Source organism: Sesamum indicum, linkage group LG3, assembly GCF_026168435.1.
Source record: "Sesamum indicum cultivar Baizhima isolate 11 linkage group LG3, ASM2616843v1, whole genome shotgun sequence".
Taxonomy (NCBI): domain Eukaryota; kingdom Viridiplantae; phylum Streptophyta; class Magnoliopsida; order Lamiales; family Pedaliaceae; genus Sesamum; species Sesamum indicum.
Window position 1 is genome coordinate 5,977,686 of NC_142659.1, and position 141,415 is coordinate 6,119,100.

Sequence of the window (141,415 nt, forward strand, 5' to 3'; positions counted from 1 at the left end):
TCAAAATAAAATATAATAAAAAATCTCTACGGGCGGCCGATGCAGCCATTTGATTTGTATCCTTCTTGTCCACACATGTCTTGTTGCAAGCATTAAAAACGAATGAGTAGAAATACATCATTTTCACTACTTCTTTCTTATAACCTTCAACTATATATAATTTTTCACTTAATTATACTTACACCCCATTTAAAAATATAAAATTATATTTATATCCTCTTAAAAAAATATTCATTTACACATGACCCTCTTCTGTTAGGATTTAAATTAGGGGGAGGGAACTGACGTCAATAAAAAAATTTATGAAAAGATCTAATTTTGTCCCACATTTAATATTTTCAGGTATATTTTTGCACTTATAATGTGATAAATATAATATATATATATATATATATATATATGAAGTAAGGTTAATATTATTATTTTTTTCCTTTGTAGGTATAAAATTATTACATGGGAATGTTAAATGAGGGATAAGATTGAGAATTTATGTCATCTTTTTTGCCAATATTAGCAATACTTTCATCCAAACCATAACGAAAGGGGGTTGGTGATAAATGGTGAATTTTTAGTGGGAATGTAAATATAATTTTGAAACGTTCTTTTGGGGAAGTATAATTTTGCGTTTTTAAAGGGGATCTAAATATAAATAATTAATTCTATTTTTTCAAAAGATTATCTATCAATATTTATTTTATAATTGATTTGAAAATAAAAACAACAAAAAAATCTATCATTTCCAACAACAAACAAAACAAGACAAGACAAAGCTGATGATGTTTCCTAGGGATATTCCTCCCCTAGCAAACCTCTGTATACTACAAAACATGATGTACCATTACTTTAAGAAAACACTATGGTTGTCTTGCCTATATATACGTAAAAAACACATCCTTCACCTCTACACACACACAAGTGAAAGAGAGAGAGAGAGAGAGAGAGAGATGTAGAAGAAGGTCGTAGCTAGCTATGGATGGGTGGAAAGACTAGTTCGGGACTGGGATATGAAGTACCTCTATTGCTATTTTGATCTGCATGTGTTAGAGGTTCTCCAATACCCCGGTCCTTAACAAGTCTTCTTCTACCGTTACCATCATCAATTGGTTCACATGTTTTTTGTGATGTAGATTTTTATAAGATTTAAGGCCATTGTGTAAGCTCAAACGTAACTCTATTTTTTTTTATGTGTGTGTATTTTGTGGGATTGTTGCTTTTCAATTTTTGTAGGAAATAAGAAAATTAAAGAGCGTGTTAGATCATAGAAAAATACTCGTATATATATCTGCATATGGTTATATAAGTTTTTTGAGTAATTAAGATTGCACAAAAACCTGCACGGTCTTATGTATTTTTGTTTTAAAATAGAGATTAATAGCAATTTAACTTCTTGTGATATTACAAATAAGCAAATTATCCCTCATAATAAATAAACAATAATTTATCTTCCTGTGTTTTTAAAATAAAGTGATTTATTTACCTTTCTATCTAAGGAGGTCAATTGCTTCATTTTAAAAAACACGAGAGGATGGGGGTAAATTATTGCATTTTTTAAAAATATAGGGAGGTAATTTGCTTCTTTTTTTCTTCATAGAGAGATAATTTACTCATTTACGATATCACAAAGAGATTGCTTACATTTTTCCTCTTATATAAATATTAATTACGTTGGAGGTCATTTTTGCAGTGTATGGAAAGGGATGAGAGAGGGGTGTGATGATCAGAGTTCAAAATTATTTTTTTATAGGTTTAAAATGTAATAAGCGCCTTCCGAAAATACTAATTAATTCTGAAAATGTAATAAGTATAATTTTGCGTTTTAAAGGGGATCTAAGTATAAATAATTAATTCTATTTTTTAAAAAATTATCTATCAATATTTATTTTATAATTAATTTGAAAATAAAAACAACAAAAAATTCTATCATTTTCAACGAAAAACAAAACAAGACAAGACAAAGCTGATGATCTTTCATAGGGATATTCCTCCCCTAGCAAACCTTTGTACACTACAAAACGTGATGTACCATTACTTTAAGAAAACACTATGATTGTCTTACCTTTATATATGTAACACAAACATCCTTCACCTACACACACACAAAAGTGAAAGACACGCACAGAGAGAGAGAGAGAGAGAGAGAGAGAGAGAGACGTATAGAAAAAGATCGTAGCTAGTTATGGATGGGTGGAAAGACTAGTTTGAGATTGGGGTATGGAGTAACACTACTGATAGGGGACACCCAAATTTACCAAAATACCCTTCATTAAGGGTACTTATGTAATTATCTCGAGTAAGATCCGCGTCCTACTCAAGCTGGTGGGGCGAAACCCACCCCAAAGATAGAAGACCCGACTTATTAAGAGCCGTCCGATCTGAGACGCAATTACCCAAATGATTACACGTGGTCCAAGCCATCATACACACCTAGAACTATAAATACCGCGACGCTTCATTTACTGAGGTAACTGTTCTTTAATATATTTTCGACCTACATCTTCAGCTCACACATTTTTACCTCGAACAACTCTAACTTGAGCGTCAGAGGGTCATAGTCGGGGATACACCCAATGAGCCTCACGTTCATATTTCTATCCTCAAGACCCAATCACTTGATCTTGGGAGGATATGTGGCAGCGTTCCATCTACCGGTCGAGGTCGCATATTTCGAGCAGGATCAATTGGCGGTGTCTGTGAAAAATCTGAGGATCGCCAAGATAAGCATGGAAGGATCTTCGAGGAGAAATGTGTACACTAGGGAGGAAGCAACTCAGCAAGAAAACCCCACGATGCGGATAACGAAAGAAGAATTAAAAAGGATGATGGAAGAGGCAGGAAGGAATGCCATAATTGCATATGAAAGACGAACTGCCACTCCTGTGGCGAAGGAAGCGGCAAGAAGGCAATTATTCAAGGAACCGGAGATAGAGAGAACCTTGGAGGTGATAAGTCGAAGGGATTAAGAACAAACCAGAGGACCAGCGACCTTGGAGGCAGGTTCTAGTAATCGCCGATGCAAAGGGCAAGAACGGGCTATCTCTCGAGCAAAGGTGGATAGCGTGAGCAAACAGATACAGCTGTTAGGAAAGCAGATCGAAGAATTGAAAAGGCAAGGAGAGATAGTCACGCACAATCGGAACTCACCATTCAGTAATAAAATACTCACGCAGGTGGTCAAGCCCGACTTCAGAATGCCTGACCTCCAGAAATACGATGGAATGAAAGACCCCCTAGAGCACGTGACTGCCTTCGAGTTAGTGATGAATTTATACGGGCAATCTGGCCCTATTATGGATAAACTTTTTGTGACTACCCTTGCAGGGAAAGCACAAGAATGGTTCACAAGCTTGCCAAGTGGAAGTGTAGAGACATATGAGCAATTGATACAAACATTTAGCTTCCATTTCGCGAGCAAGAGAAAGCAGAAGAGATCGGCCACTCATTTATTCACCATTCGCCAAGGGGAGAGTGAGCCGCTCAAGAAATTCATAGGCAGATTCAACAATGAGATGTTAGGGTGCAGGACCTGCGTATAGACATGATGGTTAGTATCTTGATCCATGGCTTGAAGAAAGGTCCCTTAGCTTCGGCATTGGTGCGCGATCCACCTGCGGATGTAGAGCAGTTGATGGAAATGACACAAAAGTATATAGATGAGGAAGAAATGAATGTCATGAAAGATAGAGAATGGAAAAGGGATCGAGATCAAAATCTTTTGAGGTCGTGAGAGACAAATGAGGGAGGTAGCGGTAAAATTGAGAAGACGAAGGAGCCCCAGTACAGACCCAAATATCACAACTATACTCTGCTCGCAATGACCAGATCGAAGGCGCTAATGATGGTTGAGAATTCAGATGTGCTGAAATGGCCGAGGCATACCAGGTACACGCCATCTAAAAAATTTTCTAACAAATATTGTAGGTTTCACCTGGAGAAAGGACATAATACGGAAGAATGCTTCCAGTTAAAAGACGAGATAGAGAGATTGGTGAGACAAGGGTATTTCCTAGATCGATTACTGGGTGAATGCAGGGCGAAAAAAGACGATTCGCGAGGAAGCAGATCCAGGAGCCCAGATCGCCATCCCCACCCTAGAATAGATTCAACAAACAGGGATAATGCACCGACCAAAGGGGTGATCCATACAATTATAAGGGGACCAAGCGAAGGCGATTCCAGTTGAACTAGGAAGCGGTATGAAAGAGCAAGTCAGTTAGTTCGAGGGGAATTGATTTTGAATGTAGAGCAAGCCGAAGAGATCACCTTTGGGAGTCAAGATTTGGCAGACGAAAGCGGGTCGCAGAATGATTCTATGGTAATCAAGATGGATATCGCCAATTTTACAGTGCACGAAGTGTTGGTTGATAATGGAAGTTCTGCTGATATAATCTTCAAAGACGTAGTCCAAAAGATGGGGTTAGAGGACACAAAGTTAGAACCAGTTCAAACCCCATTGGTGGGATTTAGGGGAAGTGAGGTGACGTTGTGGGGTACAATAGATCTTCCTGTTTCCATTGGGGTATAACCCAAGAGACGGACAAAAATGGTAAAGTTTTTGGTAGTGGATACGTCGTTCGCATACAGTGTAATCCTAGGTAGATCGGGTCTAAATTCTTTCAGAGTAATCGTTTCTACCTATCACATGAAAATAAAATTCCCTACAGAGAACGGAGTTGGTGAGGTCGCGTGTGATAGAAAGGAAGCGAGAAAATGTTATAACCTCTCTGTGAAAAATGGGGCAAATGAGAAGAAAAGAAAGATGGAAGAACCTCTTGAGATGGTTAGCCAGTCGAGAGAGCCTGAAAGGTTGCAAGCCAGTGAGGAGCATAAACTCGAGCTCGAATTAGGAAACCCCGGAAAAACCACTAGGATAGGAACTTGAATGGGCGAGCTAGAAACGCTGATAATAGATTTCTTGTGGAGTAATGTGGACATGTTTGCATGGAGCCCGTCGGACTATAGTGGAATCAACCCCGAGGTGATTGTTCACAGATTAAACGTCGACCCTGCAATGCGACCTGTCCAGCAAAAGAAAAGGTCGTTTAGCGCTGAGAAGAATCGCCTCATACAGAAGAGGAGGTAGGCAAGCTATTGAAGGCAGGATATGTATCTGAAGTCCAATATACAAAATGGTTGTCAAATGTGGTGATCGTCCCAAAAGCAGCAGGCAAATGGCGAATGTGCACCGATTTTACGGATCTAAATAAAGCTTGTCCAAAAGACCCCTACCCTCTGCCACAGATCAATGTATTGGTGGATTCCACAGCGGGGTTCGAGCTCTTTTCCATGATGGATGCGTGTCAAGGATACCACCAGATTTACATGCCCAAGGAGGATCGCGAAAAAACTTCATTCATAACCGAAAGAGGTATTTATTGTTATAACGTTATGCCCTTTGGTTTAAAAAATGCAGGTGCGACCTACCAAAGGTTGGTGAATAGAATGTTCAAGGAGCTTATCGGGAGAACGATGAAGGTATACGTGGACGATATGTTGGTGAAAAACAATAAAGCATACGATCACCTAGAACATTTGAAGCAAGTGTTCGACGTAATGAGGTCATACGGCATGAAGTTGAACCCCATGAAATGCACATTCAGAGTGGATGGTGGAAAATTCCTTGGTTACATGGTCAGCGAGCGGGGGATTGAGGCAAATTCAAAAAAAATAGAAGTCGTCATGAAGCTGAGATCGCCCACCATGATCAAAGGGTAAGATCGTGTCTTTAAACAGTTTCATTTCTCGATCTGCAGACAGGAATCTATCATTCTTCAAGGCATTGCGAAAAATAAAGGATTTTAAGTGGAATGAAAAATGCGAGGAGGCTTAACAAGACCTAAAGAAATACCTTGCAAAGCCACCTTTGTTAGCCAACCCAAGGGTGAATGAAACGATGTTTCTATACTTGGTTGTGTCAGAGAATGTTGTAAGTTCCGTGTTGATCAGGGAGTAAGAGAACATGCAAAATTCGGTGTACTATGTAAGCAAGATGTTGCAAAGGGTCGAAAAGAGGTACTCCGAGATAGAAAAGCTAGCTTTGGCCCTAGTCGTCACAACTAGAAAGTTGCGACCATACTTCCAGGCCCACAAGGTGGTGGTGTTAACGAACCAACCATTAAAGCAGATTATATCTAGGCTAGAGGCTTCAGGAAGGTTGGCGAAATGGGCTATTGAACTTGGGGAATATGACATCGATCGGGTCATGAAGCTTGAAGCACGTTTCCTTTGTGTGGCCTGATTTATCACAATTATCGCAGTGTTGTCATCTCTTGTCTATGTACCCCTTGCATTGGTTGCCTCCTTTTAATGCATTGTCCTCTTTCCCCCTGCCTGAACCTAGGGATGGTAGATGAGTCGAGCCGGCTCGACTCGAGCTTGAGCTCAGGTTTAGTTGTTCATCAACTCGCGAGCCTGGTGAATTTTTTTTTATATATATTTTTTATTTTTAATTTTTTTATATATTTAATTTTATATTTAATATTTGATCAGTTTTATAATCTAAATTGACTGTATATTATAAATTATTAATCAATATCATATATTTTATTTTGGATAATAATAAATTATGGTACTTTTATGTATACATTTAATCTTTATACAAAAATAAATTTAATCAACAACTTAGTAAATTATAATATTTTTTATAATATATTTGTATTACGTTAATATGTTTTAAATTGACAAGTAATTCACTTATAATTCTTTATTATTTATAAATTTATGTAAAAAATTAGTAATTCTTATGAATTAATCTAAAAATCATAATAATAATAACAAAAATAATAATAATAATGATGATGATGATGGTTGAACAATTCTAATTATTATTTTTGTTAGATATATAATGAGATTAAAAAGTTTAATCAATAATTACGATATCTTAAAATTCGAGCACCTGATTCATACAAAATTTAAATATATACAAAATTGTGTCCATTAGATCATATCAGACGGTATGATTTAAAATCACATGGCCCGATTCAATGATACATCGTCTTGAATGATTACTCTTATGTTTCAAGTACGATATCTTGACATCCGTATATCCAATAAGTCTAAAAATTTATCAAATGTATTTTTTTGTAAGTTTTATCATATCTAACGGTCTGATCTGAATTTTGATGGCCCGATTAACCCATGTTGTTTAACAATATAAGATGATAGTTATATCAATGTTATACTAACATTTATAAATATATAAATTTTTCAGATTGTGAACATATATTAATTTAAACTATATCTATGTAAAAATTTTATGATTCAATCTAATGATTTAAAATAATAATAATAATAATAATAATAATAATAATAATGATGATGATGATGATGATGGTTGAACAATTCTAATTATTATTTTATTATATATATAATGAGATCAAAAAGTTTAATCAATAATTACAATATCTTAAAATTCGGGTACGCGATTCATACCAAATTCAAATATATATAAGACTCTATCCATTAGATCATATCAAATAATATGATTGAAAATCACATGGCCGATTCAACGATATACAGTCTTGAATGATTACTCTTATGTTTCGAGTACGATATGTTGACATCTGTATATCCAATAAGTCTAAAACTTTACCAAATTTATTTTTTTGTAAGTTTTATCATATCTAACGGTCTGATCTGAATTTTGATGGCCCGATTAACTCATGTTGTTCAACAATTTCTCTCCTTCCTACCTCCATTCTGCTGCAATTTCTGGAACAAACTCGAGCTCGAGCTCAACCTCGGCGAGCTACTCGATTCATTGCCAAACCTACCTGAACCTGTAATGCATACTGTCTACATTTTCGGTTCCCTCCATGTTAACTTCTGTTTCTCAACTCGCAAAAGAATATGCTCTGTTAACTGAGGGAATTGGATCAATTACTAATAACTGGTCTCTCATATGGTCAAAACTCTCACTTAAGCGTATAAGAAATTATATTAACATGGTAAAAGCAGTCTGTTCTGCAGTGGCCTTAGAGACTCTACAGGTATAGCCTCCACAAGTACATTGTGGTGTAAGAGACAATACATCTAATTCATCCCATACTGTGCGTAATTGCGAGAAGTATTCCACGACTGACATGTTCCCTTGCGCAAGCGAGGCAAACTCCATTGTAATTGATACAATATTGGGTCATTACATTGTCCGTATCGTTCTTCCAGATCTAACCAACAAGTTCTAACTGACTTAGCGTACATATATCCACTAACTATCTCCTTCGATATACAATTCAAAATCCACGTTGTCACCATACTATCAACACAGATCCATTATTCAAAATATGCATCAGTTACATTCGAGTTTCAAAGTTGTACCGTCAATAAATTCTAGTTTCATCTTGAGACACAAGGCTCGCTTATGGCATAGCTCCAAGTAAGGTAGTTGTGCTTAGTTAAGAGTGTACTAACAAGAATCATACAGAACCGTGCAATTGCAAGGTTTCTGGTATATGCTGTCGATTTTCATTACCTTCCTCTGTTCTAGTTGGCGTGGTCGGCGACTACTTTCTGCTGCATCTAGATGTTATCGAGATTTTCAGATACGCTACTTGTAATGTATCTCCTTAACGGCTGCGGTATGCAAAGACCTTCAAATAAAGGCTCTAATACCAAATACAAACTTGGCTTTCCGTTGAAACAATTGCTAAATCCATTTGAGAGTGACAGGGAGAATTCATCTTCTCTAATTATATTGCAAAAATCAAGTGGGTGAAATGTACAGAGGACGAATTTATATCTCAGCAAAATAACTGTATACTAACTAAATCAACTAATTGGCCTACTAATATAAAACGTAATATGCTAACTAACAAAAGCATGAAAGTAAAGATGCGACTTCTACACCTTAATGTCACACACATTCGTGTATGTATGCAATCCCATTTTCAAATTATAATTTATTGTTATTTAAAAGAAAAAAAAAACATAGCAATCACATAGGTATGACAAAATAAAATATAATAAAAAATCTCTACGGGCGGCCGATGCAGCCATTTGATTTGTAATCCATCTTGTCCACACATGTCTTGTTGCAAGCATTAAAAACGAATGAGTAGAAATACATCATTTTCACTACTTCTTTCTTGTAACCTTCAATTATATATAATTTTTCACTTAATTATACTTACACCCCATTTAAAAATATAAAATTATATTTACATCCTCTTAAAAAAATATTCTTTTACACATGACCTTCTTCTGTTAGGATTTAAATTAGGAGGAGGGAACTAACGTCAATAAAAAAATTTATGAAAAGATTTAATTTTGTCCGACATTTAATATTTTCAGGTCTATTTTTGTATTTATAATATGATAGATATAATATATATATATAAAGTAAGGTTAATATTATTATATTTTTTTCTTTACAGGTATAAAATTATTAAATGGGAAAGTTAAATGAGGTATAAGATTGAAAATTTATGTCATCTTTTTTGCCAATATTAGCAATACTTTCATCCAAAACATAACGAAAGGGGGTTGGATGTAAACAGTGAATTTTCAGTGGGTATGTAAATATAACTTGAAAAGTTCTTTTGGGAAAGTATAATTTTGCGTTTTTAAAGGGGATCCAAATATAAATAATTCAATTTTTTTAAAAGATTATCTATCAATATTTATTTCATAATTGATTTGAAAATAAAAACAACAAAAAAATCTATCATTTCCAACGACAAACAAAACAAGACAAGACAAAACTGATGATGTTTCCTAGGGATATTCCTTCCCTAGCAAACCTCTGTACACTACAAAACGTGATGTACCATTACTTTAAGAAAACACTATGGTTGTCTTGCCTATATATACGTAACAAAAACATCCTTCACCTCTACACACACACAAGCGAAAGACAGCAGAGAGAGAGAGAGAGAGAGAGAGAGAGAGAGACATGTAGAAGAAGGTCGTAGCTAGCTATGGATGGGTGGAAAGACTAGTTCGGGACTGGGGTTTGGAGTAACTCTATTGCTCTTTTGATCTGCATGTGTTAGAGTTACTCCAAATCCCGGTCCTTAACAAGTCTTCTTCTGCCATTACCACCGTCAATTGGTTCACATATTTTTTGTGATGTAGATTTTTATAAGATTTAAGGCCATTGTGTAAGCTCAAACGTAACTCTATTTTTTTTTTATTTCTTTTTATGAGTGTGCATTTTGTGGGATTGTTGCTTTTCAATTTTTGTAGGAAGAAAATTAAAGAGTGTGTTAGATCATAGAAAAATACTCATATATATATATATATATATATATATCTGCATATGGTTATATATGTTTTTTGAGTAGTTAAGATTGCACAAAAACCTGCACGGTCGTATGTATTTTTGTTTTAAAATAAAGATTAATGTCAATTTACCTTCTTGTGATATTACAAATAAGCAAATTATCCCTCATAATAAATAAAAAAATAATTTATCTCCCTGTATTTTTCAAAATGAAGTTATTTACCTTCCTATCTGAGGAGGTCAATTACTTCATTTTAAAAAACACGAGAGGGTGAGGGTAAATTATTGCATTTTTTAAAAAATATAGGAAGGTAATTTACTTCTTTTCTTTCTCCATAGAAAGATAATTTACTCATTTACAATATCACAAAAAAATTGCTTACATTTTTCCTCTTATATAGATATTAATTACATTGGAGGTCATTTTTGGAGTGTATGGAAAGGGATGAGAGAGGGGTGTGATGATCAGAGTTCAAAATTATTTTTTTATAGGTTTAAAATGTAATAAGTGCCTTCCGAAAATACTAATTAATTCTAAAAATGTAATAAGTATAATTTTGCGTTTTTAAAGGGGATCTAAGTATAAATAATTAATTCTATTTTTTTAAAAGATTATCTATCAATATTTATTTTATAATTAATTTAAAAATAAAAACAACAAAAAAATCTATCATTTTCAACGACAAACAAAACAAGACAAGACAAAGCTGATGATCTTTCCTAGGGATATTCCTCCCCTAGCAAACCTTTGTACACTACAAAACGTGATGTTCCATTACTTTAAGAAAACACTATGGTTGTCTTACCTTTATATATGTAACACAAACATCCTTCACCTACACACACACAAAAGTGAAAGACACACACACACACACACACACAGAGAGAGAGAGAGAGAGAGAGAGAGAGAGACGCATAGAAAAAGGTCGTATCTAGTTATGGATGGGTGGAAATACTAGTTCGAGATTGGGGTATGAAGTAACACTACTGATAGGGGACACCCAAATTTACCAAAATACCCTTCATTAAGGGTACTTATGTAATTATCTCGAGTAAGATCCGCGTCCTACTCAAGCTGCTGGGGTGAAACCCGCCCCGAAGATAGAAGACCCGACTTATTAAAAGTCGTCCGATCTGAGACGCAATTACCCAAATGATTACACGTGGTCCAAGCCATCGTACACACCTAGAACTATAAATATCCCGACGCTTCATTTATTGAGGTAACTGTTCTTTAATATTTTTGACCTACATCTTCAGCTCACACATTTTTACCTCGAACAACTCTAACTTGAGCGTCAGGGTCATAGTCGGGGACGCACTCGACGAGCCTCACGTTCGTATTTCTATCCTCAAGACCCAATCACTTGATCTTGGGAGGATACGTGGCAGCGTTCGATCTACCGGTCGAGGTCGCATATTTCGAGCAGGATCAGTTGGCGCTATTTGTGAAAAATCTGAGGATCGCCAAAATAAGCATGGAAGGATCTTCGAGGAGAAATGTGTACACCAGGGAGGAAGCAACTGAGCAAGAAAACCCCACGATGCGGATAACGAAAGAAGAATTAAAAAGGATGATAGAAGAGGCCGGAAGGAATGCCATAATTGCATATGAAAGATGAACTGCCACGCCTGTGGCGAAGGAAGTGGCAAGAAGGCAATTATTCAAGGAACCAGAGATACAGAGAACATTAGAGGTGACAAGTCGAAGGGATCAAGAACAAACCAGAGGACCAGCGACCTTGGAGGCAGGTTCTAGTAATCGCAGATGCAAAGGGCGAGAACGGGTTATTTCTCGAGCAAAGGTGGATAGGATGAGCAAACAGATACAGCTGTTAGGAAAGCAGATCAAAGAATTGAAAAGGCAAGGAGAGATAGTCACGCACAATCGGAACTCACCATTCAGTAATAAAATACTCATGCAGGTGGTCGAGCCCGGGTTCAGAATGCCTGACCTCCAGAAATACGATGGAACGAAAGACCCCCTAGAGCACGTGACTACCTTCGAGTTAGTGATGAATTTATACGGGCAATCTGGCCCTATTATGGCTAAATTTTTTGTGACTACCCTTGCGTGGAAAGCACAAGAATGGTTCACAAGCTTGCCAAATGGAAGTGTAGAGACATATGAGCAATTGATACAAAAATTTAGCTTCCATTTCGCGAGCAAGAGAAAGCAGAAGAGATCGGCCACTCATTTATTCACCATTCGTCAAGGGGAGAGTGAGCCGCTCAAGAAATTCATAGGCAGATTCAACAATGAGATGTTAGAGGTGCAGGACCTGCGTATAGACATGATGGTTAGTATCTTGATCCATGGCTTGAAGAAAGGTGCCTTAGCTTCGGCATTGGTGCGCGATCCACCTGTGGATGTAGAGCAATTGATGGCAATGACACAAAAGTATATAGATGAGGAAGAAATGAATGCCATGAAAGATAGGGAATGGAAAAGGGATTGAGATCGAAATCTTTTGAGGTCGCGAGAGACAAATGAGAGAGGTAGCAGTAAAATTGAGAAGACGAAGGAGCCCCAGTACAGACCCAAATATCACAACTATACTCCGCTCGCAATGACCAGATCGAAGGCGCTAATGATGGTTGAGAATGCAGATGTGCTGAAATGGCCGAGGCATACCAGGTACACGCCATCTAAAAAATTTTCTAACAAATATTGTAGGTTCCACCTGGAGAAAGGACATAATACGGAAGAATGCTTCCAGTTAAAAGACGAGATAGAGAGATTGGTGAGACAAATATTTCCAAGATCGATTACTGGGTGAATGCAGGGCGAAAAAGGACGATCCGCGAGGAAGCAGATCCAGGAGCCCAGATTGTCATCCCCACCCTAAAATAGATCCAACAAACAGGGATAATGCACCGACCAAAGGGGTGATCCATAAAATTGTAGGGGGACCAAGACAAGGCGATTCCAGTTGAACTAGGAAGCGGTATGAAAGAGCAAGTCAGTTAGTTCGAGGGAAATTGATTTTGAATGTAGAGCAAGCCGAAGAGATCACCTTTGGGAGTCGAGATTTGGTAGACGAAAGCGGGCCGCAGAATGATTCTATGGTAATCAAAATGGATATCGCCAATTTTACAGTGCACAAAGTGTTGCTTGATAATGGAAGTTCTGCGGAGATAATCTTCAAAGACGTAGTCTAGAAGATGGGGTTAGAGGACACAAAGTTAGAACCAGTTCAAACCCCACTGGTGGGATTTAGGGGAAGTGAGGTGACGTTGTGGGGTACAATAGATCTTCCTGTTTCCATGAACCCAAGAGACGGACAAAAATGGTAAAGTTTTTGGTAGTGGATACGTCGTTCGCATATAGTGTAATCCTAGGTAGATCGGGTCTAAATTCTTTCAGAGCAACCGTTTCTACCTATTACATGAAAATAAAATTCCCTACAGAGAACAGAGTTGGTGAGGTCGCGTGTAATAGAAAGGAAGCGAGAAAATGTTATAACCTCTCTGTGAAAAATGGGGCAAATGAGAAGAAAAGAAAGATGGAAGAACCTCTTGAGATGGTTAGCCAGTCGAGAGAGCCTGAAAGGTTGCAAGCCAGTGAGGAGCATAAACTCGAGCTCGAGTTAGGAAACCCCGGAAAAACCACTAGGATAGGAACTTGAATGGGCGAGCTAGAAACGCTGATGATAGATTTCTTGTGGAGTAATGTGGACATGTTCGCATGGAGCCTGTCGGACTGTAGTGGAATCAACCCCGAGGTGATTGTTCACAGATTAAACGTCGACCCTGCAATGCGACCTGTCCAGCAAAAGAAAAGGTCGTTTAGCGCTGAGAAGAATCGCCTCATACAGAAGAGGAGGTAGGCAAGCTATTGAAGGCAAGATATGTATCTGAAGTCCAATATACAAAATGGTTGTCAAATGTGGTGATCGTCCTAAAAGCAGCCGGCAAATGGCGAATGTGCACCGATTTTACGGATCTAAATAAAGCTTGTTCAAAGGACCCCTACTCTCTGCCAAGATCAATGTATTGGTGGATTCCACAGCGGGGTTCGAGCTCTTTTCCATGATGGATGCGTATCAAGGATACCACCAGATTTACATGCCCAAGGAATATCGCGAAAAAACTTTATTCATAACCGGAAGAGGTATTTATTGTTATAACGTTATGCCCTTTGGTTTAAAAAATGCAGGTGCGACCTACCAAAGGTTGGTGAATAGAATGTTCAAGGAGCTTATCGGGAGAACGATGAAGGTATACGTGGACGATATGTTGGTGAAAAACAATAAAGCATACGATCACCTAGAACATCTGAAGCAAGCGTTCGACCTAATGAGGTCATACGGCATGAAGTTGAACCCCACGAAATGCACATTCGGAGTGGGTGGTGGAAAATTCCTTGGTTACATGGTCAGCGAGCGAGGGATTGAGGCAAATTCAGAAAAAATAGAAGTCGTCATGAAGTTGAGATCGCCCACCATGATCAAAGGGTAAGATCGTGTCTTTAAACCGTTTCATTTCTCGATCTGCAGACAGGAATCTACCATTCTTCAAGGCATTGCGAAAAATAAAGGATTTTAAGTGGAATGAAAAATGCGAGGAGGTTTTACAAGACCTAAAGAAATACCTTGCAAAGCCACCTTTGTTAGCCAACCCAAGGGTGAATGAAACGATGTTTCTATACTTGGGTTGTATCAGAGAATGTTGTAAGTTCCGTGTTGATCAAGGAGTAAGAGAAGATGCAAAATTCGGTGTACTATGTAAGCAAGATGTTGCAAAGGGTCGAAAAGAGGTACTCCGAGATAGAAAAGCTAGCTTTGGCCCTAGTCGTCACAACTAGAAAGTTGCGACCATACTTCCAGGCGCACAAGGTGGTGGTGTTAACGAACCAACCATTAAAGCAGATTATATCTAGGCTAGAGGCTTCAGGAAGGTTGGAGAAATGGGTTATTGAACTTGGGGAATATGACATCGATCGGGTCATGAAGCTTCAAACACGTTTCCTTTGTATGGCCTGATTTATCACAATTATCGCAGTGTTGTCCTCTCTTGTCTATGTAGCCCTTGCATTGGCTGCCTCCTTTTAATGCATAGTCCTCTTTCCCCCTGCCTGAACCTAGGGATGGCAGATGAGTCGAGCCGGCTCGACTCGAGCTTGAGCTCAGGTTTAGTTGTTCATCAACTTGCGAGCCTGGTGAATTTTTTATATATATATATATTTTTATTTTTAATTTCTTTATATATTTAATTTTATATTTAATATTTGATCAGTTTTATAATCTAAATTGACCGTATATTATAAATTATTAATCAATATCATATATTGTATTTTGGATAATAATAAATTATGGTACTTTTATTTACATATTTAATCTTTATACAAAAATAAATTTAATCAACAACTTAGTAAATTATAATATTTTTTATAATTAAAATTATTATTTAATATGATATATAGAACTTTATGTTATATTTTAATATATATTTGTATTACGTTAATATATTTTAAATTGACAAGTAATTCACTTATGATTCTTTATTATTTATAAATTTATGTCAAAATTTAGTAATTCTTATGAATTAATCTAAAAATCATAATAATAATAACAAAAATAATAATAATGATGATGATGATGGTTGAACAATTCTAATTATTATTTTTATTAGATATATAATGAGATTAAAAGGTTTAATCAATAATTACGATATCTTAAAATCCAAACACCTGATTCATACAAAATTTAAATATATACAAAATTGTGTCCATTAGATCATATCAGACGGTATGATTTAAAATCACATGGTCTGATTCAATGATACACCGTCTTGAATGATTACTCTTATGTTTCAAGTACGATATCTCGACATACGTATATCCAATAAGTCTAAAACTTTATCAAATGTATTTTTTTGTAAGTTTTATCATATTTAACGGTCTGATCTGAATTTTGATGGCCCGATTAACCCATGTTGTTTAACAATATAAGATGATAGTTATATCAATGTTATACTAACATTTATAAATATATAAATTTTTCAGATTGTGAACATATATTAATTTAAACTATATCTATGTAAAAATTTTATGATTCAATCTAATGATTTAAAATAATAATAATAATAATAATAACAATGATGATGATGATGATGATGATGGTTGAACAATTCTAATTATTATTTTATTATATATATAACGAGATTAAAAAATTTAATCAATAATTAAGATATCTTAAAATTTGGGCACCTGATTCATACGAAATTTAAATATATACAAGACTATGTCCATTAGATCATATCAGATGGTATGATTTAAAATCACATGGCCTGATTCAACGATACACCATCTTGAATGATTACTCTTATGTTTCGAGTACGATATCTTGACATCTGTATATCCAATAAGTCTAAAATTTTACCAAATTTATTTTTTTGTAAGTTTTATCATATCTAACGGTCTGATCTGTATTTTGATGGCCCTATTAACTCATGTTGTTCAACAATTTCTCTCCTTCCTACCTCCATTCTGCTGCAATTTCTGGAACAAACTCGAGCTCGAGCTCAACCTCGGCGAGCTACTCGACTCGTTGCCAAACCTACCTGAACCTGCAATGCATACTGTCTACATTTTCGGTTCCCTCCATGTTAACTTTTGTTTCTCAACTCGCAACATCATAGAATATACTCTGTTAACTGAGGGAATTGGATCAATTACTAATAACTGGTCTCTCATATGGTCAAAACTCTCACTTAAGCGTATATGAAATTGTATTAACATGGTAAAAGCAGTTTGTTCTGCAGTAGCCTTAGAGATTCCACAGGTATAGCCTCCACAAGTACATTGTGTTGTAAGAGACAATACATCTAATTCATCCCATACTGTGCGTAATTGCGAGAAGTATTCCACGACTGACATGTTCCCTTGCGCAAGCGAGGCAAACTCCGTTGTAATTGATACAACATTGCATCATTACATTGTTCGTATCGTTCTTCCAGATCTAACCAACAAGTTCTAACTGACTTCACGTACATATATCCACTAACTATCTCCTTCGATATACAATTCAAAATCCACGTTGTGACCATACTATCAACACAGATCCATTATTCAAAATATGCATCAGTTACATTTGAGTTTCAAAGTTGTACCGTCGATAAATCCTAGTTTCATCTTGAGACACAAGGCTCACTTAATGGCATAGCTCCAAGTAAGGTAGTTGTGCTTAGTTAAGAGTGTACTAACAAGAATCATACCAGAACTGTGCAATTGCAAGGTTTCTGGTATATGCTGTCGATTTTCATTACCTTCCTCTGTTCTCGTTAGCGTGGTCGGCGACTACTTTCTGCTGCATCTAGATGTTATCGAGATTTTCAGATACGCTACTTGTAATGTATCTCCTTAACGGCCGCGGTATGCAAAGACCTTCAAATAAAAGCTCTAATACCAAATACAAACTTGGCTTTCTGTTGAAACAATTGCTAAATCCATTAGAGAGTGACAGGGAGAATTCATCTTCTCTGATTGTATTGCAAAAATCAAGTGGGTAAAATGTACCGAGGACGAATTTATACGCAGCTAACTGTCTACTAATAATTGGCCTACTAATATAAAACGTAATAGGCTAACTAACAAAAGCATGAAAGTAAAGATGCGACTTCTACACCTTAATGTCACACACATTCGTGTATGTATGCAACCCCATTTTCAAATTATAATTTGTTGTTATTTTTCAAAAAAAAAAAAACATAGCAATCACATAGGTATAACAAAATAAAATATAATAAAAAATCTCTACGGGCGGCCGATGCAGCCATTTGATTTGTAATCCATCTTGTCCACACATGTCTTGTTGCAAGCATTAAAAACGAATGAGTAGAAATACATCATTTTCACTACTTCTTTCTTGTAACCTTCAATTATATATAATTTTTCACTTAATTATATTTACACCCCATTTAAAAATATAAAATTATATTTACATCCTCTTAAAAAACTATTTTTTTACACATGACCTTCTTCTGTTAGGATTTAAATTAGGAGGAGGGAACTAACGTCAATAAAAAAATTTATGAAAAGATTTAATTTTGTCCGACATTTAATATTTTCAGGTCTATTTTTGTATTTATAATATGATAAATATAATATATATATATAAAGTAAGGTTAATATTATTATATTTTTTTCTTTACAGGTATAAAATTATTAAATGGGAATGTTAAATGAGGTATAAGATTGAAAATTTATGTCATCTTTTTTGCCAATATTAGCAATATTTTCATCCAAACCATAACGAAAGGGGGTTGGATGTAAACAGTGAATTTTCAGTGGGACTGTAAATATAACTTGAAAAGTTCTTTTGGGAAAGTATAATTTTGCGTTTTTAAAGGAGATCTAAATATAAATAATTCTATTTTTTTAAAAGATTATCTATCAATATTTATTTCATAATTGATTTGAAAATAAAAACAACAAAAAAATCTATCATTTCCAACGACAAACAAAACAATACAAGACAAAACTGATGATGTTTCCTAGGGATATTCCTCCCCTAGCAAACCTCTGTACACTACAAAACGTGATGTACCATTATTTTAAGAAAACACTATGGTTGTCTTGCCTATATATATGTAACAAAAATATCCTTCACCTCTACACACACACACAAGTGAGAGAGAGAGAGAGATAGAGAGAGAGAGAGAGAGAGACATGTAGAAGAAGGTCGTAGCTAGCTATGGATGGGTGGAAAGACTAGTTCGGGACTGGGGTATGGAGTAACTTTATTGCTCTTTTGATCTGCATGTGGTAAAGTTGCTCCAATACCCCAGTCCTTAACAAGTCTTCTTCTGCCGTTACCACCGTAAATTGGTTCACATGTTTTTTAGATTCTTATAAGATTTAAGGCCATTGTGTAAGCTCAAAGATAATTCTATTTTTATTTTTTATGTGTGTGTATTTTGTGGGATTGTTGATTTTCAATTTTTGTAGGAAATAAGAAAATTAAAGAGTGTGTTAGATCATAGAAAAATACTCGTATATATATCTACATATGGTCATATAAGTTTTTTGAGTAATTAAGATTGCATAAAAACCTGCACGGTCGTATGTATTTTTGTTTTAAAATAAAGATTAATAGCAATTTACCTTCTTGTGATATTACAAATAAGCAAATTATCCCTCATAATACATAAACAACAATTTATCTCCCTATGTTTTTTAAAATGAAGTGATTTACCTTCCTATCTAAGGAGGTCAATTGCTTCGTTTTAAAAAACACGAGAGGATAGGGGTAAATTATTGCATTTTTTAAAAAATATAGGGAGGTAATTTGCTTCTTTTTTTCCTTCATAGGGAGATAATTTACTCATTTACGATATCACAAAGAGATTGCTTACATTTTTCCTCTTATATAGATATTAATTACGTTGGAGGTCGTTTTTGGAGTGTATGGAAAGGGATGAGAGAGGGGTGTGATGATCAGAGTTCAAAATTGTTTTTTTATAGGTTTAAAATATAATAAATGCATTCTGAAAATACTAATATATAAAAATAAAATCCTAAAAGAAAAGAAATAAAATAAAAAAAGCAACGTACAACTCCCTGAACTTTAAGAGTTTTTGTGTGTGTACGCGCAAACTTTAAAGGTACTAGATGTAAGATACGTGTAATGACACGAAACTTCAAAAGAGGAGAGTGTAATAATTCATTTTTTATAATATAAAATTAGACAAATAAGGTGAAATAATGTATTATAAAAATCAATCAATCCAAACAGAAGCTGATAATTAAATAAAAATCACATCATACACAAATATGTATCTTTAATACATAAAAGAAATATATAAGTTTGCAAAAAGCAAATTGGGTGCTGATTAGTTCTTAATGAATGTTGAATAGATGCCCACTACTCCAAAAAAGTATCTAAAAAACTTTAAAAATGGAAAATAAAAAGAAAAAAAATATAGAAATTTGAAATTGTTTTTGGTATATATAAAAATCGAATGTGATATATATTATTGATTTATGTTGTTTTTGGGTTGATATATTTCGAATTAAGAGTTTTCAAATTATATATATATATATATATGAAACCATATCGATTATCATTTTAAGCTATTTTTAGTAATATTGTAATGAATATTAAATTAATTTAGTGTGGAGTCATTTAAAATTATTTTTCTAAATTACGTTTTCACATCTGAATTCATTCATCCAAATGAAGTCTTATTGATTTTTCTATTTACGTCGGATTACTTCTTAATGATACTCATTTAATAATGACAATAATTTTTTTTTGAAATTTATCATAATTATAAATATATTACTGTTGTTTGAGAAATAATCAATATATACCCCATAATTTTATTGGCCGTTCAATAACTAAGCTAATCCATTTGTCTGTGTTAGGTTTTCATCCATTTTTTATAATAAATTAACCAAATTGCCCTTGTGATATATGAATTATAGTTTTATTTATTTTTCTCCAAAATATTCAAAAACAATTATGGATTAAATGGACAACCTTTTGCAGTTTTTAAAATTTTTTCATTTACCTTATAAGTTTTTTTTTTATAATTTTTTGAGTTTTTTAAAAGAAAAAAATTAATAAGGGCAAAGTCGATAATATTACGTACCTTCATTTAAGAATTATATAATTTCATTGAATATTAAAGCAGTATTTATAATTTTTTAAATAATAACAAAATATTCGTAATTATACCGAATTTCATACAAACTCATTTTAATTTACCCTTATATATATATATATATATTGCTTTAAATCAAATTTGACCAAAAGCAACCAACTGCATTGTAAATATTATTGGAGTTGTTATATACTTAGGCATATTTTTTACACTTTTTAAATGTATTTATCATATAATTAATTTGAATTTAGGTTAATTATTAATTTTAAATATATAATTAATTAATAATTACTATCAAAGTACACACACTCTTCTCTCTCTCTCACACACACTCTTTCTCTTTTTAAGATTTAAAATTTTTTATTATTATTATTTAATTTTTCTATCATTCAAAAAAGAGAAAATACTCAATTATTTAATTATTATAGTTAAATAAAAATAAAATTAATATTGATATTATATTTAGTGAAAAATATTAAATTCAAAAAATTATAAATTATACAATTAAAAATAATCATTACGTTAATAAATAAAATATAAACTATATATCTATATTAATATTCGACTAGCATAAATGCACATGCATATTATTTTTATTCAAAAGTTTAGATAATAATTCATCAATTTTTTTATGGTAAAAAGATTATTTATTAAATTTTTGTTTAGAAGTAAACTAATTTATACTATTCATAAAAGCGTTTTAAAATTTTTTAAAGCAAAATATGTCAAGAAATAACAACTTATTTGATTAACGGTGTCATGCCATTTTAGTCATTTTACCAATAAAAGACCTTATTATGTCAAACACCCTAAGGAGTTCATAAGATGTTTTAATAAAATTGAGTCAAACATCCTCTAAGTCGACTTTGTCGGCTAATCAGGATGAACTAAATTAAAAAAATTCTAACACAAATCAGGTTTGGACAAATCAAATTAATCATAGAATAAATATAATACACTTATTATGTGATTGGTTATTTTTTATAAATTATACGCTAATCACACGATACATTTATTTTGCACTTATCATAATATTTCAAATTTAATCAAATCCGATCTGAATAATGAAGAAAATAATGTAAATGAGATTTGTTTGAATTTGAATATATATGGGAGAGGAAGAGCACTAACCCGAACCCCAATAAAACATAAAGTTGGTGAAATGCTAACATCAGAGCCCAACACCACCACGTTTTCAACTCAACTCCACATCAAAGCCAGCGTCAGAATATTCTCCCCAACAAAATTGCTCTCAGCTAAAGTACAAAAATCTGCGACTTGTTTATGGCGAAAATCTCATCTCTCCATGGATTCGAATTCTACTGGCTATTACGTAGAATCGCATTTCCTTGAACCCTCTCCAATCCCGCAATTCTCTTAACATGCGTGTTGTTTTTTCTTTATATATATATTTGTGCATGATGGGAGGAATGTTAAGAGCTGGAGCTGAATTCGGTGGAGAGACTCATCCGGGACTGGATTCGGAGTAGAAATTAGGTTCTTTAGACGTGTAAAGAATTGGGTTTTACTCCATATCCAGTCCTGGCCGAGTCTCTTTCTGCTGCTCACATTCTTTGATATGATTGACTCTGTGTCTCGTTTTAGCAGCTCCATGGTAAGGATTTTGTGGCTTGCTTTATTGTCCTGAGAGGAAATTTGGGTAAGTTGGTACTTTGTTGAGGTGCATTATGTGAGTCCGGGTCTTATCTTGTGATTTGTATTTCACTTTAGTTATGAACACCAGTTGTATGATATATTCCCTAATAGACATCTGTTTAGCTTTCGTGAATGAGTGTTTGATAATTTAATTTAGAGCAAAAGATTCGTTTCCATCCAAAGTGCAGGCAGTTTATGCACCCGCCACATTACAGTGTGTACATAAAGAAAAATTTGATCTTGAACAGGTTTCGCTTCGCAAGCTCATTCTAGTCGTTTACCTCTCTGTAATATTGGTTGACTGGTAATCGATAACAGTGAAGTAGTTTTATACCCTTAGTTGACGTTGCATGGATGTTGCTTTGACTAAGAAATAAGTTGAATGATTAATTGTATTGGACTCAAAGTTGATTTGAGGACCTCTAGCATTTTGATAACCGTCTTGAGCAAAAATCAGTTTATGAATGTGTCGTAAATATCGAAAAGCTGCCTTGATAGCTCTGATGCGATCCGTTTGGAACGAAAATTTGAGATACCCTTCAAGCTGGGAGATTAGATCCTGTTGATGGACATATGACAATTCGAGATTATGGTCTGGGGTTTAGGAAATTACTCCTTGAAAGTGACAATTTTTGCTTTTAGGCATGACTGGTTCTCGGACGAGCTGGTTAATGATGGGAGCAGAATAGGAAATTGCATATGGTATGTTGCAACATTGTTGTCTCGTTGTATTTAGAACTTAGGTGGACTTCGTAGCATTTTCCTGAATCCACTGCCAACTGTCCCTTCTAATGACTCCTCTGTAATGCCTAATCAGTCCAACTAAGTAAAAGTAACCATTTTGTTGACTATTCCCTTGTTAAATTCTTAAATTAACCAAGTCATCGATGGATATGGATTGTGTTCTTTCAGGTTTTGACGGGCTATGGATTGTATTCTTTCAGGTTTTGACGGACCATGGATTGTGTTCTTTCAGGTTTTGACGGGCTATGGATTGTATTCTTTCAGGTTTTGACGGACCATGGATTGTGTTCTTTCAGGTTTCGACGGGCTAAGATCCATGAAGTATTAGATTAAATGTTCTAGAAACAATCAAAATGCATTACATTAGTTAAATTACCCTGAATATTTGTAGAAGACACAAGATGAAAAGTTATTTAAGACATTCACTTTTGAAATTTCTGTCTGAAGTTCAAGTCTTATTCCTCTACCTAGTTTTCCTCCTTCAATTTGGTTTAGGTAAGCTTACCATTATCTATAAAGTAGAAAAGGTTCCATGCAAGGATGCTTTGAACACAGAGAAATACAGGAACCAAGTGGCAGTAAATATTGAACACCATCTTGATAAAACTCTTCATAAATAAGACAAAAATTGATGTCATCTTGACATGGATGAGCATCGTTTGGCAGGATGATGAGGAAACCAAGACTCAAAGTGAATGATTTATGTGTTTGTTTACTTTATTCGAACATGCTTGTGCATTTGCCGGCACAAAGTACGTCCTTGTACAATTGCTAGCTCATAATGTTGACATAAAACCTGCCAAAAAAAAAAAAAGAGTATGTCATAGTCCATAAAGTACAGCTTAGTAGAAACGTTTACATCTCGTGTCACAGTAAAAGATAAAATACTTGCCTTGATGGCTTCTGAATGCATCCTAGTCCTTTTCGTCCTTCCTCTGGATTCATCTGCCTGTTGTGATTAAGTTTCTTTACCACTAATTTTGGTGATTTGGCATGCCTATAAAGTATGAGAAAGGCTAACGAATCTTAAACATGAGAGGCTTTGGGTGAGGAATCATGGCTAAACGTTTTGAGAAATATCAGATTGAATCTCTTGAGTTGGCATTCAAAGAATCAGAGCACTTAACCAAAGAGAAGAAGATCGAGTTGGTGAGGGTTACAGGGCTGGATATGGAGCAAATTACCAGCTGGTTTAACAGGAAACGAGCATGCAAGCGATCTAGAGAATCAAAGGGGGAGTTGGAGCAGATCAATGCTGAGCTCAAACAATCAGTCCACGAACTCCATAATCGGAAAGCCAAACTCCAAATGGAGTTTAAAGAGAGCAAGAGGAGGGAAGCTGAGCTTGAAGCTGAAAATGAGCTTTTAAAACATCGATTAAAAATTCTTGGAGGTGATTCAGTGTTTGATTCTGTAATTAGGTAATAAGTATCCTTAAAGACTATACATGTAATAATTGTCACCTCTTTCTTGAGAAAAGAGTGCCATGGCTGAGCCGTAAAATGTCAAGCTGACCAGCGTCATCAATCAGCAACACTGTTGTCTCTACTATGAGTTTGTCCACTTGATAACTCTGGCTCTTCTTTTTGTAATATGCTCAAACCTCAAGCAGTATCAAAGTATTTATCCAACCTTTGAATAGAAATGCTGTAAATGTGTTGTTTAGACCTGTAAGTGATGGAGGCCGGCCGGTTTGCCACTTTCTTTCTCACCAGTCACCACCTAATTAGAGCAGGTCTTATTTCCGGGTTGTCGGTACCTGTGTTTTACATGAGAAACAGGACAATAGTACCCCTAAGTTACATTTCCATTGAATCATAGGACTTATATAGCTTTTTATAAGCTAGATTATCAGTACTAAGTTTGTAATTAGTGTAGAGTAAATCCCATAATCCCACACAAGGAAGAGACATTCTATCCAGTTAGTTACAAACATTAAGACATGCATGTAATTTACCTCTTTTCTGTTTTTGTATGCATGCACATTGTTTATTGAGTACTTGTTGGGATTTTCTACTTAACTTTCAAAGTAATTTTTAGTTATTTTTTGTTTATGTATTATCCTGCACTCCACGTTCACGCATAAGAGATTTAGGCAGCATGTCAGTTCCCTGAACTCCCTTCTACCTGACAAGGTATATATATTTTTAAGACAAAATCGTGAAGTTTCAATCACAGTAAATAATACTGTGTACAAGTATGCCCTGTGAACATTTTCTTATAATTCTTGCATGCTCTAACATATGGACGCAAGTTTTGACATTTGAAGTCTCAAATCTCAATCCCAGATCTATTTGAACTTGACCTATGCAACATCATCAACATTTCTTTTAATCGATATTGAAATTTGAATCTCAATTTAATATGTATGACAATTTATTGGAATTTAACTCATGTTTAATTTTATATCTGCTTAATTATTTCAAACTGAATTAATCAAATCAAATTTAAATGTAATTGAAATTAAGAAATATTCATAGATATATACATACATTAAGTAAAACAGAAAAATATATTGTTCAGCTTGATCAGCAACACCTCTATTGTCCCAAATATATACTTATTGCAGGGAAACAACAATTCTGGTCTCGAATTTTACTATTTAATTGAAAAGACAAAGTGACCGTTAACTGTATAAGACTAAAAAGTTTTGATTTTGTTTTTAACTTGTTTTTGGGTATTTTGTGGAGATAGAGAAAGAAAAACAAAGATAAATAAAAATAAGTTAGATATAGTGTGTATATTTGGATTTGTTTTTGGAGATAATATAAAATAAGTTTGGTATATTTGATGTTGGGTAGTGAGGAGACAAAAAGTACTGTTTATTGTCAAATCATATCTTTTTTATATATATTTATATATATATAAATGTATATAATTTATTTGTAAATGAAGAGAGAGAAATTTTAGTTTTGTCCCCTACTCACTGTTACAAAATACCTAGAAACGAGACAAAAAGTGACAAAATATTGAATGCCAAACATTGCTTTGATTTTGGGCCATCTCCGAGATGGCCCAAAAACGAAGCCAAACATAATGTCTATTTCTTGAAAGTTAGAGATAAAAAAAAAAAGATAATCTTGTAATCAATGAGATAAAAAAATATAAAATTTTAATGGTCACATACTAAATACGTGACATTTTTCGTTAAATTATTTAATAAAAAAACTTCATGAGACCAATTATTGCTATTCTTTAGAAATTATGCAATGAAAAAAAATGAGGATTTTATAAACAATAAAATCAAAAATAAAAAAAAATCTTAAATTAGGAAATGAAAAGTGTTATTTCTTATGGCTAATAAGTCGGAGTTGGGACAAATGGAACCAGTCTTTGTTGAATTGCTATAAAATTATCCATCATATTAACATTGGCGGAGAAAACAACCAAACACTATATATATATATATATATATATGCAATTATAAATCAAATTAAGTTTTCTATGCAAATATATATTGCATTTACATCACGTGTATAAAATTTATTTTAAAATAAATAGATGACAACTTTTATATATACAAGTTTAAAACAATAAAAGCATCAACATAGTGTTTGGAAATTCGTTTTATGAGTATTCTGTGGAGATAGAGAAAAAAAATAAAAATAAATAAATATGTGTGAGAGATAGTATATATGTTTGGATTTGTTTTTGAAGATAATTTAAAATAAGTATTATATGTTTAATGTTGTTTTAGGGAGACAAAAAATACTATTCATTATCAAATTATGTCTTTTATATATATATATATATATATTTATGTATATGTGTGTGTATATATGTATCTATTTATACTAAAACGGTTAAAAACGTCCAGATAAAATACTTCTATATGATAACAAACATTAAGTATGTTTTGACTCATTTTGAAGATAACTTGAAAATGAAATATTAAGGAAAAAAAAGATGTAATTTTAGTCATGAGCTTAGGGTGATAATTCTGATCCGATTTTAATTAAAATTTATAATTTGATCTTGTAATTTTAAAAATTTATGGTAATTTTAGTTTTTCAAGCTAATTTGACCTAAAATTCTAGGTTATCAACCATTTCAAGATTAAAAGACTAACATTGCATTTCTTCCCCAAATATCAATATCTTAACACAAACAACGTTACGACAAAGACCCTACATCAATTTCTCAGACAAATTTTTTCATGCACATTCAACCCAATCAAACTCAATCCCCCTTCTCGAAACCTTCACTCCCACAACATCAAATCCTCAATTTCTTCGCCCCTAATTCATCTCAACACATCTATGCTCTCTTCTTCCTACATACTATAAATCAAGAACCAATCTCAAAAACCCTAATTATCATGCATGAGCACAAGCCAAGCCGAGCTAGCTACATCATACCATGGCTAAAAGATTCGAGCAACACCAAATCGAGGCTCTGCAGTCCGCTTTCGAAGAATCGGAGCACTTAACCAAGGAAAAGAAGATGGAGCTGGTGGCTGCTACAGGACTGGATGTGGAGCAGATAGCCAGCTGGTTCAGCCGCAAAAGAGCACGGAAACGAGCCAAAGAAGTCGAAACCGAGCTGCAGCTAACCCACTCCAGGCTCCAGCAAGAGCTCAGGGTTTGCCGATGGACCGAAGCCGATCTGCACAAGGAGCTATTAGAGAGCAAGAAGAGAGAAGCCAATCTCAATGATGAAAACCGGCGGCTGAAGGAGCGCCTCGCGATCGCTGAGGGTGATAAGCAGTTTGGATCGTTGATTAGGTTTTTCGAAGATGAAAACCGTCGGTTCGAAGAGCGGATCGCTGTTGCTGAGACTGATGATCATAAGCAGTTCGGGCCGTCGATGAGGTTTGTCGCGGACGACTATCCGGATTGGTAAATGGGTCGTCGGGTAGCCGGATCCGAATTATTATATATGTATGGATGTATTTGGATACATATATATATATATATATGCATCTGGATCTATAATAAAATTAATCATAAGTTGATCTATATTTTTTAGTTTTAAATTTATATTTCTATTGAAATAAATTAAATATCAATGTATTTATGTCCAAAAAATTATATAAAATTAGCGGGTGATGCATATTATTTCTTCTTTTCAAAACTTACATATTTCTCTAGTCCGAATTTTCTTTAGCATGTGAGCTATTATAAAAGCATCACAATTAAAATGATCTCAAATATACAATGAATTGAAATAGGAAAATTTGTATTTTTCATCTCATATATTAGGTTCTTTTTTTTTTAATGTAACCCCCGTTTGTTATGATTTTCTCATATTGTATTAATTACATGCATTTGTTGAATGTTTTCTCGATTTTAGTCCTCACATACTTTTTTCTTTTAATAATTAACAGAGCTGTTAGCATTTTTCATACATTTTTCGTTAATTATTGAATAAAAAATGCGCGTAATTGTAGAGTGGATATCAGACTCAGCCTATCCAACTATTACAAAAGATTTGGAGTACTAAACTCCTCAATATATATACAAACCAAATATTACAGAAATATTTGAATAAATGACAGTGAAAGGAATAACAAAAAAAAAAAGGAAAGCAAACACTGTTAAGAAATGGTCGGCTCAGATTCTGCCAGATCCAACAAGGAGGGACACGGTCACAACAGTTCCGTACCCAAGGTCACCAAGTCCACAGTAACACCACAGTTTATCGGAGAACCGACCACTCAAACCAATCACTAAGATCTCAGTCTCACACTGTCACAAAGAGCCCTCAAAAACTCACGGTTCATAGAGAAATAGAGTAATAGGCTTTCACTGTTCTGTGTTTTAGAAACGGGGAGAAGACCCCTATTTTATATGGTAGAGAAAAGAGGTGAGAATGGAAGGCCATGGGGGCTTTCCTTAAACCATCGGATTGGTTTAGGAAATGAGCCATGAAATCCGATTAGAGAAGGTAGTAGAATCACAGAGAGATTCTGGAGAGGAAGAAGAAGAAACAGCGGCGCAAATGAGAGATAGAAGATTAGGACAACAGATGAGTAGTATATAAGTACCGGTAAGTGGGTCGGGTCTTGGGCCAGGGTTGTGGGCTGCCGGGTGGACTTGGGTTTGGGTATTGGTATTGGGCCTACCATATAAAGGTCATGGGCCATAAATAATAACACACTCCACCTTGGACCAGACCTTAATTCAAGGAGCTGAGTCCTGGAGTCTTAGTGTTGGATCTGGCGTTCTCATCATAGCCTTCGGGCCCGCTCCGTAGTTCCTGCAGAAAAAACCGAAAATTAGTCAGGAGCCAAGTTCAGAATTTTGAGACAGTTAATAAATTTTTCTGCAGGGGACACTTAGTACCCATATCGGCTGGGTTTTATTCAGTTCTTACCTTCTCCAGTTTGATGATCTCTTTGCTGACAATATCACGAATAAAATGAAATCTTACATCTATATGTTTTGTTCTATCGTGAAAAATAGGATTTTTGTAAAGTTGGATTGAGGATTGACTATCAGAAAAGACAGTGAGTCGATTTTTAAGAAAATCAATTTCTTTAATAAGGCCCTCAAGCCAAATATCTTCTTTGAAAGTTTTGGTAGTAGCAATGTATTCGGCTTCAGTTGTAGATAGTGCAATAATGTGTTGTAGTTGGGATTTTCAACTTCTGCATGAGCCACACAAAGTGAATATGTATGAGGTAGTGGATTTTCTACTATCCTTTTCATTTGCATAGTTGGAATTCATATAACCAACAAGATTAATAGAATCAGAAAACTTTGAGAAGTTTATACCTATATTGCCGGTACCACGTAGATACCTTAGAAGCCATTTTAGGGCCTCCCAATGGGGAGGTCCAGGATTTGACATGTACCTGCTCAAACAACTTATAGCATATGCAATTCGGGTCTAGTACATACCATAAGATTCATTATGGACCCAATGACATTTGAATAAGGAACCTTACTCATTTTCTCTTTCTCTCAAGTAGTTTTAGGACATTGATCCTTGCATAATTGAAAGTGAGCAGCTAAGGGCACAGAAGTGGGTTTTGAATTTTCCATAGAAAACTTTTTCAGAATAGAATGGATGTAGGATATTTGGTTTAAAAGAATGGAAAACCGTTTTCTATTTCTGCAAATATCCATGCCAAGAATTCTTTTTGCGTCTCCAAGATTTTTCATTTCAAAATTTTTGGAAAGGTCCTTTTGTAAGGATTCAATGAGTTTGATGCTAGGACTAGTAATGAGCATGTCATCAACATATAACACAAGAAAAATAGGTACATCATTAAAAAACTTGAAATAGAGACAATGGTCATAGTCACTCCTTTTAAAATCTAATGAAAGCATGAACATATCAAACTTTTTGTTCCATTGTCTTGGTGATTGCTTTAAACCATATAAAGATTTCTTCAACAAGCAAACATGATTGGGTTTGTTTTTATCAATAAAACCAACAGGTTGTCGCATATATATGCATTCATCAAGATCATGCAAGAAAGTAGTTTTGACATCCATTTGTTTTAACTCCCAATCAAAATGAGCAGTAAGAGCAAGAATAATACGCACAGAGATATATTTAACAAAGGGGGAGAAAATCTCATTGTAATCTATCCCTTTCTTTTGAGTGAACCCCTTGGTCACTAATCTAGCCTTGAATTTTAAAGGATTTTCTTGCTTGATTTTAAAGATCCATTTGCAATCCACTAAGGAACACTCTTTTGGTTTAGGCACTAGATCCCAAGTATGGTTGTCTTTTAGAGACTTCATTTCCTCACTCATGGCACTAAGCCATTCTTTTGACTTAAGGGCTTCATCTATATTCGAAGGTTCAGAATTTTCGATATTGAGTGCTACTTGGAAATCGTTTAGCCTAGAGGGAATCCTCCGTTCTCTTCTACCCCTATCTCGTGCTAGTTGGTAATTTTCTAAAGAGGGGTTTTCTAAAAGGTTTTCTTCTATGTTTTGTTCATCACTATGTTCTTCACTACTAGTCTCTCCCTCTTCTTGGTTATCCTCCACCTTATTACAGGTCACATCATTTTGTTCTATTTCAGTTTTAGAAAAATAGGGCATCTCATTCTCATTAAAAGTCACGTTTCGGCTGATAATAACCTTAAAGCCAGGTTGATCGCGAACCCATAACCTATACCCTTTAATCCCATCAGGATAACTAATAAAAATACATTTAATAGAACGAGGTTCAAGTTTATCAACATTCTGATGAACAAAAGCAGAGCAGCCAAATGTACGTAAAAGAGAGACATCAGGTTTCTTACCACTCCAAATAGTTTCAGGAGATTTACCTAACAAAGGTACAGATGGAGATATATTTATGAGATATGCAGCAGTTAAAACTGCTTTACCCCAAAAAGATTTTTGTAAGCCTGAACTAATCAGCAAATATCTCACTTTCTCAAGCAGGGTACGATTCATACGCTCAGCAACACCATTTTGATGTGGGGTGTAGAGATTAGTCTTTTGTCTCTTAATACCAAATTTATCACATAGATCATCAAAGTTTTTATTGCAAAACTCAAGGTCGTTATCAGTACGCAAAGATTTGAGCCTTTCCCAGTTTGGTTTTCAACAAGAGTTTTTCATTTCTCAAATTTATCGAAAACCTCATATTTGTGTTTTAGCAGAAAAACGAACACTTTTCTAGAAAAATTATCAACAATAGAGAGAAAATACCGATTTCCATCGTGGGTGGGTTCCTTAGAGGGACCCCAAACATTAGCATGAACATAATCCAAAATACAAGAAGACATAGAGGGGTTAGGGGAAGGTGAAGCAGGAAAGTGTACACGGTGTTGTTTGCCCATCACACATTCATCACAAAAAGGCAATTTGTCAACTTTATCGCATAAGATACCTTCTTTGTATAGAAATTCTAGTCCATTTTGACTAATATGCCCAAACCGTTTGTGCCAAAGAAAAGATTTATCATGCATGTTTACAGATGCAGCAATGGAGTCATATGTGACAGAACATAAGTATAAATTGTGCCTTTTCTCAGTCTTGAAAACAATAAGAGACCCTTTCATGATTTTTATAATGCCCTTTCCCCATCTACCCTCTAATCATTCATCTTCTAATGCAGCACATGATATAAGATTGTGACTGAGTTCAGGAACATATCTAACATGCTTGAGAGTCATATTATAACCATTATCAAAAATCAGAGAAACATCACCAATGCCTTTAATCTCACAACGTTTTTCATTTGCCATAGATATAGAACCAAATTCACCAAGTTTGAGGTTTGAAAAGATGTATTTGAAAGGACTTATATGGAAAGTACAGCTAGAGTCAATAAGCCATTCATACATGCTCATGGGATGCACAAAATTCACATCAGAAACAACAAACACTTCACCATCATCATCAACAACATTATTCACTCTCTCTTTTTCATCCGTATTGTTATCTCTGTTATCACGATTATCCCTCATTGGTTTTCTACAATCTTTGATATAGTGTCATTTAATACCACAGTTATAACATCTCCTCTCTCTGATTTTATCATCTCTATGTGAGCTATACCTAGTTCTGGATTTACTCCTATTGTTGTTCTTATTACGACTTTTGCTTCAACTATTGTGTCTATAGCTAGAGTTCCTAGATTTAGGCCTACCTCTCACAGAGTTTACCTAATGTAGATTATTACTAGGTCTACTCGTTTTTAAATCCATCTCCTTGCTTTTTAACCCATTAACAATAGTGTCAATATTTACGCTATCTCTATCATACTTAATAGCGGCTTTCACATCAGAATATGTATCAGGTATAGCATTCAAGAGCACAATAGGAGAATATTCATCAATATTCTTATCGCCGGTCAATTTAATATCTTGAACTAATTTAGTGAAATCATCAAAATTTTCGTCAATGTTCTTAGACAAATCAAGTTTGTATTTGAAAAATTTTTCAAGTAAAAACAGTTTACTAGGTAGCGAAGTATCAGTATAAAGTTCCTCCAAATTTTCCCATAAATCTCTTGCAGAGTTTTGTTTATCGACCTTTCTTAAAACATTATCAGATAAATTAAGAATAATGGAAGAATAGGCATATTCATCATTTTCTAAAACTTTTTCTTCAGAAATAGTGTCAGTGTATCTCTCATCTATTGTTTTAAAAACCTTTTGTTGAATCAAAATGCCTTTCATCTTTTGCTGCCAAATTGAAAAATCACCCTTTCCATCAAAATGTTGCAAATTGTATCCGGCCATTAAAAAATTTTCTTTTAGAAAAGGTTCAAGAAAATAGTTTCAAAAATTTTGCAGCGGAATTAGGCCAACTGGTAAACACAGGTCACAAAATCAGAGAGGAACACACAGTAACAGATATCCAGAACAGGTTTTAAACAGTTTAAGACACAAATTTAATGCGGTTCAATAAATAGTTCAAATCACAGATTTTAACAAAGATGAAGAAATAGAGATCACAGAGAGTATATCAACAATCACAATCCATAGTTATCAATAGAATAGGTTTAAGGTGAGATATATCAAGAATAGGCACAGAAACAGTAGTCGTAGTTAAGAAATATATCAATAACAACCACGAGACCGAGGCCTCTCCAGCCTAACACCCAATCCAGATACCCGACGACCTCACGGGTACAGCCAGGAGGGTAATCAGGGGGATAAGCACCTCAGATATAGAATAAGATATGTACTGAAAAAAATAAATCGCAGTAAATGAAAGATGAGGGGTTTCAGCAAGTTACCACCACCGGAGCTTTGACGGATCAGAACCACGGCTCTGATACCACTGTAGAGTGGATATCAGACTCAGCCTATCCAACTATTACAAAAGATTTGGAGTACTAAACTCCTCAATATATATACAAACCAAATATTACAGAAATATTTGAATAAATGACAGTGAAAGGAATAACAAAAAAAAAGGAAAGCAAACACTGTTAAGAAATGGTCTAGATCCAACAAGGAGGGACACGGTCACAACAGTTCTGTACCTAAGGTCACCAAGTCCACAGTAACACCACAGTTTATCGGAGAACCGACCACTCAAACCGATCATTAAGATCTCAGTCTCACACTGTCACAAAGAGCCCTCAAAAACTCACGATTCATAGAGAAATAGAGTAATAGGCTTTCGATGTTCTGTGTTTTAGAAACGGGGAGAAGACCCCTATTTTATATGGTAGAGAAAAGAGGTGAGAATGGAAGGCCATGGGGGCTTTCTCTTAAACCATCGGATTGGTTTAGGAAATGAGCCATGAAATCCGATTAGAGAAGGTAGTAGAATCACAGAGAGATTCTGGAGAGGAAGAAGAAGAAACAGCGGCGCAAATGAGAGATAGAAGATTAGGGCAACAGATGAGTAGTATATAAGTACCGGTAAGTGGGTCGGGTCTTGGGCCAGGGTTGTGGGCTGCCATGTGGACTTCGGTTTGGGTATTGGTATTGGGCCTACCATATAAAGGTCATGGGCCATAAATAATAACAGTAATAAGTAACATTGAGGAAAAAAAATAACTTTAATGTCATGAGTTCGAATCCCACCAACGTATGGTGATGTTATACTATATTAATAGTAGACGATCATTCTACTTTAATAGTAATTATTGAATAGAGTATATGATTGTTATAATTGTCGGTTGTTGTAAAATATAAATATTTTATTAATGATTGTAATTGATTTATTCAATAAATAATAGTTCACGGCTCTCACTTTTTAGAAAAAAGAAAAAAAAACATTGAGAAAATTCAATTTGTGACATGCAATGTGAGAAAATCATAACAAATTGAGCTATTAAAAATAACTATACCATATATGTAGGACCATAAATGCAATTTTCTCAATTGAAATAATTATAATAATTTTCCCGCGCCATGGAAGTTTTAATAGGAAAAAATAACTATCAAAATGGGTCTGAGTTTAAATATTGCACATTAATTGACGGACCTAATACGTTGGATCTAAAATTAGGTCAAAGGGTGAAACAGAGTTACCACATGGAAAGAAAATACGCCATATATATAAAAATTATATTATTAATTTATTGAAGAAAATATTTTATATACATAATGTATAAGTGTAAATAAAATAGAAGATGTAACATGAATTGTTATAGAAAATTCACTCTTGGTCAGCTATCATTAATTATGTTCATCATTATCCAGAATTAAATGCCCTTATTGGAATATATACCCACTAGAGAGTCCAATTCACATCAAGTTTAATACATGAAAAGATAATATATATATATATATTAAAGTACAAAAAATAAGTGTACATTTTAGCAAGTCCAAAATAGAATATAATGGTATTTTATGGACCATAAATAGTTGGTCACAAAATATTTAAATACTATTGGCTTAATTGATTTTTCATGCATGAATCAAATGTGAAATATAAAATAAAGCATATTATATCAGTAATAGCATTTATATTTTGCTGATGTGATATAGTACGTGATATTTTTAAACTTAAATCGTATATATAAAAACGAAAAATTCAACTTAATACGATGAATTTATGGGTAAAAATATAATTCAAAACGACGCATTTTTTCAATATATAATATATGAATATATATATATATATTACATATGTATAATTATTAAATATAAAAAAATATAAATCATACTATTTTAGAGATAGGATTTGTATTTGATGATGCGATATAATTCACACCATTTATTGTTTCAAACATGTTAAAATAATATTTAATGAATTTATTTTTATGGGCAAAGTGGTCATTTCCAATCAACAACCTCAAAATATAGCGTGTATGTATATTTTAATATATATTAAGGGTCGGACACACTCGATGCGTGTACAAAATTAAATTTTTTATATTTATTTAATTGAATAAAAGAGACTAAAGATAAAATGAGTAACAAATAAAAATTGATAAAATCAATTGATCTTAAATATGCATAAATAATAAATTAACTTAATAAAGTTAATTCATTGTATTAATTTTAATAAATTATTTATAAATCAATTTTATTTTTAATTCAATTAAATAAAAATTGAATCAGGTACAGATATCGAGTCGTATTTCAATTATTAATGTATAAGAATTATTATATGGTAAAAAATATTAAATATTTGTGAATGTATTTTATCCAATCACATCCCAAGACCTGAGAATATTGCAGGCCCATGCAATATATAATAATAATAATAATTATAAAATGAAATCATACCCAGAGAAAGTATTAAAATAAATAAATAAATAAATTTTCCCTCAAAAGGTACCAAAAAATTCAAAAAATTGTCATTTTCCATTTCATAAATTAATAGTTAGTATAGTTTATGTGTTTATACTCAAAAAAAGTAAGGGAAGTGCTTCAAATGTATAATAAGATTTCTTGAGTTTGGGCGATGGATTCAACAGCACCGGATTTGGTCTCTCGAATATCACATTCTTCGATCTGTAAGTTTCCATGTTCACTCATTTCAATCTGGTTTTCCTGTTTCCCTTTCCCCCCTTTTTTTTCATTTGATTCGTTATGGCAATCATTCGCATTGTCAGAAGGTGGTCGTGATTTCTAGGGTTTCGGTAAAGCGCAGATCTTTATGAAATCTCGTTGGGTTTTTATGTTAAATCCTTACGGAAAAAGTGCGGTTCCTTGAGTATTGTAAATTTTGATGTAATTCTGTGTATTGGGATCCATGAAAATGCCATATTACTGCTTTTTTTTTTTTTTTTTTTGAGTTTATGTTTAGCTCTGCTTGTGGAAGTTTAGTATTCCCCGTTTGCTTCATTGTATCTTGGTTGTGTGGCTATGGTGAAACGAGGAAAAGTGTATTGTTTTTTCCTTTTTTCTCTTTTTTGGTTCCTTTAATTAGAGTGTGGAACAAAAGGAAGCTTACCGCATTAAATTTCTCATTTGTGAGGCAATGGTGGTGAATCGGAATGTTGCTTAACTCGTGTTTAAAATAATGGGTTTGTGGTGGTGTTGTTTGTCTCATTTTCCAGGTTTAGTTGAGTGGTGTTTCTAGTACTTGGCTATTTGGATTGGAGGAAGTGTTTGTATATAAATGGCGGATTCAAGTCCTCTAGATGTTATATTAGAGTTCCTGAGAAGGAACAAATTCACCAAAGCAGAGGCTGCTTTGCGAAGTGAATTAGGTAACAGACCTGATGTAAATGGAATTCTTCAAAAGCTTAGGCTCGACGAGAAGGAGTCAGGTACTAGATCAAGTGAAGCAGCAAACGGGGGCATTGTAGTTGAGGAAGACCGAAAGATAAAAGCTACTCGGCATAGTGGGGAAAGTCTGAAGGAATTATCAACCTCAAGTAGTGCTGACGTGTCTAAGGAACTAATTGTGAAAGAGGTAGAGTGTGGAACAGGAAGGAATGGGTCTGAGACCAAGTGGAAGAGCTGTGGTACTATTGGGGAGCAGAGCAAGGTTAACGAGGGTGTTGGAACGACTGATAACAACTTCACCTTCTCCAAGGATTCGGATGATACTGTGCTTGATTTGTATTCACGGAAATACGGTATGAGCAATGGTCCAGTTACTCTGTATCAGAATGATGGTGGCAGTGCTGATGAAAACAATTTTTCAGGATTCCATATTCCTGGGAAGACGCGATTGAAATCAGCTGAGTCTCTTGATAGGATTAATCAGAAGTCTTCCGAAGATGCTAGTTTTTCTGGTGAAAAGAGAATGTCTTGGCCTGGTAGTGTTAGTAATGTTAGTGTTCGATCAAAGCATGATAAGAACGAACATATGGAACTCGATCAACAAAGAAAGGCAAGCATGTATTCTAAGGATGAGCTTGACGATAATTCTCGGTCCAGAAATGATGTACCTGCCAATCCATCTTCAGAGCATTGGAAAGAGTGTTCCGTCAAAACTGTTTTCCCGTTCTCTAGTGGAGACACTTCTACCAGTCACGATACTGCTGTTGCTGTTGTTGATAAGAAGGATGGGAAGAGGAAATCAGAACTCAATGACATTAGAGCAGCAATAAAAGAGCAAGTTGATGAGGTGGGAAAAGCTCTTTTCCTTGGGAAGACTCAGGTAGCTGAGCCAAAAGATTTTGGTGCATTAGAATTTCATCTTGCTTCCGAGAACCAAAAGGAAGAGTTGCCAAGACTACCACCTGTTAAACTTAAATCAGAAGCCAAACCTTTCAATATTCATTGGGAGGAGAAATATGAACGTGATGGACTTGGTCCAAAGATCTTGAATGCTGACAGTGCTTATCTCATAGGGTCATTTCTAGATGTTCCTATTGGTCAAGAAATCAATCCTTCAGGTTTGCTTGAAATCTTAAGATGTATAGCTTATTCCTTTTTTTTTTCCCCTGTGTTATTACTAGAGCATGATAAGTTTTTTGTTTTACATGAATGCCTATGACACTCTATGGACAGATTTTTGCAAACTTCAATTGCAAATATGTGAATTATCTCTGAATTATAGGTAGAATAGACTATTTATGTTTTTGTTGTTGAATCGGTGAAACATCGTGAATGCACTGAATGGGTGTTGTACTGTGGATCATTCAGTTCTGTGCTATATAAAACTTAAAGACCAACTAAAGCTGCATCTCCAATTGTTCAGCCAAAAAAACTGTCAAAACATTAAGTTAAAGATTTGTTTTTGTCTTTTAAACAATGTACATTAGAAAGTACTTGAGCTGTCTGGTTGCTTAAGGTAATGTTAGCATTTTCTTGGTCCCTCTCATTTCTTGCCTGTTCACTGGCTTCTGTAACATTGAAGTGAAAATGGATTAAGCAAAGTGATCAATATTCTCTTGGGCCAAAGAACTGATCTGTCTTTGTCCTAAGGGTCAGAAACCACTCTCAACTCCACCAACCTTCAATCTGTTTTCAAGGGTTCCAAAGCAATTAGTACAAAATTGTTTATGCCTATGAACTTCCTTCATCTAGCATTTCTTCTTTGAATTAATCTCTCGTTCCTCCATTCCTTAAATGCCCATATTATTGAAGTGGTGGTTGTTCTTTTATCAATTTTTCTGCGTTGATCCTGAGCTTAGATACTGCCTAATATGTTTTTATATTTTTTATGTATCTCTTATTTCTGTAATTATGATTGACAGGCAAAAGGATGGCAGCTGGCAGTTGGCTTTCCGTTAGTCAGGGTATTGCTGAGGATACTTCTGATCTGGTTTCTGGTTTTGCAACTATAGGTGATGGATTGAGTGAATCCATTGACTACCCTAATGAATACTGGGACTCTGATGAATATGAAGATGATGATGATGTTGGATATATGAGACAACCGATTGAAGATGAGACCTGGTTTCTCGCACATGAAATTGATTACCCAAGTGACAACGAGAAGGGGACAGGGCATGGAAGTGTTCCAGACCCTCAAGAAATGGGACAGAACAAAAACGATGAAGATGATCAGTCATTTGCGGAGGAGGATTCGTACATCTCTGGAGAGCGGTATTTCCAATCAAAGAAGGTTGATTCTATTGTGCCTTCAGATGATCCTGTAGGGTTGTCAGACACTGAAGTGTACAGGAAAAACAATGAGAACGACTTGATTGATAAATATGATGGACAATTGATGGATGTGGAGGAGCTGAATTTGATGCGTGCCGAACCTGTCTGGCAGGGATTTGTTACTCAGACAAATGAACTCATTATGCTTGGGGATGGAAAGGTTATAAATGAACATGGAAGACCGCGGCCAGATGATTTCTATATGGATGACGAACAACATGGTTCAGTTAGATCTATTGGCGTTGGAATCAACAGTGATGCTGCTGATATAGGCAGTGAAGTGCGGGAAAGTTTGGTCGGAGGCAGCAGTGAGGGGGACATAGAGTACTTTCACGATCATGATGTTAGTATCTGTGGGTCTAGACATTCACTGCATGATTTAGATAAGAATGCTGGTGAACAGTCCAAGAAAGACAAAAATAGAACAAAGAGACATAGTTCTGATAAATCTGTAATGACTAATGATAAGGGTGGGTATACACTTGCAAAGAATCAAAGTGATGGAGGATTTTCATTCCCTCCTCCTAGAGATGGACAATTGCTGCACGCAAGTACAGGTAAATCTTTGTGGTCAAACCGGGGGGACGCCGTTGTCAATGATGATGCTCACGACTGTTGTGTGGCTAATGAAGAAATGCTAGTGCCATGGAGGCGCACAAGCAAAGACGCTTCATCAATAAAGAGTTCGCGGGATGAAAACAACACTAGCGCTGTGGAATCAGCAAATTCTAGTCCCTCATCTCTTTCAAATTATGGCTACATTGATAGCGAATATGTAAACAAAAAAGAGGATGTAAAAACAACAGGAATAAGAGAAGAGGACCCTGGGGCATCATTGGAAGACGAGGAAGCGGTTGCTGTGCAAGAGCAAGTGAGGCAAATAAAAGCACAAGAGGAGGAATTTGAAACCTTCGATTTGAAGATTATCCACAGGAAAAACAGGCATGTTTCTTTTTCATCTGTTCATGATATAATTTTATGAATAGTCCTTATATAGTTTGACAATTTTAGAAGTGTATCACAATTCTAACGTCTTAACCATATTTAGCCCTTTTGCTTAAATGGGTGGCTATGTGAGCGTACTAAAAGAAAAGGTTTTTGTACCTGCATGTTAAATCCTGAAATTCTTTAAAGCTTCTAATCTCCTCAGGAAAGTTCTAGCACGAAAAATACTTATATTCTTATTATTACATGAAATCATGATTAATACTGTTGGTTTTCAGTTTTTTCAATCACTCTCTTATGTGGAATAAATATATGGGTGGTTGAGAAGCTTTTATAATGTTACAAATACGATTATTCCTTGAGAAAGACTGTTCCATAAGGAATATGTCATGTTGGTGAGCTTTATGGGGTGCGAATTTGTGGCAGCATCACATGCTGATACACAGTTACAACACACATTTGATAGCTATTCAAGTTTACTACGATATGAAGAAATACAGTCTACATGAATGAGTAGGAGCTTAGTTAACAGATAGATATGCTTGTTCTCCAATCTATTACTCTTGGACCTATAACTTACATCACCCTTTATATATTCCAAGTACACAGTTTAAATGTGTCAGGTCATCAGATAGTAGATTTGACTCGTGGAAGTTTTCTTCTGTCAAATGGCTGCAGCAAACACATGGTTTGAAACTGTCATCAAAGCATATGTTGATGTCTCTTTTTAATTGCCAAATTATGATTCTCCACATAGAAATTCTCTTCATTTGACTTCTTCGAACTGTTCTACTGGAGAGTAGTTTTCCTTATTTTGTGCTTCTGCTTATTGTTCAGGACTGGCTTTGAAGAGGACAAAAATTTCCATGTTGTGTTGAACTCAGTTATTGCTGGCCGCTATCATGTTACTGAGTATCTTGGATCAGCTGCATTCAGCAAAGCTATTCAGGCACATGACCTGCACACCGGCATGGATGTTTGCGTGAAGATTATAAAGAACAACAAGGACTTTTTTGATCAGAGCCTTGATGAAATAAAACTGCTCAAGTATGTGAACAAGCATGATCCTGCTGACAAGTATCATATTCTCCGGTTGTATGATTACTTCTATTATCGAGTAAGTGAGCATTTCTTCCATCACTTGGAGTGTAATCAGTCTTTTTGAGCATTAAACTGTAGAGTTCTTTTCTTATTGGTTCTAAATTAGTTGACAGGTGATGAAGAAATCAGTTCTAGTGTGCTATGTTTTCTGATCCTTGTCTATTAAAGTGTGAACATGAAGAATATTGAGGGGCTTGAAGACTTACTTTTTCTATACATTACTGCATCACATGGCTTGATTTTCTTCTTGACTTCTTAAACCTTCTTCTTATTTAAAATAATTCTTCTGCCTGAATTACTTAATAAAAAGCGGTCCAGAAAGTGAAACTGCAGAAGATATTAAAGAAGTTTCTATGTGCAAAATATCGAATGAATGTCTCGTGCTCTTGTCAAAACACCAGATTTGCCAGTTAAGTACTTAAAGGCATTACGAGAGTTGGTGCCACATAGGCGTCAAGAACTTTGTTTTTACTTAGCTTGAGACATCTTGCCTGATGGCAAGCTTCAGAGAACCTGATGCATTCATTTGGACCCCCTTGTATCTGATAATTATATTGTACTAGGGGCTATTTCCATTAAGTCTAACATATAAAAGATTTAAATTTTCTGCAAAATTTTGAAATTGTAGCTCAAAATTCATCAAAGAAATTGAGTTGGCATGACTGGCATACATCTTTCCTACAACTAACTGCTGCAGGATTACAGGTTACACTTTGGTGCAAAGTTTTGCATTTTTGTAATAGTAGTGGGTGAAAATTGGGTACCATCGTCCTTTTATTTGTTTATGCAGGAGCATCTACTGATTGTATGTGAATTGCTTAAAGCAAACCTGTATGAGTTCCATAAATTTAACAGGGAATCTGGAGGAGAAGTCTACTTTACAATGCCAAGACTGCAGGTTTGCGATGCAAATGTCATTTTTTGCTTACTTATTACAGTATTGGTTGCTGATGAGGATTTTGATTGTGCAGTCGATTACAATTCAGTGCTTGGAAGCACTTCAATTCTTACACAGTCTTGGCCTGATACATTGTGACCTGAAGCCTGAGAATATATTAGTGAAAAGTTACAGTAGATGTGAGGTGAAGGTTATTGATCTGGGAAGCAGTTGTTTTGAAACCGATCATCTTTGTTCATATGTTCAGTCTAGGTCATACCGGGCACCAGAGGTTATTCTAGGATTGCCATATGACAAAAAGATTGATATATGGTCCCTTGGCTGCATCTTGGCAGAACTTTGTACAGGCAATGTAAGTTCTTCCAATTTAAAAGCAATGTGTTATCAGTTGTCGATTTATGAGAAAAGATCATATGTAGATTTACCTTTTCCTCTTTTATTTAAAATCAATGTGCCATCTTTTGCCCCTTATCTCTTGTTTCACTGTTTGGAACGTGCAATCTTTTGTTACCATTCTTCTTTGTTCTCTTCATTTTCCTTGTTATATTCTGCTTCAGAATTTTGAAATAAAGTAACTATAATGTTATCTTAATAGGTTCTCTTTCAAAATGATTCTCCTGCTACTTTACTTGCTCGAGTAATTGGAATCATAGGCCCTATTGAGCAAGAGATGCTTGCCAAAGGACGAGATACATACAAATATTTCACGAAAAATCACATGCTTTATGAAAGGAACCAGGTAACCTTTTTCTGTTTCTGTTCTCTCTTTTCTATGTTTTTCAGTTCAGACACAACACATCATGCGAAGAGTAAATATTACTATGGGGCATATTGAAAATTTTGTGTACTGTTTCTTGTGCGAATTCTTTCCTTTTCAATACTCCTTGCAATGTTTTGCATTTGAATTTCTATATTTGTTTCTTTTTTCTCTAGTTATATTATTCTTTTCGTATGGTTAGCTTGGTATGGTAAGGTTTCAACCATCTTTGACCACTCGCACCCGCATTTTCCACCACTCACCCTCATGTGAGTGCAGCTTAACATATGGGAATTATGCTATCAATCTGTTTCAAGCAATCCTGTAAGAACATGGGCTTGAATTGAAGTGCTTATGTGAGCTATGCGTCGGATGACCTAAAAGTGATTAAATTGCATCTATTCGAAGTAACATCTATGGGTCGTTCAGCTGTCAAGTTGTAGTTCTCCTACCAGCTCAGGCGTAGTTCAGTACTGGGAAAAGGGAAAAGCAAAGAAAAAGAATGTTAGTTATTGCAACGTGTTGACCTTGTTTTAAATGCAAACACTGTTAAATGTTTGAAGGACCTCACCAGGTATGAGGCATGAGATAGACTGTCACTACTATGGAAAACTGTTTTTTTCAGCTTTGAAAAGGAAACAAACTAAGGATGAAGTGGATATACAAGTGAAATCAGTGGGTAGTTAACATTGAAGGGAGGAACAAGCTTTCTGGGAAGATAATTGTGTACTGAAACTTGAATGACAATACGATAACATCCCCACAAATTTACAGAAATCTGCTTTCTCTAGTTCGGCACGTCATGACTGCATGCTTGACCTGTTACACTTCCCTTTTTTCACCATATCACATATTCAGCTCTTCTATCTCCTCAGGACACTAACAGACTGGAATACTTGATACCCAAAAAGTCATCCTTAAGACATCGGTTGCCAATGGGAGACCAAGGCTTCATCGACTTTGTTGCTCATCTGCTTGAAGTAAACCCAAAGAAGAGGCCTTCGGCATCAGAGGCTCTTAAACATCCTTGGTTACAATATCCGTATGAACCAATATCATCCTGAAGAATGCAATGTTCCTGTATGAATGATCCATTCTGAAGGTTCCTTGTTTGGCAGACACAACTGATGCATAACATGGACGGAGGACAAGTGCACCTATACTGGCATACCCATTGATTTGCAAACTGATCTTCAAAAGGGTCGTGACTTCGAAGTGCCTGCACAATGAAGGTGTGGTTTGGTTCGTTTTAACAAAAGATGGTCGAATCTTCCTTACCCACTGCCAACTTGTACTCTGATTTTACCACAACCGAAAATGTAATCTTGCACGTAATATGTATCAGTAGGATCTTATGTTCTTTCTTACATTTTGTTCTGGTGGGAAGGAAGTCTCCACTCTTGTTGTACATGATGTGTGATAATTCAATAGGTTATTTAGTTATGATAGCTTGTGAAAATAGTTGCTTTTCCAATTTTGATTGGCTTTTGGGAAACCCTCATATGAATTGTATTGGTATTTAAGGTAGAAAATGTTTGCTGAATTTGGTGAGGAAAATTTCACCCCTTTGAATTTGGTGTTAGCAATGTTTGCTGAATTTGGTGAGGAAAATAATTTGGTGATAGAAAATACTTGTTAGTTGTTTGAAAAATAACAATACATTTTTGGAATTAACGATCATTTAACAAATATCTATAGCAAAAATTACAAATATATTTTTGGAATTAACAACCATTTAACAAATATATTTTTCTAATAGCGCATTGCAGGAAGTATTTGTTAAATGATTATTAATTCTAAAAACTATAAGTAATTTGTCAAATAACGAATGGTATTTATAATTATGATAAATTTTAAAGGAGTTAGTTGTAATTTATCATAATTCAAAATTAGTGGTTATTGAATTTTGAATTGTAGTGATTTGAAATTATTCAGTAAGCTTGATAGATTTTATCTAATGTTTTTCTTTAACTTTGAATATTTAAGATTTATAGATTACATAAAATTACAAGGGTAACTGTCTAAAATTCCTTCTTATTTTACTTTTTGTCTACTAATGTAATTTTGAATTCTGAAGTGTAACTGTTGTAAAAATTTGAAAGAAATGGTGTAAGATTTTAATGTCAAGTATTTTGCATTCATATTACTCCTAGAAAATGCTCTGAAATTCCAACTACCATACTTAGTTAATTCTGAGTAAGGGTTAAAATTAACATTTAGGTAAAGATATGGGGTACTTTTGCAATTGCTTATAACATGTGTGGCCAAATACTTTTTTTTATTCTCACTTTAGAAGCTGTGTTTCGTGTTTCTGTGTTACACCATGGAGGAAGAGGAGCAACCCACTGAAACGACGTCGCTGTTCCCCGCTTACGTCCAGCACCCACCGCCTCAACTTCTCCCTTCCGACCCCAACAAGGGCGCTTCCGCCGCGTCGCAATGGCTGCAGAACACCAGCTTCACCACCGACCTTTCTGTTATAAACGACGCCGTGACGAAATACGACCTCCCCCGTGAAGGACAACAACAAGAAGAAGAAGATAAAGTGGAAGAGGTTAATACCGACAAGCGGCCGCCGCAGTACGAGATGGTGCCGTCCGAGGCGACCGCATCTTCCGACGAAGAGCATAGGAAAAGGAAAAAGAAGAAGAAAAGGAGGAAGAGGGAGGAGTCAACTGGTTCGCCCCCATTGTATAACTATGCTGCAACTCTATCTTCGTCGAGAAATTCGGGTTTTCAGAAATGGGCTTCTTCTTCTACTTCAAATGATAAAGACTACTACTTTGATTCTCGTGGAGATCGCGATAATTTAGCATTTGGTTGCATCTACAGGTGAAGTATCTTTCACTTCATTTTTTGCTTTGCAATTACTAATGCATTTTTGGGGGTTTCTATTTGGTGTGTCATCTACAAATGGATGTCTTCATGGCTGCACTACGAAGTAAAACTATCTATTGTAAATATCTTCTTGATTATTTTTTCGGCTTGGTGTTATAAATTATGTCATTCTTATGTGGATAGAGTTATTTAATTATGGAAATGAAATCGTATTCTTGGTGTATTGACTTGAAGTGCGTCTGCATGATTAAAATGCAGAATGGATGTTGCTCGCTATAAGCTTTACAATTCTAAGAAAGTTTCTGGAAACAACTATTTTCTGCGGACTAAGAAGGTTGGTCTGGAGAGGGATAGTGATATTGATGCATTGGATACAAATCTTAGATCAGGGGGTCGCTATTGGTCTGCGAAGTTTGCTGCTATCGAGCGTCATAAGAACTTGAAACGAGTGCGAGTTCTTGCTCCTAGCAAACCTGGTAGGAGTTCGCTTGCTGATTTTATCCCCTTATCGGCTGAAAATTCTAATAGTAGCCTAGTTTCGAGTGTATCAGTAGTTGAAGAGTCCTGGGAAGATGAGGTGTTGCGAAAAACAAAGGAGTTCAATAAAATGACAAGGGAGCGTCCTCAGGATGAGAGTTTGTGGCTGGCGTTTGCAGAGTTTCAAGACAAGGTGGCTAGTATGCAGTCTCACAAAGGCGCTCGTTTGCAGACTCTTGAGAAGAAGATTAGTATTCTGGAGAAGGCAGCTGAGCTTAACCCGGAGAGTGAAGATTTGCTCCTTTCTCTTATGAATGCTTATCGGAGTAGGGATACCACTGATGTCTTGATTAGGAAATGGGAGAAGATACTCATGTCCAATTCTGGGAGTTACAAGCTGTGGAGAGAATTTTTATGGGTAGTTCAGGGTGAATTTTCCAGATTCAAGGTTTCTGACATGAGGAAAATGTATGCTAATGCAATTCAAGCCTTAGCTGGTGCTTGCATAAAGCAGCATAGGCAGGTTCTCTCTTTAATTTTCCGTACTTTCTTTCTTCTGCTTGCATTATACACTTTTTCACAGACGAGCACCCCCAAAGGGGGTAAGAAAGGGGGAAATGAAAAACCTCTGGAGTCTTGGACTTTGAAAATGAATGGAGGTGTAGATTTGTATTCTTTTCATTGAAATTAATGTGATAAGTGTTGAATTTTCATTTCAAGTAATATGCATTGAAAAGGAAATTATGTGCAGGTGATCCCCATTTGAGTATGAGGGCAAACAAAAAGAAACATTGTCCTTCAGGCAGAAGCTAGACCTGGAAATTTTTTATATCTAGACTTATCTAGCATACACCTAAGTTGAGGCTAGCTTTATGGTTTTATTTTCAGTTATAAAAATACTTGGTGCAATATACATTTTATGCATTTTGCTCACAGAAATTGAAATGCTTCTTTGTTCCCACATGTGGGAAGTGGGATGGCAATGGGTGCCGTATATTTTGTTAACATAGCAAAATTAGAGGATATTTTATGCATTGACTTTGTCCTCCCATTTTCTTTGCTTAAATTTGAGAATGCATGAAATATTCTCAAGGATTATATTTCTTCATATGTTAGTCACTTTACATGACAGTGATGAATTCAGTTTCTCATTATCGGAGTTTCTAAAGTGTTGATGTAGACTCCTTTGTATTCCTGCTGGATGCAGGTTCATCCATCTGGCAATGCAACTTCTGTTGATCCGGCAATTATTCAACTAGAACTTGGTTTGGTTGATGTTTTTATTGGTCTTTGCCGTCTTGAGTGGCAAGCAGGTTATCAGGAGTTGGCCACTGCTTTATTTCAGGCAGAGATTGAATACAGTATGTTTAGCCCCTTCGGTCTTTCTGAACAAAGTAAGCGAAGACTGTTTGAGCACTTTTGGGGTAGTAATGGTGCCAGAATTGGAGAAGATGGAGCCCTTGGATGGTCAACATGGCTAGAGAAAGAGGAGGAACAGAGACAGAAGCTTGCAAGTGAGGAGGCCTCAAACGTAGTTGAAGAAGGTGGTTGGACGGGTTGGTTTGAACCATTATCCAGAACTCAAGAAACCGAAATGCCAGAAAGTATTTCTGAGAATGATTTGGTTGCTGAGGAATTTGATGTTGAAAACACAAAGGATGTTGAGCAGAAGGATGATGTTGAGTCTTTGCTTAAAGCTCTCGGGATTGATGTTGCTGCTGAAGCTGATATCAAAGTCAAAGATACAAAAACATGGACTAAGTGGTCAAAGGCAGAGATGTCCAGGGATCTTGATCAGTGGATGCCTCTTCGCCCAGATTCTGGTTTGCTTTCATATCCTCACTGTTTGTGTCTCCTCTAGGTGGAATATCATTTTTCCACCATTCTGCATTCTGTTTCTTTTTCCGATGTGACTCAGAGGGCTTACTCCTGCAATCAAATTGACGAACTCTAAACTAAGCAAGCAATTCTTGGTGCGAAGAATGGTTTGGCACTTACTGCATGACCAAACCCACTTGTACATGCAGATTTACACAAAAATGAACCTTTTTATTTAAGAATTTGGAATGGAAAATAAATGGGCTGTTGTTCTGTGCACTGGTACACTTGATATCATCAAATTCGTTCTCCTTCCATTTTTAGTTCTTTAACTATCATCTCGCTATACTTGTTTCAGTAATGGTGTAGTTATTATAGACTTGGCAGGTATTGCTTCACACGATATCCGTCAAGCCACATCCTCTGTCCCAATTTGATATCTTTGCTTGTTCTCCTGCATTTTGCGAATTAAGAAAGGACCGTAATGCAGTGTCATCTAGTAATTGTGTACATTATTTGCTTTTCTTTCCTTTATGGAGATAAGAATGGTGACCGCCATTTTATTTGTGTAGGAGAACATTGACCTCTTTTAACTTGAGTGGTGTATTAAAAATTCTGAAACTTCATTGGTTCACAAGTTGTGGTAACTCAAACTGAGAACAGTAATAATAGCTGAAGTAAATCAGATGGGGACCAGTATCTAAGTGCATTTCATTATCCCCTTTCGTATGCATGGTAGAGCTTGTTATGTAGGAGGCTATGTTCCATTACCCACACAAGATAAACCCGTTATAAAATATTGTGATGATATTTCCACCTTACATCACATATGCTCCCAGTTCTGTAGACTTCCTTTTTTGGTTGCAATACAATATGTGTTTGAATTAATATCTGTACTGGGGAATATGACTTATCTTAATTGGCAAAACAGGTCATGTTTCTCATGATGCTGCTACGGCTGATGCAGAAGATGATGAGCAGCTTTTGAGCATAATACTGTATGAAGATGTGAGTGATTACCTGTTCTCAATAAATTCTGAGGAAGCTCGGATGTCTCTTGTTTCCCAGTTTATAGATTTCTATGATGGGAGGATAGCTCAATGGTAGGTCTTCTGGCATATGAATACTATTCTGATTTCCTGTTTGTTTAAGCTTCTACTATATACCTGAAATCATACGTCACTTCTAAACTGATGTCAGCTACCTATACATGTCTAACACATAAATCATGAAAAACTGAGGTAAACCACCATCACTGAATACCTAAGTTATTGGTGACTATTTGGGTTTATTTTGAAATTTACATATATTATTTTTTTGGAAAAAATATTAAATGTTTGTTCAAATCTATATGTTATCTTCTTCTACTTGGTGATCATCATAGGATACTGCTATTTCTTTTCATTTCCTTATTACTGCTATGCATTTCATGTTTATAGGACTTGCACAAACAGTTCGAGTTGGGTTGAGAAGACACTTAGTTTAGAGAGCCTTCCTTATTCCCTTCTAGAGGATTTGAGAAAAATGCATGATGTGGTAAATGGAAAGCTGAGCAATCCGATTAGTATCAGTTTGGAGCTTCTTTTGAACAGTTTGGATGACTCAAACATGAGAAGCAACATGATGAAGTTTCTGCGGAATGCTATCTTACTTTGTTTAAAAGCATTTCCAAAAAACTACATCTTGGAGGAAGCTGCTCTTGTTGCTGAAGAGTTATCAAACACGAGAATGGATTCAGTAAGCTGTTCTGTGACCCCATGTCGAGCTTTGGCTAAGACTTTACTGAAAAACAATAGGCAGGTACGTGTTATCTGGTCTAAATTCACATTGACATATGAGAAATGCAAATCCTTTATTTATTACTGTACACCAGTAGTCTCACTGGATCCTTAATTTCGTCTAGATGGCTTGTGTTAGAGACTGTGTTATATCCTAGTGCTTGTCCATTTCAGAGGAATGGTGAAATGTTATACTCTAGTGAGTATTCATCTCATGTGGAACTTCAGTAGGATGTAAGTCTTGCTCTAAAAGAAGATCCAGGAAGGGAACCTGCTAAAACTTCCAAAGGTTGCAGGAACGTGATGCCATAAACATGCTAAGAAAGTCATGCATTACTGGAGTGGTTTTGCATCATAAAGTGTTCAAAGTTTTTATTCTCTCTTAAAAAATTTGTTGAATGCATCTCCAGTGTCACAGAAAATAGAAAATAAATTTCATGAGTAATTTTCTTGGTCAGGTTTTTTATTTGTGATTTTATTACGCTATGATATAACAAAATTCCTCAATAGCAAAGATTATCTCTTATGTTTGTGCGAATGCAATAACTCTCTGGAAGTCTTCCAATACTTATTTTAACCAGTTTCAGATTAAAGATCTGTATGTAGATCACCTTTAAGGTCATGGGTATAGGACCTATAGGTAAGGGTCTGATTAGTATCTGATGCATATCTTGAAAGTTTTCAGTGGAAGATTATTGTCCTTGTGCACATGAAACAGATGTCTGATACTATCTGGGGAGTCTCGGTGTCCAACCTATATCATCTTTGCGTGTAACTTTTAGGGCATTTAGGGTTAGAATGGATTTTTTTTCTAAATCAGTAAACCCAATTAGAAAACATCCTTGCCTTTATCATTTCTTTAAACTCAATGGAAAAATGGTTTATATTTGGTTCTTGAAAAGAATGATTATTACTTCTTACAATGAATTCAGCACTGTTTTTTATGCTTTAATACCTTTGTGTTTCATTATTGTAGGATTTATTGCTATGTGGAGTATATGCTCAACGAGAAGCATTTTTTGGGAATATTGATCACTCTAGAAAGGTTTTTGACATGGCCTTATCTTCTATAGAGGGGCTTCCACTGGTAGGACTGCTATGTTTTCTTTACTGTTCTTGATGTCATGTGCCATCTGGTTATGTTCTTTTGTAAACTTTTGACCAATACTTGCCATTTTGCATCACCTCTGAACATTTTACATTTCTGTTGATATATACTATTTCTTGTCTAGATAGATCATGAGAAGTAATTAAGGCTTTCATATGGATTTCTTTTTTGTTTTCTGTTATTTTGGTTCACTGAATCCTAATTGTACCTGCGACTTGGTTCCATCCATGTACACTTCCCTTTTTCCTTGGATAAAGCTGGGAAAGGGTTCAGTTCTATAGGTAAGCTAGGTAATATTCAGTGCAGTCGGCTTGAAATACTTCTGTTGTTTGACTTTTCTTCCTACCATTTGTTCATTTTGTTTTCATGCTGGGTTTTGGATTACAACTCATAGATCCTAACTGACTTAAGCAGACTTCAAGTCCTGTTTAGATGATGTTACATCCACTTATCCCTGCATGTAATGATTTTATCCTCCTATAAGTCCTTAAGGAAAAGCCTGGAAGATAATGTGTTTGTACCTTTTTAAATTTGACCAAGCAGGATGTTCGCCCAAATGCGTCTCTTTTGTATTTCTGGTATGCAGAAGTGGAGCTTGCAAATAATCCTTCTGAAAATTCTGACTCCTTGCCCCGTGCAATGCATATCTTGTGTTGCTTGGGCAGTGGGGCAAGATATACTCCATTTAAAGGTCAACCATCAAGTCTGCAACAACTGAGAGCCCGCCAGGGGTTCAAAGATCGTATAAAAATGCTAAGTACCACTTGGGCACGTGGTATTATTGATGATCATTCTGCTGCTCTCATCTGTTCAGCCGCTTTGTTTGAAGAGTTGACTTCTGGATGGGCTTCTGCCTTGGAAATTTTGGAACACTCTTTTACAATGGTGCTTCCAGGTGCATAAAACATTTTATAAATGTATCTTTTGCAGTGAACTCTAAATATTTACTCTTTTCCATAGATGTGCACTACTAGAAGGCATGAAAAAGTTTGTTATTCTGAGAGAAGAACATATAAGACAGAGTAGGACTTTGAATGGCTGGATGACTGTTGAATCTTCAGAGAGATATTACATTAAGAAAAATAATTTACTTAAAAATTTAATCTTGTCCAAGCTCTTTCAGAGACTATCTTAAGTTAAAGAAAATACCTAAGGTGCGGTTTTAGAAAATTTGCAAGAAAGGTGATAAGACAAATTTTGCTTAAGGTGCTGCAGTGGATGTAAAAAATGCATACAGACCTGAACAATGGCCGCATAGTTGGGGTATGACCTCAGGTGGTCAGTGCCTTAGAGATAATATGTCTATGATTGCAAAACTACTTCATACAGCAGTCTCCTGCATAAGCATTGGTATTTTAGTGGACACAGGTCCATCAATATGAAATATGTTTCAGATGAAACATGAATTATAGTCTGTGTGGCTCAGTGTATATCTTCCAATAGCTCACAGCTTTCTGGACACGTGTATTATCACTAGCAAAATGGTACAGGACTGAGATATTGTAGCATTTGATATCATTCCAGTCCTAGTACCTAATGTTTTAGGAAGTAATATTACTTTTTTTTCCCCAAACAAATTGATGCAGAAATTCTTTTTGCTATTAGTTTATAAAGTGGGAAAGGAAAACTAACTTGACAATTTATTGTAAGATCAAAATTGAGTCATGCTAGAAAGAGAAGCTAACAAATGGAAAATCCCAATCCTCATATTGGTGGAGAGAAGTCGCCTCCCACCCCAGCCTACCCCACTGCACCTTCGCTACGCCTACACACACTCACACTCAGGCGCGCACACTTATGTTCCCTTCCTCTGGGGTTTTACCGTTATAGAGACTGAGGAAATCAAATACTTTTTCAAATACTCAACGTAGGAAATCAAATACTTTTTCAAATACTCAACGTTCTATCTGTTTTTCAGTTAAATGCCTGCATTTGTTAATTTGCTTGTTAAATATATCCATTTTTGGGTGTTTTGTTGCTTATTTTCTGTATGATACTTTATTGCAGAGAGGAGGCGGCATAGTCGCCAACTTGAATTTTTGTTCAACTATTATGTGAGGATGCTTTGTAAAAACCGAATGGAACTCAAAAGTTCAAAAATATGGGAAGCTATTGTGAAAGGGTTGCAGATATACCCTTTCAGTCCATGTCTGCACAATGCTTTGGTTGAAGTCAGCCATCTTTACTCTTCACCCAATAAACTGCGGTGGACTTTCGACGATTACTCCCAAAAGTAAAACCTTTTATTCTTCTTATTTTAATAAGATTTGCCATTTCTTTCCGTTGTTTGATAAATAAATTTTTGCTTATGCATGAAGGAGCCTATGAATTGATTACACTTGGTACAAGTATATTTTTAAATTCGAAACATATAGAATAACATTCCAAAGCATATTTGTGATTCATCTACGCGGCTGTTGCTAATCTCTTGTTATGAGTCTCTGCCATTGGCTAGATTTCTGTTTTGAAAGATATAATTCTCTGATAAGCTGACCCATTTAATAACGCTGCTGGGGTAACTATTAGTTTACTCTAGTTGTTTGAACTTACAATGTATGAGTTGATTGAATTGTTGTGAATAATATCTTGATTTACTTTGAACTACACGTTTTGGAACATGAGAATCTGCCGATTTTTTTTTTTTTATCTCCTGTAACATCATCTCCAAAATTCTGTTGTCAGATGATGGCACAAGCAATTATAAATCGGTTTGCTTTTGTGTTATCAGGAAGCCATCTGTCATTACGTGGCTCTATGCATTGTCATTTGAGATGAGCACCGGGGGTTCTCAGCATAGAATACGTGGACTCTTTGAGAGGGCGTTGGAGGATGACAAATTGCACAATTCGGTGATTCTTTGGCGTTGTTACATTGAATACGAGAGGACTGTAGCATGCAATACCTTTGCAGCTAAGAGAGTGTTCTTTCGTGCGATACACGCATGTCCCTGGTATGATTTCTATGATAAAAGTAACATGGTGCACACATGCATATCTAGGAGGATTTACCTTACATCTGAAATTGTCTATTGCTTGCTGATTTTTCCGTTATCAAACCGTGTCGTAATTTATTTTACTTCTGACGTAATGCATGGAATGGAAAGCCTGTTATCTTTATTTTTGGAGGATAAAAAGATTATGTGACTAGTAAATAAATCTGGAAACTCATAAATCAACATGCCTTGCGACACGATGTATGTATCGTAGTTAAAGGGGAACCAAATCTTGGATTACTTCGCTACTCAATGTCATGCCTGCCTTACCAAGACAAGCAGGAAGACCTGCCTCAAAGACCACATTACACACCTCATATTGTCGTCATGCTTGCCTTACCAAGACAAGCAGGAAGACCTGCCTCAAAAACAAACACATTACATACCAAATATCATTGTTTGTTTGTTTGTCATTCATTTTTCAATTTTTATCTTCACATTAATATCATGTCTAAAATCTTGTCCAATTTCCCAGGTCAAAAAAGCTGTGGCTTGATGGTTTTCTCAAGCTCGACTCCATATTGACGGTTAAAGAGCTGTCGGACCTCCAAGAAGTAATGCGAGATAAGGAACTCAATCTCAGGACTGATATATACGAGATTTTATTGCAAGATGAGATGGATGCTTAGCCTCTCAATTGTCTTCCCTACCATAACACATTGGGGTCAAACTAGCTCTTCTGCTGTTGCATAGCTTCAAGTACTTGGTCATTCTTCTAATTCCAGTATCAGTTGGATCAGTATCCAAGTACTTACCTGTGATAACTACGATTGTGATAAATGGAGTATTCAGAATCAGAAGTGTGATCTTGGCCTGTGCATTAGCCATCTGCACCTCATCATAATGTAAACTTGTACATTATTTAATACGTAATATTGCATGTTGTTATAGCTTGTGTGATATTGCAACTTTGAGTTATAAAATTTGTTTCTTTTTTTTCTATGGATCTGTTAATAATTTCAATGATGGGCATCTATTAATTATGTATTTCCATGCTGCAAAAATTTCATTTGTAAAAGCATGCTTTGGTTTTTATTTTGATGAAATTTAGCGCAATGGGGTTGCAATCATCGACTGCTTTGGGGCAATAAAGTGAGGGAAATCTGCCTGTTTGGTGTCTCTGATGTAATAAAAACTTGCTGCATGACATTGTGAAAATATAGACATTTGCACTAAATCACTTCAGCCCCAGTATAGACATTTTCACTTTCAAAGTTCTCTGGCTAATAAAATATTTCATAAAGAAATTAACAGTATTGATGTAACTAGGGAAGTAATTAACAATAGCAATGGCCAATAAATATGCTCAATTTACCCCAGATTAATTGGAGCATTAATCAATTTCCAGTAGTGTTCTCTCTCTAGTTTACCATTACCATATTTTTCTGTGTTTGATTATTAATACAAGAGGAATTATCAGTCGATGATGACATCTTTACTTCATTAATGACCACCTCATTTAACAATATTGGAGTACGTGGGTAGTACATTAATATATGATTAATTACATTTCATCTCTCTCTCACTCTATATGTATATATATATGTGCATACAAAAACATTCTGTTAATGCATGCATGGAATGAAAGATGATACAAATCAATACGAGCGTCATGCATGTATGTATAACTCAGGGTAGCTACGGAAATCTACGTATAGCGAGGGGTCGATAATCAAGAAGAAGCGGCGCCTTCCACTGATAAGAAATCTATAAATGGGAGATGATGATGATGATGATGATGTTGAGAGTTGCTGCTAATTTCAGCTGCTTTCTCATCATCATCATCATCATCATCTTTGTGATGTAATTTGGTTGCATGCAGCTGTTGCAGGTCTGTTACTTCACTTGTAGTAGTGATGGACTCCTTATTCACTTGCAAAAAATCGTAGAACTCCACATTTCCTCCTTTGCTTCTGCTTTCTACATTTCAACAAACCTAAACATTAATTGAATGGAAAACAATCGACAACATGCATGCATTATATACATTTCAATTTCTCATTAACTCTTGTGCATGAAAATTAAGTATATATATATATATATAGCAAATGTCACTATATAATTTATTCAATTTTTTTAATTGGTTAATTGAATTATATAATTAATTAAGATATATAACAAATAGATATTCAGATATGTGCAGCTCAGTAAATTAGTTAAACTATCAAAGTTTTAATTATAAGGACAATAATTGAGTTAGTTATTAACAATCAAGAGTTAGACATACATAATTACATATGTGCATATATATATATACAGTATAATATATATAGTATATATTTTGAAAAATGATTTTAGAATAATATTGAAAATCCAAGATTTAATGAAGAAAATTGGGCAAAATGTTTTTTAGTCCATAAAATAAGGACAGAATTTTTTTTGGTAGCACAATTATGGCAGGTGACGGTTTTAGTCATATAAAACTTACAATCGCATCTTTTTAATCCCAAAATCACAACGCCTTTTTACTCCCAAACAAAGCCTTTTTAGTACCAAAACCACAACATACATGACTCTTTGGAACTAAAATACGTGATTATGAATTTTATGAGATTAAAAGCGACACATGTCATAGTTGTGGTACTAAAAAAAATTATGTTCTTGTTTTATGGGACTAAAAAACCATTTTGCCGAAGAAAATTCTAAAAAATTCCATAGTAATCGAGTTTCCTCCATTTTTCTTTGGCACAAATCTCCGATTCTCAAATAATTAGAAAATCATAAATAGATAGTGATTTTCTTTTGAAAAGTTTCTCCATCTATTAATGTTTTAATTCTTTCATTTTTTTTCCTCTCTTTTTTTCCTATAGAACAAACAAGAAATAAACTAAATAATCCAAAACAAATTAGTGTCTACTACATTCAAATCTTAATTAGACCACACAATTTCAAATGCATGCACAATATATATATGCGCAAATATATTACCTTCATCGTCTATGGACTTGATCATACGATGAAGCACGGGTTTATCTGCAGATTGAACCTGCTTCCATGGTGGCAGCTGGAAATTATAGCTAATTAGGCCACATGATGACTCATCGAATCTGATTTGATCACATGATGACTTAAATTTGTCCAGATTAATTAGATGATGAGGAGGTGTGAAGCTTAAATTCTGATGATCTCCACCACTGCAAACTGCTAAGTGATGAGGCGGCTTGGAGGAGGAGGAGGATTCTTGTTCTTGCTCTTGCTCCATATTATTATTATTAGTATGGCAGTAGTTTGTGATGAATAATAAGGGCGGGTGCGGGTGCGGGTGGTTGTGCGTCCATGTATTGGAATTATTAGTAGAAGCTGATAGTGATTTTGTGGCGTAGAGTTTGGAGGTCTGTCTGCATTTTCTTGCCATGATTACATGCCAGTGGTTCTTGACGGCGTTGTCAGTCCGTCCGGGAAAAAGCCTGGCTATTATAGCCCATCGGTTGCCGTGGATGCGGTGGGAGGCGAGCAGGCGGTCTTCTTCCTCGGGCGTGAAGGGGCTGCGATTGATTCTTGGGTCGAGCTGGTTGAACCATCTGAGCCTGCAACTCTTCCCTGATCTACCCTGAAGCTTCTCAGCTATGGCGTTCCAGTTATGAGCTCCATATCTTTCAACTAATTCCCGCAGCTTCTCATCCTCTGCAGGTCTCCAGTGCCCTCTACTGCACATGGATTCAGAAACCCTAAAAATCCAAGAATCTTGCCTTCTATATATGGATCATCTTCCTACCTGCCTACCTCTCCGCAATCACATTAAACTAAACTCAAAAGGGTCTAATATTAATTGATGAAGAAGGTACGTACGAAGAGGAGATTATATATATATATATAATCACGGATATGAAGGTGGCAAGAAAAGCAGATATATATATATAGAGAGAGAGAGAGAGAGTTAGATAAAGAAGTGTTTTCCGTTAAAAGAGAGGATTTGGATAGAGCAACACCACCCATTGATATATGATGCAACATCTACGCTAATTAACACCCCCCCACATGAACTACTACTAGGCGTGTGTATTATATAAAAATACGTACATATATACAGATGGTGTATCTAAACTCTTCGTCTCTCTACTCTGCAGATGATGGGTTGGTGTGGTGGGGTAAATCAAATGTCCTTCTCATTTCCAAAATTCTAACCTACAAATACAATACCCACTTTCTCTTTCCCTCTTACTTTGCATCCCAATCTATAAATAAATATATTAGGCACAAAAATACTTGTTGTTAATCAATCATTCATATCACCTCTAATACCTCTACTCTAAAATTAATTTGATTTTGATTATTCTACTTACTTAAACAACAACTAATTAACTCTAGTAAACCCTAATTATGTGATTCATCATTGAAATGGGGATTGGGGAGTTACAATAATTTATATAAAATGAGATAAATGAATCCACATCGCCATGAAAAGTTTGGTATTGTTGTTAGAGCTTAACTACTGAAGAAGTAGGCATGAGGAGGCTTGTAAGTGCTTTCCACCACCTAACTCAAAATTGCACTACATTAATCTCTCTAAGTTACGTATCTATAATGCACCATCATAAAATTAATAGAAATCATGTTTCTACTTAAATTCCCAATTTAAATCAAATTAAATAAACAATATATATATATATATATATATGTGTGTGTGATTTTTTCTACCATTAATGAAACTGAATTAAATTATTAATTAGATATTAAATAATTAAAATTAATCTTAAAGTGCATGAATTAGCTAGAAGTGCGATCTTTATATTTGAACTACTCTTGTTATATATAGTTTTACTCATTTATATATATACCCATGCAAACATATATTGTTAAAAATAGTTATATATATTAATATATAAAGCTTAATACGAAGCAATTTTAGTTTTAGTACATATATATATAAATGTGTATGTACCATCCAAATTAATAAGCATGAGAGAACATAAATACATATATTTAAGTTTAAATATATTTTTGGTACTGTATATTGACATTTTGGTATTTTTATTCTTTATTTTTTTAGAATTGCAGAATAATCTTGTAACTTTTTGACATTTCTTGATTTTTATCCTTCCAGTGCTAGATTTTGCAAATTGTCGGAAAAAATCACCGTAATGTTTGGATTCATTTTTTAAGTGCTTTGTTGTGTTTCATGGAGATAGAGAGAGAAAAACAAAGATAAATAAGTGTGTGTTAGAAATAGTATGTATATTTGGATTTGCTTTTTAAGATAATTTAAAATAAGTATTGTATGTTTAATGTTGTGTTTTGGGAGACAAAAATTACTATTCATTGTCAATTCATAGTCAAATCATGTCTTTTTTATATATATTTATATAAATGTATGTGTATATATACGTATGTATTTATGCTAAAACAATTTAAAACACCTAAATAAGGTGTTTTTAAATAATGACAAACATTGAGTATGTTTTGACTCGTCTCAGAGAAAATTTAAAAATAAAAACAAACATAGCGCACATATCCCTCACAATTTGGACATTTTTATCCTTTATCTTTTTAGAGGTTGCAAAAAAAATCCTATAACTTTTTGATATTTCACACTTTTGATCCTTTCGGTGCCGGATTTTGTTTTTTGGTTTTTTCATGAGTAGATGGTTGTTAATTAAATTGATCGTTAAGTCATTAATTAATCATACAAACTAGTTAAAAAGGTAGTTGAAATGAATTAATTACGTATCTAGTGATAAATATATATATATATAATATAATTCTATTGAAGTTAAGGTAAGTATATATATACATAATTAATTAAATAATAAGACTGAATTAATATTCAGTTTATATCCAAATCAGATAAGAATGTTAAGTGTACAAATCAACACCAACCTGCAACGTCTATTGCCCCATTTCACATTTATATAACTTAATTTCACACCACACCAAACCAAACGTCTTTTACTACTTAAATTGCATGCACTTTCTCTCAACTAATTTGCCTTTTCTTATTCATAACAAACTAACTATGTGTATATACATATATATACATATATGACGTCATACATAGAAACCGTACGTTAAACTAGCTATATTTTCACAAGTTTTTCAAACTCAATTCCCAATGATCCATCCATCACAAGTTTTAGCTACACAATATCATCTTTTTGTTTCACTCTTATGCCTCTAACTATACATGCAACAATTATTCATTATGATATTCTTTAACAATAATATTGTAGTTACAAAAATTATTTATTAACATGGCCTCATCATACTTTATAAGCACACCTTGATAAATATATATATATTAGTTAAAACAAAAGAATTAATCAACATTAGACTAATTATAGAGACAGGGCAGGGCATATATGATGATGATAAGTAAATAGTTGGTATGTAGTTGAATTGTCATACCTATCTATACATAACTGCAAGGGAAACTGGTTCTCAACATCGGAAACCTGCTTACAAGAGAAACTACTTTGTTCTTGACCGTTGGCCTACCATTCTTCTCCCTTTTTCTTTTTTATTTATTTCAATTACCTTATAACTACTAATATATGTATTCTTGTAATTAGGTCATGTGTACACACAAAACTTCACTTCCTTCCTCATATATATACAATAATATCGACATCTTACTTTATAACGTCAACATATTAGCTAACTACCCTACTTCAACAGGACAACACGCTCAATAAACTAATATAACCTAATACAGCCTGCAACATAAACAGGCCTTGGATGAGATGATGGAGCAGTGTTATTTCAACAATACAATTCATCTACAATACTAGATGTGCTAAACCAATTAAGCTGATCAAAAAATATATTCATGATTTGCTGCAAGATCGAGCATCGTATTTGAGATTAGTATGTCTAAGTTCATACAATCTTCCAAGTGGAAGATCATGCCGACTGTCCACCAGCTTTACCTACTACACTTCTGCCCATCAGTAAACAAAATTCTTCATCTTCTGCAGTAAATGATAGCAAATATCATTTATTCAACTCACACACACACTATTCCCCAAATATGATCAAAATGTTTAATAACATTTCTGCACTCCACATGAACAATTTATTTCTGCATGTGCCAAAAAAAAAGCATAATGCAAACTTCTGACTCATTCCACTAGACTCTACCTCTACATCTCAACTGATTTTGACTCGTTATCACCACCAATTGGCATACATGATTTCTGAGTCAAGAAGTTATCAGAACTTCCCAACTGCAACACCACATGAAAACTAACAGCCAAACCATTCTAACGAGAAATCTAAGTTTTCTAAGGAACAATATAAGAGCACAACTATCTGACCTAACAGCCTATACTACAGCCACCAAATGCTGCTTATAACTTTACTATACAGTATTCCTGTTTCACGGAAAGCTTGTATTGGCAATAATATCATCAATACTTGTATATGCATCATTTCCTTCATTACGGTGTAAATATCACAATAGCTACTTTTTTTAAGAGGATATTAATAAACAGATAAACCGATTAATTAAAATGTAACAAAAGATATATCCTTTGAGTACAACTTACTTTTTGGGCTTATGGGTTAGTAGGTAGAAGACAAGGATGTAACAATGTCCTTATTTGCATTTTGGATACAATACATTGCAGTTTAACTACTACCTCTGATGGAGTATAACACCTTCCCTTTGCTGCTTACCTATTCATAAATTTCTGCATTTGGATGGAGAACAAAATATACTCTGCAGTTTCCTAACAACTATTTTCTTGCAGTCATACCAAAGGCAAAGTACAATAATATAGCGGACGTTTAATAACCAACACTACAAATAAATCATCTACAGTAGCTTTGCTAATAAGAAACCTTTTATCTGAAGATTAGAAAGTAGAATGACAAAGGCAATGAAAATAAATGCACTAACGCATTTGGCTGTTATTGTTGCCGTGTGCAGAATGTCTTTGACATTTATCGTATAGGATAATGAGTGGAAAAATGCACACAAAGCCATAACTTTCGGCTAAAGTGTTGAATATCACTACTATCTTACAAGTCCATGATGATTGTTACATTTTGTGGGGGCATTTGAAAAATGACTGATATTTAGTAGTTTTTTCATCCTAACAACTTTAGCACACACAAAAATTAGAATGAAACATGATTCTTCAACACTACTCAATAAGAAAGGCCACTAACAGAAAGAAAGGTCTGCTCTCCAATCAAAATGCTCCATACCAGAGTTTGATGGCGGCACATTTCACGCCACATAATTTTCCACAAAGGAACTAGAAAATCCAGTGCTCTCCTGATCTCAGCTTTTATTGCAGTCAAACATTAAATGATAATGCTCAACAGAATATGATATGATGCAACTAAACCACTTATGAGATACTTTAAAAGAGAAACGTGGAAAATAAAGGAAATGCACGGTTGAAATATGAAAGCATAATCTCAATTATATATATTCTCCTGTTTCATATACAGTTCAATTTGAGAAGCCTTTTCCTTAAATCAATATTAATGGAAATTTGTTACCTCACCAATTAAAAGAAACTTCTAACCTAGAACTTCACGTTTTAACCTCATCAGGTTCAGATCATTCAAGCACTAATCAGATATAACAGAAGAAAATCCCACATTAAGCTGAACGCTTAATGTTCATTTTCAGTAGGTAGATGACAGTATTATCCTAACTATCAAATATTACCAAAATTTTAACATAAACAATTTTGGACAGGGAAGACCAAGGCATATACTCTGTCCATCGAGTTTTTTGAGAACCCAACACCAGGCGGTCCAGGCCTCCACGACTGCAGTGTAACCTAGACTTAAAATTTAAATTAGTTGAGTTATATAATCCCAGTAGTCATCGAACTTTCAAACATTGTGTTCCCCCCAACCTCCCCGCCCCCGATTTTTATCCGTCATTGTTACCTTAAGTCTCCTTAGGAATCTTTTGCTATAAGTCTTGCCCTTTAGTGCTGCTTAAGAGCCTGGCTTTGCTTTCAGTTCAATTTTTCTTTGTCTGCTGAGACAGATTTGCTTGCTCCTGTAGCAGGTGTTCAGTCCAAAGCTTGGCAATAACTTAATGTGGTGCTTTGAATTCATTTTTGTTAAAACTCTTATTTGCCTGTATGCCTGAAGAGTCCAAATTAAACTTGAACATTTCTTAGCTATGACACCAATATTGGCACTTTTTTGGTTAATATTTCTCAATCTTTATTTTTGAAGTAGGAAATTATGTTATGTATATTTTTTTTGTCTGGTTATTTATTGTGTTTGTTAGCATAGTCCCCTTCTTGTGTTACTTTAAAATTTCACCCTCAAGAGACGGTAGCTAGGATGAGGGCTTGATCTTGAATTATAATATAAATCAAGATATTATTGAGATCAAATGAGAAATAAGGTTGAATTAGTGGCAGTTCATATAGGTGAAAGTTCCTCTATATATCCCTCAAAAAATCTTGTCCAGGACTCCATCCACTGGAAATAGAAAATGAGAAGCTCTGCTAGGAATTTGCAAAGGGTTTCACTGTTTAAGTAATCAGAACTCAGGTGACACTTCTATATCTGTTTCAAGCTGAACTCTGCAAGTTGTTGATCTTAACTGCAGTCTTATCTAATTTGAATAATGTGGTTCACCTAGATTCTAGCCATTGACACACCTATATTATCCATAATTTCTTTAATAAGTCTTCTGCATTCTGATACTGATTCCTAACTACCACAATATGTAAGTCAACTTCATCATGTCTAGTAAACCTCATCAAAGCTATCTTCAGCTTTCATAGTTCATTTTTTAAGTCTGCCCAATTTCTGAACTATTATCACTTTCTGTTTCTGAAGTTGTATTAATGGCTTTTGCTTTATAAAATTAAGCTTTCTGTTATGCGGAGTTTTCTGCCAAAACCACATATTCCGATCAACAAATCTGAAATATGATAAAACGAAGACGAGAATGAAAGTGAACCCCAAAGATAATCATTAGCAAAGTGCAAACTAGCCATGTATCGTATTAACAAATTGAGAATTTGCATAGGAAGCAACTCAAAAAGTATATGTAACAAACAAAATGGAGCAGATTTTGCACTAATTCTCCTGTTCCCAAGAGTCAAAACATATCCATAAAGTTAGATTAGGCATAACCACTCTTTATATTACATAGAGAATATGTAGAAATTAGGATACTACTTAGAAAGTATATCTGCACAAAATTTTCAGACAAAATAATACAACATAATTCTCACTAGTCAAAGCATTATGACTAAAATCATTGCTTACATAGCTGGTAGTTAGACTTTCCAAGAGGCAGATCCCCAAGCTAGGTAAGAATGGTCATTTGAGAAAACCAATCAACGTATTTAATCTTTGGTGTGTGTACTTACACGGCTGATAGTTCAACCTCCTGAGAGCAAGGTCGATATGCCACGAAAGTGAAGTCATTTGAGAAGGAACCAGGATTAAAGCATGTAATTCCAGTGTACTTGAATGCCTTTTGTTCACTTCTATCCCCCAAGACTATCTGCATAGTAATTGACAACAAAAACACAAAGCTTTTAAGCCAATTTACATCAGTTTGAATTTAAGAAAAGTTATAATTAAGAAAAGGAAATACTGTATGTGGAGTTGGATAGATGTGAAGACAGTGATCAAAGTTCCAGATGATGGGCTGTACGCTCAAAGGCAAAGGGCACAGATGGCTTTGATGTGTTATAGTGGCAACAAGCTGCAGAAAAGAAAATGATCAGCAAGTATATATCAAGGACAATAATATCAGCCAGTTCACACTGGAATAAGGGTGTAGAAGAACAGACTCACATGCTCAAAAGGATCACTTGTTTCTTCAGTTGAGGGAGGCATCAGACATGATCTGCGCATTCTGTAAAGCATATCTTCACGGAAAAACACAATTTCTTGGGTATAAAATTTGATCCTGGTGTAAGCACGAAAGAGTTTATCTCAGTTTAGAAAAAATAAAACATAGTGATGAAGTATGGCATTACAGCAACTGCAGCCATCAATAATCAATGTTGAAATTCATAAAGAAAGCAGCTGAACTAGTCAAGTGCCTCAGCCTCCTTGTGACCATAAGATAAAATAGCCACCACAATTCAGAGTAAGAAATGAATTGTAGTGAAATGATATCGGACGCCCTCCTAAATACTGACTTGTACATCTATAATTTTTCTGAGAAGTATTCAGAAAAAAACCTGCAAGGATTACTTGAGAACACTGCATTTGGGATGTGACTTTGAAGCTCCTCAGTTATGTATTTTGGCAGTGAGCATCTGGGCAGCACATTTGAAGGCCCTGAAAACCAAAAGTAGTTTCCTGTTGACGCATGATAAATGGACAAACATATCAAGAAAACCCGAAAATAATTACTAAAATCACCTATATCATCAGGACCAGGAATAAAAAGAAATCTGCTATGTTCTTTAAGACGTTGATGAGCTGCAATCATTTTTCCTAGCTTCCCAAACTGTAATCTGCATACAACACTTGTCCACTGTTACTCTCACTCACTCCATCAACGATATAACAACAAGAACATAAAAGAGAGTTTCTCACCTGAGGGTTGAGTAAGAATTAAAAGAAAGGTTGCATGGATGAGAACAGAAGTTTCCCATGAAAACAAACAGAGAAGGAACCACGCTCTCATTCTCATAACCACTGAGGATGGTCTCAAGTTTTTCCATAGTCTTCTCTAAGGATAGGAGACTGAAGCAATTAGTAACCATATTCATAAGACAAGAAGAGAGAATGCGAAAAATAATTAGATAATGAGTGACAGCTTCGGGAGTGATTACCTCCTCATCATCCAACCAGACATCAGAGAGTATAATAAACATGTCATTCACTGCGCCTCTTTCCAGCTCTGCAAGTCTAATCTGTAGAAAGCGTTAGGGTATATATGATCACATGTTACTTTGCGAACTAGAGAAACATTTATTTCCAATCAGTAAAGACTATCAAAGGATACGGTCTCTTCTTTTGTAAGTGAACCACCACCAAAGAAATCAATTCCTGCAAACATTGTGACAGACTTTTCTCGGTCCTCCAGTGGAGGAAATCCACACGTTTTCACCTGCAGATCAATTTGCCACCAACTCTTACTGGTCTAAACAAGATTCAGATATCAGCTGAAAAAATACCGGCAAAGCATTAAAATGATCAAGCAGCCTGGTCAAAGCATTTCTATTTCCAGGCACAAAGTACATGCACCGACAATTCAAGACTGGACTTAGAGACTACAGTATGCAATGACCAAGCATTTCTTTTTCTCAGTATGCACTGAAATTCATATACATGAATCGACGGGAATGTAACACAGAAAAAATTGATTGGCCCTACTATAGCAGCAAAATCAAATTAAATATACATAGCATAAGATGCACAAGTATTACCTAATGGAATAGCTTAGTCTTTTAATTACGTTGGACACACAGTCCGTGATTCTAAGTAAAGATGTCAAGAAAATAGCCCAGGGCAGATATGGAGAAAATAAAACTCCAAGCAGACTAGTCACAAACAACTTTTCCATTGCGTAAGGCCTTTCGTTTTACAACAGGTCAATAAGACTTCAGTATACAAATCTAAAGAACCAGTGATGCAACACCAGAAAAGTTCCCAATTCCTGATATAAATTAGTCGATAACATGGGGGCTGGGGGGAACAAAAATCAACATATTAAACTATAGAAGAACATACATTTCTTAGAGTAGACACAGAACAGTAATGCACGGACTACAAATTGAGCAAGTGTCAGGAACCTCACAATGACCAGATATGCAACTCTTTCTTTGTGTAGTATAGCACAGTGTAGTGTTGTACTACAAACCTTCTAGATTAAGGGGAGAAAACATCATTGCAGAATAGATTAAAAAAAAAAAAGACAAAGTAATTTCATCACCCAGTGATGCAGACTGTCATTTGAGCCCTCCAAAGGCATTTCATCATCAAAATGTTCCAAAGCAAAGCAAAAGACAAACCTGAAAGATACCATCCAAGAGCATCTCGCCTTCTGCTAAGACTATTGTATTTTCTGCAAAGAACCCTGTTGTTATTCTGTAGTTTATGTTAAAGAAACTTCAGATGTAGACATTCACATGTGAGTCATTCAACATCTAACACCAATTTTTCCCCAATTTCATCATATGCCTATATGCTGATGATGAGGATTCTCTAGGCATAATGCATGAAGAAACAAAGGAAATGACCCTTTCTCTAGACATTAACTACGCTAACTTTTGCTAGGAATTTAGACCCCTGACAAATATAAAGGAAGCATAGCTTCATACAACAGGGTGTATGGTTTTCAAGAATTACTTACCGACATAGATAAGCAACCAAACGTAACAGAAACTAGAATAAGGTTATCCCTGAATCATCTCGTAGACCACTCAAATTCACCAGAAGCGAATACAGAGAATTCGAGCTGTATTGGTATAATAAAGGATATTGCATTAGATAAATCAACTTCGACAGCTGCAGTTAAGTCTTCCAAGTAGAAATGACCATCCTCCAGCTGAGATATAAGACCCATCACCCACCGCTTTCCTGTCTGACCAACCAGAGATTGAATTGGGGATATCTGGAAAACGAAAGAAGATATTCATTCTCAAAAAATAAGTCTTGCTAAGTCTGTGTTTTGTGTTTCATAGAAGATGAATACAGGAATGCAGGATGATGAGAGGCTAGGGGTACCTGGCAGCTGCCGTAATCAGATATATCACTATCAAAAACAGGCTTGGAAAAATGGGGATCACGAGAGAGCCTTTGAGACAACATGAGAAACCTGTCCCTGTATAAAGTGGCCTTGGCAGAAGCATCACCATGAATTGGAAGCTTCCCTGTGTATCTGCACAAGTTTAATTAATCCTTAACTATCTTCTACAAGAGTAAAATGTTAAACACACTTTATACATACGTCATGAACCATTGATAAGCTTTGGTTTCTCTAAACAGGTGAGCACGTATACCATTAAATTACCTAAACCATTTGCTTCTTATAATAAATGGAAAAGGCAAGTAAAATACGGAGAAAATCTAATTCTTCAACAAAGTACCAGCTTTTAGGATTGAACTTTAAAACCCCTCCTTATCAAGGGGAAAATCCTTTTAGAAACTCAGAGTTAAGACGAACACAAAGAGTTAATAACATACTTGTGAAACAATTTCTTGATTGGATCATATCTAAATTTCGGAAAATCAAAGGCATCAATTATCCTCAAAGCAGAAGCAGACGAGCCAGAACCACTACTCGTTGGACTCTCCTCAACTGCAGCCTCAGCTTCCAGCAAAAGACTGACCACTTTGTGCACCGGCTCCTTATCCAGTATCGAGGATTTCACTAAAACAAAAGAAGATAACAACGTCACCAGCGAAAATTACTCACAAACCCCGATTCCAAAAACAAAAATAAAGCAATAAAATGTTCATAAGCATACGTGAAAGGTGGTGGAGCTCATCAAGGAGGAGTTCAATTGCTTCATCTTCTGCTTCAGGGAAGCGGCTTAGAAAACCGAGGATTTCGGATAGGGCTTCGATTTTGAGCGTATAACCCCTCATTTTGAATTTCCTCTGAACTTTATTTCTCATTGCACTGCTCATCTTTTCCACTGTAGTTACCTCCCTGATCTGAATCTGACAATTTGGAGAAGAGAGTGTGAGTGTGTGTAGTGTGTGAAGATGTAGGCTTTGGCGGCAACGAGCTATCTTCTTACTCAGATCTGAATTCTGTGGTACGAAAATGGCGGGAAATGATTCTTTCTTGGGCTTGACCTGTTTGGTCCTTTTGGGCTTCGGTAAATATATGTCATATGTGGGCCTAATTGGACGCATATGGAGTGGATATGATGGTACAAGTTACTATTCTATCAAATTAATAATTAAATATATACATGTGCATGTAAAACTAATAATTTAAATGAGAATATTGTGAAATATTTAAAAAAAATATACATATTATTTAACATTATTTTTATTCAAACAAATGGAAATAGAAAATTGGAATTAAAAGGATAACAAGAACTAAAGTTTTATTTATTCGGTTTATAGAATGGTTGAGTTATATTATATATATATATATATATAAGTATTTATCTCAGTTAATATACATTCCATGATGTTTCGTGAACAAGTTCGAGTTCCACTGAATGTGTGTCTCACATTATATGAGTTTATTGTAATTTGTTTCACTATTCTTAATATTGATGTATTTATTAAATGAATGTATTACTCAATTTATTGATATATAAATATAATCATATAATTACGCTTCCAAAAACAATCTAAATTAAGTGTTTAACAATCCTCTTTAATTTAAATCTCATAGATATGTAAAGACACTCAAGAAAGCCTCAAACCCCCTCCTCTAAGTTCTACATTTAAGAAGGCAGCAATAATATTTTCAACAAAGTTGATCTCTATGATCCAAAGATGAGTGGGAGAGAGGGGGGGGGGGGGGGGGGAGGTGGAGATTATAAGGATCAATTGAGGTTTATGTCATAGCAAGTAGGGTCATGATCTTCACCGCTCCATCCCCTCTTTATCCAATGATTTTGGATGGACTGATTACGCTCAAGATCTCGTGCAAGACACCAAATGGACAGTAGACGCCTTCTATCTGAAAATACCAGCAAATAATACATATCCCACTTGCAAAATTTTCTTAGATGCATAGTAATCACCAGATGAGGGCTCAAGCCCCAGAAAAACAGAATCATCTCTCAGAAGAAGAATGATAAGCCACTATGATGTTATTACCACAGCCACATATGCAAGAAACAGGGAGGAAACAATTTCTTACAGTTGAACAAACTGTCATGAAACCTTGAGGCTTCCCTTTATTCTTGGACCTCAAGCAAAGGATTTTACAAATCGGAACGTGTGCTTCTTCGCTCCTTGAATGAGTAATAAAATCAATAGCCAGGAGAAGCTTGATCTTGATATGTTCAGAACATTTTACCAGTGCCCTCTTTACGGGGTACAGATTCGTGGATATCCATTCTACGCCAGTTCCCAACCAATGAAGACATCTGCTCTGTTTTGTCGAACAAGCCCAAGAGTCCACCAGTGTGGATGAAGAGAACCTTTCGTCCTTCCCACTTTGCAGGATTCTCAGCCATGTCCTTCATCATCCCAAAAGCTGCTTTCCCACTGCATAACTCAACAAGAGAAACAATGCGTTAAAAGAATTTTAAACTTCATAGAAAAAAAACGTCTTCGTTCTTTTACTAATCTCAGTCCAAAAGTTAAGGAAAGACCTGCAGCATGAAGCAGTTGTTTGCCAAGAACAAGCATATACCTGTAGACTGGGTCAAGAACAACACCAGTGGATTGAGCGATTTGCTTGACAAATGCAAGTTCCTCTGCTGTATTTATAGCATAACCAAGACCTTTGGCCTGTGCATTTATATTTTTAGTAGATTTAGTGAGAAAAATAGATAAAAATCTGGAACAAACCAGGACAAATTGTTTTGTCACAGGCAAGAAACAGCAGAGTGTCATAATACACATAAAGGAACCAGCTCTGTCTTTTTAGTCTCAGTTAAGTGATAATTTATCAGGCCAAGACTCTTTCCACTCAACTATTTTACCGGCTTTAGTTAGCTCTGGGAACACAGAACATTAAGGGCCCGTTTGGTTGTGTTTTCATTTTCAGTTTCCAACATTTGGAAATGGGTAGAAATGCTTTATTGGTTTTTGTGCGAAAACTGATAATATGTTTGGATTAGTTGTTTCCAAATATAGGTATATAGGTGTGAGAATGTTGAATATAAGTATATGTATTTTTGATGTGACAGATGACCAAATTGATTGAATATGTGAAATTATAAAATAATCAAAGTGAGTCTTGCCATTTGAAATAATTTTAATTGATTTGAAATAAGAAAAGACATGTTGACAAGATAAGACAACTATGACAAACCCATGTGACCTATAATTTCAAAAATTTGAGCTTACATTTTGCAAAACCGGCAAACATGGAGCTTACATTTTGAATGTCGACAATATCACGTGAATCAATACCAGCTTGAATTCCGTCAAGTAGGCCTTGAGTGAATTCATAGAAGTACTTAGGATCATCGCATACACAGTAGGCATGGACCTGCATTCACAACTTTTAAAAAGTGGAGAATTTCCAAGATGATGGGAACGCAGATTAGAAGGTGAAAGAAGAACATGTACTTTAGCTCTCAAATCACTCAGCCAAGATCCAACCGCTAATCCAGCAACTGTGGCTCCACTGAAAATTATTAGGTAGCGTATATAAAGATCCATGAATATCATCAGATCATTGGATGATGACTAGAAGCATCAGAACATGGTCAAACCTCCCACATGCTGAAACAATGTCGTCGAATGCTAAATCACCATTTCCCTTCTCGAGCTGTTCTTTGATCTCCCTAATTGCTTCAATGTAGCCCCTGAGAAACCAAAGACTTCTATATTAACTGATGTGAACGTTATCACGTGATATTACAGAGTACTAGACAGTCCAGTAAGCATTTAATATTTATGTCCTCAGGGTGGATTGCCCTTAGCAGTTTCTTAGTAAGTTCTATTAAGGCAGTGCTAAGTTTCCAAAACAGGAGAATAGTTGAGAAAAGGGAAAGGAAAACGGCCAAGTCCTAGGGGAGAAAAAGCACAAAATTCAAGAACTTGCAGATAACTCACTTGAGAAATGAATTTTTAGCATTTATTCTCCTCCAGCAAGGCAACAACTACGGGAAATTGAGGACCCTTTTGGTTGTTATGGCATGTTTAACGACCTATGAAATCCCATCAACCAAGTATCGTACAGAAATTTGCATTGCCATAAAAATAAGTAAAAAGATAACCGGTAATGTGCATCACGGTAATGATATAACATGGAAAGGATAGCTCAGAAAGAGGTTTTCATTTGCAGGTGGGGTGATTGACCCACAATCTAAAGAGCCGTAACAGTAGTCTCTAGACTCATTCTTCAAGATAAGATCAAAAGTTCCTTGAACAATACTAAAATGCTTAAAGTAAATTTCAGTGAAAAATCTAAGGCTGACAACAAATTAATCAAAAAAGAACTGCAGATGTTGAACATGCACACATAAGCCAAGGAAACGAGGTAGATTGAAATTATATTATTTTAGGTCATTTGTGGTGACTGCTGACCAAACTCAAAGAGATGACAGTACTGCCGACTATCCTAAGTACTGTTCATTCACAAGAAAGCAGCTTCAGTTGACTCCACTTGTCATTTTAACCTTGAATAGTCGTTAACAACAGTCCCTATGAAGAGTTACAAAATAAAATATAAAGAACACGTCAACAACATAAAGCATATAGAACATAATGCAAGATAAAATTTTACCAAGTTCCCAAGGAATTGGATCCCCCTACAGGAATGACATAAGGTTTTCTGCCTTCACTCAATAATTTTTCCTTCAGTGTGTTAGTGAGAGCCTGATAGCATAAATGTAAGAAAGAAAATAAATCAGGGAGCTAAGTAGGCACAATTGGTAGTTCAAATAAAAATAGTAAAACCAGCAAAGAATGGAGATAGATCAATTCAATTATAAAAAATTCCTATTTCAAGAAAGACAATAGTAATATTGATTCTCCGACGCTGTTGCATGAGCAAACTATCACCAAGGCTCAAAACAAGAGTGATACGGTGAAAAGGAGCAGTATTCATAGCTCTAATATCTTCAGCAACAATAAAATAGCTAAACATCAGTTCAGTGTTTAAGGACCTTCACCATTCACAAAAATAATAATAATAACAATTAATAAATAGAAAAAGCTATGAGCATCACATGCTATATCCATAATTAAGAAACTGAGTTGTATCAGTCCCCAAATTCCCACACTTGTATATGCAGAAAGTATAAAGAGCTCGACCACTCATACATTGAAGGAAGTGAAGCGATCATACAATTATCAGACGATAAACAGTGAGGCATATAGTAGACATACTACACTCCCAACATTAGCATACTCTTCTTTTGAAACAAGGTCAATATGAGCTCCAACCAGACGCTCCACTAAGAGATTTCCGGTCAATCCAGGATCTTTGTCTACTAGAGCCTGCAAAAATCAGAATGTGATTAAACTCACTTAAGTACAAAATCCATTGGAGCAAGTGCGCGGTACGTCTCAGCAAAGTAACAAGCAAAAGTTTTGGCTGCATAACCAAGTACCTTTGAAGTGCGTAGTATAAGATGACAGTCAAGATTCAAATATTTGGCAGCCACAGCAGTGGCTCGGCAATGATTGCTCTGTATTCCTCCAATTGTTATAATACAATCAGCACCCTGTGCCACTGCCTCTGCCAACAAGAATTCAAGTTTCCTGACTTTGTTACCACTCAATTGCATTCCTGAAAGATCATCGCGCTACGCAGACTTCACACATTAGACTATAGATATTAAAAGAACCAGTCTGAACACTCAAAAAACTAAACAAAAACAGCACCCAGAATCACCAAACATCACAGTTCACTATTCCATTGGTATATCTTGGAAAGACATCTGATTTGCCAATTTAGTTTGAAAATATTGCGCAAGATCATGTTGTAATTGAACATGAGCAACTTATTGAAGCCATGCAGCAAATCTAGTAGATCTTGAACTCTTGAATATAGCAACACACAATCATTGGGTACGAGTCTATAGTCCAACTTAAGGCAATGCCTCTTGGAGTACAAAAATGCTAGAAAAAACATCTGCAAGATTGAAAGCAGCCATCCTATTCTTATGATTGCAAAATTAAGCTTGCGAGTGTAATATCAATCAGTCCATTGAGATCCAAGGATCTCAATTCAATTCTCCAACCCAGATCAATCACAGTTCTTCCCCCTCCAAGAAACTAAATTAGTGCAAAGTCGAAAAAGATGTGGACGAGCATGCTTCTTGCTGTGGATTATCATATTCTATGCTCATCCCTCCCCAATTCTTTTCAGGGAGTACTTTGCCTGGGTACATCACAAGTGTATGAAAAATGATAGCAGCACTTGCAAATTATCAGGAAAACCATATGTCAGCTCTTGAAAATGCATGTGGTAGGAAAAAAACCCAGTCAGTCATCACGATCAAAACTTTCTCACTGATAGCTGTTCTAATAAGTCAATCCATTAAACAATTGCATCGATTACCCAAACACCCAGTTCACAGCGTAACTAGTAATTGGATAAACATCAGGAAACAGTGTTACCTTGAGATAAACCTCGGTGTTCTTAGGCAAATTAGGAAGGTTCCACTTGTGAATTGGAGTTGGCAACTGCGACAAAAATACACCCAGAACACTCAAATCATAAACTCAGCGAATACAAATCCCAGTACTCAAAATTAAAAAAGTAATGAAACTCCAAGCATACATGGCCGAGCGAAAAGATGTGAGAAGGCAGGGGACAGAGGTTCGTAGCCCAAGAAGGCGGAACGTAAGGCTTCTTGGTGAGAAAGTCAAACGTGGGCTTAGAATCCATGGGAATGCTGGGTTTGGTGGAATAAGTTGTTGCAGGAGGAGAGTAGGAGGAGTATGCGATTTGTAGATGTTGGGTTGTTTTGTCTGAGAGGAGGTTCTTGTTACTACCGATGATGATGATGGGCTGAGCAGACAGCGGTGTTGAGCTGAGAAATCTGCAGCATGACATTTTTCAGTTTTCTCTTTCTACTTTGTGTCCTGTAATTTAAGAAAATAATAAATATTATTGATGCTTTGATTTCATTTTTCAAGTTCTTTTTTTCTTTCTTTTTAATAATAAATAATTTTATTTTTATGTTTAACTCAAAATAAATAAAAAATATAGTCGATTTTGTGTTTCCTATGAATATTGAAAACATATTTGGACAATTCTCGAAACAAGACAAAATACATGTTTCAATATTTGCTTACTGTTTTTTACACCTTATCTGTGTATCGTTTTTTTATTTTTTAACTTTTTATGTATAATATATACACATATGTAATATAAACGAAACATGATTTGAACAGTAACCTTTATCTCCCACATTCCAATAACAAACATACACAATTTATTTTAAAATATTTTAAATTATCTCTAAAAATAAATCCAAACATAGACTCTATTTCTAACACACACTTATATTTTTATTTTTTTCTTTCTATCTTTAAAACACAACACAAAACATTAAAAAAACAAAATCAAGCAATCAAGTTTCACTATGTTTGTTTTCATTTTCAAGTTATCTTCGGGACGAGTCAAAACATACTCAATGTTTGTCATCATTCAAAAACAACTTATATATGTATTTTAAACTGTTTTATAAATATATATAAAAAAGACATGATTTGACAATGAATAGTAATTTTTGTCTCCTAAAACACAACATTAAACATACAATACATATTTTAAATTATCTCCAAAAATAAATCCAAACATACATATCTCTAACACACACTTATTTATTTATTTTTTTCATTTTCTATCTTTATAAAATACAACAAAACACTCAGAAAACGAATTCTAACATTATGAAAAATATTTGGTGTGCTTTTTGGGCTGTTTTTAGTTTAAAATAAAAGCAAACCAAATCTCAAGAATTTCTTTTATTTCTTTCTGAATTTTCCAGATTTTTTCTTTTTTGTTATGGTTTAACGTCTGCTGTCTTTTCCGATAAGAAATGCACATATGCTCCGGAAGGTTTGTGATGTACAATCCTTGTAATTTATACTATAATAATCGGCATAATTCACCTTTTCACAAGATTTCGTATCGTTACACATAAATTTTATATGGTGTAAAAATTATATTTAATAACTTTAATATTTATTTTTATTTAATAAATAAATTATTTTATTAATTAAAATTTATCGAATTTATTAATATTAATAAAAAACTTGAATGAACATCTATATTTATCCCCAATTGACTTATCATCGGTCTATTGTAAATATATTTTTTATATTCAAACTATTATAGCGTATTTTGATCATAAAAGATTTATTTGACATGCTATAAATGATTAATAAATCAATCAAGAATAATTACGAATTTTTGTTTATTTTTCTATTAGTAGATAAATTTTGATTAATTGAAAATTCTATTTATTAGATAAAAATAATTCTTGATAATAATAAATACAATCTCTCAAGCCATTAAAAAAAATCTACATTTAATTAAAGAAAACTGTTTTGGATGAATTATTGAATCTAGAAAAGGAAAAAATCTCAACATCCATATGCAATAACAAAAGAGGACTGATCTTACGTTGTCCGTATAAATTATATGTTCCTCCCTTCTCAATGTCAGAATAACCATTTACAATAAATTAATAAGGAATACTGGGCATGCCTTGACCCGCGGCTGCCATGCCATGCCCCCCTCTCCCTCACAACCTTCCACCAATTATTGAATAGTTAAATGTATTTGCCTAGCAAATCTAGGGTAACATGAATTGTTTTAAGACCGGCATCATCCTTATCAAATCAAAATTCACTTGATTGATACATGTACATTTACCAATTCGACATTTGATCAATTTCAAGATATTTCATCGAATCATGTGATGGAGAGATTCTACTTGTTGGCAAAGGATGATCAATCAAATCCGTCAACAAATTTATCTAATTGTTCCTCAAGTTTTTTGAACACTAATGCTCTCAAATATAAAATTCACAATTGAAAAAAAAAAAGAGTTGATTAAGAACAAAACACTATATATTAAATCGACCTTGCTTGGTCATATCGAAGTATTTAAGCAATGACTTAGAAGTAAATACAATAAATTTTGACCAAACAGAGAACCTATTTATTAGATGAAAGTGTTGGATAAATATAATTTTTCAAGTCACATGGAATTCACGGGCAGTTACGTGTAATAATTCAAACAGCCATCAATAGCAGATGTAAATGAACATCAAATGCTCTTACGCTCTCCGTCAGGATTAACTTTACACCAGATAACACATAATAATTCATAAAACTGCAGGGGTTTTAAACCATACAGAAGTATTACATGCAAAAGAAGACATTTTCCTCTTTCATTCAGAGGGTATAATTGGCTGCACTGATTATTGGGGTCATTAAAATACAAATTAATCAATCTGTATATGAATTCATCCATGAGTACCGTAACATTGTGCCATGTGTCACTTCTCGACGAGCGACTCTAATGAATGCCACGAGGCTGTGCTAGTATAAAATGATGGAAATATTTTTCTGAGTCAAACGATTGTTTTCTTGAAGTGAAAATTGATCAGAATGCAGAATCCGGTGACCTGCCTTTCTTTAGTAACACATCTTTAGCTTCATTGATCTTCGAAGCAAGGTAATGACTACCACCAGCATCGGGGTGGTTTGCCACCATTACTCTTCTATGTGCCTCCCTGATCTTCTCTATAACGGCATGCTCCCTGACAATTAGACAGGTCAAATATTAGAGATACAAATATCCGAAAAGCATTAATTCAGTTGATACAATATCCAGGAATCTGTTGTTTGAAAAGTTGCAAGTTGAAATATTTACCTCACTCCAAGAATCAAAGCTGCCTCCCGCCTCGTCATGACCTGTTCAAATCCCCCAGGATAAAATCTACGAGCACGCGGAACTACAGGACGAGCTTTAAATGCTTCCCATGCTCTCATCAAATATCTGGCACCTAAAGCAGCACTTCCAACAGCAGCACCCACTATTATAGGTGATGCCTGCCAAAAAGAGAAATTAAGATGACAAGGATCAGATATATCCTAAGTTGCCCAACAGAGACAGCATTTCTTCTCAATAGACATCAAGAACATGCTTGCATAACAAAAACCATATAGCAATAAGAGCAGTAAATCAATAAGACATGGAAAAATAGGGCATTCTTCTTTCATTCCTTTGCTTTTAGATGAACTCGAGCCAAGCTGATTTCAGTCGAGAAATTTAACCAGCTTACTCAACATGTTCAAGGTATTCACTAAAATAGTAATCAAGAAAACAATTCACCACGGCACACCAAGCCAAAATAACCCAATGCTAAAACAATGGAGCTTAAAATATATACAGGATGAAAGTAGATCATATATCTCCACCTTTACATCAAACTGACAACTATGGAAGTACTCAACCATGTGCAAGACTTATTTATGAACAAAAGTTAGATGAAAATCCATGTTCAGAACTCAACAACAAGACGGAATGTGTTAAGAATCAAAGAGGTTAGCAACGCTGAACATGATAATGCTCAATGTACCGTTTGATTCAGACACAAGACACAAACATCGTACAATTTCTAAAATGGCGGGCAATGCAAAACCCAATACGTGGATTAGCAATCAACGAATTCCTTGTTTTGCCATGGACTACACAACTAAACCACCATTTTCCAGAATCAAACAATATGCTTATCTTCAGCCTATAGACTCAAACACCCAAATGCTGTATAAGTACTAAAACAGTGGAACCCTAATCACCCGATCAAAGCTTCTCCTTAAGCACCCATTTTCCCACTACCACACATGGTCGGTATCAAAATATCAGAAAAACCAAGAGCTCAAGCAAAACAAGAAAAGAAAAAAAAGAAAATCTATCCCAGGAACAATCTGACCCATGTATAAAGAAGAACATTAAGATCAAAAAACTAATAAACAGATTGCAGAAACAGCGTTAATGGAGTACCATCACTGATTCTGCAAGAGACCTGAAGAAAAAACTGGATTCCAATAAAAAAACCTGCAGTGAGATTAAAAAACAATATAAGAATCCAAAACATCACAAAGAAAAACAAAAAATCAGCTGCTGTTTTTTTCTTTTTTCTTTGTCTTTCCCTTTGAGCAAAGAAGAAAAATTGCTCACTGACAAACCTTGTCAACAGATTTTTCAGATAATTGCAAGCAGAAACAGAGTCCTGAACCGTAGTTCTTCGATTCGTTTACGGTTTCTGAAATCAACTTTCAGAGCAAATCTTTATTCAGGGGGATTTTATATGGGGTTGTGCAAAGCCATTGCTTGGCGGACAAGATATACCCGGAGGCGGCGATCCTGCGTGCTCGCGGTTTTCTGGAAGATTCGCTTTTGAAATAATTGAGTGGGTAAATTATATTATTTGTTTGTTGGTATATATATAGTCCATGTATTCATTTCTAATCCCTAATGTGTATATGCCATCATTTTAGTTTTTATTATTTATAAAATTTGGTCTTACCATCAAATTAGGAATCACATTTATAAAAAATTATAAAAAATTAGAATTAGAATTATGGCAAGTGAACATTGAGGACTAAAACTAAATAAGTAGCTATAAACGGACAAAATTTGTAAATTACCCTTATAAGAATATATATATATATTGTGTTAATTTTCAGTAATTTTATTTATAAATTTTCATAAAAATAAATCATTATTCAACAATTAAGTATATTATAACTATAATCCAAGATATATTGGGACCTAAATAAAAAATTAATTTTCATTTTAATTTTTAAAAGTTTATAATATAAAATTTACCTCTCTTGAATTTAAATCTATTCTTGAAATGTATTTTAATCCAACCAAATAAAAATTAGTTTTTTCTTCTTTCATTGTAAGAGATATTTTTGGTCCCTATATATGGCGCTTATTCGCCTTTGGTTCTTAAGGTTCAAGTGCCACAGTTTTGGTCTCTAATACCTGTAAATTCTTAGATTTTGTCCTACCATTGTGTGTGAAGATTAGGAACCAAAAGCAAATAAGTACTTATGTATAGAGACCAAAAATATAATTTCTCAGAACAAGAATGATAGAACACTTTGATGGTATTGCCAAAGCAACATGTGCAAGAAACTGCTGGGAGGAAACATTTCATACAGTTGAACAAACTGTCATGAAGCCTGAGGCTTCCCTTTATTCTTGGACCTCATGCAAAGGATTTCATAGAATCGGGACGTGAGCTTCTTCGTTTCTTGAATGAGTAATAAAATCAATAGCCAGGAGAAGTTTGATCTCGATATGTTCAGAACATTTTACCAGTGCCCTCTTTGCGGGGTACAGACTCTGGATATCCATTCTCCGCCAGCCGCCAGCTCCCCACCAATGAAGACATCTCTTCTGTTTTGTCGAACAAGCCCAAGAGTCCACCAGTGTGTATGAAGAGAACCTCTCGTCCTTCCCACTTTTCGGGATTCTCAGCCATGTGCTTCATCATCCCGTAAGCTGCTTTTCCGGCGTTAAAGAATTTTAAAATTCAGAGGGACAGCATCTTCATCTTTTTACTAATCTCTGTCCGAAAATCAATAAGGAAAGCAAGCCTGCAGCATCAAGGAGCCATTTTTGCAAAAACCATAGAAGTGTATACCTGTGGACTGGGTCAAGAACGACTCCAGTAGATTGAGTGATTTGCTTGACAAATACAAGGTCCTCTGCTGTATTCATAGCATAACCAAGACCGTTGGCCTGTGCAGAGTTAGCAAAGATCAGAACTCGGCTTATGTGTGGTGACTGCTGACCAAGCGCGAAGAGATGACGGTACAGAAACTGCAGGCCTAATTACTGCTCCTTTCACAACCAAACAGCTTCAGTTGACCACACTTGTCATTTTAAGTCGCTAATAAAAGCCAATTTTATAAACCGTTAATAAAATAAAAAATATAAATAACACGTTAACAACAAATAGCCTATAGAACATAATGCAAGATTTTATCAGGTTCACAAGGAATTGGATCCACCCACCGGAATTACATACTGCTTTCTGCCTTCACTCAATAATTTTTCTTTCAGTATGCTAGTGAGAGCCTGATAGCATAAATGTAAGAAAGAAATAAACTGGGGACCTAAATAGGTACAATTGGAAGTTCGAATAAAAATAGTAAAACCAGCAAAGAATGGATAGGGACAAATATATTATCAAGAATTCCTATTTCAATTTAGACATAAGCAATATTGATTCTCTGACGCTGTTGCTTGAGCAAACTATCCTCGAGGCTCAAAGCAAGAGTGATATGGTGAAACGGATGAGTATCATGCATAGCTCTAACATCTTCGGCAACAACAAAATAGCTAGAAATTAGTTCAGTACTTAAGGACCCTCACAATTCTCAAAAAAGAAGGTTATTCGCATCACATCCTACGCCTTTTACAAGGTACTAAGAACCTGAATTGTATCAGTCCCAAAATTCCCGTGCTTGTGTATGCAAAAAGTATAAAGAGCTCAACCACTCGAAAGTAGAAGGACCGGGAACTGGAGCGATCATACAATTATCAGACAATAAACAGCGAGGGATATTGTAGACATACTACACTCCCAAGACATCTTTTTCAAGGATTGCCCTACACATTCAGCTTGTAAACTGGCAACCACGGGAGGTATTCTGCTAATAGATATGTCAAATACCATTGCCAGACACTGCTAGTTGCAAATGGGTAATGTCACGTAAGAAGCTATTCGCCCACTTACTTTCAGTTCTATCAACTGTTGGGCAACCACTTCCTTAACACCTACTTTCATCCCCATGACAACAGCATGTTTCTGTACTTTTGATTAAACCAAGTGGTCTTAAATTGCACAAGCCATGCTAAGGAAGATTGGCATCAGCCCTCAACCTCTTCTTCACTACTGATCGCATACCACCTTGCTCGACCATAAAGGTTTCTTAACAACAATAAGCAAGTAGAGTGAAGTTGGTATCCGATGTTATCAATGATAGTCTAAACCCTTTGACTGGTTGGTTGTAACACACTGTTGCTGTGTGCTCACAAGATAAAATGATGATCCTGTCTCTTCAAGATATAGAAGCAGGAGGCATGAGCCAGATGAAGTTGGCAACTTATTCTGCCTCTACCAATAGTCCCTGCATGAGCATGAACCACCACGAAAATGATGGAATCTGTTGGTGTCTCTCAAGATGATTTCTCTACTCACCAACTTAGATACAAACTTAAATGCAGTATGGCAATCACCACAGACTCTAATGTTTTTCTTTATCGTGATGGGGGTTCCAGGTGGAGTATTAAGGAGTGCAAATGCAAGTGCGAGTTTCTCGCTGTGATATTGCAACCTCTCTTCTCTTTCTTGCTGGTCCAGAAACCAAAGTACGTGGCTAGTATCCGGGACATATCCAATTTTCTTAATTTCATCTCTGAGCTTCTCCCACATTTTACGAATTTCCTCACTTTGTGGGTGGGTATCATCATTTGCCACAAACACGTGAATAGCATTCTCAATCTCCACCCAACTACAAGCAGGTTCTTTCTTAACCCCACTTTCATTCATCATTCTTCTCACTCTTGCAGCATCTCTCAATCTACCGGCAGAAGCATAGATGTTACAGAGTAGCATGTGGGGACCAGAATCATGGGGGTCAAGTTCGAAAACACGCTCCGCAGCATAAGCACCCAATTCCATATTCTTATGCATCCTACAAGCTGCAAGCAACGCTGTCCAAATAGCTGCTGTAGGTTGGATGGTCATTTCTCTTATGAACCTCTGCGCACGATCAAGTTGGCCAACTCGACCAAGTAGATCAACAATTGTCACATAATGTGTAATATCTGGTTCTAACTCATATTTCCTCATCAGCTCAAAGTAATATAATCCTTTGTCCAAAAGCCCAGCATGGCTGCTAGCATTGAGCACACACAGGAAGGTGATCTCATTTGGCTGAAACCCGACTCTACGCATTTCTTCAAAGAGATCAACAGCTTCCTGGCCAAGTCCATGCTGTGCATAAGCAGTAAGCATCGAGTTCCATGAAACAATGTCTTTCTTCACCAATCGATAGAAAACCTTCTTTGCATCCTCAATGCTTCCTGCCTTACCATACATATCAAGAAGAGTGTTACCGACAAAAGCAATGAGCTTCAGTCCCGACTTCACCATATCTGCATGCACCCATTTCCCTTGTTCCAAAGCTCCACTATTTGCACAGGCTGCAAAAATACTAGAATATGTGAAATGGGTCGGTTCAAAACCTCCGCGTTTCATATCTGAGAACAGCTTCACTGCATTGTGTCCCTCTCCATCTCTCCCATATGCCGCAACCAAAGCATTCCAAGAAACCTCATTCTTACTCTTCAACTCATCAAATATCATCTTCGCCATCGCCATCTTCTTACATCTCGTGTACATATCCACCAATGCACTCCCAACATACACATTCTCCTCATACCCACACTTCAGACAAGCCCCATGAATCCCACTCCCCAGTGCATCACTCTGCAAACCTCCAGCAGACTTCAAAGCACTTCCAAAAGTAAACTCATTCGGCTGAAAGCCCGTCCTAAGCATTTCTACATACAACCCTAACGCCTCCCTGAACTCATTGCTCTGCGAATACCCACTGATCAACATAGTATAAGAAACCATGTCCCGTTCAGTCATCCCATCAAACACCTTACGCGCCATCTTCATATCGCCGCATTTCGCGTACATATTCAGAACAGTGTTCTGCAGAACAACATAGTGCTGAAATCTCGAGTTCACAAAATGGCTATGAACCATTTGCCCCTCTTTGAGCCTGCCCTGATCAGTACACTTCTTGAAGAGCTCCATATAAAATCTCGCGTCAGGTTCCATTGCACCTCGATCAATAAGATCAAGAACAAGGAGATTACCATTTGAGGCTTTTCTGAGAAGGTCTTTATCATGGATTACACCGGAAAATTGCTCCAAGTCTCCCTTTTCTTCCAAGTCTGAGTCTTGCATTGAGCTTAGTGTGGAGAAGAAAACACGACGGGACAGTGAGACCACTGATTTCCGATTTATGGAAATCAACATTGCTGAGTGGAGGGAACTTGGATTGCCCACAATTCATGTATGTACAGTGTGGAAATTTTCAAGAATCTTCATATAAATGTTGAGATTCAAGAAAAAAAAGTTCAGGAAAACATATCAAAAGAATATAATCAATGGAAGGAAGAATAGGAATATCTTGGAATATATGAGAGAGCGGCCAAGCCCAATTTCTTTACTCTAATCAAATTAAGCCCACATCACAAGCATCAGAATACATCCTAAGTTGCCCAACAGAGACAGCATTATCAACAAGACATGGAGAAGTGGGGGTTCTTATTTCATTCCTTTCTTCTCTAGAAGAGCGCGAGCGAAGCTTATTTCAATCGAGAAATTTAACCAGCTCACTCAACTTGTTCAAGTTTTTCACTAAATAATAATCAAGAAAACAATTCACCATGACTCACCAAGGGAACATAATCCAGTGCTAAATCAATGGAGTTTAAAATATATATACAGGATGAAACTAGATCGTATAGCTTCACCTTTACATCAAACCAACAACTATGAAAGTACTCAACCATGTATGAAACTCTATTCATGAACAAAAATTAGATGAAAATCCTCTCTCAGAACGCCACTACACGAAGGAATGTCCTACGAACCAAAAACTAAAATCATTCTCCACTTAAAATGGCAAAATTAAGAAGATAGCAACGTTGAACATGACAATGCTTAATGTACTGTTACAGACACAAACATAGTACAATTTCGGAGAAGGAGAGCAAGAAACAGGAGATTCAAACCCCAATACGTGGATTAGCAATAAAAAAATTGCTTCGTTTTGCCATGGTCTACACAACCAAACCGAACTGAACCGAAAAAACCGATTTATTTACAAAAAAAAAATCCGAACTCCATCTCCAATTCATATAACAATACATCATTTGTCATTCCCCAACTACACACAACAATAGTGATACAAAAATCCAACCAAAGCCCAAGCACAACCAAACAAAGTCAACAAAAATTTAATCAGGCATTTCATCAGACACCTAGAAAGCAGAACTTCCTCATCAAACTTATTCTACAAACTGTAAAACAAATTTACAAAGAAGAAAAATCACCTGTTAATGGTGGAGTCGGAGCGAAGGCGTGCCGCGTGCCGCGTGCCGATGGATTCATGGACGTGAAGATGAAGTTCTGGACGTGTGCAATTTTTTCTCACTGCCGCGCGCGAGAGAGAGTGCTCAAATTTCAATAGTCAGACTCAATTGACTCAATTTACATATTTTCTTTTCTATTTCTAATTTTAATTTAGTAAGTTACTTAATTGATTCATTTATTTATTTAATAAATATATAGATAACTAATATATTTAGTTAATATAATATATTTATTTAATTAATAAATACAGAAATAACTCATTTATATCATTTAAATATATAAAAAAATCAATTTTTGGACCAACTACTGAAAATCAATTTTCTTTTATAAAATCGAATGGAAATTTCGATTCGGCCAATAAACCAAATTCTAGAGAGCCCTAATCAGCATTAAATTTCCACATAAACCAAAATCTAAGACAACTATCTGACCAACGTGTAAAAAAATAACATTAAGCTCAATATATTAATAAATAAGTTATAGAAACAGCGTTATGAATGTACCAAATCATTAATAATTCTGCAAGAGACCCATAAGAAAATATCGGAACATTGAGTGGGCTGCAAGGAAATGGAGAGAAAAACATATGATTAACTTGGCTTATCGTGCACTTCTGGCTGCTCTTGTATTTACCACATTTGGAGGGAACGAAATTTGAGACGTTTTGAGCATACGGAGCGACCACCAAATATAATTGCCACCATTATTGTGGAAGATATTAGACAGAGGATTATCAGTGTTAATTTTATCTTGTTCTGTTAGTTCATGTGCGTTATATACACTATGGCGTATCCCTTGGCCTGTCGAGGGAGAAACCACCAGTTGAGCACTGTTGTACTGTACGATCTTATTTTATTAATGAAACTTATATTTACCCAAAAAAAGAAAATATCGGATTCCAATAAAAAACCAGCAGTGAGATGAAAAACACAGTATAAGAATCTAGAAAATCAAAAGCTTATTTTATATTATCTCAAAAAATAAATTAAAACATACACACTATCTCAAATACATACTTATTTATATTTGTTTTTCTCTGTCTATCTCCACGTAACACATCAAAACAAGTTAAAAATAAAATAAAAAATAATTTGACGTAATTAAGTGCTACCAACATTTTGCTATAATTAAAAGTACAGACCAATATACTTTAGGCATATGTTATGATATTATATTACATTTAAAATAAGACAAACTAAATAAAAAGAACGGGAATGGCCCGACAACATGCGAATACACTAATTAAATTAATGAGATAATGTCACAATAAAATCACATAATTTTTATATTCTTAATTAGGAATTAAAATTAATTAGTGAGGTGACATTATTATTATTATTATTATTATAATAAGGTGTTCACATTGTAAAATGAGAGTGTTCACACTCTAAGATATTGAATAGAATGTCTGCTATTCTATAAATGCACATTTATAATTGAAGTTCAAAATCTTGAATACGAAATAAAATTAAATAAATACTATTGTCCATTATAAATAAAATAATTGGATTTATATAATTAATTTATATTAACTAATTAAGAGAGGACAAAATAATAAAATATAATAATAATAAAAATAAAGACTTGGTGCCAAGTCAACACGACATTAATAAAAAACTAGCGTTTCTTAGTCAAAGAAGCGCACACACACACACAAACACACACACTGATAGTGATGGAGGAAGTCTGTCTCTGTCCCTTTCTCTTCTCCACCTTTACCAGTTGGCAACTGGGGAAAGTACAGCTTACGCATAATTTTTGGTCCGAATCGCTTTGTGGGTCAGCGCTTTTCCATCTGCCCTTATTTACAGATCATCACCCACACTGGAAATCACCTTTTTTTTTCCAAGTTTACCACTTAATTCTTCACTAGTAAAGGAATTCAACGCCTCTTTCTTCCCATCTTCTTCGTTTTTCCGCTTCTTTCTTCTATATATTTTGTTGGACTTCAACCCTCTTTTGCGTTTATTTGCCTGCAGACTGGTTTTCTGAATGCTGCTCTCTGCTGAACTTTGAGTGAGAAAGGTCTGAATGTTTTTTTGATGGTTTTTCCGTCTTTCTAATGGACACTTTCGCTTTTTTGATCATTCATACCAATGGGCTGGTTTTTTCTTGTGAGAATTGGAATTTTCTTGCTTCATTTTGTCCTTTTAGTTTCTGCTTTTCCGTCGAGTTTCTTTTTGTTAATTGCTGTATTTAAGAGATGTACAGTGTTTTTATGTACAGTTCAACGCGATTCATGTATTCCTTCATACTTGTGTGCGTGTTTGTGTTTTGTTAATACTTACTACCGCACTACTTGGACGATGCTTGTTTCTTGTCCCCACCGTGTGGCTGCAAGAGCACATAATTATTTGTGCTTGTGTGCATGTAGGCGCATAATTCTATAATCTCTTTTCAGGGTAGAAAGTGAAAGTTGAAATATCCAACATACCGAAATGGGGCCAAAAGGGACATAAGAAATAGTGCATTTAGCATCTCATAAATATAATGGCCAGAGTTTATGCTTCTGTATTATGGACTTGAATTTAAATGGAGCTTCTCCACTAGCCACTTATAAAAAGGGAAAAGATGAAGGAATATTGCAAAATGAGTCTTGGTTGCTTAATCAATTTGTGCTCGTATGCTGTTGCAAACAAGAAGTTGTGAATTGGACACTTTCTGTCACATTTTTGCTCAACTTGAATTCAACACCTTATATCATGGGATGAGATTAATAAGGAGATGTGCCGAGATGAGTATTGATTTCATGCGGACTGTAGATTTCATTGTTGAGCGGACAGCATGGCCTCTAACATGGTCGTTCATAAAGTTCTAGTGTTTCTCAAAGAACTAGATGAAAAACCACTCTCTGAATTTGTTGAATAATTTAATGATTTGACTTATTCCTTATGTGGAAGCTAGTTTTTGCAACAGTACTTTGTAGCCAATTAGTTTTTGAGTGGTTTAATGGAATGTTCAATTTTGTTATCCATTCATCTATCATTCTGAGTTCCTGATTTTAGCTGATTTCGTCGCCTTTCAACTTTTAAAACTCGCCAGCTCAGTTAAATATCTTGCTTTCAGGCATATTTTAGAAATGGATGCTTCTGAAAAAGACAAGACACCTATGTTATCTGCCATGCATTTCAAATCAGATGATCAAGATGACTCAAGATCGAGAAGTAGGATCTTTTCAACTAGGATGAGGAGTGCATCAATGTCCATTCCTGCAAATGTTTTGGATTCCTCTGAGCAGGAGAACAATCTTGTGGGTTTCACAGGTCCTCTGAAAAATGGGAGGCAAGTTTCCTCTGTGCAGATGAGCGGTCCACTATATATTAGCCGTAATCATGAGGTCATCTTTCAGCCACCCCAAATTCCATTAGAGCAAAACGCTAATGAGCCCAAAATAGACAGATATCCTTCTATTGATGGGATGGATAACAATGACTGGCCATTGGACAACTATGAGGCCAAAAATGATCGTCTTCTGAAGTCTGGGCAACTTGGAATGTGCAATGATCCATATTGTACAACATGCCCAACATATTACAATGTTAAGGGGCGCCAGAAGCATTCAAGCACTTCAGAAATATTTGATGCAAAGGTATTATTCTTATGGTAGCTAGTTTCTTTGTCAAAAGTTTCATAAACATCTGAATGTTGTTCCTGGCTCCGAGATGGTGATGTCCATATTGCTGTTTATTATCTGGAGGCTTGTAGTTTCTAGTTGCAGTACTTATATTCACTGGTTGAGGTTTCTTCTTGTATTGCTTTACCAGAGGATAGCACATGGTATAATTATGCCTGAAATCTCTTATCAATAGTTTTATGCTATTTACAATTTAGTATTATTACTTGTTAGGAAGCTTGTCACAGATGGTAGTTTGCTTCATAATAACTTTATTAAACTAAGGTTTGTAAGCTGTTGAGGCTAGTTTCAAAGAGGCCACTACACCATAAAACTCACCCATCTTTTTCAGCCAGTAAAAGTCATTGAAACGGCATATATATTTTCTAATCATTTCCTTAATGGGTCTTTGATTTCCTGCATCTTACTAATACTTTTTCTTGTCAATTTTTTGCTTTATAGTTCTGAAGTTTGAATCACTGATGCTTTCAATTTTCCCCACCTTGTTTGCAGTTCCATAATATGCTCTATGGAGATGCAAAAGGTTGTGCAAAGAGAATGTGTTCCTTTTTGCAACCTTATATTCCAGGAGTCATGAATCCTCATGCAAAAGTTGTTCAGCAATGGAACAAGTTCTTCGTAATTTCTTGTTTGTTTGCAGTATTTCTGGACCCATTATTCTTCTTTCTTCTGTCTGTGCAGCAGGTAATCCCGAAAGTTGTTTCATCTTTGTAAAGATTATATATTGATCACCAAGTTTTTTACTATTGACCTGCAGTTTATGATGGCAAAGTTTCCTATAATAAATAACTTTTATGATGTAACTAGTCAGCACAAGGAGTAGTAAGCAGATCAATTCTGCAAGGCAATTTTACATCTCTGCATCTGATGGATCTTTGTTCTCTTGCTGCAGCCCAGGCTTTGTTTTTGAGGATAAAAATCCCTCCTCAAATGCCTTTTTCTTAATACAGTGCCAAACTAGAATAAGATAATATTTACATCACTACTATATGACTATAGCGAACCTTAGTTATATCACAATTCAAAACCAGTAAGCTGGTCAGACAAATTTAATGAGCAGACATAGTTGATGCAACTGGTTTATTTCAAACCCCTCTAGTGAAAGAGGTACCACTATTTCTATTTTCTTCCTTTGAGAGGAAAAGATGTCGGTTGTAGTTGCAGTGCCATGTATCATTGAAGAGTTTCTTCTTTTTGCATATGACTTTAAATTCTGAAGGAACATTGTCTTTGTTTATAGTTTACTGTCTGTAGACTTGCATGTTCTCTACGTGCATTGTGTTACCTTGTATGCTTTTTTCAATCCAAAGGCAATTGTTTACATGTTTTAAATCCTTTGGCACCTCTTTGACCTTTGTCGACCACTTTCCATGAAGTTGCTGCATAAACTTTTCACTATAATTTTGATTGAACTCTATTTTCTCAAATGACTATCTCATTAACCCAGGATCACAAGTGCATAGTATTAAATTGGCCCATGACGACAACAATTGTGGTCTTGAGGAGCATGACTGACTTCATTTACTTGATTCATATCCTCCTTCAGGTGACTATTCTTGATTGCTACTCCATAGAATCCTTCCATTATTGTTGGGTGTTCTCTACCATGCACAATCAGTTACTTCATTTAGAAACTAATTTATTGTTTCTTAATTTCATTATTTCTTCTTCTATTGTATTGCCTCTCATAATGCTAGCTAGGGATATCTTATAAACATGATTGTGGATGTGCCTACCTTTTCTTAATCAGAGAATAGATAATATTTTTTCAGAGATTTGTCTACGTTAAATGATATCTGGTGTCCTCATTTCTAAGTTTAGTAGTGCAGGTGGTGTCGTTGCTACAATAAAGTCATTAGGTATTTGAACAACAAAAGTTCTATGTTTAAAGTAGAAACATAGAAACACATTGTAATGTATTTTTAAGTGTGATTAGTTCTATGTTTAGCAGTTCTATGTTTCTAAGTATGGTCACTGCAATGCACTTTTAAGCGTGGTCGACACATTTTTTTCTACTATACCTCAGAACAAAATTTATTTTCAGATTGGCAAAGCATGTAAAGCGTTATAAAATAATTTCTAATGCCTTTTTGTTTATGGCATATTTTTTACAAGTAAACATCAATTCATTTTTCTTTATTTTTATTTTGACAGTTGACAATGCAGTCCAATAAGTTTGCTATTTAAAACATTTTTTTTTCATTGTGAGAGGTGGGGGGAAGAGGATGGTGTACTTGGGGATGGAGACTACTTTTGCAAAAATGCCTACACTAGACAAAAGATACTTGCGCTTCACAGCTGAGGCTTAGTCATATTGCCAGCCTTTTGCTTGCATTATGAAACTAATCTTTGCTGCAATATCTTAGTGCCTTTCATTCACTTTTAAAGTGCTTGCTAGAATATTTATTTATGTGGTGTCTCATAAAAGTAATTCTAAAATTATCTTTGACCCAAAGACAGTGCAGCGTATTTGTAATCTCACAGTTGGTTCGGCTTGTTTGAAATTGTATCACATACATATAACTAATCCTATGTAATTTCAGGAATACTATTAAGTTATTGGAAAAGTATATCATGTGAAACTTTTATGGTTCATAAAGAATTAAAATTTTATATTTATACTTTAGATTAGTGTAAGTGGTGATCTTTTGGACTAAACCAGGAATGGGAACTGAATTTTCATAGGTAGATGCATATCATTTATGGCTGGGGATTTATTATAAAATTATTGGCCCCTGCTAATTCCAGATACATATACTTCTCTTGCATCAGTGATTCTAGCTCCATAAATTATGAAAAAAAAGTGAATATTTTGGACAGTGACCAGGATAGCATTCTCAATTTCATTTTGCAGTTCCGACTGGCTTATGTTGCTCCTGAATCTAGAGTGATGGGAGCAGGAGATTTAGTGGATGACCCCAAAAAAATTGCCCGGAATTATTTTTTTGGATATTTTATCATTGATTTGTTTGTTGTCCTGCCCCTTCCTCAGGTAAGCATCAGGCCTGTCCTTGCCCCTTCTACATTATAATATTTTGACCTCTTCATATTATTTGTCCTCATGACTTCTTTCTTTTTATCATTTAGGCATGAAAAATGCTGAAGAAAATGATTATTTGTGTGGCAATTATAGAAATTGAGTGTTTATTACTTGAATACCATTCTTAACAACAAAACTGACTTGCAAATCGTGATGCTAAGGCATATACAGAGCCTATTCTCCCCGTGTTTGGGTGTCTATTGATTATTGCATTCATTTACCAATATATGGATATGAGTATATTCTGCTTCTTGGATTCTGTAACTTATATTTGGCGCTCAGAGTGCAGCAAATTAGCACATATGCTACTGACACGGGGTTATTTTACTTTCTCTAGATCATCATATTATTGATATTACCAGATTCTATGGGAGCAACTGGTGCCAACTATGCAAAAAATCTTTTACGCGCAGCTATTCTTATTCAATATATTCCCAGGCTGTACAGATTCTTGCCTCTGCTAGCTGGTCAGTCTCCAACTGGCTTCATATTTGAGTCCGCATGGGCAAATTTTGTTATGAATCTTCTCACATTTGTTTTGGCTAGTCATGTGGTGGGCTCGTGCTGGTATCTTTTTGGTCTACAGGTTAGCCTCTTGTTAGTTTAGAGCTGTTCTTCATTTAATTCCTTGGAGTTTGATTTTCTTTACTTACTGATGTTTTTGTGATTTAACGTGAATATGTTTCAATGTATCAAGGCACCATGGTAGCCTTGCATTCATCGTTTGGTTTTAGTCATTGCTCCTTAGCATCCTTCTGAACTGCAAGAAACCCTTACAGCAGAGTAGTATGAACTTCTGCTTATGAAACCGGGGTGGTTAAGTTCATACTTCTTTCTTTTGGCATGTTTTTATCCTTTTCTGGCCTCTTCTTCTCGAGATCCTGATGAAAGTGTTAATGTCATCTAGACATCATTATACTAACTCCTTAACACATATGCACAGATCAATTTAATAAATCATAGTATAAGGTGTTTGAATGTGTTATGTTTCTTGTATAATGTTATTTGCCTCGTGGTGTTGGCCCGTACTGATTTTCTCTTTGTTTACTTCTGTGTAGAGGGTGAACCAATGCCTTCGAGATGCCTGCCACGGCTCTAACATCACAAGGTGTATGGAATTCATTGACTGTGGACATGGAAATGATTTTGGGGAGTTTGAGAATGATCCTACTTGGGACCAGTGGAAGAACAATAACGATGCAATTGCTTGTTTCGGACAAACTGGTTTTGCCTATGGGATTTATCAAAATGCTGTTGACCTAACCACCCACCAAAATGTAATTACAAGATATGTCTACTCATTATTCTGGGGGTTCCAGGTATCCATGCAAAGACTAGAATTTTTTATTTATTTAGTCTGTCTTAAATCGATTTGGAGTTCTGTTGTTTACTAAGAAAATATTAAAAAGCAACGCCTATTTTAAGAATGTCAATATCTAAATCTACGGGTAACTGACAACTTCCACACAAAAGAGTAGAGCAGCAAAGACAAAAGGAGAGAGTCAGCATAGACTAGTGCAAATTATTGCATTGATAAGGAAAAGCTGCCGTGCTTTTTCTGAAAAGATCGACTTCTCAATTGACATCATTTCATCTTCTGGTGTTCTGTGAAGCAAATTAGTACACTGGCTGGAAATCAAGTCCCAAGCTATTTTGTGTGGGAAGTTCTTTTCACTATGGCCATCATAGGGGTCGGCCTCCTGCTCTTTGCTCTCCTCATTGGAAATATGCAGAATTTTCTCCAGGCACTTGGACGTAGGTAAGATTTTGCTAATTGTGATGGTTTCATAGCCCTGCAGTCGAATTAGATTTGCTGGACTAAGTTTTCTACTTCCTACAACTAGTTTGTGCTTTTATTACATCTCACCCACACATTGTTTTAGTTACGTTTCCTCTGTATGTCCATGTTATTATCACCTATCTCTGTGTTATTAGCTTTTTGAAACATCTGTATTCGTGCACCTACAATGTCTTCTCGAGTAGAGAAAACTCAGAGAATTTGTATTCATTTCTTCCCAGGAGGTTAGAAATGTCTTTAAGGCGGCGTGACGTCGAGCAGTGGATGAGCCATCGTCGCTTGCCAGAAGAACTAAGAAGGTTAATTCTATTTGTTGCTTGTCACTTTATATTATCCGTTCTGTCTGTATGTTTCAGTTGTGAACTGGTGTTGGATTTATATTTCAATGAAAATGCAGCACCGTAATTTGCTTGGGACTCTACTCCATGCAGGCTAGTTCGAGAAGCAGAACGTTTTAATTGGGCTGCAACTAGGGGCGTAAATGAAGAAATGCTGATGGAGAATTTACCAGAAGATCTCCAAAGAGATATACGGCGTCATCTCTTTAAATTTGTTAAGAAAGTAAGTGTTATTAAGATATATAGATATGGTGAAAAAGTTTCTATTAGAGTAACATATAAGACCAGTTTTAGAATTCAGCTAACCTATCTAGGACAAGAAAATGGTCAAAGTTGTCTCCCTGTGAGGTCTAGCCCCATTATGATATTTCACTGTTATTTTAACATTTCACTCCAAAAAATACTTCAGGTTCTATAATTTCGGATGTTCTTTTTCTTAAAAAAATGCATTTTCCTAATTACAGGTCAGAATTTTCCAATTATTGGATGAACCTATTATAGACGCTATATGTGAAAGGCTAAGAACAAAAACATACATCAAAGGAAGCAAAATCCTTTGCAGAGGTGGTCTTGTCGATAAAATGGTTTTCATAATCCGGGGAAAAATGGAGAGCATTGGAGAAGATCTGACCGTTCTTCCCTTGTCGGAAGGGGATGTTTGCGGAGAAGAACTCCTCACTTGGTGCCTCGAGCATTCTTCTGTAAATAAAGGTACAAGTACAAGTTCATGAGTGCTCGCTTCACTAATCAGTCGAAAGCGAAACAATGTAACAACCTTTGTCTTCTGTTCTCAGATGGAAGAAGAATAAGGATTCCAGGACACAGATTGTTGAGCAACAGGCTCGTCAGATGCTTAACTAATGTAGAAGCGTTCGTCTTGCGAGCTGCTGATCTTGAAGAAGTTACGAGTCTTTTTGCAAGATTCTTGAGGAGCCCACGTGTTCAAGGTGCCATAAGGTAAATCTCGTTTCATGTTGAATCTCTCCACACAAATGTTTAGAAATGATTGTTGAGAAAGTCTGCTCAGGAAATAAAAAACTTGGCGTGTTACCCTCCCCGTAGGTTTTTGTAGGAAATTTTACCTTCCACATATAAAACTTAATGTGCAAACACTTTATGTAGTCGTAGGCTTCCAAGGGTGTTATTGTAATTTTACAATATCTTACAGACCCCCGATTTATATGTAATTGATGATTGATCATCTACTGGAATTGTACAATTGTTTTATTCTAGTAGATGTAGGAACATTTTATCTCCAGAGAATGTACAATCTCTGTTGTTCCTATGTCAGCATTTACTTCTTGTTTCTCTCTACACATCGTAGTCCTGTCTCGCAATTTCCTAACACGCTGCCTTGTTCCCTGACAGGTATGAATCACCTTACTGGCGAGGGCTTGCAGCCCGGCGAATCCAAGTGGCATGGAGATACAGGAAGAAACGACTAAGCCGTGCAGACGACTCAAGCCCCTCGTGCAATCTTTCTTCTAGGAGCTGACAGATGATCCTCTCATACGCATGATTCTTTTTGTCTGCAAGAAAGCATCATCCTATACGTCGTCCCCACTCTAAGACACCTTGTACAGTTTACCAACATATTCAACTGTACACATATAAGGAGACATTTTCGATCATTGTTCGCTAACATTGCCAAGGGACAAGTATTCGACTAACACACCAGTAAGAAAAATCCTCAACCAACCGCAGTGGAAGACAGGCGATAACGATGTATATGTTGTGTGGCAATGTGAATTTCAGAGAAACTGTTGTTTTCTTGTTATTTAAAGTCTCAATTAATGATGTTTATAGATCTCAGTGATTGTCCGAAGAATAGGTGAGGGTTGTAATAGTTTGACAGAGGTTGGTATGAAAGCTAAGGTTGCTGATGCATGCTTTCCTGTGTCTTTTTCATAGTCTATCATGCAATTTCTTTCTACATCATTGATGTTTTACATATTTTTTGAATAAGAGTATTAGTGTACGATGATATATAAGGGTCGTTTGGTTTAAAAAAAATTTGTTTGACCTGCAATAAATCAATAATAAGTCAATTAGAGGTAAATATGAATTTTTATTTACTAATATTAACAAACAAACGTCAAGAATATTAGATGTAATTTTTCAAATCAGCACAAAATTTATGTATAATTGATGTGCTGACCTGGAAAATGTTTACTTAATTACATGGGAAGTTTAAATTTATTTATTTATATTTTAATAATTATTTGACAAGTATAATTAGCTCGCCACGTAATTTGTTTTGGGTCAAAAATGTAAATAAAATAAATCGAGTTGAATGCGTTATTGTTCAAATTTTTTTGAATTGACAAATTATTTTTAAGCTTGATTTGATTAAAAACTTAGGTCAAATTAGGTTGGAGCCTAATTTGAAAACTTATCAAATAAAAAATTAAATTTAAGCTTGGTATGTAAATAAATTAATTAAGGTGAAATGAACTTTTATCTATCAATTTTGTGTGGTAGTATGTCTAGTTTTTCAGCCCTAATTTGATTTACCCAAATGAGAGTTTTCTCTAAAAAATGAAAAAGAAAATAAAAGAGGGAAAAACTATAAATTTTTAGGTAAAAGGGAATGTGATTAACTATCTAATAATAAAGTCTCAAATAGCCTATTGGCTAATACAATGACAAAATTACCCTTATTAAAAAAAATAATACCAACGAGTCCCCCGCCCGGCCTCCCTTAATCTTATTATTTGTTCAAGGGTAAATTATACTGACCACATCTTTTAAAGTTAGATCAAAATACAAAAATATCTCATGTCTTTCGCAAATTTACAGTTATATTCCTGGAGATGTGTTATTGTAATATTTTTCAGGAGATGTTTGTGTAAATTTTACCTCTGAAAAAGGATGTAATTGTAATTACAACTTAAGGGTGTAATTATAATTTTTAAAAGATGAGAAATATTTATATATTTTGACATAATTTTAGAAGGTGTCGATATAATTTACGTTATGCTTAATTTTGTCATCTCTTATTTTCTTGTATAAGGGTTTTTTTTTTCCTATCTCTTATTTATTTTTACTTCACTTATTATAAATTGATAAATACCATATTATTAAAAATAATATTTGATAAGAGATTTTAATAAATATTTAAAATTGAAAATTTAATACACACATCAAGTGGAGTGGGAGATGGTGTTAGTTCCTAATTAATGGCTTTCTGAACTCAGTTGCAACTGTACTTCAAAAATGGCCCATGTGTCTTTAAACTACAACAAAAGTCCAAAAATGTCCACCTAGTAATAGATCAGAAAATAGCCCAAATAAATATTGGTTCAAGATTATAATGTCTATACTAAAATTTAAAAAAAAAAAAAAAAAAGAGTCCGAGTTTACTCAAAATCGACAATTTCTGATACTACTATATCAAATATAATAATATTAATTATATTTTTTAAATATTTATATCAATTATATCAATGTAATTGTGTATCTATTTTAAATGGTCAACGCCATTTTTTAACGGCTAATATATATACTATCATATTTATCTTTCACTTTTTTTTTATCTATTTTTAATTATATATCAATTTTTATTTTACCAATGTCTAGCTTATTTATCTAAATATATATGTGCAAGTATTGAGTGCAACGATGGCTAGTAATATAAAAATTAAAACATTTATGGTGGAATTAAAAATAACAGAATAATTAGAATTGATGGGTGTGTCCCAAGAAAATTTGGCCCAAAGATACACTTCAAGCCCAAGGCAAGCCCATCGGCCCATGAAGAAGGCAGCCCATTTGGAAAATATCGGGCTCAACCCAAGAGGAGAATCCGCTAGGTTCAGCCCAAGACGGGAGCCTGCTAGGCTCAGCCCAAGAAAGGAACCCACCATATTAGGGTCTGTCCAAGGAAGAAGCCTGCTAGAACTAAATTCAGCCCAAAAAGGAGGCCTATTACGAAGGCCTGCTACACTCTTCCCGAAACCAACTGGACAGAAAGAAAATACCCTCAAGAAGTTGGACTCTTGGTAGAGTAAGAGTTTTCGCATAGATGGAATCCTCCCTCATCCAGAGACGTGCTGCTCAAGGAGGGGATAAGGCCACGTCTTATCCCTAGATTTCCGCCTTCCCTCTCGGATATGCAGCTCTCTCTAAAGTCCTTATGGAGAGGGGCTCCTCCTCTATAAATATGGACGACACCTCTCAACAGATCACCTTCCCAAAATCCGGAAACTCTTTTGATATCTCTCTGCTACTTCTCAACTAGTGTTCTTGTTATACTTTACTTCGGAATTCTTATTCCTACTTCAACTTCTCGTTATAATTTATTTTTATATTTATTCACTTTTAAATTTGAAATTAACTTAAGTATCAAAGTGCTAACATGTTGTTTGTAGGTCCTTTCTCTCAAGCTCTGTTACTCAATTAGCCCAAATCCAGCATCAAAATTCAAGAACTTTGGACTTGTGCTAAACTCACATGTATCAAGAATATATAAAGTAGTCAATCAGAATAACTATTTTTGGTAGTTAAAATATAAAATGACTAAAATGCTCTAATAATTATTTCAGTCTAAATCACTATCTTCCTGATTAAGTAATTAGATCAATAATATTGTATTTATATACATTTAAAATTAATTTTTTCGTCATCACTTTATTCATTATTCATTTTATCTCTATTTCATTTAATTATAAATAAATATAATAAGAATTAAATTAAATATGTGTATCGACTGTGTCTCAGTAACTGGTAAATATTTTTTTCCCCATACTTACACTAGAAAAAATATTAATTTTTTATTAATTGCTATAGACAAAAGAAGAAAATCATGATAAATACAAATTAATCACGGCTTCGCAATAGCCATTGACCGTTGTTCCTACAAATGTAACCAAAACTTAGCTATGGTCAAAATCATGACAAATGTTTTAGTTATAGCTAAAAACCATGAAAAATATTGATTGATCGTGGTTAAAAATTAATTTTTTATTTTAATTATGATTAATAGTATTAATTTACTGTAATTTTTAAACTATGATCATTAATCACTTAGCAAATACTCAAAAAAAAAAAAATTAATGGTAGTAATAAGAATAAATGTTGTATTTACGAATTTGTCCAAATTGCAGAACAATCATTTAATAAAAGTTAACACCTCATCCTACAAGCCAATAATGGACATTTAATTTGTTACTAAATACAATTTCTTTACATAAAAGTGGACTTTAATTAAAAAATAAAAAAAATAATTAATGCTTATTTGAATCCACATTTATTATTGGGATAAAATTTCACAAAGTAGAGCAATGAAGAGTAAATTTGAGATTATCTTTATAATCCCAATTCCTCACCTTTTTAATTCATTATTGATTAATGATTTATGATTGAGATTTTATAATTTTAAAAAATAAATAAATAAATAAATTACAATTTTTCGAATGCCCTTTAATTCCACAATCGAAATATTGTACGTATTTATCAATTTTACAACACGTGGATTTTTTATTTAAAATAATTTTGGAATACATAATTCAAATAACATAATATATTTTTTTTATCAAGAAAAAGAAAATAAAGACGATGTAATTATCGGAATTATTACCGTAATACATTATAATAAATAAATAAAACGAATAACCCTAGAAAAAACATAAATATGGGACATCTTTTTCATCTTTTAATTGTAGAATGTATGATAGGGTATGGTATAAATGATTATAATTGTGACTAAAACCCTAGCAAATTAATAGCTTTATCAAAATTAATTAATTTTGTGATGATTGTATATATATATATATATATATATATAATTTTGAAGTGCATATTTGCCTTTAATTTCATGTACAACCAATCAAATATTTAAATCTTGATAGAATCATTAAATTCAATTATTTTTAACAAGATTAATAGGTACTACACCACCACCAATATTGGATTATTAATTACATCACTCATATTAAAATTTAATTATATGCTGTACTCTACCTTTTCATGTTATTAAACTTTATCCCACCAAATATTCTTTTTTTTTAATAAAGTCATGCATATATTATTCTAATTCTTCAATAATTACTTATGTCATAGTCACAATATTTCTTAATAATTAATTAATAATAATTATCAAAACAAACAAAAGACTCGCGCATTATGCAAATCACATGCATAAAACTTCAATTTCGTCATCTAAATTATGCTACAAATTAATTAATACACGTTTTTTTGATTTTTACGTTCACGATTGCTCATAATCTATCTTTTACTATAACGTGAACCATAGTGGGAGTCTGTGCAAGATGACGAATATAACCCTACGAAACATGTTTTGCATTCATGATCGATGAATGTAAATGATACTGAATCACGACTTGACGTTGTAATAAATTGACGAAAAATTTACCAATAATTTTAGAATTTTTGTGAACGTATTATAACATTGTGGTGCAGTTGGACCCCGTCATCAAATACCATTAAAAAGTAGAGCAAAAATTGTGAAAGGTGAAGGAGCAATGGGCAGCTGAAGAGTCGCACCCGAAATAGGTGGGAAGTTTGACACTTTCTATAACTTTATATTTTTTTTCATTCATTCATTCTTGAAAAGTGTGTAAATATTAAAGACATGGCAAAAGTAACAAAACATAATGGGAAGGGCATATGTGTCATTACACAATGTCCAGACGGCGGTGAGATTTCTCCGGCCGGCGGGCGGGCATTAACTTGAGTAGTGACGTGTTTGGCATTGGCACCTGGCTGGCACATGAGTTATCATTTTGTATCCCTCAATAAATATTATATAATACAACTTGTCCTTTTTCTCTTTCTTTTCTTTTTTTTTTTTTTACTTTTCTAAAAATCAAATAAATGAGAGAGAGAAATATTTTCCCCACTATCATTATGACAAATTAAGGCGACATTGGATTTTAATTTTTATTTTTTTCGACATTACAATATATCAATGTATTAAGAATAATAAAAAATAAATTATAATAAGTCTCAATTCATCAAATAATTAATATAACTCTAAACAAATTATAATAACTCACACATCACATAAAATTCGATAAAAAAAACCCACATATATAATGAATTTTGAATTTTAAATTTAAGAGTAATTTTTTTTCCTCTATATGTGACTTTTAAGAGAAGTGATTTATTATATAGCAATTTTTTTGTTGTGGGCTAGTTATTTTTTATTAATATATATATATATATAAATAAATGCATGTAGGTTTTTTAAAAAATGAAAAAGCTAATTTATTTACATAACTTACCTTACATTTGGACTTTGCTTTTACCTAAGAAATTATGGTAATTGCAATTTGAAAATAATTAAGCAAATTAATAAAAAATAGGCACTAATTAACCTTCAAATAATTCCAAGAAATGATATTTCAAATTTTGGTAAGTGAAATAAATTTTAAAAAAATGTGAATACATGCAATGTATAATATATAACCCCCCCCCCCCATTAGTCTTATTAATTTAATTAGTATAAAGTTCAAATATTTTTGTAAGCAAAAAAAAAAAAAAAAGGTTCCATCCCATCTCTTGAAAACGAAGAGTCAAAAATTCAAGAAAATAGAGATTGTAAAAAACAATGGCCTCAAAGTGTTTTACAAGAATTCCACCCCACACCCTCTTTATTACAACCTTTTTCTCTCTCACCGTGTGATCAGAAAACCATAAATCCGTCGGTTACAAGTTTACCACCCCCACACGTCCGTACACACAGAAAATACAGTGGTGGTATACATACGTATACCGTATACACCACAGAAAGTGTAGCAGTGAGTGAGTAGGGAGTGTGCGTGTGTGTGTGTGTGTGTGTAGGTGTAGTGTAGTATTATTATTATTATTACGGGTTGGGGTTGGCGTTGGCTTTGCCTCTCTCCTTCTCCTTTCTTTGCCTCCCTTAATTACACCACACCTTCCCCTCCCACCCTCCCAAGATTTCTCTTCATTTCCATTCCCCCCCCCCCCCTCCTCTCCCCACCTCGCTTGCTGATATATATACACAGATATACATTCAAAGTGTGATATATACATACACATACACATACACATATACATATATATATGTGCGTGTGTGTGTGTGTTGGAGGGCGTTACTTTAGCTACACTGCCAAAAATGAAAACATGGCTAGTGCCTTGACAGATGCTTCATCACTCACTTCACATGCTCGAAATCCACTCCCAAAACATCATATCATTTTCCATATCAAAATCCCAGATATTCTTTCTTCTTCTTCTGTGTTTTCTTGCTCATTTTAATTTCATCCTCCTTTCTAATTATTACTTTTGTTTTAATTTTACCTTCAAAATATTGAGGTGGTGTGTGTGTGTGTGTGTTCTTGATTATTATTATAGTAAGCGTAGTTGTCAGAGTTGTTGTATTATGGGAATAGCTCGTAATCCTGTGGAGGTTCTTGAATACAGTATTAATTATATACAGCAGTGCTTTTTCTTGTGGTGAAATCCTCGGTGATGATGGAGTTCAGCAGCGGTGGAGGTGGTGGCTCAAGTGGCGGCGACCACCAGGACGCCTCCGATCCTCACCGGAGAAAAAAGCGCTACCATCGGCACACTGCCCACCAAATTCAGAGGCTTGAAGCGTAAGTTTTAACTCTCTATGGGTGTACATATACTGAAGCTCGACTCCATGCATATATACAGTGATGATAAAGATTTTATCACTTGTTTTATTTGGGCCCAGAAAAGATTTTTTGTTTCCTCTTTTTTCTTGTTTTGGTTAAATCCTTTTGCAAAAAGTGGTGCTTAACTGGTTTCGATGATTCTGAGGTTTGTGTGTGGTTGTGTGCGTGTTTTCATCAGGATGTTCAAAGAGTGTCCCCACCCAGATGAGAAGACAAGAAATCTGTTGAGCAGAGAGTTAGCCTTGCATCCTCGGCAGATCAAATTTTGGTTCCAAAACCGGAGAACTCAGATGAAGGTGTTATTTCCTTTTCTTTCCCCCTAAAAAGAAAAGGGGTTTTCTTTAATTTCTTGTATTTCAATCTTGAAAATTATCATTTTATGACTCTTACTTTGTTTTAGGCACAACATGAGAGAGCAGACAACTGTGCACTTAGAGCAGAAAATGATAAAATTCGATGTGAAAACATAGCAATCAGAGAAGCTCTCAAGAATGTGATCTGCCCCTCCTGTGGTGGCCCCCCAGTCTCTGAGGATTCTTACTTCGATGAGCAAAAACTCAGGATGGAAAATGCCCAGTTGAAAGAAGAGGTTTTTTAATTCTCCATTCTTGCATAACAACTCTAATTTTGTCGAATATTACTACAAAACTTAGTCAATTGTTTTGCTTTCATTTCTATGTTGTCAGCTGGACAGAGTTTCTAGCATTGCTGCTAAGTACATAGGCAGGCCTATATCCCAACTCCCACCAGTTCAGCCCATTCATGTCTCTTCATTGGATTTATCCATGGCTAGCTTTGGTGGGCATGGAATTCCCGGCCCTTCTCTTGATCTTGATCTTCTACCTGGGAGTTCGACTAGTGTAATTCCAAACTTAGCCTTCCCTTCGATGAGCATTTCAGACATGGACAAGTCCCTCATGGCCGATATTGCGGCCAACGCCATGGATGAGTTGATTAGGCTCTTGCAGAGCAATGAACCGCTGTGGATGAAATCAGCAGGTGATGGCAGGGAAATACTCAATCTTGAAAGCTACGATAGGATTTTCCCGAGGCCTAATAGTCACTTGAAAAATCCCAGTATTCGTAATGAGGCTTCGAGAGATTCAGGTGTCGTGATAATTCACGGTTTGGGATTGGTCGAGATGTTCTTGGACGCGGTTAGTTCTCTTGTTTTGTGTGTTGTTGTACTCTGAATGAGTTTTTTGCCTTTATGATTCTTAACATACTATCTGAGTACCTTGACTGGCAGAGTAAGTGGGTGGAGTTTTTTCCTACAATTGTTGCAAGAGCGAGGACTGTTGAAGTAATATCATCTGGAGTGCTAGGAAGCCAAAGTGGCACTTTGCAGTTGGTAATGAATTGTTTATATGTATGTTTGTTGGCGTTAGTTCTGTTTGTTTGTTGACAAATTCTCACTCTCTGTGGCAGATGTATGAGGAGTTGCAGGTGCTGTCGGCCTTGGTACCGACGAGGCAACTCTATTTCCTCCGTTTCTGTCAGCAGATCGAACAGGGCTCGTGGGCGATTGTCGATGTTTCCTATGACATCCCTCATCAAGGCAGCCATTTTTCTTCTCCATGTAAAGCCCACAGGCTTCCTTCTGGATGCTTGATACAAGAAATGCCTAATGGTTACTCAAAGGTTGTGAGGACAAATTCAGACGCTTGTAATTTATGCCTCTTAACTCTAGTAATCGGTTCTGATTCTAGTTTTCATTAGGTCACTTGGGTGGAACATTGGGAAGTAGAAGATAAGGCCCCGATCCACAGGCTTTATAGAGACCTTATTCATAGTGGATTAGCCTTTGGGGCTGAACGGTGGCTTTCAACTCTTCAAAGGATGTCCGAAAGATTTGCTTGTTTGATAGTTACTGCAAACTCAACACGAGACCTTGGCGGGGGTAATAAAATCCTCACATACTTTCGAGTTTGTTTCACTGAAGGATGTTTGTTTCTGATTATTGTAACAATTCCTGTTTATGCAGTGATTCCTTCACTTGAAGGCAAAAGAAGCATGATGAAACTTGCTCAGAGAATGGTCAACAACTTCTGCTCGAGCATTAACCCCGCTAGTGGCCAACAATGGACCACACTTTCGGGACTGAATGAATTTGAAGTGCGAGCAACAGTCCACAGAATCATCGATCCTGGCCAGCCTAACGGTGTGGTCCTTAGTGCAGCAGCTACAATATGGCTCCCGGTTCCTCCGCAGAATGTCTTCAACTTTTTCAAGGACGAGAGGAGTCGGCCTCAGGTAACGAAAATCTGTCTGAGACATTGCAGTTTGAACTTTACTGAATCTGGCTGATGGTTTCATTATTTTAACTTGTTATCGCCGAAATTGTAGTGGGATGTCCTCTCCAATCAGAACCCAGTTCAAGAAGTAGCTCATATTGCAAATGGTTCTCATCCAGGGAACTGCATATCTGTCCTCAGGGTAAGGCTATTTCCTCATTTTGCTCTCAGAATTCATTGTCCTAATCAACATGTAAAATTATATGAATTCTTGTGATGAATGCGACTTCTTAATACAGGCATTAAACACTAGCCAAAACAACATGTTGATACTCCAAGAAAGCTGCATAGACTCATCAGGCTCACTCGTCGTCTACTGCCCTATTGATTTACCAGCCATCAACATAGCAATGAGCGGCGAAGACCCTTCTTACATCCCATTGCTGCCATCAGGATTCACAATCACATCTGACGGCCGGGCCGACCATCTCCAAGCCAGTGGAGGAGATGGTGCCTCAACCAGCTCAAACCTCGATAGATCCTCAGGTTCGCTAATAACCGTCGTGTTCCAAATACTCGTTAGCAACCTGCCAACAGCAAGAATGAGCCCTGAATCAATAACAACAGTCAACAACCTCATCAGCAACACGATCCACCAAATTAAATCCGCCTTGAACTGCGCTACGTCCTGATCATGCATGCTCCACGACTGCTCATCCATCCTCCGTAAGACAAGAAAACAAAGATTTTCAAAGTCCTACGTTGGGAAACAGTCGTACAGATGGACATTGAATGGAGGAAAGGCAGGAGAGGCAAATGCATATCCTTTGTTAGTTGGGGAATTTGAATGCTCATCATCAATAGCTGAAGCTGACTTAATGCTGCATGCTCCTGCTCCTGCTCCTGCTCCTGCTCCTGCTTCTGTTGCTGCTGCTCCTGCTGTGTCATTATAGTTCACAACAACCTTTTCACCATGTAATTACTTTGTTTCAAATTTCTTTTCTCAGAAACCCTTTTGAATTCACTCGAAATAGGAGTCAAGAACGCACCGTTCAGGCATCGTCGTTTCCTGCTGTGAGGAAGAAGGCATACGTAAGTCCATTTTCTTGGAAATTAGGCCTTCTAAACACAGCAAGAAATACTGTATGGTTCGGGTATTGACTTCTGTTCAAGAACTTAATTCCTTATGGAACTACTCAACAATTTGTGCACTATTTAGAAACTCCAATCCATGTCTTAGATTCTGATTATTTTCCATGTGTGTGTGGTCCACTGTTTGTGGGAATAAAGAGGTCATCAAGTTTAAAGTCCTTGGCAGTGGGGGCAATAACAATGACAGTCTGGATAGCTTGATTGTTACCATCAACATAACTAACTCTTCATCAACCTCCTCCTCTCCATAATAGTCTTTAAAGTCGCATTTTCAAGATAAAATAAAATTGTATCGTATAATCGTGGGGCATTTAATTAATTAATGAAAAAGACACGTACGACTTGTAAACGTGTGCATGTGTACATTAAGACGCGTACTATAGCTGCTCGTCCAACTACTTGAAAATTTTAAATCACCTATATTTAATAAACAGGACAATGACACGTAATTCGTGTTTGGCCCTTTTCTTTTTTGCCCCTCTTTGGCATCGGATCGATGTAAAGTTAGAAAAATGTACATGAAATCGTACTTTGGAATTTTTCCGTGTTTTTGGTTAGTGTATTATTAGACTTGATAGTTAAAACGGATATTAGAAAAATGTGCTTCCAAAAGATAAAAAGGAATACGTTTTTCAAGTCTATATGTTAGGACTTGGACTAAAGTTGTTTAGTTATGACGTAGAGTTGAAAGGATTAATTACGTTTAATATCTTTAAATCTGACATAATTACAAATAACTCCCTTAAGGTTAATAGTGGCAACGAGCCCATGATCCGATGGTTAGGTCAAACGAGAGGAGAAGGGCATAATAGAAAATTGCTAATTAAGATCATTAAAAATGAAAAAGAAAAGAAAGAAAACTCAATTAATAGAAAATAAAATAAAAAAGAATATAAAATTTTGAAAGGGTGAAAAAAAAAAAAAAAGCAAAAACCAAGAAGCTCCATCATACATGAAAGGTTATTTTGCCAATCAAAAAGTTATTCCACACGCAATTTGGTGCAATAAACCAACAATTGAATAATGGTTGGTCAGTTTTGGGGTTGAAAATTAATATTCAATACCTATATATATATATATATATATATCCTAAATCATATGTCCTAATATTATAAGACCTACCAAACATTCTTAAAATTACCAATCCAATATAATCTTATGAATGCTTTTATGAAGGAATGTGTGGAAATATAATCAAATTCTATTACATCTATCTTTCCTCCCCTCAGATTTAGTATAATTTTAAATAATTCTTTGTTATTTGAAAATATTACATATACTCCTCAAATAAAAAATAATTATATTCATAGACAGTGAGGTGGACATTACTATTTTACCATTATTAATTTTTTTGAAAAAAATATTTAAAAATTAAGGGTGGGTAAAATAAATAAGTAATGCATAGGATATGGTAATCCATAACAATATTTAAAAAAAATAAAACATATATAAAACTATAATTATTTTATCATTTTCTCTACAAAAAAAAAATAATATAATAAATAATACTTAATTATTTCAAATTTATATATATGTAGTAGTATTTATTGATGTTGAATATTTAAAATGAAATGTTTAATGTGTAAACATCAAAATTGGTTTGTAATGATTATCTTTTCTTGTTTGGTGAAAAGCATTTTGATTGTGGGAAATAACATCAAAAGGAACCCTTTGAGTTTTCCAAATCAATTAATCCAAATGAAGTGACTTATCAACCGTTGATCAAAATCATCATCCCTTGTCATTTTCTATGTCTACATATTCTTGTGACCACTTAATTCCCATTTTTTCATTATTATACCATCAAAATTATTTAATTTTTTTTATTAATATTTCATATATTAGTAAAATGATTTTACATTATTTTTTTAGGGAAATGCAGTTTAGTCCTACTACTTAGAGGGGCGACACTTTTTGTCCTGTGAAAATTAATTTTTATAATTCAGTTCTATAATTTTAAAATTTTAGCAATTCAGGTCATTTTCCGATCAATTTGCAGAAAAATTGCATGTGACTTGCACATACCCGATTAATTAGCAAATTAATCCTATAAATCAATTCGTGCATGATCAAAATTGCCACACCTCCCTAAGTTACAAGACTAAAATTGTAATTTAATTGGGTCGTATGCAAACACATAATTTTTTGATCAAATTGATCGAAAAAAAGACTAAAATTTGTAAAGTTATAGAACTAATTTGTAAAAATCAATTTATGTAAGACCAAAATGCTCCTCCTCCTAAGTTATAGGACTAAATTATAATTCTTTCTTATTTTTTTCTTCCCATAAGAAAGTCATGTTCAAACTTAAATAAAGTAACTCATTTCCCTTTAATAAGTTTATTTTAGGGTTAAATACATTTTGCACCCCTAAACTATGCATAAAATGCATTTACACCCCGGAATTTTAAAATATAACAACATAGCCGCTCATAATATGGATAAATTTTTTTGTGACGATAATGCCCTTATTATTTACACCCCTCAATATAAGTGCATCACAATCATTCTCCTAAATATAATTTGAATTATTAAAAAAAATATTTAAAATAAATACTACCCAAAATTTATTATTTCTATTATAAAATATAGAATTCATATAAACTCTATAATTTTATAATTCTTATATTTTTTACATAATTGGTAAAAGATTTACATAATTTTTTGCTTCTGTTGTTATATATATTGATTTTTTTAAAAAAGAAATAATCATTATATTTTAAAATATTACATCGAACACACACACATATATATGTATATATGTATATACATTGTACAATATGATATAATTAATATATAATATTTTATAATTTTTTTAGTAATGATATATATGATATACATTATTATGTGGACATGTAATTGAATAAAAATTGATAAGTTATATCACATACTTTTTCTATAATATTATATGCATTATGTATTTGCATATATTTACATGTACTTTTTTAATATAAAATATTTACTTTGGAAAATACATTAGGCTTATAAATATCTTTTTGTATTACATAATTTTATAAAAAGTTATAAATTTTAATATTATATTAAAATAAAATTTGAGTAAAATTTTGAATCACTATAAGTAGTTTTGATAATAAAACATATTTTAAAGAGTAAAAAAAAAAAAAGTATAACGGGGTATATGAGAAAGGTATTTTTTTCCTATCAATGCTAAGCTATTTTGTTAGGGATGTTTCTTATTACTTCTCATACTTTAAGGGCGTAAATGCGACCAAAATATAATTTAGAGGTGCAAAATGTATTTAACCATTTATTTTAATATCATCATTTGATGTTTTGTGGTTAATATTATCCTTTTCTTTTTTTAATAGTTTTAACAAATTAAAGTAGAAATCAAACACGTACGTATATTAATTAAGGATAAATATACAATTAAATCTGTATCTTATTTAATTAGGTTGATGATTAATTAAAATTAAGCCTATCTCAAGTGATACAAAGGCTAGAATATTCTTCAATTATGAAATTTTGGCTTCAAAATTCATTAGAAGCGTGGAAACGCATATATTAATTAATATTACTCTATATTTATTCTAATTATATATATCTTTATGAAATTAAAGATCATTGATTTAGATCCCTAGAAAAATAAAATTCGTGACAAACATTTATTATCTAAAGTAATATAAAAAAAATAATTCAGCTATTTCTCACTCACAATTAATAGTTTGTGGCATCGCAATATCAGATTCTGAATTATCAGTTATACCCTTAAATATTTGTATCAATATAATTATCATTTAACTGCCAATATACTATTATATTTATTTAATTTCCATCGCAGTCATGTTAATCACTTGATATATTTTTGGTCATATATTAGTTTTTAATTATTTTTAAAATTATACATCGTCTATTCAATTATACGCGCACAAGTATTGTATGACACAGTGGTTAATATATCATAAAGGGGCAATAGAGCAAATAAAAAGTGTGATGATCCTACATAAACTACTACCAACCTGGACCATCTCATGATTTCTTGCTTTAAACCCTAATATATATATAAAATAATTTCATGAGGGATTAAAGTGTAAGTTTCTTTAAAAATGATGATAATAATATAAGAAGAGAGAGGTTGTGGTGAACAGAACATTACAAGTATTGTCAAAAGGAACAGTACCGCTGTAAGTTTTATATAGTATATAATGTAATAGTTTTATATGGGGAGAAAGGGCTTGCAAGAAACGTTTCTGAGAATCTGCAAAAGAGAAAAATTAAAGTGAAAAATGACTCAAAGACAAGGGACTTTGAATCCTTTTATATAAATGCACATCATGAGTGCCAACATAATGCTGTTTGGGGATCATCTTCAGTATTACTGTTAAAAGGGCTCAACAGCGGGGCAGTGCTGCGGCGGTGCTGGTGGCTGAGACATAGCGGCGACGGCAGCTGCAGTTCGAGAGAGTAAGTGTGTTTTGTTTATATATGATCATGGCCCCAGTGGGATTGCCTCCAGGTTTCAGGTTCCATCCCACTGATGAAGAGCTGGTCAACTATTATCTCAAGAGGAAAATTCATGGCCAAGAAATCGAGCTCGATATCATCCCTGAAGTTGATCTTTACAAATGTGAGCCTTGGGAATTAGCAGGTAATTAAGTACATTAAATCTACGTATAATCCAAGAATGTAGTATTCTTTTCTTTCATATATGTTATGTTATTGCAACTATATATATATACATATCTTCTAGCACACATAAAAGATCGATGTTTTGTTCCTTAATTTCCTCGAATTATGTTATAATGTAATAAAGCCCGCATGCAGCAAACGGTCATGCATACTGTCTAAACATTTAAGCTGTTAGAGGAGAGACGAGATGATCTGCATGTATGTATAATCGTTATGAATGCTTATTATACATACATTGTGATGTTTTCTTTTGTTTGTAGAGAAATCTTTCCTGCCTAGTAGGGATCCAGAGTGGTACTTTTTTGGGCCGAGGGACCGTAAGTACCCGAACGGATTCAGGACGAACAGGGCAACCCGGGCCGGGTACTGGAAGTCAACAGGGAAAGACAGGAGGGTGACTAGTCAGAATCGCGCCATTGGAATGAAGAAAACTCTGGTGTACTATAGGGGAAGGGCACCTCAGGGAATAAGAACTGATTGGGTCATGCATGAGTATCGGCTGGATGACAAAGACTCCGACGACACTTCTGGTATCCAGGTAGCCCGTATGGTTGGACTGATTTCGTTTCACCAACACACACACACACACACATTGATTGCTTTCTTGATTATCATTTCATATTCTGTGGCATAAAAGCCTCTTAATTTGGCTTTCTGTTTCTTAAACTAGAAAGATGGCATCTCTTGATCCAATCATGCTTGCTTTTGTGGAAGAATTGCAGAGAGTTTGTGAGTGATGGCTTGCATTGTAAATATAGGTTAATTCATCATCACACTTAATTAATTAAAAATCTTGGCTAACAAGGCACTCATTCATTGATTAAGGCATTGATCAGAGTAGAAATCATGATGATCAGTATATCTATAAATAGAGTTTGTTAATTAATGAGCAAACTGCTTAACAATATACAAAAATATATGAAAAATCTTAACTCAAACCAGGTTCGGTCAAATCAAACCAATCACAGAACAAGTGTGATTTACTTACTATGCAGTTGGTCACTTTCTCTAAGCTGTATACCAATGACACGACAAAAGTATTATATTTAACATATAAAAAATTTAAATCTAACTGATCCCAATTTGAGTTAGAATTTTCTATAAATGTAGATTTTTTTTTATATAATTTGTAGGTAGATAGGTAGTGTTCATTCTTTTCTTGTGTTTGTTTCTTTAACTTTTGATCTTTATGTAGTGTAGAGGTAGAGAATGGTGATCTAAGTGATGATCTTTAGTCATAGATACAGATGTCACTATTTGACCTTTAAAGCACGAGTTTCCAGACCCTTATAATTTTGCTGTAAAAAAAAGCATTTATCTCTCCATTTTTTCCATCATCTCTTTTTACTCTTGTTAAAGGATGGATAAAAAGCAAACACCCTCCCTATATGTGCTTTATCATGTGCTCTCTGCCCTCCTCTTATCTTCCTCTTAACACACACACATAATTTCAAATTTTATTACAAAACATGAGATTATATATAAATAAAATGAGGGCATGGACGACTCAATCCGATCCATGTATATTGTCTCCATCTCTTTGTATACATGCATATATTATAGGGATATATGTATATATTATATAGAGACAGTTTACTTTCAAAGAAATGAAGTTGGTAAGGAGTATATAGAACGTGAAGTGCATGGCATGCATGGCAAAGTGTGCTATTTTTGTCACACATAATGATCCAGCTTTATCTCCCTTTCTTATATAATACTAATACTGCTACTGTATAGGTATATATATATATATATATATATATATCATAGGATGATTCTTAATAATTGATCATATTTTATTGTAATTTATAATTAACATAAAAGAAAAGGGGAAATAATTGCTGACATGTTATTCTTTTCTTGCACAGGTCTTAGATCTCTTGAGTGACAAAGTTTAGCTTCACTTTGTCTTTCAATAATGAGACAAAAGTACAATTCTTACATACGACTGAATCTCATGATCATCTTATCACCCCACCCCCACAATCATCATTTTCTTTTCTTTTTTCTTTTTTTGGCATCAACACATATATTGATAATCATATATGTGTGTGTGTATATATTATATATATTATTAGGCATGGAGGACCTGATCTAGCACAGATTCTTGCAGCAAATAATTTGTTCTTGATTTTATATCATATAATGTTAAACTAAAAGTAGCATCCCTTCACTTTCATTTTGTAAGAAGGTGTCGGCCACTTTTCACTTTATTCTCCCCACCTATCTGAATAAGCCAAATCCATAGCTGCCCTTGTGTTTCTTCCTGGTGTGTGTGTGTGTGTTTTAGAGAGAGAGAGAGAGAGAGAGAGAGAGTAATCTATGTTTTGTGGTACAGTTTGAAAAGATTAATGTGAGTGATGATATAAAGTTTGAGGGTTTGATTTGCATGGGATGATATATACATATGGAAGAGAAGAGAAGAAAGATTTCTTTGTACTTGGAACCATTTTACAGAAACCACAAGATTGCCTTTTAACAAATCTGCCTCTTCTTCTTCTTCTCTTCTTTAACTCACTTTTTTCACTTTAATAAACAGCCCAAATTCTTGACTGATAAAAATATCTAAACCAAGCCAGCTTTTGTTGTCATCAGATCTCACAAATCCAAGATTCACCCTCTACACTTTTCTTCCCCTCAAATCCAAAAAATGAAATCAAGAATCTACTTGTCTTCAACTTACAATAATCCTAAGTCCTAAATATTAAACTAATTAATCATTCTTTGGCTTAATTATTACAGGATTCCTATGCATTGTGTCGCGTTTTCAAGAAAAATGGGCTGTGCACCGAGGTGGAAGATCAAGGGCAGTCGAGCAATATATCGTTGCTCGATTACACTCAAGGGGTTGCCCACGAGCACGAAACAATGTCGCCCGACTTCCCCTTGGCATCATCTTCCAACATTTGTATGGAAGATCAAGAAGACAAAGATGACAAGGACGAATCATGGATGCAGTTCATTACAGATGATGTTTGGTGTTCATCCAGCACAGCTTTTGGTGGTGAAGAGGTGTCTCAACTGGCATTCACAGACTAATAAAAAGACAAGGGACTAATCATTATCAAAGGCTGATTAATATTAATAACATCAAATATATATATATATAAATACATGGGGTATCATTTAATTTAAGGATTAATGTCTTGTTTATGCATTACTCTGATCATCATCAATATCTCTAATTGTACTTAGATTTTCAATCTTTTTCTTTTTATTTATTGTTCTTGGTGATGTATTTCTGTACAGCCAGGTTATGTTTATGGCTCTGCAGATTTGGTTTTGGGCCTCTTTATTGAGGTTTCTTTATTGGGTTTGACTAGTGGAATAAAGGGCTTTTATTCCCTTCAGTGGGAGTTTAATTGTTGTGGCCTCATTACTAGTTGGTTGTTCCTCTTTAAGACAAGATTGTGTTCATTACTGTGTTGACCAAACTTAGTCTTCAATTTACAACAAATTCTGGGAAAATTGCATTTTGTAACATGTTGTCTGGGTAGGGGTCCATATTCTCAAACACTCTGATTTCAGCTGTCACTTCTCATTTGTCCAAGAAGTCTACAACTACTAAAGTTCTGATCCGAAGTCTACAGAGTGAGATAAATAATGGTTAAAGCTTAGTCTGATAGATAACCAAATCGAGTTTGAATGGACTTTACTGAATCAACTCAAGTATTTTGATTTTTTTCATATATTTTTATCAGTTTGTACCAATCACAAAATGGAGCTCACTGCTATCTTAACAAAATTGGACATGTCTTAGCAAATTGATTAAGCCAAACATACAACAGCATAAAGTAACTGTAGCAATGCACCAAGGAAGAACAGATTGATGTATATGAATCACTAACCCTACACATCAAGTGCACCAGTGTCAAACAATGAAATCAAGTAATTCAGTGCTCCTAACCAAAAGCTTCCTCCATATTAAACAGTAAACACACTCTTGGTGTCGCCTATGAGCCTTAAAAGAGTTCATATGCACATGTGTTCTTCTGTACTAAATGGAGGTAGATAGGAAATACCAGTAATGCACAGATTCACCTTGGAAGCAGAATATGGAGAAATAGCAATTTAAGTAGCACAAAAGAAACCGTGAATACAAACAAGCAACAATTTGACAGTGGTAAATATTTTGTTGACCAGAGATGACATGTATGAATAAATACAGAATCAGCAGTTTTATTATGTGTACAGTCAAAAAGAGGCATATCAGATAATTTAAAAGGTTAAGGACCCCCACCCCTGGTGGGCTTCATCTAGATTCTAATGGTTAGTGACGAAAATTGAGGGGGCTACACCTAGATTGAGTTATTAAGAGAAACCTTCCACCTTTGAAATTCTGCATTGTTTATCATGAATGAGCTTGCATTCCGGTGGCCTCCACCTCCATATTCCTGCATAAAATTTGATCATATGTTAAAGTTAGCTTCCATTGATTATTATATATATTCTCTCAAGGAGAAATACAATAGTTCAGAAAGCAGAATGACCTGTGATATGGGTGTAGTGTCCTCATCACTGATGCTCCTTAGGCTAATTTTTAATAGTTGGTCATTATCAAGCTCAGGTACGCTGTACACAACAGCTCCAATGCCCCTAATGTAATAAGCATAACGATGATGGAAAAGATGAGCAAGTTTCAAATTGTTTGCAGAATTTCGAAGTGCAGATTTTGTAGATATGGACATTTCTTCCATTTGCAAGATTAACAATTTGCATTATGTTTTCCTCAAGACGACTTCATAAAAAGTAAGGGTGTCCAAAAAGAGAGGAGGAAGGGAAGAGAAAAGGAACCCCATAGGAAAGAAATAGCATGTGATTGAAGTGTAGAAATCAAGTAACTAAAAACCTCAAGTTCATCTTGATGCTTTTATTTGCTAACTGATGCCCAAGCTCGCTCCTTAACTCATATACAGCATCTGCATTGACAGCCTACATAATGGGGAAAATAGGCATATAAGTGATGTAATGTCAACGTAATCAAGCAAACTATTAATGAACTCAAATGCCAAATATATGAATTATTGGCACAAAAAGACATTATGACAGTTATATAACCTCCCAGTACTAAAAAGTTTCTAAATAACACAACACATCAGAATGTAAGTTACCACAGCAACCAAAATTGATACGATTAGGAGATCAAGGATATGACGAAGATTACTCAGATAGTTCATGTGAAGCTGACAAGGAGGGGACAGTGGTAAATGTGTCATCATTTTTTCTCCTCCCTTTTAGACTTATATCGAGCAATGGCCGCCGTCTCGTTGCCTTAGTTGCACATTTAAGTGCATTGATCTCCCTCATCATGTGGATTCCCGCACCTTCCACAGACCTGTTATCCAATTGGGCAGTTTTCCGTCTACAATCCTTACTCTCAGGGTCATGATAATCTTAGTGAAAAGGTCGAAGGCTTGGTGGAGTAATTTAATGATATGCAGGCCAGGATCCTCCCCCAGCTGAGGTCTTACTGCAGCAATTAGTTTATTTTTCTTTTCCCAGCCCCAGTTATCTGTTCAAAGTTTACATGTAAAACAGATCAATTGACCCAGTTTCTATATTCTTTTTGTGCAACATACAGGAGCCAAAATCGATTATGTGATAGAAATTCAACTAATCTTCTAAATTAGACATGATTAGATTCTCAGCATTAATATCTTTCAGTTATAAGGATCCTTTGCCCTCAGAAGAACATTGACTGTGCGTCAACACACTATGTTGTCCGAATTTCTGAGGAGAGGAAATTCATGGAAATTTATAAAGACCTCCCATGTTGAATTCAAGACATATATGTCAATTTGGAAATAACTTTAAGCATTTTAACAGTTAGGAACAGACTCCTTCAACCAGTGCAAGAAAAAGGACCAAATTGCGTTGCTCTTCTTTCACGCTTTAAATAAATTAAACGACACCGAGAGCTCCTTCATCTTATCTTCAATCAGCAATCCTTCCTAGCAGCCTACGGACCCTTGAGCTCTGATAACTCAAAAAAGTAAGAGCAAAAATAATAATGTTTGCAAGCACATCAACAAGTTGTCCTCCGTCGCAAACTGCAGATCCACAATTTCGAGGCGGTACTAGTGGTAACACCAGATTTGCGATTCCATCTCCCATCTCAGAATTATTTTCAGGATACTGGCAACATCTGGTCAACTAACATGTCCACTAGTTGTTGTCCTCAAGCATAAGTTGGAAAACAGAGTATGCACTTCACCGCCATTCCTCAATGGACAATCAATTATCTAACTTATCATGATGTCCAAAGATGTAGTCTTATCGGCTTACAGAAACAAAACAGTCCATGCATTTCTACTGGCCTCTCCTTTAGAAACTCCTATTAACTATTCAAAGAAAATGAATACTTTCTAGCAAAAACCTTCTTTAGTTTTCAACAACATAAACACTTACACTTCAACCAATGCAATTTCCAAGTGTCCACCCCCAGGCTCAGCACAATGAACAGGATATTATACATATGCAGTAAGAGTCATTGAGAGCCCAGTCTACTAGACTAACATGCAGTGGAGTTATAATAAAAGAAACAATCATGTAGAAATTTAAGATAGCAGGTGAATTCACTGGAAGAAAAAACTTTACTAATAAACATTTCTTACAGAAAACAGCTCAAGTAAATGTAGAGAAAGCAGTCAAAAAGTGATGGTTGCCAAATGTACCAGGCAATGTCCAAAAGCTCCACTGCCAAGTGCAATTTCGTATGACTGCTCCAGAACCTCCTCTATAATTGTCTGTTTGCGTGCCAAACTTGACATACCTTGACTTACTACTGAGTCAAGTTTTAACGAGAGCAACTGAAATTATGCCAATTTTAAGCAGAAAAGCCTTAAAAAGAAAAGAAATTGAAAACACGCAAAATAGAGTTTGGGTATTCTGTATCAGTGATCAGTACTAAAATCAATTAGGAACTGCAAGCTTCGGCCACAGATTCAGAAGGCCAACTCATACAGATGGCCATGATAGCACGTTAGTGAATATTATGATTTATTATAAAACATGCATGAGTCAAATAGCAATGTTGATCAAAAGTGCTTTAACATTCAACTAATTATAGAAGTCCAGGCAGCTATACTCGAATATCTTGAATATCTAATTACTTAGACAACAGCAATATAACATTGTGAAGCATGCAAACTAAGAAACAAATACTTGAAACCAAAAAAGAACATCCAATTCTGCCCCTCCACTTATGCATACATGTTAAGTTTGCTGAATTGACGGTATGTTCAGGAAGAAATCATCAAAACTTTTGAAAACAGGAATTATTTTGGTGACTAGCAACTTGACATGTCAAAGTTTCAGCGTCATTAGTTTGAGTCCTCGGCTCCTCGCAACTCTTTCATAATCATTCCACCATCATTTTCATGCATGAGGTAGTTTAAATTTTAAAGGTTTTGCACCGCGAGATGCAACTAATTCATTTTTGGAACTATTTATGTAAGTGTAGTTACCAAATTATGAACGGCATATGTTGCACAGAAGGTACCTGTTGGAACAAGGTGGGGTTCGATATGACATCAAATTCAAGGTTCAAATCCTTCAATCCGCTGCTAAATGCTTTACTATTAGGAAGGCGCCACCTCCACAGATCTCCATCCTCAATATATTCAAATAGTCTCCTCACTCTCTGAAACTCACCAATCACACCATTTTCTCTACTGTTGATGTCCCCACCAAAGAGTTTCTCTTTGAAATAATCATAAGCTATAGTAGCTCCACTCCTCTCCATATCAATTACTTTAATCACCTTTCCACTAGTTGACATCCCCGAACCCAACATCTCTAGTGCAGTCTTGTGATGATCTAAGACCACAACCCTATATTGCAAATCAAAGAAAGAAATAACCAAAAATGCAAAAGAATGCTGAAACTCTAATATAAATTCCATAATAAGAATCAAGACTTCTTTTCTTTCTTTTGCTTTTGTGGGCTAGTGGGAATCTATTCATCAACCGCTACTAGCTTCTCACATTTGCTGAACATAAAGGTGTAACAAACGAATAGCAAAAAATCAAATATTAGTTAGACCCAACATAAAGATCCTACACATATAAGAAATAAAAGAATGAGCTAAACCCACTAAAAGCACTTGACCCTGAGCTTCAATTCACATCATAAAAGCAGAATCATTTAAAAATACCCAATAAACTACTTCCATAAAGAAGTGTAACAAAAAAAGAACTGCCTTTCAACTTTGGGAGAGAGCTGCTGAATGAAACCCGGCGGCCCCACGAAATCCAGAAGGTAAACATTGTCAATTTCATTTAGGGGTAAATCATCCGCTCTGCAATATATAACAAACACTATAAGTGCCCCACAGAAACATACCGGCAAACATAAACATAAAGTTGCATAGAACCTGTTTGAAGAAATGCTTACCTGAGCGGCGAGTAGACGGTGTTCGGAAAGAAGAGAACTGGAGGAGTTGTTGCCGCCCGAGAGTGAGAGAAGTAGAGGTGCGCAGCCAAAGCGGCGAAAGCGCCGTCAGGGCACGGGTAGTGATATAACACCGCTGATTTCTTGATCGTCGCCATTGTTGTGTTTGCTGTCGAATGTAACGCAATCATCAACAATTCTATCAGCTGCGTTCTAAGAACATGTGATCGTAATTCTTGAAATTAAATAAATTATGAATTGATGAAAAATCAATAAATCTATAGCTACTCACCATATATTATTTTTCAAAAAAAAAATAAAACCATATTAATCATCACTTTTTAAAATCTTTAAATTAACGTAGTGGTTAATTTCCTTTTAAATAATTTCCAAAAAATTCATAATTTTTTAATCACAGTTTAAATAAATAAAAACAAGAAAATGAGATATATGTTCTTCCTTAATAATAAAATATAGATTATTTATTTAATTGATCTACGAAAATATATATATATATATATTAGAGTAATTGCATCTAATATAACATGTTATGCACTTAAAACAATAACCCTCTTCTTTTTCCAGTGAACGAATGTCCGTATCTTCTCTTACATTATAAACATTAATGATTGAAATACACTCGATAAATCTTGCAGTTTAAATTATATTTATTTTATTAATTTAAAAAAAACTCAAATGAGTAATTAGTCAAAACTGATCAAATATATTATTTTAAATTGCGTTGAGATTTTCAAATTTTTAAAAATTAAGGCCTATATATGGTTAAATAAATAAAGTCGGAGATATGTTACGATAAATGAATAATATTTTATCATGTAAGTCTGATCTTGCACAAATTCAGCGATCTTGATGTGCGATCTCGTCACAGATTGCTAACCCCTCCAAGACCAAGTATTGGGTCCCTGAAAATAAAACAAGAACAATGAGCTCGTCGGGCACTTCTCCGACAACGACCCTCCAACGCTCAAGTTAGGTTGATCGAGAAAAGTTTGTGATCACAAAGTTCGATCTCAAAGAACATGTAATAGTTACCTCTAACTATGTCATCTGGATCTATTTATAGAGCACAGCTGGATACTGTTGACTGGGCCACGTGGACTTATCCTGCTGGCAGACGTCCATGATCGGACGGCTACTATTGTCCGGGTCTTCAAAGGCGGAGGTGGATCTGGATCGGGTCCTCTCCAACCCGTCCGACATAGGAGGTGCAGATCTATAGCGAAAAGACGGTAATACCCTTATGAAGGGTATTTTTGACATTTCCCAACATATTTTACTAGATACCCATCAAAGTCCATGATTCCAATAAAAATAATTAAATATGTCCCACAATGAATTATAACTGGCAAAAATGATTATTTTGCACTTTAGATAAATTATTGCAAGTAAATACAATTTAAATACGAGACAATATAAAACTTATTAAAAACATAGGTAAGTTATTAATATGTGGACGAGGTTATAAATGGACGTATTTATTTAAATGCAATTATTGGTTTAAATGCATTTATGAAACATCATCCGCTTATAATAATAGAGCCCACTAATTTATGTGGCACGTAAAACTAATCACTTATTTTTTATTTTTTGTATTTTTAAAGAGAAATCATTAAATTGAAATGACAATGGTACGAAAGCGTAAAATTCGAGTCTCGACACCAAAATATTACATTGTACTAAAAAATAACTTATTAATTTCTTAAAATTATAAAAAAAAAATTAAAATGTACGTATTGTTATTATAAAAACTGAAGCTGCTAGGTAATGTTATCGTCTGAACATTAGTAATTTATATACAATTTTAATGATTCAATTGAAACCTCGTTAAAAAACAAAAATACTATAAATCCGTCTGATCGTTTGCCTAAATAATTGTAATTTGAATGCATAGACAATAATTATATAGCACGCTCTATTTCTTTCCGTTTTTTCTTTTAGCAAAATTAATATTCAAATATATTATATATCACATTAATGATATCGAATATAAATAAATAATATATTATAAACAATCAATCATTAATAAAATCAGCAACCAATCATTAATTTTTAACCTAAATATTGTAGAACATAGGATGTAAGTACACAATAATATAAAAATATCCTTGTTTATTGGATATGTGAATTATTGATTCTTGAAAACATAGGTAATAATAATAAATGCGACAACGACGATGTTATAAATAGACGTATTTATTCTCGTGGTGGCTAACAGTATTTAGCTGCATTTATTGATTTAAATGCATTTATGATTTGTTATCCTCCTAGGACTTATAGTAGAGGCCACCAATTAATTATTATGGCACGTAAAAAATTTAATAATTTATCTACTAACATATAAATTTAATCCACTTTACATGCCCAAAATTATTTATTTGTTAAAAAATATAATAAAAAGTCGCTAAATTTAAATTATGGGTGCGTGCAATTATATATTTCGAAACCAAAGAATTGTAATGTATTAACAATTGAAATATTCCAAGATGGAACCCGCATAAAACTATTTTCATTGCGTTCCATCTTATTATTTTTATTTTTTGAAAACTTTCAGAGTAATTAAAAGCATCTGAAATCAATATTAATATTTAAAAATTTATACTGAACCTATCTGATCTTACTCGAAATCAACGACCTGAATGAGCGACATCATAACGGCTAACTAACTCCACTAAGATCAAGTGTTGGGTTCCTGAGAATAAGACAAGCAAAGTGAGCTCGTCGAGCACGTCCCCGACAACGACCCCCCGACGCTCAATTTAGGTTGGTCGAGGTAAATGTGTGCAATTAAAGGCGTGGATCGAAAAGGATTAGTATTAATTACTTCGTAATATGGTGTTTCGGGGTATTTATAGGGCTTAACCGGATATTGTAGAAAGGGCCACGTGGCCTTATCCGGCTAGCTTACCTCCGCGATCAGACAGCTGGCGTTGCCTGGGTCTTCAAGTAGGTAAACGGGTCGGAGCTGACTGGTTCGAGTCGAGTCAGCTCCGACCCGACCGATAGAAAAAATGCGGATTCTGGACTAAAAGACTAAAATGCCCTTCATTAATGGTATTATAGGCATTTTTCATGTATACCTATCACTATCGATCCAATCAAAATATCAAGAAAAAGATGAATGATTATTTAAAGTATAAATCCTTTCGGCATGCACATAAAAATCGAATTCTTTTACAAATTTCAATTATTTTTTTAAAAAGTATAGATAAAACCCCAATGAAAATAACCCATTTTAGGTCCAATTTGGCTTGACAATTGCATAATTAATCATAGAAAAATGATTATGACATTTTGGATTCACAATTTTATAATTAATTATGATTAAATTTAAAAAATTAACTTTATTTATAAAGTTAATGAGAGATTTAAGAAACTATTTAACAGGCAAAATGAGTAATTAGATGAAAAACAATTACAATTGAATTAACAAAGCATAAATTATTGCTTTTTATGAAAGCATAATTTTAATAAAGTTTAATCTTAAGTATTATTATTATCTATATTAATATAAAAAAAAAGACGATGTACATTCATAAAAGGTCGTTAATGACACTATACACCAATTTTTAAATATGATTATTATATTCCTAATTAGATAAAATTATAATTATTTATATATATATTAATACAAAAAGAAAGACTCCCCACACTCATAAATGACGATTAATGACACTGTTGCACAATTTTTGTGTGAGAATCATGAACTTCATTGTTTGAATTTATTTTTTAAAGATAATTTAAAATAAGTGTTGTATGTCTAATATTATATTTTGGGAGACAAAAGTCATTGTTCATTGTCAAATCATGTCTCTTTTATATGTATATTATATAAGTGTTGTATATTTGATATTGTGTTTTGGGATACAAAAATTACTGTTCATTTTCAAATTCTGTCTATCATATATTATATTTATATATGTATATGTGTGTATATATATTATATATACAAACCCAAGATAAAAAAATCACACAAACAATATGTATAAAAAGCAGACAAACATTAAGTATGTTTTGACTCATTTAAGAGAAAATCCAAAAATAAAACCAAACACAGTGCATATTCTTTGGTTGTTCCAGGAGCTAAAGAAAGAGATCCTTTAGCTGTTGAGGCAAAGAAAGGAATTGAATTGAGTTAAGTTGACAACTTAGTTTTCTTTTGTTCCTTTCATTCTTTTTTTTTTTTTTTTTTTGCAATATAAATGTATTATTTTATATATTTTACTCTGATTCATAATATATTTTAAATATTAAATATTATTTATGACATACACAAAATAATAACGTGCCACAATAATTAATTAATATAAAAAAAAAGACTTTTTATATTCATAAATATTGGTTAATTAATGATGCCGCTACACCAATTCTTAAATACGACAATTATTTTTCTAATTAGATAATTTTTAAATTTAATTGCAATTATTTTTTTCTTTTTTTTTGGTGGTCTTAATTTTTTTTAGTGCGATGAATTATTATTATTTTTATTCGAATAAATCATTTACAATTATCAATATTAAATATTTATATTTAATAATTATCAATAATGATAACAGTCACATACCAATTATCAGTATTAAATAATTTTATATAATTAATATTTACTATTAAAATATAATAACATCCGATATATTAACCCCCAATTGATTATCACAACATTTTTTTTTTCTTGAAATGGATTGGTCTAAAAAAGCATCAACACACTCATCACATAATGACATCCCCATAGTCATTATACATAGGTCCAATTTTAATTTGGGTCTACCAAACAGAAACTTCTAGAAAAATAGAAAAAGAAGAAAATTACAAGAGAGTCCAATTATGAAAAAAGGACAAATCTTGTGATAGTCTTAATTAATACCTTATGTTTCCAATAATTACCCTCATTGGATACTGCTTAAAATAATATACCAATAAATCAAGAAAATCTTATTCGATTCGTAAAATTGATGCTTCATAATTAAATAATTATAAATTCGATCTCATGAATATATATATAGGAAAAAGTATAATTTTAGTCCGTTAAGTATGTCTAATTTTATTTTAGTCCGATAACTATGTCCATTTTTGTTTAGGTCCAGTAACTCACGAAATTGCTTACTTTTAGTCATCTGGCAGATTTTCGAACAATTTTACCTCTATGCAACTTTGGAAAGGTAGTTTTAGTACATATGCACTCATAGGGGTAAAATTGTCCGAAAATCTGTTGAAGGACTAAAAGTAAGCAATTTCGTAAGTTACTGGACTTAAACAAAAATGGACATAGTTATCGGACTAAAATTAAAATTAGGCATACTTAGCGGACTAAAATTATACTTTTCCCTATATATATATGTCTACTTCTATACTATTTTTTTTTTGGGATGCGTTTGTTGATTTGAATTATTAATGTATTGAACTAAATATTGAATTTAAATATATTGAATGACGTAATGAATTAAGTATTATAAAAAAAAATCATAATTTCCTAATTTATTGAAATTGTGCTGTATTTAATTTAATTTAGGGAAAAATTGGAAATTAAAATATTTTAATGTGTGTTTGGTTGGGTGGTGGTAAGGCCAAAAAATGCACTGTAAAGCACTGGTCCGTACCTTCCACCACCTCCAATTAATTATCCACTCGCTCGCGTTCGTACACCAAATGGTGTGTTTGGTGAGAGGGAAAGGGAAGGAGAGGAGATGGGAAAGGAAAATCTTAGGTATATGCATTTTTTTTAAAATAGTAATTAGAATAAAAATATATTTATTTTTATATATTTTATTAAAATTATATTGATTTGACACTACAATTTAATATAATTAAGGAATCTAATCACATTCTCATTTTTTATATAAAAATTATATAAAATTAAAAATACATATTTATTACTGAAAATTAAAAACATATTTTTACAAACTTTTTTTTAATAATTTTTAATTCATTTTTGGTGGGCTTTATGTTTATTTTATTATTGAGTATATAAAAATCTATAAATGCATGTAATTGGACTGCAGTTATTTATATTTTTTTAAAAATATAAAATATTATAATTATGTAAAATAGAATAATGTATTGAATTATGAAAATTATTTGATTATATTCATCATTGCATTAATATTCTTTGATTGGTGAGGAAGATATAAAAATATATTCCTTTTTAGTTTTGTTTGTATATATATTATTATAAAAGGAAGAAATAAAATTTCCTTTTTCCTTCTCTATCTACACCTACCAAACACACCACAATGGCATTTCTGGAACAAACAAAAAAGTACGTACAATAATGAAGAGGGTGCCAACTCTTTTACACGTGGGAGCTTAGAAAGGCGAGTAGGCAATCTCACAGACACATGCGCAAGTGGTTGTGATAATCAAGGGGCCATGCATTGCTTTTCCCCCTGCAGTAATCGAGACGGGTCGTGGCCAATCATGTGACACGACCCTCGTTTGCTCCCCAATTCACTAACTTTTTATTTATTTCTTTAAGACCCCAACTTTTTGCTTAAATTGTATATTGATCAACTTTTTTGGTAGTATTATCTCGCACAGATGAACAAAAATATTTGATACGTACCAAAATCTGAAAATATTATAATAATTAAAAAATTTCAAAAAAATTCTAAATCAATGAATGACTAACTTATAAAATAAGAGTTGGCATTGCGATGCTAAAGTTAATAAATTAATTTTTTTTATTGAATTATGATGAAATTTTATAAAATAAATGTATATCAATACCATAAACAATATAAATAGGAACGAAAACCCTCTTGATTTTTATTTTTATTTTTTATGTTTAATGCATACAAGTGGATTTGATTGTTAAAAAAAAATATAATAATGACAAAATCAAGTCACATTGTGAGAAAAAAAATAATTTACATTAAAAAGATAAATATTTCTGCAAATTCTAAATTAAAATGAATTAAATTTAATGGTTCATTTATTTTTCGGGTATGTAAAATGTTAGAACATGGGTGACGCGTCCATAAATTTATTATAGAGAATTGTGTCATCATCATATGTACCAATCAAAGTTTTTATAGTTGAATTATTGTCGCAAGAATCAAAGTATTATGAAAATTTTATCATGTGCATTTTCAAAGTGGGCAGAAAACTAGTTTGGCAAAGATGAGGGGGTGAAAACCTAATTATGAGAAACTGTTCGGGCCCCATGCTATATCACCATCCACGCTGTCATTCCCACCAGTCAACGTCTCCAGATTCTCCACGTCATACGCCACATCACCACTCAACGGCGGTCAACGCCTTCTTCATTCCACATCAGCACGAGTAAACACCAGTCCAAAAAAACGGATATCTAGGGGCTGAGTTGTCATTTCGAAATGGACCAACGCGTGGTATTCTCGTAATTTCCCCGAACACTAGTGTCTTTCTATCAACCCTCAACCCCTTGTCGTCCTTTTTATTATCCCCTCTCTCTCTCATCATACCCACTGTCTCTCTCTCTCTCTCTATTTATTTGCAGTTTCTCTCTCTCTTTTCTGTGTGTAGTACACACAGAAAACACATACTTACAAGTGTGTGGGTTTTGGATTGGAGTTTTTCTGAACGGTTTCATCACAAGTTAGTGGCGGCTTTGAGGTAAGGGGTATGAGGAGCGATTTAGGGTTTGCTGGTGAAATGTTTGTTCTTACTTAGGTTAGGGTTTTTGTTTTGTTTTCCGCCTGTTGTGTGGTTGGATCTTGTTGGATCTGGGTGTTTCTTCTCTTGCTACTGGTATTCTTTGAGGATTGTGTCTCTTAGTGTTTATTTGTGTGCTTCTTTTAGGTGATCTGATTTAGATTTTGATTCTGTGTTTTCCTTTGTTAAGGATTTGGTTTCTATAATATTTTTTGGAAAATAAAATGTTTATTAGGGTTTTTGTTCTTAATGATCGTTTTGGAGTTTAAAACTCTGGCACAACTTTTTCTTTGGGATTTTCTTAAGGATTTTGTTCAATCTTTTTCTTAATTTTACACTTTATAGCCGTTTGAAGTGTTTGTGTCGATGTTTGTTTCTTTGTGTTTAGAGGCTTGCTTTTGTCCTCTTCATTAGCTTAGAGGTCTTTCAGATATTACCATGTTTTTTTTTTCCTTATTTTGTAGTTCTAGAACTTTTCTTTGATTGTTCGCTGGAAAGGGTTCTTCTGAGTGAGATGCATTTGCTGTTTGGCGCCCGTGTTTTTGTGGTGTTCGCATTCAGTAATTCCAAAGTTTGTGTGTAAGACTGATACGTTTGTTGTGATATTAGAATTGTGCACCCGAAGTTGCTGAACTTAGAGGGTCATCGGTTCAAGTTCCCCAGCCTTTTGGTTCAAATAATTTGATCATATATCAATATGTTGTCATTAGTTTATTGGTTTTGCTCTGGAAAGTCTGTTCATCTCTTGAAATGTTTGCATAGTAAAGTTTAAAATTTGTAATTATGATTACATCTTTGAGAAGTATAATACTCTATGTGTGTTATGTTGCACATGCTCTGAATTTGCATTTGTAGTAGTTTACATGGCAGTAGTTTGAAGGTTTCGTACACGAATACCCTCTGAGTGCTTGCATTCCAGCATCTACAATTGAACATTTTATTGTGATTATGCTCTTCTGGATAAACCAAATGCACTCTTGAAGATATATTTCACTTTTAACTACCACTCAGTTCTTTAATGCCTTTTGAGTGATTTGTAAAATTTTATGGATGTGAATTCTGGCAGTCCTTACTGGTATTAAAATGGTTTGGTGTTGTTGCATGTATTTTCTGCGGGTGTTAGCTAGTTTCTCTTGTTCGCATTCTTTTTCGCATGCCATAGTTCTGTAACAGTTTTATGTGGGTGATTTGTGAATGGGCCAGAGAAAGTTCTGCTTCTTTTGTCAGTAGCAGTGGTTGTGCAGTGTGTAACTATGCTTTCTTCTGCTCCTATTATTATGTTTCCTTGTTACCTGACTGTGGCTGGATACAGCTGAGGCATCTTCTGATTTCTATTGTTTCATTGTTCTAGTTGCTATCATGGGGAGAAAGAGGCGAACTGATCTTCCTGGCTCTGGTGAGAGCTCTGAGTCTCAGGAGGCTGGTGGAGGACGTGGCGGCCCACAACGTCCACCGGCACAACAACAACCACAACCTCAGCAGCCACAGCAGCAAGGAGGATATCAAGGAGGAGGAAGAGGCTGGGCACCCCAACGTGGAGGCTATGGTGGCCGTGGTGGTGGAGGCGGCAGAGGCGTTCAACAACAATATTATGGTGGGACTCCTGAGCATCAGCAAGGTCGGGGTGGCCAGCAATATCAGCGCGGAGGCCCCCCCCGCCGTGGTGGATATGGAGGTGGCCGTGGGGCACCTTCTGCTGGTGGGCCATCTAGGCCACCAGCTCCCGAGCTGCACCAAGCTACCCAGTCTCTGTATCAAGCTGCAACGACTCAGCCATATGGGAGACAGGTGGAGACCCCCGGAGGGGCTAGCTCTTCTTCCCAGGCACCTGAGCCAACAGAGTTGGAAGTGTCTGAGCAGATCCAGCAACTTTCTATCCAGTCAGAAGTGGCCCCGAGCCAAGAAATGCAACCTGCTTCAAGCAAGTCGGTGAGATTTCCTTTGAGGCCAGGCAAGGGTAGTTATGGGACCAAGTGTATTGTGAAGGCAAACCACTTTTTTGCTGAGCTGCCTGACAAAGACTTGCATCAGTATGATGTGAGTTGTTTGTATTAAGTCATTTATCTTATCTTACTCATTTCATTGTGCGGTCTAGCTTTCAGCACATGATTGACTCATCCTTCTCTCCTTTGGTAATAGGTTTCAATTACTCCTGAAGTCACATCCCGTGGAGTTAATCGTGCTGTGATGGAGCAGTTAGTGAAGCTATATAGGGAATCCCATCTGGGGAAGAGGCTTCCTGCCTATGACGGTAGGAAAAGTCTCTACACTGCTGGGCCTCTACCTTTTGCGTCCAAAGAGTTTAAGATCACCCTTATAGATGAAGAAGATGGTCCAGGCAGTGCTAGGTATTCGTGCATAAACTTTCTAGAAGTTGCTGTCTCCCACATTTTTGAACGAGATTTTATTCTGGGCTTCTTTTCTTATTCTAATTATGAATTATAATGATATTGCAGGCGCGAGAGGGAATTCAAGGTGGTTATCAAGTTTGCTGCACGTGCTGACTTACATCATTTAGGCATGTTTTTAGAGGGAAGACAAGCTGATGCACCCCAAGAAGCTCTTCAGGTGTTGGACATTGTTTTGCGTGAACTTCCCACCACTCGGTATGTGTTATTTGCTCTTCTCACCACTTTGATATTGTTGAATTTTTCATCACTCTGTTTCTTGGTTATTCTGTTTATTTTCAGGTATTGCCCAGTTGGCCGCTCTTTCTATTCCCCTGATTTGGGTAGAAGGCAGACTCTAGGTGAAGGGCTGGAAAGTTGGCGTGGTTTCTACCAGAGTATTCGCCCCACTCAGATGGGTTTGTCATTGAATATTGGTGAGCAAGTCTCTACTTGCTATTCTGAATTCAATCTTTTTATATATATATTGATTAACTTGTTGGAACTTCCTTCTGTGTCTTCTGGGTTTAGTAATTTTAAATGATTCTGATTCATTTGTGACAGCACTAGTTATCCTGTTTGAACTATCCATTTTCCAATGTTAATGAGGATGATTTTTATTCCTTAAACCTTTCTTCTTAATGAGCAGATATGTCATCCACTGCTTTCATTGAGCCACTCCCGGTAATTGACTTTGTCACCCAGCTTCTGAACAGGGATGTGTCAGCTCGACCATTATCTGATGCTGACCGCGTCAAGGTTAGATCATCTGTCTGATTAGTTGATTTTTCATCAACTATCTTGATACTGTTATTCCATTTTTTTCATCTAGCTTTTGCATGCTCTGGAAACTCGCAATTTGTTTCTGAAGTTCTTGGGATCATTTACTTGATCTGTTCTACTTGATTTTGATTGCTGTGATATTTGTACTCTGGTCCGTCTACTGCTGTAGATTGCTCAATTTCGTTCTCATGTTGTGTTAAACTGTTTTGTTCTTGTGCCCATCATTCTGTTGTGGGCTTTAGGTGTCAGTTTGTTAGTGTGTTGTGTGACAAGGACTTTTGTTGATCATTTGATCTGTGACAGATAAAGAAAGCTCTTCGAGGAGTAAAAGTGGAGGTTACTCATCGAGGAAACATGCGCAGGAAATACCGCATCTCTGGTTTGACGTCTCAAGCAACACGAGAGCTGACGTAAGGAACAAAATGCATCATTTTGTTCAGTTATGTATATTGGACTTAATGAAGGCTAATATTTTGAAACTGATAAATGTGTTATTCTTAAGGGTTTTGCAGTTAAACATTTATATTATTTTGTCTGCTAGCTGCAAGTACAGCTGTCTTTAGTAATTTTCACATGACAACATGGCCTACCATTTTCAATTTTAGATGTTGCTGTGGAGCATTTTATGAATTTTTTTTTGAAATATGATTAATTATGGTGGATGTTGCAGATTGTTTTTACTTTCCTGCAGAGTGTCAAACTGTGAAATTTTAGATCTGTTTTTAAGTCTGTTTATTTTTGTTTTCTGACCTGACTCTCGTTGTGTCAGATTTCCTGTGGATGAAAGGGGCACAATGAAATCTGTGGTTGAATACTTTCAAGAAACCTACGGATTTGTTATCCAACATACCCAGTGGCCTTGTCTGCAAGTTGGAAATACTCAAAGGCCAAACTATTTGCCAATGGAGGTTAGTTTGCTTTCTGTTTGATTAGATCTTCTGTAAAGAATCTTGGATAACTTGACAAATTGTTTTTTGTTGATAAAGGTGTGCAAGATTGTAGAGGGCCAAAGGTACTCTAAGAGGTTAAATGAGAGACAGATTACTGCACTCCTTAAAGTGACGTGCCAGCGTCCCCAGGAAAGAGAATATGATATCCTTCAGGTTGGTCTTCTGATTACACTTGTATGTCATTGTGGCTGTCTGATTCGGTTGATGTTGTTATTTCTCCTACTGATGCTAATGCAATAAGTTTTTTTCATGGGTCATTTCCAAGTTTTTGTTATGTGGGCCTTTCATTTGCACTTAGGTGTTGCATTCATTGCAAGTAATATACACTTTCTCTTATCTTCTTACAGACTGTACACCACAATGCATATGCTGAAGATCCATATGCAAAGGAGTTTGGAATTAAAATCAGTGAGAAGCTAGCACAGGTGGAAGCTCGTGTCCTGCCGGCACCATGGGTAGCAAAAAATCCCGAATCTCTAATTTGCTGAATTGTTTTTGTTTTCTTCTTAGGTTTATGATTTCTATGTTGTTATTATAGCTCAAATATCATGATTCGGGGCGGGAGAAGGACTGCCTTCCACAAGTTGGGCAGTGGAATATGATGAACAAGGTGACATGCTTTATAAACTTGATTTACTTGGTTGTATGCCCGAAGAAGATATAATTTTGTGTCTAAAATCAAGAGAATCATGGACCGTATCACTTGGGAAGACTGAACTAAGTGTAGCTTGTATGTTTATAATGCCCAACCTTGTGAGTGCATTTTGTATTTCACATATTTAACTGAGAGCTAGTAGCTGCTTCATAAACAGCCAAATACTGAGACACATGAATGGTGCATTTTTCTCATATTTTTGGATAGCAAGCCTGTCTTTTTTTCTACTGGATTTTGTACTTTTGTTGCTTTATGACTCAACTTTTGATTTAGTGATGCATTATATTTGTTGATTAAACATTTGAAATTGATTGGCATCATGCAGAGGATGGTAAATGGTGGTACAGTGAACAGTTGGATCTGTATTAACTTTGCCCGCAACGTACAAGACAGCGTGGCTCGCAGTTTCTGTCATGAACTTGCTCAGATGTGCATTACGTCTGGCATGGTAAAGATGGATCTTAATGATACTGGTCTTTCAGTTTTTGGATTTTTCCCTCACTTATTTTATTTTCGTCTGTCAGGCCTTTAATCCTGAACCTGTCTTGCCGGTTTTGAGTGGTCGCCCGGATCAGGTAGAAAGAGTTCTAAAAGCTAGGTTTCATGATGTGATGACAAAATTGCAGCCTCACAGGAAGGAGCTTGACTTGCTAATTGTTATATTACCAGATAACAATGGCTCTCTTTATGGTAGGAGTTGGTTTATCACCTCATGTGAATGCTATGTTCAGTTAAAAGTCAATGGATCAGGTATCTGCGGTTCTGTTCATAATCTTATTTTGATTGTGTTCAGGTGATCTGAAGCGGATATGCGAAACGGATCTTGGCATTGTGTCCCAGTGCTGTCTGCAGAAGCATGTCTACAGGATGAGCAAGCAGTATCTTGCTAATGTTGCTCTGAAGATTAATGTGAAAGTTGGTGGGAGGAATACGGTTCTGGTTGATGCTCTATCCAGACGTATACCTCTCGTCAGTGATCGGCCAACTATCATTTTTGGTGCTGACGTTACACATCCCCATCCTGGAGAGGATTCTAGCCCATCCATTGCTGCTGTAAGATTCTTTCTTAGTAGAAATTAAGATGGATGATCCCATCCATTTCTTGAGGTTGCTTACTTAGGCTTGTATTTCTTTTCAGGTGGTTGCTTCCCAGGATTGGCCGGAGGTCACAAAATATGCAGGCTTGGTTTGTGCTCAAGCTCATCGACAGGAGCTCATCCAGGATTTGTATAAAACCTGGCAGGATCCTGTTAGGGGCACTATGCATGGTGGCATGATCAAGTATGACCTCGAAGCACCTTAACGAACTCCTGAAAAAAGAAAATTTCCGTTGTGCCTTAATCTCTTTTTTGTGATTATTGTGACTGAATTTGCATTGTCTATGGATAATTGTAATGAATAATTCATTGTAATAACTTTGTGCTTCAATAATTCAGGGAACTGCTTATTTCATTCCGTAGAGCAACTGGACAGAAACCACAGCGGATTATTTTCTATAGGTAATTTGTTGGATTACAATTGTATTATTTGACACCCTCTTGCTTTCTCCTGGTTCCTCTTTTTGTATCTCATGGATGGCTGCTGGGTCTTGTAGGGATGGTGTCAGTGAAGGTCAGTTCTATCAAGTCTTGCTTTATGAGCTAGATGCTATACGCAAGGTAATTTCTGGAGTTTGGGATCTATTATGGAGCAAGCATATTATTTGAAAAGTCATCTATCTGATTTCTCTGAGGCTGTTTATTACTTTATCTTGTACTCATCCAGGCATGTGCGTCCTTGGAGCCAAACTATCAGCCCACAGTCACCTTTGTTGTGGTTCAGAAACGTCATCATACTCGATTGTTTGCTAATAACCATCATGACAGACATGCAGTTGATAGAAGTGGAAACATTCTGCCTGGTATGCCCACTCTAACTTGATTCATAGCTTGATTTTTTTCGTTGGCTTGTCCATTGAGTAATATCATTTGTTTTTTAAATCTATTTTACATTGAATGCTTACAGGTACTGTTGTGGATTCAAAGATCTGCCACCCAACTGAGTTTGATTTCTATCTCTGCAGCCATGCTGGGATACAGGTACTTTCATACTCTTACTTAATCTCGAATTTATACATCATCATAATCGACTTATTTATCTTCTTGGATCCGATATAGGGGACTAGCCGCCCGGCTCATTACCATGTACTGTGGGATGAAAACAAATTTACTGCCGATGCCCTCCAGAGTCTGACTAATAACCTTTGCTACACGTAAGCTCGTGCTCTACCCGGTTAAGGAACTATTCTGGTATAGTTGCTAAATTAGTTGTTTACCTTTGCAGATACGCGAGGTGCACTCGTTCCGTATCCATTGGTATGTATTTGACTTGCTCTTTGGTTTTATATTCCACTTGGTTGGTATCTCTGCTTGATACCATCATTCTAATGTTTTCTGGCAGTGCCTCCTGCATACTATGCCCATCTGGCTGCCTTTCGTGCTCGTTTCTACATGGAGCCGGAAACCTCTGACAGCGGCTCAATGACGAGTAGTGCAGTTGCTGGTCGTGGTGCAGGTGCAGGTGCAAGGAGCACGAGGGTTCCAGGGGCCAATGCTGCTGTGAGGCCACTTCCCCAGCTCCGGGAGAATGTGAAGAGGGTAATGTTCTACTGTTGAGGATCGTCCCAGAGGTGGCCTCAAGCATGGTGGATTTGGTAGCTAAATTAAAGGTTTGCTTGAATTGTTCTTTTGTGCTGCCAAGGCACTGGTAACTTCATTTGCTGCATCTTTTGTGGACCTTAGGTGTGTAATAAATCAAGGGTTGATACCAAACATGCGTGCTGGTGGTATTTTTCATTACCTATTCTCAGTTGACAATGTTTTATTAATATTATGGTATGGTTGGTTACTTTTATCTCTGCCCATTTAAGCCAGAAAGGGCAATTGTTGCACCAAACCTTAACTGTGTTGTAGGGCTATTTCCAAGATTGTTGTGCTTCAGGTTATTAAGTTTGACAATATATCCTTGTGAGTTTGAATGCAAACATTTAATTTTTCATTAGTAGAGAATGTAGTAAAGTCCTCCCACTGCAATTTACCCAGTGGGATTTCTTCTACTGCATTTGATCAGCGCTATCTTAACTCGGGCTCGGAACCCCTGCCCCATTTTTGCGGCTGAGCTCGGATTAACTTGCAACAACTACCAAATATTTCTCCTATCAACCCAATTGTGTCATTGTATTTATGATGTTTTGATCTCCATTATATAAAATATCAAAACCTAATACAAATTTATTACATGAGAGGAAATTATAAATGAGTGTATTTAAAGAATACTTTTATATTTTTATAGACGGTCTATGGGCGTAATAATAAAATATGTAGGAATGAAATAGTTTCAATAGCATTTTGATATTTGGTATAATGAAAATGAATTAAATGAAAAAATTTCAAATCTCTTGTTTATTACCTATTGGGTGGATAATAATAAAATTTGAAGAAAAAAAGAAAGACCATATACATACAAATTTTGTTACACAAGAAATATTATTTACACTATATAAAATAGAAAATCTCAGTTTTACTCATATATGACAATTATTTACATTGCAACACCACTTTTTTTAAATTATCAAAATGTCTATATTGTTTTGACCATCCTTACTTAAATTCTTTTTCTCATCTATTATATGCTATATATCTATACTAATATGAAATGTTCACTCACACCAAATTCTTTTTGTGTCAATAATATCCCTAAATTAGTTTTACTTTATTTTATTTATTTATATTTTATAAAAATGGAAATTTCATTTTTCATGCGTAATTAGCGGTAACTGATACTAATTTTTGAAGTATAAAAAATATTATTATTTTCAATCACCGCTATTCAAATTATTCTTCTCATCTACATGATATATATTATATATCTATACTAATATGAAAATTTCAGCCGCATCAAATTCTTTTTGTGTCAAATATACCTAAATTAGTTTATTTTATTTTATTTATTTTTTTTAAATATAATGTATTGATTTATATATCTTATTTTTATTTGTAATATATTTTAAAACGTAAATAATTATTTGTTATATGCACGTGGGGACAACGTGCGCTAGTTTTAAAATACCAAATTAAATATAAAATTTCAAGATATGTATATATTTGGAATATTTTCATGTATCAGATATTTAATAAATACTTATTAGTTACTAAAATAATATCATATTTATTAAACAAAGAACAAGTATCAACAATATTAAAAAAATTGAATATATATTTTGTACTTATAGTAAATATCGATTCAATTACATATATGTATGTAACTATTTTTATATTATATTTAATAAAATATTTAAAAATTTAAACTATTCATGTTACATACGATTTAAATATTTTATTATTAATTAATATTTATTGTGTTTAATATATTTAAAATAATGTATAATTTTTATGTAAATGTAAATTTTTCATTAAATGTAACTTAGCAATTGTATTCCCAAGCGGGTTAAATATATTTTAGATCTCTAAGCTATTGGTCGTATTTAAAACTATGAGTTTGGAAATGAGGTAAATAAAATACAAATACAACCAAAATAAACTTCAATTCTCTTTAGTCTGCCACTCCTTACAGTCTGTAATCTATTTGTTTTTGCAAGTGGAAACTTTGAAGGAAAGAATATATGAAAATGATTCCCCTCTACCTTTCAAGTAATCAATCAGTTGAAAAATGTCTGAAATCAGACACTAATAACTTGTAAACATGGACGAATCCTTTTTCTTCATCTTAGTTTGTCTTCCCCACAATCATTCCTTAAGAATGTTCTTTTCTGTTCTTTCCATTGTCTACACAATATTCCTTTTGTATATGCATGCACACTTTCCCTTTGTTTTCTCCTATATAAAGAATCAACTCCACTTCTTGTCCAAACCAGACAACCCCACCCCACCTGTACTAGATCTGAACTTGCCAAAACAAGAAAGGATAATTATCTGTTCCTGCGATCATTCAATGGCTTCAGCTGCAGCAGTGGACACTATGCCGGATGCGTTGAGGCAGAGTCGATACCATATGAAGAGATGTTTTGCCAGGTTTATTGCTTAGTTTTTCTTGCGTTCTTAAACTTGGGAACTTGTCTGATTTAACATGAGATGTCCTGATTTAGTTCTTACGTTGGCATTTGAAGTTTGTCGAATTCTTGAAAATAACAAATGACTGGAAAAAATATGTGTGTGAAGGCTTACTGGAATGGGAAGAAGGCTGATGAAGTTCCAGCATATAAAGGATGAGATAGAGCAAACAATTGAGGACAAGATTGAAAGGTCCAAGGTTTTGGAAGGTTCACTTGGTGACATCTTGAGTTCAACACAGGTAATTAACAGCATGTTCTGAAAGTACATTTTCAGTTCAGAAAATTCTAACAAAAATGTGGTCTGAGGATTTTCATGCATGCTATTCGCAGGAAGCGGCTGTTGTCCCACCTTATGTGGCTTTTGCAATAAGGCACAGTCCTGGGATTTGGGACTACGTCAAGGTGCATGCAGATAGTTTGTCTGTTGATATAATCACATCCACGGATTACTTGAAGTTCAAAGAAACGCTCTTCGATGAGGACTGGTATGTACTTAGCGTTGTTCATGAGAATTTTCTTGATGAAAGTGGCTCATAAAAGACGAATGTGGTTTAATTCACTGCATGCACAGGGCAAAGGACGAAAATGCATTGGAGATAGATTTTGGAGCGTTCAACGTTGGTATCCCAAGCCTAGCACTTCCGTCTTCCATTGGGGACGGACTTGGCTATGTCTTGAAATTCATGACTTCAATGATCACTAGGGGCTCTGAGAGTGCAAAACCTTTGGTTGAGTACTTGCTTACACTTAACCATCATGGAGAGGTAGGAACATCGAACAACTTAGTCCTAGCAAGTATTATAGTCCTAACAAATTAGTAACAACTTTATTTGCCTTTTTTTGAAATTCAGAAACTTATGATCAATGAGACTCTAAACACTGTTGGGAAGCTTCGAGCAGCTCTGTTAATTGCAGATGTTTTCGTCTCTGCCCTCCCAAAGGACACACTGTACCAGAATTTTGAGCAGAAGTAATGTCACTCATTTCCTTTTTCCTATAGTGATCTGACACCAATCGACAGTTGTTAAGGGAAAACTCGGTTTTTGTATTACAGGCTTAAAGAATGGGGCTTCGAGAAAGGTTGGGGGGATAATGCAGAAAGAGTTAGACAAACAATGAGGATACTTTCTGAGATGCTTCAAGCTCCGGATCCTACAAACATGGAAGCATTTTTCAGTAGGCTTCCAGCCATTTACAAGATTGTCATATTCTCTGTTCATGGTTACTTTGGACAAGCTGATGTTCTTGGTTTGCCTGATACGGGAGGCCAGGTACGTATTTAAGTTTTCCTTTGATCTAATGCTAGTCGTTCGTTTATTAGCATATTTGCAATAAATTGCATGTGGAACAGGTCGTTTACATTCTTGATCAAGTTAAAGCGTTGGAAGAAGAACTGTTACTAAGAATAAAGCAGCAGGGCTTGAATGTGAAGCCTCAGATTCTTGTGGTAAGGCTACTACTAAAATTTCCTCAAGATGGATTTACAACACTCAGAGTTGGAGATGTCTCAATTTCTTTTCTACATGCATACAGGTGACTCGTCTCATCCCCGATGCACAAGGGAACAAATGCAATCAAGAAATGGAGCCGATAGCCAACACAATGCACTCCCACATTCTGAGGGTTCCATTTAATACTGAGAAGGGAGTGCTCGGACCATGGGTCTCCCGGTTTGATATCTATCCTTATTTGGAGAGGTTTTCTCAGGCAAGTACTCTCTTGTCTTGATTCCGAAACAGTATACCTGCTACAGATGAAGTGACTAAAAGTTTTTCTGTTGTTGCCGATGTCATTAGGATGCCACTGCAAAGATTCTTGAGCTAATGGAAGGTAAACCAGACCTCATAATTGGGAATTACACAGATGGGAACTTAGTGGCATCTTTGGTGGCTAGCAAACTTGGAGTTACTCTGGTCAGTATTAAATATCTTCCTATATATGAACTGTGTATACTTCTAGTCTGTGTTGTAGTAAAGAAATTCGCACGATTGACATTTTTATCACAGGGAACAATAGCTCATGCTTTGGAGAAGACCAAGTACGAAGATTCAGATGTCAAGTGGAGGGAGTTAGATCCCAAATACCACTTTTCTTGCCAATTCACTGCTGATATGATAGCAATGAATGCTGCTGATTTCATAATTACCAGCACATATCAAGAAATTGCTGGAAGGTGAGTATATATGCATGAAAAGTCTGACTGTCTTGTTAAGGCAAAAGGATTGTAAGGTATCAGTTTTTACTGATTTCACACTTTTCAGCAAGAACCGGCCTGGACAATATGAAAGCCATGTGGCGTTCACTATGCCGGGACTTTACAGGGTCATCTCGGGCATCAATGTGTTTGATCCTAAGTTCAATATTGCTTCCCCTGGGGCTGATCAGTCCATCTACTTCCCATTCATGGAGAAGCAGAAACGACTCACTAAATTTCAGCCTGCCATTGAGGAACTACTCTTCAGCAAGGAGGATAACGACGAGCACATGTAAGTTCATTGACTCAAACTCAGACTCCCCTTCTTCGATTGTGATGAGAAGTGTACTATCTGAATTATATATAACTGAGGAAAACTGGTGTTTCTTGAACAGTGGATTTCTTGCAGACAGAAAGAAACCGATTATCTTTACAATGGCAAGACTTGACACTGTGAAGAACATCACAGGATTGACTGAGTGGTACGGGAAGAACAAAAGGCTTAGAAACTTAGTTAATCTTGTTATTGTGGGGGGATTCTTCGATCCATCGAAATCAAAAGACAGGGAGGAAATGGCTGAAATCAAGAAGATGCATTCTCTGATTGAGAGATACCAACTCAAGGGTCAGATCAGATGGATAGCAGCTCAAACTGACAGATACAGAAACAGTGAACTTTACCGTTGCGTTGCAGACACGAAAGGAGCTTTTGTTCAGCCAGCATTATATGAAGCTTTTGGCTTAACCGTCATTGAAGCAATGAATTGTGGATTGCCCACATTTGCAACAAATCAAGGAGGACCGGCAGAAATCATAGTTGATGGTGTCTCAGGCTTCCACATTGATCCGAACAATGGGGATGAATCGAGCAAAAAGATTGCTGATTTCTTTGAGAAATGCAAAGGGGATACTAGATATTGGCATAGGATGTCTCAAGCAGGACTCAGACGCATAAACGAATGGTACTTGCTCCCAGAAACTAATTCAAGATTCCCTCCATATCATGTTCTGTATTTGTATTTGATATTTGTTCTTTTCTTGCAGCTATACATGGAAAATCTATGCCAACAAAGTTCTGAATATGGGATTGGCTTATGGATTCTGGAGGCAGTTAAACCAAGAGCAGAAAAAAGCCAAGCAGAGATACATTGATATATTTTACAATCTCCGGTTTAGGAAGCTGGTGAGTTCCCAGAAAGAAAGTCAGTCAGTTTTTTGCAATGGAAGTCTATCTAGATTAAGTTTTAACGAATGTAGCAACAATGCCACAGGCCAAGAATTTCACTATCCCTCTTGAAGGAATCAAACCAGCAGCATCGACTGAAACTTGTGAACCTAAAAAACGAGCACCAGAACCAAAATCAGAGACGCGTGATTCAGCCTCACCAGCAGTAGAGGAAAAAACTCAAGCAACAAGGCATGTTTTCTCTGCTAATAAGTTTACGAAGATAGACAATGATATATTTCATAATGGTTCTTTACTCATAATAATCTCATTGAGTTGTAAATGCTTGCTCATTGTCCCATTGATATGAATTTGGTGGGATAACAGGACGGAAGCTGGAAAACCAGAAGAAGTTGATCAGAAGATTCATCAGATTTCAACAATAAGTCGTACGCCGGGTTCCTGCTGCTGGATTTTTTTAGCCATATCTTCCTCAATTGTTGTTTATGCTTTGCTGAAGCTCTGTGGATATTTTTCAAGTGATTGAGTTCTATGACAGTCATCTACTGCTGATATAAACAACAAAGTGTACCCAAATTATCCACACAAGAGCTGAGTAGGATATTAGATGGATTGTATACATTATGTATCAAATGAAATCGATCAGTCAAGAAAGAACAGGAGCCTTGTAAGTGGATAATTTATTTAAACATATTGATGATCTGTGATAATAAATATTTTCACTTCTGTAACAGTAATATGTCAAATTTCATAATAGATTATACAAGAAACAATAACTATGTATTTGGTAACAAGATAATATTTTTTACATAAAATATAGTTAAGACAAATAATTTTCTGAAGAATAACCAATACAGTACTAAAAGAACGTCGTTTCATTGTGCTTTAGTAAAAAATAGTTAAGACAGGTTTCATCTGTATATCATATAAATGGCTTCATCTGCAGCAGGTGGAGACAAATATGTACATATGTCTGTGTAGGGACTACTTGCCACAAGAAATGCAAATTTGCTACTCCATACAACAAGGTCTGGATCCTACAGTCAAAGCATTAAATACACCAAATATATGGTTTTGCTAGATGTTTAAGCTCAAAGTATGTGATTATGGCTGACTCAATATTAATGCTTATGCAGATAATGAAATAATGGCTACCTGGATACTGCTTCTTCACACAGAAAGCAGATGGCTTCGAACACTATCGACTACTTGTGATGCCACTTTGTTGATTGTTTTGAAGAGTGATTGATGCAAAGTGATGTAATTCTGGATAGACATTGTCCAAAGTGAATCCATCCTGATTCTCGTTGTCTTTTAGAGAACGTTTTTCTGCGTCGCACTGCAGCCATAGAGCTTCGTCTAGGCAAGATACTACTCTATCCATTGGTGGCCTATCGACTTGCTCCAGTTGCAAGCAGCTAAAAGTAACTTCAAGAAATTCACATAAAGATTTTGCTTCAATTTTCCCATGTAGATATGGGTCAATAATTCGACCAAGAGCCTTCTTCTTGATAGCTTGTCTGATCCTATCTAGTAGCAGGTGATTATGGAGGTACTCGGGACACAGTACTTCCAACAGAAGCACCCCAAACAAGTACACATCAGATT

The 141,415-nt window shown here is 35.0% G+C and overlaps 14 protein-coding genes and 1 long non-coding RNA gene across 26 annotated transcripts in view; 8 read left to right on the top strand and 7 right to left on the bottom strand.

Annotated features, from left to right (window-relative positions):
• The first annotated feature begins 21,976 nt into the window (after window positions 1–21,976).
• LOC148788625 (uncharacterized) lies at window positions 21,977–23,658 on the top strand. The gene is made up of 2 exons (XR_016064489.1): window positions 21,977–22,484; window positions 23,425–23,658. It is a non-coding gene; the product is annotated as an uncharacterized LOC148788625 (long non-coding RNA).
• Window positions 23,659–36,404: 12,746 nt separating this feature from the next.
• LOC105157329 (uncharacterized) lies at window positions 36,405–44,758 on the top strand. 2 transcript variants are annotated; one of them, XM_011073724.3, is made up of 8 exons: window positions 36,405–36,562; window positions 37,109–38,398; window positions 39,203–40,556; window positions 41,397–41,676; window positions 42,451–42,558; window positions 42,632–42,910; window positions 43,154–43,297; window positions 44,191–44,758. In XM_011073724.3, the coding sequence occupies exons 2-8, from the start codon at window positions 37,171–37,173 to the stop codon at window positions 44,377–44,379; spliced, it is 3,582 nt and encodes a 1,193-aa protein (XP_011072026.2). In that variant the 5' UTR covers window positions 36,405–36,562; window positions 37,109–37,170; the 3' UTR covers window positions 44,380–44,758. The 2 variants fall into 2 exon arrangements, with proteins under 2 accessions (XP_011072026.2, XP_088734176.1); XM_088878050.1 differs by lacking the exons at window positions 42,451–42,558; window positions 42,632–42,910; window positions 43,154–43,297; window positions 44,191–44,758 and adding an exon at window positions 42,289–42,440.
• Window positions 44,759–45,597: 839 nt separating this feature from the next.
• LOC105157330 (uncharacterized) lies at window positions 45,598–55,266 on the top strand. Its single transcript, XM_011073726.3, has 10 exons — window positions 45,598–46,147; window positions 46,412–47,153; window positions 47,838–48,453; window positions 49,380–49,551; window positions 49,888–50,248; window positions 51,203–51,313; window positions 51,878–52,229; window positions 53,342–53,567; window positions 54,063–54,284; window positions 54,802–55,266. Exons 1-10 carry the CDS (start codon window positions 45,639–45,641, stop codon window positions 54,953–54,955), a joined length of 3,465 nt encoding a protein of 1,154 aa, XP_011072028.1. The 5' UTR covers window positions 45,598–45,638; the 3' UTR covers window positions 54,956–55,266.
• A 446-nt stretch (window positions 55,267–55,712) lies between these two features.
• Window positions 55,713–58,279, bottom strand: LOC105157332 (uncharacterized). Its single transcript, XM_011073727.3, has 2 exons — window positions 57,255–58,279; window positions 55,713–56,246 (listed from the first exon to the last, which is right to left on the bottom strand). The coding sequence occupies exons 1-2, from the start codon at window positions 57,979–57,981 to the stop codon at window positions 55,999–56,001; spliced, it is 975 nt and encodes a 324-aa protein (XP_011072029.1). The 5' UTR covers window positions 57,982–58,279; the 3' UTR covers window positions 55,713–55,998.
• A 2,560-nt stretch (window positions 58,280–60,839) lies between these two features.
• DPB2 (DNA polymerase epsilon subunit B2) lies at window positions 60,840–69,021 on the bottom strand. Of its 2 annotated transcripts, XM_088878988.1 has the most exons (14): window positions 68,687–69,021; window positions 68,403–68,589; window positions 67,944–68,097; window positions 67,698–67,830; window positions 67,229–67,305; window positions 66,220–66,324; window positions 66,047–66,127; window positions 65,808–65,938; window positions 65,631–65,725; window positions 65,447–65,546; window positions 65,055–65,169; window positions 64,852–64,962; window positions 64,622–64,758; window positions 60,840–61,231 (listed from the first exon to the last, which is right to left on the bottom strand). In XM_088878988.1, the coding sequence occupies exons 1-14, from the start codon at window positions 68,847–68,849 to the stop codon at window positions 61,225–61,227; spliced, it is 1,596 nt and encodes a 531-aa protein (XP_088735114.1). In that variant the 5' UTR covers window positions 68,850–69,021; the 3' UTR covers window positions 60,840–61,224. The 2 variants fall into 2 exon arrangements, with proteins under 2 accessions (XP_088735114.1, XP_088735115.1); XM_088878989.1 differs by lacking the exon at window positions 60,840–61,231 and having other exon boundaries at window positions 64,298–64,758; window positions 68,687–69,018.
• Window positions 69,022–69,896: 875 nt separating this feature from the next.
• Window positions 69,897–74,912, bottom strand: D-CDES (D-cysteine desulfhydrase). 2 transcript variants are annotated; one of them, XM_011073731.3, is made up of 10 exons: window positions 74,596–74,910; window positions 74,433–74,498; window positions 73,421–73,615; window positions 73,197–73,307; window positions 72,592–72,683; window positions 71,576–71,668; window positions 71,430–71,487; window positions 71,236–71,349; window positions 70,546–70,643; window positions 69,897–70,397 (listed from the first exon to the last, which is right to left on the bottom strand). In XM_011073731.3, exons 1-10 carry the CDS (start codon window positions 74,869–74,871, stop codon window positions 70,193–70,195), a joined length of 1,308 nt encoding a protein of 435 aa, XP_011072033.1. In that variant the 5' UTR covers window positions 74,872–74,910; the 3' UTR covers window positions 69,897–70,192. The 2 variants fall into 2 exon arrangements, with proteins under 2 accessions (XP_011072033.1, XP_020548584.1); XM_020692925.2 differs by having other exon boundaries at window positions 70,259–70,397; window positions 71,205–71,349; window positions 74,596–74,912.
• Window positions 74,913–77,088: 2,176 nt separating this feature from the next.
• Window positions 77,089–79,253, bottom strand: LOC105157335 (mitochondrial import inner membrane translocase subunit TIM14-3). 2 transcript variants are annotated; one of them, XM_088878990.1, is made up of 4 exons: window positions 79,023–79,253; window positions 78,842–78,892; window positions 77,708–77,886; window positions 77,089–77,594 (listed from the first exon to the last, which is right to left on the bottom strand). In XM_088878990.1, exons 2-4 carry the CDS (start codon window positions 78,842–78,844, stop codon window positions 77,438–77,440), a joined length of 339 nt encoding a protein of 112 aa, XP_088735116.1. In that variant the 5' UTR covers window positions 78,845–78,892; window positions 79,023–79,253; the 3' UTR covers window positions 77,089–77,437. The 2 variants fall into 2 exon arrangements, with proteins under 2 accessions (XP_088735116.1, XP_011072034.1); XM_011073732.3 differs by having other exon boundaries at window positions 78,842–78,895; window positions 79,027–79,252.
• A 631-nt stretch (window positions 79,254–79,884) lies between these two features.
• LOC105157336 (Tetratricopeptide repeat (TPR)-like superfamily protein) lies at window positions 79,885–85,165 on the bottom strand. Of its 3 annotated transcripts, none has more exons than XR_002286871.2 (3): window positions 84,995–85,165; window positions 80,870–83,978; window positions 79,885–80,744 (listed from the first exon to the last, which is right to left on the bottom strand). XR_002286871.2 is itself a non-coding variant. In XM_011073733.3 (2 exons), exon 2 carries the CDS (start codon window positions 83,910–83,912, stop codon window positions 81,975–81,977), a length of 1,938 nt encoding a protein of 645 aa, XP_011072035.1. In that variant the 5' UTR covers window positions 83,913–83,978; window positions 84,995–85,165; the 3' UTR covers window positions 79,885–81,974. The 3 variants fall into 3 exon arrangements, 1 of the variants encoding a protein (XP_011072035.1); XR_002286870.2 differs by having other exon boundaries at window positions 79,885–80,353; window positions 80,496–83,978; XM_011073733.3 differs by having other exon boundaries at window positions 79,885–83,978.
• A 1,520-nt stretch (window positions 85,166–86,685) lies between these two features.
• On the top strand, window positions 86,686–95,731 carry LOC105157337 (putative cyclic nucleotide-gated ion channel 20, chloroplastic). 2 transcript variants are annotated; one of them, XM_011073735.3, is made up of 14 exons: window positions 86,686–86,813; window positions 87,014–87,059; window positions 88,101–88,623; window positions 89,161–89,352; window positions 90,116–90,214; window positions 91,523–91,660; window positions 92,046–92,294; window positions 92,767–93,027; window positions 93,322–93,467; window positions 93,728–93,805; window positions 93,938–94,067; window positions 94,309–94,555; window positions 94,639–94,801; window positions 95,213–95,731. In XM_011073735.3, exons 3-14 carry the CDS (start codon window positions 88,114–88,116, stop codon window positions 95,337–95,339), a joined length of 2,340 nt encoding a protein of 779 aa, XP_011072037.1. In that variant the 5' UTR covers window positions 86,686–86,813; window positions 87,014–87,059; window positions 88,101–88,113; the 3' UTR covers window positions 95,340–95,731. The 2 variants fall into 2 exon arrangements, with proteins under 2 accessions (XP_011072037.1, XP_011072038.1); XM_011073736.3 differs by lacking the exon at window positions 91,523–91,660 and having other exon boundaries at window positions 86,689–87,059.
• A 6,053-nt stretch (window positions 95,732–101,784) lies between these two features.
• LOC105157339 (homeobox-leucine zipper protein HDG11) lies at window positions 101,785–105,933 on the top strand. Of its 2 annotated transcripts, XM_011073737.3 has the most exons (10): window positions 101,787–102,429; window positions 102,650–102,767; window positions 102,872–103,060; window positions 103,158–103,628; window positions 103,721–103,822; window positions 103,900–104,112; window positions 104,191–104,371; window positions 104,456–104,724; window positions 104,818–104,907; window positions 105,005–105,933. In XM_011073737.3, the coding sequence occupies exons 1-10, from the start codon at window positions 102,302–102,304 to the stop codon at window positions 105,395–105,397; spliced, it is 2,154 nt and encodes a 717-aa protein (XP_011072039.1). In that variant the 5' UTR covers window positions 101,787–102,301; the 3' UTR covers window positions 105,398–105,933. The 2 variants fall into 2 exon arrangements, with proteins under 2 accessions (XP_088735338.1, XP_011072039.1); XM_088879212.1 differs by having other exon boundaries at window positions 101,785–102,429; window positions 104,191–104,724.
• Window positions 105,934–110,303: 4,370 nt separating this feature from the next.
• On the top strand, window positions 110,304–113,869 carry NAC057 (NAC domain containing protein 57). 3 transcript variants are annotated; one of them, XM_020692418.2, is made up of 3 exons: window positions 110,304–110,466; window positions 110,768–111,048; window positions 113,250–113,869. In XM_020692418.2, exons 1-3 carry the CDS (start codon window positions 110,304–110,306, stop codon window positions 113,544–113,546), a joined length of 741 nt encoding a protein of 246 aa, XP_020548077.1. In that variant the 3' UTR covers window positions 113,547–113,869. The 3 variants fall into 3 exon arrangements, with proteins under 3 accessions (XP_020548077.1, XP_011072043.2, XP_088734842.1); XM_011073741.3 differs by having other exon boundaries at window positions 110,768–111,045; XM_088878716.1 differs by having other exon boundaries at window positions 110,768–111,037.
• Window positions 113,870–114,563: 694 nt separating this feature from the next.
• On the bottom strand, window positions 114,564–119,167 carry LOC105157340 (DHHA1 domain protein). The gene is made up of 7 exons (XM_011073738.3): window positions 118,902–119,167; window positions 118,708–118,806; window positions 118,009–118,339; window positions 117,182–117,316; window positions 115,357–115,439; window positions 114,998–115,103; window positions 114,564–114,901 (listed from the first exon to the last, which is right to left on the bottom strand). Exons 1-7 carry the CDS (start codon window positions 119,087–119,089, stop codon window positions 114,806–114,808), a joined length of 1,038 nt encoding a protein of 345 aa, XP_011072040.1. The 5' UTR covers window positions 119,090–119,167; the 3' UTR covers window positions 114,564–114,805.
• A 7,175-nt stretch (window positions 119,168–126,342) lies between these two features.
• AGO1 (Stabilizer of iron transporter SufD / Polynucleotidyl transferase) lies at window positions 126,343–134,209 on the top strand. Of its 2 annotated transcripts, none has more exons than XM_011073742.3 (22): window positions 126,343–126,503; window positions 127,894–128,579; window positions 128,682–128,890; window positions 128,999–129,148; window positions 129,233–129,366; window positions 129,579–129,688; window positions 130,016–130,122; window positions 130,482–130,620; window positions 130,699–130,815; window positions 131,010–131,117; window positions 131,201–131,272; window positions 131,643–131,765; window positions 131,842–132,007; window positions 132,111–132,370; window positions 132,456–132,598; window positions 132,754–132,816; window positions 132,912–132,975; window positions 133,082–133,217; window positions 133,322–133,395; window positions 133,474–133,568; window positions 133,640–133,671; window positions 133,757–134,209. In XM_011073742.3, the coding sequence occupies exons 2-22, from the start codon at window positions 127,902–127,904 to the stop codon at window positions 133,969–133,971; spliced, it is 3,195 nt and encodes a 1,064-aa protein (XP_011072044.1). In that variant the 5' UTR covers window positions 126,343–126,503; window positions 127,894–127,901; the 3' UTR covers window positions 133,972–134,209. The 2 variants fall into 2 exon arrangements, with proteins under 2 accessions (XP_011072044.1, XP_011072045.1); XM_011073743.3 differs by lacking the exon at window positions 126,343–126,503 and adding an exon at window positions 126,539–126,560.
• Window positions 134,210–136,087: 1,878 nt separating this feature from the next.
• Window positions 136,088–140,538, top strand: LOC105157343 (sucrose synthase 7). The gene is made up of 15 exons (XM_011073745.3): window positions 136,088–136,386; window positions 136,534–136,666; window positions 136,758–136,912; window positions 136,999–137,191; window positions 137,279–137,397; window positions 137,482–137,698; window positions 137,779–137,874; window positions 137,961–138,134; window positions 138,224–138,340; window positions 138,434–138,600; window positions 138,689–138,913; window positions 139,017–139,583; window positions 139,666–139,804; window positions 139,893–140,038; window positions 140,174–140,538. The coding sequence occupies exons 1-15, from the start codon at window positions 136,115–136,117 to the stop codon at window positions 140,331–140,333; spliced, it is 2,880 nt and encodes a 959-aa protein (XP_011072047.3). The 5' UTR covers window positions 136,088–136,114; the 3' UTR covers window positions 140,334–140,538.
• Window positions 140,539–140,701: 163 nt separating this feature from the next.
• The window catches only part of LOC105157491 (receptor-like protein kinase FERONIA), a 3,709-nt gene continuing 2,995 nt past the window's right edge, over window positions 140,702–141,415 (bottom strand). The window contains exon 2 of the mRNA XM_088879235.1: window positions 140,702–141,415. This exon is cut by the window's right edge and continues 2,559 nt beyond it. Coding sequence (XP_088735361.1) covers window positions 141,006–141,415 — 410 coding nt within the window. The 3' untranslated portion in view covers window positions 140,702–141,005.

Bases quoted from the DNA above. Each gene is read 5' to 3' on its own strand.
- LOC105157340 (XM_011073738.3), bottom strand. From the start codon at position 119,089: ATGATTGCGTTACATTCGACAGCAAACACAACAATGGCGACGATCAAG. The intron at 115,440-117,181 runs GTACATTTGGCA...CCCATTATGTAG, and splicing joins GAGCTTTTGGACATTGCCTG to GCTGTCAATGCAGATGCTGT. The intron at 114,902-114,997 runs GTCATTCTGCTT...AATTTTATGCAG, and splicing joins ACACTACACCCATATCACAG to GAATATGGAGGTGGAGGCCA.
- LOC105157339 (XM_088879212.1), top strand. From the start codon at position 102,302: ATGATGGAGTTCAGCAGCGGTGGAGGTGGTGGCTCAAGTGGCGGCGAC. The intron at 102,768-102,871 runs GTGTTATTTCCT...ACTTTGTTTTAG, and splicing joins ACCGGAGAACTCAGATGAAG to GCACAACATGAGAGAGCAGA. The intron at 103,629-103,720 runs GTTAGTTCTCTT...CTTGACTGGCAG, and splicing joins TCGAGATGTTCTTGGACGCG to AGTAAGTGGGTGGAGTTTTT.
- LOC105157329 (XM_011073724.3), top strand. From the start codon at position 37,171: ATGGCGGATTCAAGTCCTCTAGATGTTATATTAGAGTTCCTGAGAAGG. The intron at 41,677-42,450 runs GTAAGTGAGCAT...TTGTTTATGCAG, and splicing joins ATGATTACTTCTATTATCGA to GAGCATCTACTGATTGTATG. The intron at 42,559-42,631 runs GTTTGCGATGCA...TTGATTGTGCAG, and splicing joins TTACAATGCCAAGACTGCAG to TCGATTACAATTCAGTGCTT.
- LOC105157336 (XM_011073733.3), bottom strand. From the start codon at position 83,912: ATGTTGATTTCCATAAATCGGAAATCAGTGGTCTCACTGTCCCGTCGT.
- LOC105157332 (XM_011073727.3), bottom strand. From the start codon at position 57,981: ATGTGCAGTAGAGGGCACTGGAGACCTGCAGAGGATGAGAAGCTGCGG. The intron at 56,247-57,254 runs GTAATATATTTG...GTTGAAATGTAG, and splicing joins CAAGTCCATAGACGATGAAG to AAAGCAGAAGCAAAGGAGGA.
- DPB2 (XM_088878988.1), bottom strand. From the start codon at position 68,849: ATGAGCAGTGCAATGAGAAATAAAGTTCAGAGGAAATTCAAAATGAGG. The intron at 68,098-68,402 runs GTATGTTATTAA...AAACTTGTGCAG, and splicing joins ATCAAGAAATTGTTTCACAA to ATACACAGGGAAGCTTCCAA. The intron at 65,939-66,046 runs GTAATCACTCCC...TCCTTAGAGAAG, and splicing joins TCTGGTTGGATGATGAGGAG to ACTATGGAAAAACTTGAGAC.
- D-CDES (XM_011073731.3), bottom strand. From the start codon at position 74,871: ATGTCATGCTGCAGATTTCTCAGCTCAACACCGCTGTCTGCTCAGCCC. The intron at 73,308-73,420 runs GTACTTGGTTAT...TGATTTTTGCAG, and splicing joins TTATACTACGCACTTCAAAG to GCTCTAGTAGACAAAGATCC. The intron at 71,350-71,429 runs GTACATGTTCTT...TTGTGAATGCAG, and splicing joins TGAGTGATTTGAGAGCTAAA to GTCCATGCCTACTGTGTATG.
- LOC105157330 (XM_011073726.3), top strand. From the start codon at position 45,639: ATGGAGGAAGAGGAGCAACCCACTGAAACGACGTCGCTGTTCCCCGCT. The intron at 46,148-46,411 runs GTGAAGTATCTT...ATTAAAATGCAG, and splicing joins GCATTTGGTTGCATCTACAG to AATGGATGTTGCTCGCTATA. The intron at 47,154-47,837 runs GTTCTCTCTTTA...TGCTGGATGCAG, and splicing joins GCATAAAGCAGCATAGGCAG to GTTCATCCATCTGGCAATGC.
- LOC105157343 (XM_011073745.3), top strand. From the start codon at position 136,115: ATGTTCTTTTCTGTTCTTTCCATTGTCTACACAATATTCCTTTTGTAT. The intron at 137,875-137,960 runs GTAAGGCTACTA...ACATGCATACAG, and splicing joins TGAAGCCTCAGATTCTTGTG to GTGACTCGTCTCATCCCCGA. The intron at 138,601-138,688 runs GTGAGTATATAT...CACACTTTTCAG, and splicing joins TATCAAGAAATTGCTGGAAG to CAAGAACCGGCCTGGACAAT.
- LOC105157337 (XM_011073735.3), top strand. From the start codon at position 88,114: ATGGATGCTTCTGAAAAAGACAAGACACCTATGTTATCTGCCATGCAT. The intron at 89,353-90,115 runs GTAATCCCGAAA...TCATTAACCCAG, and splicing joins TTCTTCTGTCTGTGCAGCAG to GATCACAAGTGCATAGTATT. The intron at 90,215-91,522 runs GTGACTATTCTT...TTCATTTTGCAG, and splicing joins TGATTCATATCCTCCTTCAG to TTCCGACTGGCTTATGTTGC.
- NAC057 (XM_020692418.2), top strand. From the start codon at position 110,304: ATGATCATGGCCCCAGTGGGATTGCCTCCAGGTTTCAGGTTCCATCCC. The intron at 110,467-110,767 runs GTAATTAAGTAC...TTTTGTTTGTAG, and splicing joins TGAGCCTTGGGAATTAGCAG to AGAAATCTTTCCTGCCTAGT. The intron at 111,049-113,249 runs GCCCGTATGGTT...TAATTATTACAG, and splicing joins ACACTTCTGGTATCCAGGTA to GATTCCTATGCATTGTGTCG.
- AGO1 (XM_011073742.3), top strand. From the start codon at position 127,902: ATGGGGAGAAAGAGGCGAACTGATCTTCCTGGCTCTGGTGAGAGCTCT. The intron at 129,367-129,578 runs GTGAGCAAGTCT...CTTAATGAGCAG, and splicing joins GGGTTTGTCATTGAATATTG to ATATGTCATCCACTGCTTTC. The intron at 130,123-130,481 runs GTAAGGAACAAA...TCGTTGTGTCAG, and splicing joins CAAGCAACACGAGAGCTGAC to ATTTCCTGTGGATGAAAGGG.
- LOC105157335 (XM_088878990.1), bottom strand. The intron at 77,595-77,707 runs GTAAATATTTCA...TCTAATTGTCAG, and splicing joins GCTTTGATTCTTGGAGTGAG to GGAGCATGCCGTTATAGAGA.